We start from the raw sequence: 144179 nt of genomic DNA, 5'->3' as shown, positions 1-144179 counted from the left end.
TAGTGCACGGTACATCCAAACCGTCATCGAACTCATCGTTCTACCATTCCTAGACCGGCAAGGGAACTTGCTGTTCCAACAGGACAATGCACGTCCGCATGTATCCCGTGCCACCCAACGTGCTCTAGAAGGTGTAAGTCAACTACCCTGGCCAGCATGATCTCCGGATCTGTCCCCCATTGAGCATGTTTGGGACTGGATGAAGCGTCGTCTCACGCGGTCTGCACATCCAGCACGAACGCTGGTCCAACTGAGGCGCCAGGTGGAAATGGCATGGCAAGCCGTTCCACAGGACTACATCCAGCATCTCTACGATCGTCTCCATGGGAGAATAGCAGCCTGCATTGCTGCGAAAGGTGGATATACACTGTACTAGTGCCGACATTGTGCATGCTCTGTTGCCTGTGTCTATGTGCCTGTGGTTCTGTCAGTGTGATCATGTGATGTATCTGACCCCAGGAATGTGTCAATAAAGTTTCCCCTTCCTGGGACAATGAATTCACGGTGTTCTTATTTCAATTTCCAGGAGTGTAGATATGGCTTAGGCAGGGACATGACCTCCACCTGCCACAGTCGGAGTCTCTACCTACCATCGACGGAGGAAGGAATGGCGTGGACACTTGACCCTTAAACCCCTTACATTCCTACTGATGAAGAGTGCAGGTGAGGCGTACGCAGGCAACCTCACTCTAATTTTAAACGATTGGCAAGGTGAGATCAGCACAGTTGGTATACTCAACGAATAAATAAGATCTAGCAGAACCATAATATCTCGATACATCAGTCTGTATCGAACTACGACTCAATTCTGTATCTCGGTAATAGTGAGTTTGTATACAGTGTATAAAAATCACAATTTGGCCATGATCATGGAAGGAGGAGGTTCATTTTATGAAAACATTCATTAAGCCACTCATTTTAGATCTGTATAAGATGATAGTTGCAATATTACATTAATGCTGACAGGCAACCATATGTACCGTTACATTACTGCGGCTTTTGGTATTACTGGCATTATACAAGTGCTACTTCATTCTTAATTGTATCAGTACTACTATATTTTTAATAACTTTACCTATCCAGCGTACCAGTAGACTCTTGAGGAAGATAGTGGACAACAGGTTTAGTTATTAATTAGTGCACATACCCCCTTTTTCCATTATGTGTCCGCATTTTATTACCGTGTAGATAGCGTGGCGTGAGTCAAGAGCATGAATGTTTGCTGATGCATCCATAAATGGATGTGTAATGTCAAGCTGTTAACTACTTATGTTTCTGGGAAAGGATGCAAACAAAATAGGTATGACAGAGATGTACAGTAGTCTGAAATGTGTTGTGCCATGTTTGGTCACGGAAATGATTCAATTTATTCTACCGTGGATTAGAAGTCGATGCTGCGTCATCTGTATGCCAGGATGGGCATCGTATCTTCGTCTTTTAAGTGAAAGGTCGCTCCGTCAGAGCGTCACCTTCAGGTTGCTGTCTAAGTTACGAGAATGAGTTATTTGCAAAAGTAACTGATTAATCAGTTTTCTTGTAAGTCTGTTAATAGTAGCGAAGTGTTATAAAGCACATTAATTTTTACACTTCTGGTAAATTCAATATGGAGAGTGATGCAATTTCGATCGTGCAATCATTGAATCATCAGCCTTTAGCCTTTAGCTTTAGGACTGCTGATGTTATCATTATTTAATTAGATGTGCTCCTTTCTTATTTTACCAGCAATTTGTATAGGATCAACTAATGATTTCTTTGTGTGAAACGTATCAGTCACTGCCTCCATGGGCTGTCGTTGATGGCCGCACAGACAATTAGCTTTCACTGTAACTCGGACATTTCATACCGAATAAGTAGCGTGTTTTCGTGTGTACTGTATATAAGTATTATCGTGTGAACGTTCTTCCAATGAAGAAAGATCACACAGTCAGTAAACTGTATGCCACTGTTCTCCATGTACGACGTGGACATGGCTACACATAAAATGAGCTGTCATCGTTCATAAATGGCTCTCATTAAAGGCAGCATGCGTGTGATAACATACATTGAGGAAGAATATTACTGTGTGAATTTTATCGGAATCAAGATCTATTAAATGGTGCGTAATGTGTATACCATCGTCTCAAAAAGCCATGTGCGCACGACTGTACAGACAATGGGCAACCGCTCCTTTTGCATAGCTTTCACATCAGGCAGTGTGCGTGTGTTAACGTGAATTTGATATTAATCTTTTGTGTGCGTTATAGTCAATGCGTGAACGACGTGAATAAGGTATATGAAATATCTCTACTACGCTCGCACGTGATGACAACTACATAGACGACGAGGTTTCTTCTTTCTTGGCCTCAGCGATGTTGTGCATTCTGTTACGCTGATATATCGATGAGCTCACCTTCTTTCTGTTATTACGCTTACTTGCTTAACTTCTACAATCAGTGGGTAAGTGTACTCTCTCTGTGTACCGTTTTTAAATATTCAGTCTCCGTTCTGATTGCCAACAATTTCTGGTAGGCGTATGGTGCCCCAATTGATTTCTTAAGACTTTTAAAGTGATTGTACTACGGCCCAGCTATAAACTCGACCAATTAGTTACTGAGGACACTTCCCTTCCATATCCATTGCACTAAATTAAATATTAATGAGACTGTTTAGCATACTGAGATGGTACACCACGCCCTGCACCTACTGTATGTACTTACAAAGTTGTATGCTTTGTTTTCCCACCACACACTTGCTGTCAAATAATACACGTTGGTGCAGCATACGGAAAAATTTCTGTTGCTCACACACGTACTTTCGTAGCCCATTAGCCGTAAATAATTGGGTCCTTTGACATACTACTGATTAGCACATAGTGCAATAATAGTCATTGAGGATAGGAATGAGTGGCATAATTAAGCTGAGTGGCATACGATACATTTCTCTCACGTTATAGCGTATCATATTGCCGTGCTACGCAGATGAGAAGCTGGTCAGAGAAGGACACGTGCTCTAATTTGGACTTGTCCCCACAGCACCACTCCTACTCTATTTCTCCTCTCCAGGGATTTTCCCGAGTTAACACGAGAGGAAAACTGAAACAACCCAATTTATTGCGCATGTATCATTAGCGCATAATCATACAAGAAAATAATGAGACTATGGCAGCTCGACTACAGTTTGTATATTCCGGCATGTCATGACAGTATTTTTAAACAAGCTACAAAGAAACTCAGAAGCAGGGAGGATCAAAAACAAAATGTTGCAAATCTGTCAACTTTCAGATTGAAGGATATACGCTTCTACGAAAAAGAAATTAGCTACATAGGGGAGAACAGATTACAGATATCTGTGCAGTATTCTCCCACACGTGTTGCAGCCATGAAATACACTCACAGAGATTGGTCACAAGTGCGGACAATTGTCCAGGCCATGATGCTACCCACAGTCATTAGAGACATTGGACCAACGATATTACGGCTGGTTACCTAACCCTCTCTATCAACTATAAAATCATACTACGTAAATCGGCATTATGTGGTGTTTACAATACAGAAGTGAATGCAGAACTTACTGATGACTATTATCATGTATATATCACAGACCTTTCAGTGTCACTGAAATGAGCTTCATTAATGCCTTAGCCTGAACCCTGGGTTTAGTCTACTGTTGATTTCATTGAAACGACAGAGAGAGAGTGACCTACAGAATAAACTGAAAATGAAACGTACTTTCAATTCGGCAACTATTATTGTTGCAGATGTACACTAAAAAACAAGAGAACAGTTGGTGAAATACGTAAAATTTATTTTTTTGTTTTAAATAAACCAAGGATTTTTAATGAAAATTGAAAAATGAATAAACACAAACAACATTAAATAAACACAGAAAAAAACTAAACTCAGAACGACAAACGAAACCGAAAACAAACAGAACAAAATCTGAACACAAACAAGAACTTACAGGATCAAACGAACATTTTTTCAGTATGTGCAAGCGGCACCCGAGGGTTGGTTACAGGGTCTCTCAGCTGCCCCCTACACCACTACATGGACTTCATCCATCTTGGCAGCACCCATGAGACTCTCGGCTGCATCCTCCTCTACATCTCTAGGGGCTTGTTCCGTCTTAGCAACATTCACGAGAGTCTCAGCTGACCCCTCCTCCTCAACTTCACAGTTTGCATCCATCTGGGCAGCACCCATGAGACTCTCAGCTGCCTCCTCCTCTAAGTCTTGATGGGCTTCTTCCATCCTAGCAGCATTCACTATACTCTCAGCTGCCCCTTCCTCCACATGCTGGTTCAATATCAGAAACGTCCACGACACCCTCATTTGCCCCTTCTTCAGTGTCACTACATGTTTCACACATCTTGGCACCACCCATGATACTTTCAGCTGACTCTTCCTCTAAATCTTGATGGGCCTGTTCCACCTCGGCAGCATTCACGAGACCCTTCCTCCTCATCTCCACATCCTGTGTCAATATCAGAAATGTCCACGGCACGCTCATGTGCGCCTTCCTCAGTCTCTTCAAACGCTTCAGACATCTTGGCAGCACCCATGAGACTATCGGCTGCCTCCTCCTCTAAATCTTTACAGGCTTTTTCCATCATGGCAGCATTCACGAGGCCCTTAGCTGCCCCTTCCTCCTCATCTCTACATGCTGGGTCAATCTCAGCAGCATCCACAAGACCGTCATCTGCGCCTTCCTCAGTCTCCCCTAACGCTTCACACATCTTGGAAGCACCCATGAGACTTTCAGCTGCATCCTCCTCTAAATCCTGATGGGCTTCTTTCATCCTAGCAGCATTCACTACACTCTCAGCTGCCCCTTCCTCCTCATCTCCACATGCTGGGTCAATATCAGAAACGTCCATGACACCCTCATTTGCCCCTTCCTCAGTGTCACTACATGCTTCACACATCTTGGCAGCACCCATGACACTCTCAGCTGCCTCCTCCTGTAAATCTTGATGGGCTTCTTCTATCCTGGCATCATTCACGAGACTCTCAGCTGCCCCTTCCTCCGCATCTCCACAAACTGGGTCAGTCTCAGCAGTATCCACGAGACCATCATCTGCCCCTTCCTCAATCCCTCCACATGCTTCACTCATCTTGGCAGCGCCCATGAGACACTCGTGTTCCTCCTCCTCTAAGTCTTGACAGGTTTGTTCCATCTTGACAGCATCCACAAGACAATCAGGTACTCTCTCCTCCTCTTGATCCATCTTGGCACCGTCCACCTAGGCAACCAAGATAGTGTTAGGTGCTTGGTTAAACTAGAAACAACATTATACACTAGCACTTACATTATGAAATAATAGTAATTGGTAAGAGTTTTCAGAAATTGCGGTGAGCAAGAGGTTTATATGGAGCATCAGTGTTTTACTTCAGAGTCAAAAGAAATTCAGAATTTTAATAGTAGTGAGAATGTTTAACAGGTAGTAAGTAAGATATTGGAATATTATTACTGCACAGGCATTAGAAGCTGATGACTTATGTATGGTATGGGAAAGAGGGTCTTCCATTATCACCGACTTCACAATAATGTAGCGCTATGATTCTCATACTGGCAGCATGTCTGTAACTAAAAAGTCTCAGGCCAACTGGAGAACGGGATGCAACCCTTTCGCTCTGACCAATGACGTCAGAAATTTCCAGAGATGATATACTACACAGATTTAACAGCTGAGACAAGTGTTCACAAACTAAGGAGTGCAGGAGAGAGAAACAGGTGGTAGACATATATAACGTCCAGTAATATTTCAACCATAATATTAAGGATATCGCTTGTTTGAGTCCTGGTACTTCCGTGAAAAGTAAGGGAAAAAAAGGATAGAAGTAGTGGTAGCATAGAATACCCCAGCTGACATATATATGAGTTGTATCTCGAAATTCAGTCGGTATGTATAGGTTAATTGCAGTATGGGATACGAATTTAACGTAAGTCGATTTCTTGTTTTCGTTAGCATTGGTATCCTATTCTTCAGTTGAACTGTGTAGGTCAAGTGAAGTATGGGATACAAATTTTAAAGGTGTTTCTTTCGTCTCCGCTACTGCTAACATTATGTTCTTACGTAGATAGTATTACTATCGAAGCATACATGATACTTGCATCCCATTCTTCAGTTGACCTATATAGGTCAACTGAAGAAAAAGCTATTACTACTAATGAAAACGGGGAAACCTACGTACGGAAAATTGGATACCTGTTCACCGATGTAGGTCAAATGAAGTATGGGATACAATTTTTTTGGTTTCGATACTAATAGTATCGACTGAAATTTATCACAGTTTTGCTATCGACGTCAAGAAAACCAATAGCAGTCAAAATTGTATCCCATTCTTCAGTTGAGCTATATAGGTCAACTGAAGAATATGATACTAATTAGTATTAGCGAATGGGAAATAACGACAATTATAACATGTGTATTCTGTATTTCAACTGACCAGTATGGGTAAATCACATCAATGTTACACATGTCGCTGTTTCCGTCTAGCTAGCACCAGTATCCGGTACTTCAGTTGACCTGTATACGTCAACTGAAGTACGGGATACAAATGTCACGTATGTCGGTCGTTTCGCCTTCAGTAGTGCTAGTATAGACTCAGAAAATGATACTACCACCCGACGAAGAACTGTCTCAGTTACAAGCGTTATGTGGTTTGGGGATTCGCAAATGAAGCAAAATTCCCCATTTGCTCTTATTCCCTATCTTTTCAAAGCCTCTCAGATTGTGCATTAACAATATAGAGATTTGAAAAACAGAATTTAAACTCGTTTTTCTTTCCAGGAGCAGTTATGGCCTATATCCATACTTTGTCGGACATAAACGGCTAATTGAAATTGAAGAAGCTGCAGAAAGATAGAAATCTGTAAAAATGGTCCGCGGTAAGTCCAAAACCCACTGAGAAATGGGAAGCATTGCATTGCAAGACAAATGCAAAACTTGAGCACATGAAATAGAGAGGGCAGTAGAGAAACAAATGGGCAAAAATATTATTCCCATTGTAATTCTTACCTAATTCACCAGCTGCTGCTTTTAACTGTTTAAAGAAGAAAATTAAAAAAGAAAAACAGGAAATGAAGCCCCAAACGTGAATACGTACACGTACAAACAAGTTTTGCAGTAATCTGAAAATGGGAAAACAAGGCTGGATGCAGAAGAAATGTGAAGCAATAGAAGCGTGTGAAACAATTGGAAAATAAGACATCATATATGGGAAAATTATGGATACCGTTAGAGGAGAGAGATTCAGATGCATAAATATCAAACGCTTAGGTGGCAAGCGGACGGAGGATAGAAGCTGGATTTAACGTATGAGTTGGTCCTACATAGTAAACCAACTTAAAAAGAGAAGTGGATGAAGATTCGAAGTGAAATATGGTACACTAAAAAGAGTTTCTCAAGCAGTAAAGAACCAATTCGAAGAAAGACTCTTGGCGTACACTACAGCGTTTCAAAATTGTTCAGATCACTGGTAGGGAACCTGAAAAAGGTGTTCCACGTGATATGTAAAACATCCTAAGCTGGCGAAATACACTCAGACTTTTAAAAAAATTCAGTAATCCCATACCCAGACAGACCAAATGCCCACAAGTTTCAAAGTTAACGGAATAGTCACGAAAAATGTAATACGAATTAATGAAGACATTGGTAGCGGGGGTTTCGCGGAAGTATGGGGACGAGTAAGTCATTTCCCACCTTAGGACTCTGAAGACAGATTGCTGCAAGGCAAAAGTAAATCGGTAGGAATTCCATTTCAGAGGGTCACAGGGATAAAATACAGCGAGTAAAATACAGCGAGTAACTTGCGAGGACGAAATGAATCGAAATCGAGGAAAAAGTCTTTTATCACACAATTCGCTGATAGCTGGGATCAGTTTCTAGTATGCATCGTGCGGATACATAGGATCTTATGTTGTTAACAGGGTGATGCGAGAGGGTGAGTGGGGAGAGGAGGTGAAAGGGTTGTAATATTTGTACAGGTAGAGGAAGACTTGAACACAGTAAGCAGATCGAAATGAATGTCGGCTGCTGCACTTATGGAGAAGCAAAGAGCCTCTCACAGGATAGACTACCGTGGGAACCTGCATCTCATCATACTTCAAACGGGAGACCGCATTATCAACAACACCACCACGTGAAGATTTTCTAACAGTTGCCTGGACCTTACTAACCAAGGGATAACGGCCGTATTGATGTTATTCATTGATGAAGAGGGGCCTAGACTCCATGGATATACCCTCACGCGAAAAAAAAATTTGTCGTGGTGCATTCTGGTACCAGTGATTAACTCACTGTAAGTAATAAAACAGCAGTTCCTATAACTCCACATTCAATAGCTTCATTACCCTTCTAACATTCAGCACACTTTCTTTTTCTAATCTTCTGTAACTGATTATTCTAGGCTGTTATTGTCATGGCATTTGATAATAGGTCTATTGTAATTTCTTGTTTTATGTTGCGCACGATGTTTGGTGTAACATCGGGATATTTTCACTCTGCCACTACGTGAACGTGTTATATCTGTTTCTATAAGTGGATTATATTTTCGTAACCCTTTAATATTTTTCAAGCTACCTGCTACGCCCTCATCTGGTTCTTCTTCTATGATCATAAAGATGTACTAGAATCGTGGAACTAGTGCCTTGAAAAGCCGTATGCAAGAAATAGTGAAGATTAGGAACTGGAGAACGCTGAGGCAAGCAATCCGGAAGAGGAGGGAGTTTGTTCCCCACGTGATCAATTTTATCTCGTGGCCAAGCAGCTAAAACATGGGAAAGCTGCTGAAGATGGTGATAAACCAGCAGAACTCGTCAAGGCTGCTAGACAACAGCTACATGAAGAACTGCTCCATTTCATACATACGAAGCCAGGGAACACCGAACACACTTTGAAGAATAGTTACAGCGCCAACACACAAGAAAGTATCTGCAAACAAATATGAACAATCTTGCACCCTCAATTTAATAACACACGGCACCCAGATCTTGACCTCTATCATTGTAACGCGGACTAAAGAAAGGATACGGAAGATCAATTTGGCTTTAGAGGAGCTGTAGGCACACGAGAAGCAGTACTCGTGTTACGGCTAATACCTGAGACAAGACTAAGCAAGAGCCAAGAATGCAGCAGAGTGTCGTAGGAGGAATGGTCAGTATTCAGGTGTATGACGGGAACGATCATTCGAAGCTTAACCGTCTACTAAACATGGGTTATAAAATGCAGCAATGAGCACTTCTTCTTCGATAGTGTAACAAAATCTCGTCTTGGCCTTCTATATTTTGAGGGGCGTAAGTATGGCCCTAATCACGAAAAAACTTTCCTGTAAATACGGGCTGTAAAGTGCTCACCTTCAGACTTGTGCACTTTCACTGTTGTGAAACACATATCTTCCACAAAACATGTGCTTACAGATCTTAAGCTACGAGTAGAGTTCATGTTTACTAGTCTCTTTTGCTTCGAATGACCGTTCCTGTCGCATCTCTGAATACTGATCATACCTCACAGGACACTGTGTATTGCCTACGTCGACAAATAGAAAGTATTAGACGGTGTAGTCTAGCGACAGATTTTTGAGATGCTGAGAGAGGGAATGCCGTAATGTATCAGAACAGAGGAGTACTGCAGTAACTTTACAAAGAAAAGATGGCTGTGATAAGAAGCGGATAACATCAAGGGCAAGCCACTGTTAAATAAGGTGTACGACCGGGCTGTTCACTTTCTGCTATCTTATTCAACGGATACATTCGGAGGACTCTAGATGAATTTAGGGACATACTAGGAGATGTAGTAGGAATTAAAATTGAAAGTAAGATAACAGACATGTTGAGATTTTCTGAGGATACTACAGTGTTAAGTGAATGTGCGGAACTACAGAAGCGAGATGCAGATGAAAGCCCCATTTCTTCCTAAGATGCAAATTAATAAAGTTAAGACAAAAATCTTGATAAGTAGACAAAATACCGTTGCCCAGTGCTCACTTAACAATGAGGGACTGGAGACCGTGGAATCCTTTTGCTTCCTATGGAGTAAAACCACCCTCAGACAGATCAAGGAATTATATTGCAAGCCAAATAAAGCAGGCAACAGCTGCTTTTAACAAGATCAGGAACCTCATAGACCAATACCTGAGGAAAGACCTCATGAAGATTTTGTATGGAGTGTGCCGCTGTACAGATGTGAAATACGGACAATCGAGGAGGCGGAAAAAGAAAAAAAAAAAACTGATAGCCTTCGAGATGTGGTTCTATCGTAGCAGTCTCGAGATTTTCTGTGAAAAGAACTTATTAAGTGAACTGAAGCACTGCGGGGTAGATAACGTGCAGCTATGTCTCCTAAAGCTTATAGAACGCCACATGTGTCAGCCATATGCTGAGATATTATGGTGTCATTAAAGTTGCTGCTGAAAGGACAGCAGAAAGGAATAACACAAGAGACAAAGCTAGTCTAGTATACATCAACGGTATCATGGACGACACAAGTTCCACCACCTATACTGCACTTAAGACAAAGGCCGGAGACGGAAATGCTTGGTAAGCTGCTGATAGTCAACTTGATAGTTAAAGACCAAAGAAGAAGAAGGAGATCAAATGGTTCAAATGGCTCTGAGCACTATGGGACTCAACTGCTTAGGTCATTAGTCCCCTAGAACTTAGAACTAGTTAAACCTAACTAACCTAAGGACATCACACACATCCATGCCCGAGGCAGGATTCGAACCTGCGACCATAGGGGTCTCGCGGTTCCGGACTGCAGCGCCCAGAACCGCACGGCCACTTCGGCCGGCAAGAAGGAGATCATGATAAGTTTTGAAAGTCGAACAATTAATAGCAAGACGCTTTAAATGTTCGTAAATGCGTACATGTTTGAGTAATTAGCCTGTGCTAAATGTGAGGAGAGAAATGCACCTAGACTGTGTGGTCAGAAGCATCCGGACACCCCCAGATACATACGTTTTCCATATTAGGTGCACTGTGCTGCCACCTACTGACAGGTACTCCATGTCAGCGACTTCAGTAGTCATTAGAGATCGTGAGAGAGTAGAATGGGGCGATCCGCAGAACTCGAGGTTTTCGAACATGGTCAGGTGATTGGGTATCACTTGTGTCATACGTCTGTTTTTTTTTTTTTTTTTTTTTGGTCATCAGTCTACTGACTGGTTTGATGCGGCCCGCCACGAATTCCTTTCCTGTGCTAACCTCCTCACCTCAGAGTAGCACTTGCAACCTACGTCCTCAATTATTTGCTTGATGTATTCCAATCTCTGTCTTCCTATACAGTTTTTGCCCTCTACAGCTCCCTCTAGTACCATGGAAGTCATTCCCACATGTCTTAGCAGATGCCCTATCATCCTGTCCCTTCTCCTTATCAGTGTTTTCCACATATTCCTTCCCTCTCCGATTCTGCATAGAACCTCCTCATTTCTTACCTTATCAGTCCACCTAATTTTCAACATTCGTCTATAGCACCACATCTCAAATGTTCGATTCTCTTCTGTTCCGGTTTTCCCACAGTCCATGTTTCACTACCATGCAATGCTGTACTCCAGACGTACATCCTCAGAAATTTCTTCCTCAAATTAAGGCCGGTATTTGATATTAGTAGACTTCTCTTGGCCAGAAATGCCTTGTTTGCCATTGCGAGTCTGCTTTTGATGTCCTCCTTGCTCCGTCCGTCATTGGTTATTTTACTGCCTAGGTAGCAGAATTCCTTAACTTCATTGACTTCGTGACCATCAATCCTGATGTTAAGTTTCTCGCTGTTCTCATTTCTACTACTTCTGATTACTTTCGTCTTTCTCCGATTTACTCTCAAACCACACTGTGTAGTCATTAAACTGTTCATTCCGTTCAGCAGATGATTTAATTCTTCTTCACTTTCACTCAGGATAGCAATGTCATCAGCGAATCTTATCATTGATATCCTTTCACCTTGTATTTTAATTCCACTCCTGAACCTTTCTTTATTTCCATCATTGCTTCCTCCATGTACAGATTGAAGAGTAGGGGCGAAAGGCTACAGCCTTGTCTTGCACCCTTCTTAATACGAGCACTTCGTTTTTGATCGTCCACTCTTATTATTCCCTCTTTGTTGTTGTACATATTGTGTATGACCCGTCTCTCCCTATAGCTTACCCCTACTTTTTTCAGAACCTCGAACAGCTTGCACCATTTTATATTGTCGGACGCCTTTTCCAGGTCGACAAATCCTATGAACGTGTCTTGATTTTTCTTTAGCCTTTCTTCCATTATTAGACGTAACGTCAGAATTGCCTCTCTCGTCCCTTTACATTTCCTAAAGCCAAACTGATCGTCACCTAGCGCATTCTCAATTTTCCTTTCCATTCTTCTGTATATTATTCTTGTAAGCAGCTTCGATGCATGAGCTGTTAAACTGATTGTGCGATAATTCTCGCTCTTGTCAGCTCTTGCCGTCTTCGGAATTGTTTGGATGATGCTTTTCCAAAAGCCAGATGGTATGTCGCCAGACTCATATATTCTGCACACCAACGTGAACAATCGTTTTGTTGCCACTTCTCCCAATGATTTTAGAAATTCTGATGGATTGTTATCTATCCCTTCCGCCTTATTTGACCGTAAGTCCTCCAAAGCTCTTTTAAATTCCGATTCTAATACTGGATCCCCTATCTCCACTAAATCGACTCCTGTTTCTTCTTCTATCACATCAGACAAATCTTCACGCTCATAGAGGCTTTCAATGTATTCTTTCCACCTATCTGATCTCTCCTCTGCATTTAACAGTGGAATTCCCGTTGCACTCCTAATGTTACCACCGTTGCTTTTAATGTCACCAAAGATTGTTTTGACTTTCCTGTGTGCTGAGTCTGTCCTTCCGACAATGATATATTTTTCGATGTCTTCACATTTTTCCTGCAACCATTTCGTCTCAGCTTCCCTGCACATCCTATTTATTTCATTCCTCAGCGACTTGTATTTGTGTATTCCTGATTTTCCCGGAACATGTTTGTACTTCCTCCTCTCATCAATCAACTGAAGTATTTCTTCTGTTACCCATGGTTTCTTCGCAGCTACCTTCTTTGTACCTATGTTTTCCTTCCCAACTTCTGTGATGGCCCTTTTTAGAGATGTCCATTCCGCTTCAACTGTACTGCCTACTGCGCTATTCCTTATTGCTGTATCTATAGCGTTAGAGAACTTCAAACGTATCTCGTCATTCCTTAGTACTTCCGTATCACACTTCTTTGCGTATTGATTCTTCTTGACTAGTGTCTTGAACATCAGCCCACTCTTCATCACTACTATATTGTGATCTGAGTCTATATCTGCTCCTGGGTACGCCTTACAGTCCAGTATCTGATTTCGGAATCTCTGTCTGACCATGATGTAATCTAATTGAAATCTTCCCGTATCTCCCGGCATTTTCCAAGTGTACCTCCTCCTCTGCTGAGTCTTGAAAAGGGTATTCGCTATTACTAGCTGAAACTTGTTATAGAAATCAATTAGTCTTTCTCCTCTTTCATTCCTTGTCCCAAGCCCATATTCTCCTGTATCCTTTTCTTCTACTCCTTCCCCTACAACTGCATTCCAGTCGATCATGACTATTAGATTTTCGTCACCCTTTACATACTGCATTACCCTTTCAATATCCTCATACACTTTCTCTATCTGTTCATCTTCAGCTTGCGACGTGGGCATGTATACCTGAACTATCGTTGTCGGTGTTGGTCTGCTGTCGATTCTGATTAGAACAACCCGGTCACTGAACTGTTCACAGTAACACACCCTCTGCCCTACCTTCCTATTCATAACGAATCCTACACCTGTTATACCATTTGCCGGCCGAAGTGGCCGCGCGGTTCTGGTGCTGCAGTCTGGAACCGCGAGACTGCTACGGTCGCAGGTTCGAATCCTGCCTCGGGCATGGATGTGTGTGATGTCCTTAGGTTAGTTAGGTTTAACTAGTTCTAAGTTCTAGAGGAGTAATTACCTCAGCAGTTGAGTCCCATAGTGCTCAGAGCCATTTTGTTATACCATTTTCTGCTGCTGTTGATATTACCCGATACTCATCTGACCAGAAATCCTTGTCTTCCTTCCACTTCACTTCACTGACCCCCACTATATCTATATTGAGCCTTTGCATTTCCCTTTTCAGATTTTCTAGTTTCCCTACCACGTTCAAGCTTCTGACATTCCACGCTCCGACTCGTAGAACGTTATCCTTTCGTTGATTATTCAATCTTTTTCTCATGGTAACCTCCCCCTTGGCAGTCCCCTCCCGGAGATCCGAATGGGGGACTATTCCGGAATCTTTTGCTAATGGAGAGATCATAATGACACTTCTTCAATTACAGGCCACATGTCCTGTGGATACACGTTACGTGTCTTTAATGCAGTGGTGTCCATTGCCTTCTGCATCCTCATGTCGTTGATCATTGCTGATTCTTCTGCCTTTAGGGGCAATTTCCCACCCCTAGGACAAGAGAGTGCCCTGAACCTCTATCCGCTCCTTCGCCCTCTTTGACAAGGCCGTCGGCAGAATGAGGCTGACTTCTTATGCCGGAAGTCTTCGGCCGCCAATGCTGATTATTTATCCAAATTTAGGCAGTGGCGGGGATCGAACCTGGGACCGAAGACGTTTTGATTATGAATCAAAGACGCTACCCCTAGACCATGGGTACATATACGTCTGTAAACGCTCCTAAACATTCCTAGGTCCACTGTTTCCGGTGCCACAGGGAAGTGAAAACGTGAAGGGACACTTACAGCACAAAATGGTACAGGCTGGCCTCGTCTGTTTGACAGAGACCGCCGACACTTGAAGAGGGTCGTAATGTGTAATATGCTGACACTATCCACACCCTCACACAGGAATTCCATACTGCATCAGGATCCATTACTATGACAGGCGGGAGGTGAGAAAGTATGGACGGATTTCATGGTCGAGCGGCTGCTCATAAGCCACACATCACGCCGGTAAATGCCAAACGACGCCTCGCTTGGTGTAAGGATAGTAAACAATGGACGATTTAACAGTGGAAAAGCTCTGTGTGGAGAGAAGAATCTCGGTAGACAATGTGGCCATCCGATGGCAGGGTGTGGGTATTGCGAATGCCCGGTGAATGTTGTCTGCCAGCGTAAAATTCGTAGGCGGAGGTATTAGGGTATGGTCGGTTTTCTCATGGAGACGGCTCGCACTCCTTGTTGTTTTGCGTGGCACTATCAAAGCACAGGCCTACATTGATGTTTTAAGCACCTTCTTGCTTCCCACTGTTGAAGAGCAATTCGAGGATGGCGATTGCATCTTTCAACACGATCAAGCACCTGTCATAATGCACAGCCTATCGTCGTGTGGTTACACGACAATAACATCCCTGTAATGGACTAGCCTGCACAGACTCCTGATCTGAATCCCATAGGACACCTTTGGGATGTTTTGCAACGCCGACTTCGTGTCAGCCCTCACCCAACGACATCGACACCTCTCCTCAGTGCAACACTCCGTTAAGATTGGGCTGCCATTCCCCAAGAAACCTACCAGCACCTGACTGAACATATGCCTGCGAGAGTGGAAGCTGTCATCAAGCCACCACATTGAATCGCAGCATTACCGATGGAGGGCGCCATCATTTTCAGCCAGATGTTGGGATACATTGTGTATCTCGCACACGCTGTTCTGTTAGCCTCGTTCTATGATTAAACTTTTTGTCACTCCGCGACAGCTGTGTGAAAGTAATTTTTTTAATACATCGAATTGTAATTTTTACGCTTTACCTCAAACCTGTTGCTCAGTCTGGAACAGAGTATAATCCTAACTATAGTTCTAGCTGTAACTCAATCAGCTTAATTCTAAAACAGCCTATATCTGTAGAAAACAAAGTAATTCCACTTTATAGACTAACATCCATTAAGGATGTGGTAATACCCTGTTAATTATCTTTTTGGTTCCAAAACCTAAGTATTATGGTGTTGAAAAGTAATGTGGGCATTGTATCTCTAGCAGAACCTGCATGGATACACGTGAGAAACCTATTATTCGCCTCAATGAGAGACAATAATACTTCCTCATAACCTGGGCCACTGCACTTCTTATCAAGTAAAATTGATAGTATGGACTGACAACCCTTTTGAAAGATCACGTACGTTTCAGTGTTCGAAGAAGTGTCGTAACAGAGCAAACCCCACGAAATTGCATCGAACTGTGCTCTCATTGTGTGAGCAGTGCTGGAAGAGAAATGACTATGTTCTTTAGGTGAGACGATCATTCATTTACACAGATGGAATGTTTATGAGGCCTAATATATCCTACTCAATTGTTTCAAGAGATCATACGAAAGTACCGTTATGAAGCGAACGTACTAGATGCAGTAATTATACCATTTAAAAACATGCGTGTTAGATGGGATATAATAACCTGCTTGAAGGCAACAATCGTTGAAGTGTTGTAACTGTTGTGACTGAATTATCCGTCCTCTACCGTTTCACGTGTTCTTTGGTGGTATTCCTGGCGTCAATTATTCCTAGCTGCTGGTTTCACATCCACTGACTCTTTCGTAGCACGCAGGAGTGCTCTGCTTCACTAAGAGGATTGCCTACTTCTACTTATTTGTATATAAGTACATAGGAAGTTTTGCTTTTTATTGTGATATTTCTTGGCGCTAATCTAACTGTTGAAGGTGTGACTGACCAGACGAGTGTATGCTACTGTGGTCGAGATTTGCTTTACACAGCATTGCATTACACAGCAGCATCTAAAGAACTTCCGCTAGCCTTGATAGCAAATGACAACGGCAGCAGTCGCACTGTAGCCAGACGTTCGTACCCTCACTAGCAACCGTATAATTTTTCAGCTATGATTCAGTAGGATATTTTCCGAAGTCTTACATCTCTGTAAGAGACAAGTCAATCGTTAATGGTATTCCACAGAAAATTCCATAAGTTGCAGTAACTCGATTTCGACTTTGTCGCAAACTGAAATTCAGCTGCTGACCTTACAGCATTGCCTGGTACGTGCAGTAAACGGATGTTTCTCCGACTGGTAGCAGCCATAGGACCGTTGAGACCCGTCACGACGGAGTTCTACAGTTGGCGGACTCACAATCGCTGTAGGTTAGCGTCTGTAACACGAGTAATATTTGCCGAACCCGTGACAGTTTTACAACGGAACCTTACATTCCATGAGTAGTACTTTACATTTACATTTGGGTCTTCGAACCAACGGTTGCTATATTATTGGATTCTAATATCGTGAATCAGTCTGTTAATACTGAGGGACAACTGCATTTTACAGTCATGGAGATGTGTGCAAACCATGAGATTATCTCGACTGATATCACCTGTCTAAGTGGCTAATTCTGCAGTATGCACAATCAGAGACACAGCTGTTTCCTCATCGCTCTCACACACTTAGTCTTAATGTTAGTAACAATGTCGACTTACACCAGGGGGGCCCTCCAGCGGCGCATCGACCAGTATTACATCTCGTTCCTTGGGGCAAATCTCTGTTTGAGTAGTCAGGTCGCTGTCTTGATCCTTAAACGGTGGATTATCTTCTACGATCTTAATCACTTTGAAGCGCCCAATAACGTTGACCTGTGGGTCGTTTGAACTTATAGTTATTTATTCAGCTAGGATGTCATATATCAATCATAGATAAAGCTTTGGATACTGCACTTAGCATTCTTAAACAGATTATATGTCAAATTAGCAGCCCTTAAATGTAGGCTATAAGAAGACGTCAGTTAGAAACTAAGTTATCAAATAAGTTAGAGAACTGTGTGATACAAGAATGAAAGGTCGATGGTTAGTGGTAGGTTGACACGACTATTTCTATCTCATCCATGAATAGTTACGCAGGCACTTGTTAGAAAAAGCTGAGACGATGGGCCTAGATTGGAATATAAGAAACAATTTATTACCGCAGCAGTGCATAATGTGCGAAAAGACATAAAGAGGCCGCCGCCGTGGTCGAGCGGTTGTAGGCGCTTCAGTCTGGAGCCACGCGACCGCTACGGTCGCAGGTTCGAATCCTTCCTCGGGCATGGATGACGTGATGTCCTTAGGTTAGTTAGGTTTAAGCAGTTCTAAGTTCTAGGGGACTGATGACTTCAGATGATAAGTCTCATAGTGCTCAGAGCCATTAGAACCATTTCACATAATGAGTTTAGCTCTCACAGAAAAATGAAACCAACCTCTTAACCAAAAGATGTAACCACATGAGTCATTTTTCATGGCCTGTTTTGTAGGTAACGTTCGAGACGGTTTTTTCTTTACTACTTACCACAGTACAGCACAAACTTATGAATGCCAAATACACAGTAAAGTAAGCATGTATCTCAAACCAGAGTGTTGTGCAAACGTTTTCGTAGGCCCTGTCTGGTGCCATAGTCAAACTCCGTTAACTTCACTAACCCAACGAATCTAAATCAATTCCCAGCAAGAAATAAGAGTTTTTGGTGAAACTGACGTCAGCGATTCTCGTATCTGACACTAGATTTCCCGATTATTTCCTGGATCTGGGCGATTGTTTAAATGAGTAGCGGGGAATCGTACAGACTGAATGTTGAACTGAGGCCACCACAAGAACGGAGCGTGAGTCGGTGTCAGGCCACAGTACAGAGCACGTGGCGTGAACTCCACTTCAGAGGCACTGTCCGTGTCTGCATCCTAAACGATGGAAAGCTGATGTGTAGGTTTTAACTTGGGGTGTCCACTGGTGCAAAGGGGCATATTGTGAGTTAGGAGCTACAGGTTGTGTCCCCATATTATGGGAACTGCTAGGTCCACAACGGTGAAAAGGTAAGGCTGGAGTGGGACGAAAGACCACCTGGATCTTATGTGCTTAACAGCACGGCTCCCTGAGGTGACAGGCTGCTGCGAAGCTAACTGAAATTTTGTTGACTCTGCTAAGAAACGAGCGAGCACTGACATAGGATAATGCGAATAAATTCTGGAGTGGAAGAACAGAACTCACATGTGTCTACATGGAGAACGCCTGATTGACTGAACGTGACATAGGACAGATGGTGGGAGTCAGAAGTTGCCTGTTTCTCAGCTTCAGCACAATGAACCTATGACTGGTATATTATGTTAAATAGGGGAGATTTTTGCACTGTTACAAGGGATCTGATTGGCTGGTGCTCAGGAGAGTAAGTCATTGATTATCCGACACCACGCACACCCCGAAAAGTAAATAAAATTTCTGGTACTTATTGGGAGCGCTCTGTGGAACAAACTTTCATCGTTGACTCACCAGCGGACACATCAGTTGAGAAAGGCACATAGAGTCTCGGCTCTCAGGGAGAGCAGTCTTCAGTACAGGTCAGATGACTGAGAGTGCGGCAGCCACTACGGCAGCCTCCCGCGGCCACGGGTAACGATAAGTATGGTGAGCGACAGCGGCGTTCGCTAACTCAGCTGCAGGGTGTATGTAACGATTTCCGACTGACATTACGACTTCCACCGTTCAGTTGAGTTTCATGGTAATCTCGAACACAACTTGTACTGAGTCAAGACAATGGGTGCAGGCACGAGTATTTCTGTACTTCTTTCATATGTGACTAATATTCGGGAAGCACTGTGGAACTATTGCGAACGTGGTTGTTTTCCCAAACTAATTAACCAATCTTTGCCAAGGTATGGGTATTTTAGTTACAGTATAAAGTAAGTTAATACACTACTGGCCATTAAAATTGCCACACCAAAAAGAAATGCAGATGATAAACGGGTATTCACTGGACAAATATATTATGCTAGAACTGACATGTGATTATATTTTCACGCAGTTTGGGTGCATGGATCCTGAGAAATCAATGCCCAGATCAACCACCTCTGGTCTTAATAAAGGCCTTGATACGCCTGGGCATTGAGTCAAACAGAGCTTGAATGGCGAGTACAGGTACAGATGACCATGCAGCTTCAACACGATACCACAGTTCATCAAGAGTAGTGACTGGCGTATTGTGACGAGCCAGTTGCTCGGCCACGATTGACCAGACATTTCAATTGGTGAGAGATCTGGAGAATGTGCTGGCCAGGGCAGCAGTCGACATTTTCTGTATCCAGAAAGGCCCGTACAGGACCTACAACATGCGGTCGTGCATTATCCTGCTGAAATGTAGGGTATCGCAGGGATCGAATGAAGGGTAGAGCCACGGGTCGTAACACATCTGAAATGTAATGTCCACTGTTCAAAGTGCCGTCAATGCGAACAAGAGGTGACCGAGACGTGTAACCAATGGCACCCCATACCACCACTCCTGGTGATACGCCAGTATGGCGATGACGAATACTCGCTTCCAATGTGCGTTCACCGCAGTGTCGCCACACATTTATGTGACCATCATGATGCTGTAAACAGAACCTGGATTCATCCGAAAAAAATGGCGTTTTGCCATTCGTGCATCGCAGGCGCTCCTGTCTGTGATGCACCGTCAAGGGTAACCGCAGCCATGGGCTCCGAGCTGATAGTCCATGCTGCTGCAAACGTCGTCGAACTGTTCGTGCAGACGGTTGTTGTCTTGCAAACGTCCCCATCTGTTGACTCAGGGATCGAGACGTGGCTGCACGATCCGTTACAGCAATGCAGATAAGATGCCTGTCATCTTGACTGCTAGTGATACGAGGCCGTTGGGATCCAGCACGGCGTTCCGTATTACCCTCCTGAACCCATCGATTTCATATTCTGCTCACAGTCATTAGAACTCGACTAACGCGAGTAGCAATATCGTGATACGATAAACCGCAATCGCGATAGACTACAATCCGATCTTTATCAAAATCCGAAACGTGATGGTACGCATTTCTCCTCCTTACACGAGGCATCACAACAACGTTTCACCAGGCAACGCCGGTCAACTGCTGTTTGTGTATGAGAAATCGGTTGGAAACTTTCCTAATGTCAGCACGTTGTAGGTGTCGCCACCGGCGTCAACCTTGTGTGAATGCTCTGAAAAGGTAATCATTTGCATATCACAGCATCTTCTTCCTGTCGGTTAAATCTCGCGTCTGTAGCACGTCATCTTCGTGGTGTTGCAATTTTAATGGCCAGTAGTATACTTAATGAACATAATAGTTTTCTGTTCGTGTGCGCTTATGTTTAACATGACGTCTGTAGCGAAGTGTAATACATGCAGCCCTATAGTGACCACTGTTCCATTCAGTAGTGTCATAAACCCCCTATTTACATTCTTATAACGCCGCTGGAACCAAAATTTGTTGAATAAATTCAATTTATTAATGTTGGCCTTGCCCAATACCTTTAACTAAACGCCTATTATCCTATAGGAAGCAATTTGTTAATCGGTAAGGTCACCCGGTACGGATACTTCTGACTTCCAGAGAGGTATGTCGATGGCTTCGTCGTAACCTCACAAAGGGAGCTTCCTAACGGAATCGTAATTAATTTTTACATTATTATGCACAATCTTGTGCCAAAGAAAAGTGTTTCTTTCAATTAAAAGTGAATCACGTGGAGTTATTAATTACCTATATGTCAGTTGCTCTGATAAAACATTACTCGTTATACTGACAGTATTTAGTGACACGTAGTGGATTTTCGCGCTGTTCCTGTATAGTATCAGAGCCCCTATATCTCCTGTAAGATTATTAACGCAGCACAATTTTATCAGCACCTGTCATATTAGAACCCTTTATATTTGTGTACATTGTCCTTGCTCTTAATTACTCTCTTTACGTGCTAAAACTTCAGTTATTAAGCTGATCGCAGACGCAGTGTACATACAGATGGGATGACATCTGGTTTCGTCTTCGGAGTAATCCTATCAGAACCTGCACCAAGGCTCCTGGGCCATCTCTGATTCGCTCCAGTGAGAGGCAGTAACACATTTTTGAGAGTTGTGCCATTGACGTCGTGTGTGCTGTTATTACTACTATTTCACACAAATAGCCTGGCTAAGTTAAGTGCTTGTAACTCACGCTTACCTCATCACGTGAACAATTGTTGATGTAATTATAATAAACCAGAAAAGACTGCACTGATGCTCTCCATGTGTCAGGGCTGTTTTAAGAAATTTAAGTTGTTCTCGGTATGCCATTTGTGTCAGTCGCAGAGTATTTCATTAATACAGTTGGAATGTATTCAAAGTCTGATTAACTTCGACTAATTCTTACCAAGTTTTCTCCTATGTTAACGTAGTCACTTCGCTTCTACCATGTACGTTAGATGAGTCATCACTTTCTTGCAGGTATAAATCGCCGAACTGTTGTAACTGATTCCGAGTGCTTTATTGGTTCCCTACTGTCTCACAAGTGCCACTGATGGTACTGGTATTCAGCTTGTGGTTTCGTACCAGGGTATCCTACTGAAGTGTTCAGTTCCGTTAACAGTCTGGGCTAATATCACTCATACCTGTATCTTTACGTACATGGCAGTTATCTCTTTGATGTGATAGGTCCTGGCGCCAGTATTTGTGCCCAGTTAAATTAACGTCGGCCAATCGGATTGCGGTTCTCCGTGTTTAGATAAATTACATAAAACGGTTATCGGCATACCTGCGTTTAAAATGAGTCAAACGGTTTATTCCCCGTCATTCCACACTCCGAACTACATCTATAATGAATTCGTCGACACTGGATGCCGTTCTCTAGTCTTACACCATTACCTCAAATCTGCGATACAGATGGACGGATGTGTCTCCGACTGGCAGTAGTCATTCGCCAGTTGTGACTTGCACGGCTGCAGATCTATAATTTGTGCTCATGAAGCTGTTTGAAGCTGCTGTGTTTCACACATGTGTTATAATCGTAACCCGTGGATATTTTACACCGGGCCTTACTGTCCCACAATAGTAACTATCCGTACGACCCAATATTTAAATCATCATCTTGTAACGAATCTATCATTTGACCATAATAAAGTGAATCCCTTAAACTATCCTTCCGTAATTTGTAGTCGAGGAGGCATGTCTGGAGCATCAGAAAATCTCGATAGACATGATCTGGCAGAGTGGCTGATTCTGCAATGAGTGCAGTTTATGAAGTACCTGTTGTTTCTCAGCTCTCAACTTGTTTGTTCGACTCTCCCTGCCTGCTATCCATGGCAGTAATGACACTGACTTACCCCAGCAGGGCCCTCCGGCGGCGCGGCGACCAGTTTATTCTCACGTCTCTTGCGATGACGGCGACGCTGTTCAGTGTGTTTGCGCTCGCGGTCATCAGACGGTGGTGTTTCTTCGGCTGCCTTTCTCTTCTTGACGCGCCCAACAGCATGGCCCTGTAGATGATTTGGTTTTACTATCGCTTATTCAGCTGGGATGCCATATGTCTAACAGAAGGAAACTTTAGACAACTGACTTAGCTTTGTTAAACACATGGTATATTAAGTTAGCAGACCATAATTGTGTCTAATAACGAATGTGAAATGTGATGTTATAAGCGTTTGTCAAAAAATAATATATCAAACAGAGATAGAGAAGTGAGAGGCACGCGAATGAAAAGGGTACAGAATGTTTTAATGGGGCACATTTAACAAAATAAAGGTTGGTTGACATTAATAATGATATGGCATCTAGGAGCAATGAACCCCGCACCTGAAGGGGGAAGAATGTGAAGGTGTGCAAAGTGTATAAACACCAGATTGTTGTCCGCCCACTGTGTAGTGCGCAACATATGAAGAAAACTGAAACATGTCAATAGATATATGACTCGAAAAACATAGACAATGTCTGTTCAGTTTTGTATATAACGTTTGTAATGCATCTTTGTTCACTAATGGCGACAGTAGAGCAGAAGTATACGTACAGCAAGAACATAGTGGAAATGGAAATGTCGTGTGGCTAGGGCCGCCCGTCGGGTAGACCGTTCGCCTGGTGCAGGTCTTTCGATTTGACGCCACTTCGGTGACCTGCGCGTCGATGGGGATGAAATGACGATGATTAGGACAACACAACACCCAGTCCCTGAGCGGAGAAAATCTCCGACCCAGCCGGGAATCGAACCCGGGCCCTTAGGATTGACAGTCTGTCACGCTGACCACTCAGCTACCGGGGCGGACAAGAACATAATGAAATACGCAGGCAATTGTAAACAAGAAAATTTGATAGCGAGAACCTATATTTATTTTTATAACACTCTCTATTAACACCTTAATTTCTCTCACTTGATCCTCTGATCGTCATTTGAATATACGTGTAAAGCTCTACGAGGCAGCCTAGTCTACCCCGAATTCACATTCTGGAAGACTACACAAAGAGATTACGACAACATCGTTACCTTTTGTTTAAGAGCCCCTCACAATATACAACTCTCTGTTATATCTTCGTGTGGTTTGGTCTGGTTACTCATATTCTTATTAACTACTCTTCATGCTTCAAAACCTTATTCTGTATGTCACACTGATGGGGGCCACAAGCACTGGAACTGTAAACCATATACGTCGCATTGGTATCGTGTCTGTTTCTCCTGCAGCTACTGAACAGAAGTTGAAGTCAGATTTTTGCCTCTTATTACCGACAACATATGACCACTGCAGTTCATACCAGCACATAGTTTCATGAACAAGTATTGAAGCTAACACTCCGTATGATCGTACATCGTGTACTGGACACTTTAGGTAGCATGTCGAATGCACGTGGGAAACCATGTAAGACTGAATCGACTGTTAACATATGTTTTTAGCTTGTGTTTCCGACGAGTGGTATATTCCGTGTCCTTGTAATTTTACAACGGAAGTTTACTTTCCACAGCAGTATCATTCCGTTGTATGTCACATTTATTTTAGGGTACTGTAACTACTGCTATTTTGAATTAATGGATTATAACAAAGTGAATTCCTTACCTAGTCCCACGTGTAAAAATGAGAGAGCTGTCTGGGAGAGTGACTGTTTCTGCGATGTATAACCAGTAGTACTGATGTTTGCTCACCTCTGCACGGCAGTCCTTCCGAGTATCGTCCTTACTATTCTCTTCTTTCTTGATGCGAGGGGCAGGTCCTGGAGTCGGTTGACAGGGAAAGATCTCGAAGATGGAGGATATTCTGGCTCCCTTCTCTCTCTGAAGCGTCCGTACTCCATAAACTGTGGGTTTTTTGTTTTTGCTATTAGTGACTCATGTAGTATAGCATATATCTAACACATAGGAATACTCTAGACATTCGACTTACCACATTTGAATGGATTTTGTATCACAGAGGCAGTTCGTAAGTGTAAAGTCTGGAGAATGTGTTACATCTACATCTACATAACTACTCTGCAATTCACATTTAAGTGCTTGGCAGAGGGTTCATCGAACCACAATCATACTATCTCTCTACCATTCCACTCCCAAACAGCGCGCGGGAAAAACGAATACCTAAACCTTTCTGTTCGAGCTCTGATTTCTCTCATTTTATTTAGATGATCATTCCTACCTATGTAGGTTGGGCTCAACAAAATATTTTCGCATTCGGAAGAGAAAGTTGGTGACTGAAATTTCGTAAATAGATCTCGCCGCGACGAAAAACGTCTTTGCTGTAGTGACTTCCATCCCAATTCGCGTATCATATCTGCAACACTCTCTCCCCTACTACGTGATAATACAAAACGAGCTGCCCTTTTTTGCACCCTTTCGATGTCCTCCGTCAATCCCACCTGGTAGGGATCCCACACCGCGCAGCAATATTCTAACAGAGGACGAACGAGTGTAGTGTAAGCTGTCTCTTTAGTGGACTTGTTGCATCTTCTAAGTGTCCTGCCAATGAAACGCAACCTTCGGCTCGCCTTCCCCACAATATTATCTATGTGGTCTTTCCAACTGAAGTTGTTCGTAATTTTAACACCCAGGTTCAAATGGCTCTGAGCACTATGGGACTCAACTGCTGAGGTCATTAGTCCCCTAGAACTTAGAACTAGTTAAACCTAACTAACCTAAGGACATCACAAACATCCATGCCCGAGGCAGGATTCGAACCTGCGACCGTAGCGGTCTTGCGGTTCCAGACTGCAGCGCCTTTAACCGCACGGCCACTTCGGCTGGCCTAACACCCAGGTACTTAGTTGAATTGACAGCCGTGAGAATTGTACTATTTATTGAGTAATCGAATTCCAACGGATTTCTTTTGGAACTCATGTGGATCACCTCACACTTTTCGTTATTTAGCGTCAACTGCCACCTGCCACACCATACAGCAATCTTTTCTAAATCACTTTGCAACTGATACTGGTCTTCGGATGACCTTACTAGACGGTAAATTACAGCATCATCTGCGAACAACCTAAGAGAACTGCTCAGATAGTCACCTAGGTCATTTATATAGATCAGGAACAGCAGAGGTCCCAGGACGCTTCCCTGGGGAACACCTGATATCACTTCAGTTTTACTCGATGATTTGCCGTCTATTACTACGAACTGCGACTTTCCTGACAGGAAAACACGAGTCCAGTCGAACAACTGAGACGATATCCCATAGGCCCGCAGCTTGATTAGAAGTCGCTTGTGAGGAACGGTGTCAAAAGCTTTCCGGAAATCTAGAAATATGGAATCAACTTGAGATCGCCTGTCGAGAGCGGCCATTACTTCGTGCGAATAAAGAGCTAGCTGCGTTGCACAAGAACGATGTTTTCAGAAACCATGCTGATTACGTATCAATATATCGTTCCCTTCGAGGTGATTCATAATGTTTCAATACAGTATATTCTCCAAAACCCTACTGCAAACCGACGTCAATGATATAGGTCTGTAGTTAGATGGATTACTCCTACTACCCTTCTTAAACACTGGTGCGACCTGCGCAATTTTCCAGTCTGTAGGTACAGATCTATCGGTGAGCGAGCGGTTTTATATGAGTGCTAAGTAGGGAGCTATTGTATCAGCGTAATCTGAAAAGAACCTAATCGGTATACAATCTGGACCTGAAGACTTGCCCGTATCAAGCGATTTGAGTTGCATCGCAACCCCTAAGGTATCTACTTCTAAGAAACACATGCTAGCAGCTGTTCGTGTTTCAAATTGTGGAATATTCCATTCATCTTCCCTGGTGAAGGAATTTCGGAAAACTGCGTTCAATAACTCCGCTTTAGCGGCACAGTCGTCGGTAACAGTACCATCGGGACTGCGCAGCGAAGGTATTGACTGCGTCTTGCCGCTTGTGTTATACGGAGTGGTTATATATTAAGAAATTAAATAAACTAGGAAATGAGAGGTACAAGGCTGAAAAGGTGAGGCAAGCCTTTAATGGAACATGCTCAACAGGATTGGACGCAGGTTAATGGGACTGCTGCTAAGAAATCCTGAACTAGTTAACGGCCAATTGACACCAAAACTTTTGTGTAGGTGCTAACTGTACAAGATATTAAGTAGATTTTGCCATTGCAGTGTGGTAAACATACTGGTATAAAAAGGTTAGCCCATTAAGAAGAATGAAACCAGTCAAGAGACTCATGTTCCTTAAACGTAATTGATTAACTTAGGCCCAGGGTGGGTATAACTTCTACAATGATGTTTGGTTACCAATTACAGTAGTTCATGTGTATGCATGGTTTCGAACTCTAAGTACATAGTAAATTTTGCATGCAAATATAAACATGAAACTTGGAAACGAAAATATAAAGTTATGATAATAATACTACCCTAAATCATCTGCTGAATTAAATTAATTAATGTAATACCTTGTTAATATCATATAAATTAGGTGTCCTGATAAATTATTAGATGGAATAAATTTAGCCACATATAATAACTCAGATTCATCGCACGGTGTAATAGTTTCTGAAATTGTATAGTTGCTCTAAAGTTATTATATCTTTTTTCTTTAATGATTCACACCAATAATATCACTCCCTATGTATATCGTTATTCTTTTTAATTATTGTTTTATTATAGTACAATTGTATCGTTTAGGTATATGCCTAAGTAAACATACTTGACCTACCGTTGCAGAATATCTTTCTAGGGCCTAAATGGTTTCCAGTTTTTTGGTAACATCTAAGTTTCATTGACAATTGTTCTAGTATGTTTATAGATCCAGAACCTCCGCCTTGAAGCAGCAAAGGCCGTATTTCTCCAACGAATAATGTAGTAGTGTTATCAAATGGAAAACCAAGCAAGCATTCGTAAGCGCCAATGCTTTAAAATAAATTTTCCCTACTAATAAATGCAAGGAGCGATCTAATGCAAACCAGACCAACATTTAGCCATCAGATCGGACCCAGGGGCCATCATTCGGTAATACTTTCGATTTCCACAGGGTTTTCAATAATCAGTGTTCTACCATGCACCAATGGTATTCTTTAAGGGAGCAATCTTAACTGTCACTTGTGCTACGGCTCCTTAACAGCACTTACGCTGACGCATTGACGATGATATTATGGTTATAGCACAAGACTATTTGGGGATACGTATTGACTGACAAAGTCAGTGTTCTTTTTGTGACAAAATATCATGTCTATTGCCTTTCAGTAGAGCATGACAATTCCGAAACAGTGACTATTTTGCACGGTTTACGCTTTTGATGTTGAAACTGGTAACTCAGAATGCTTGTCAGAGACATAGGTAAGGCTTTCATCAGGGGAATAAGCCGACAAACGTTTTATTGTACTGGTTCGCTATCTTCAGACGTCGTGGGTCGAGATTTCCAACACACTATGTGATACGTGTAGATAGGAAAGAGCATATGGTCTAAAACATTTCCTGTCTGTCTCCATTCTTGAATCACACTTCAATCGTTAAGCCCAGCTCAAACAGTGATAAAATAACTACTACTGCAAGCAACGCCTTCAGCAGATTTCAGGGTCGTCAATGAGGTCTGGCTTAACCTGAGACTGAAAGTAATTCACCCAATGTCCCATTCGTTCACTAAAGAATTCACCCTCGAAGGAGCTTACTGCTGTCATGAGCCGAAAAACAAAATTCCACAATTCTGGTTGCAGTTTGCCATCCGACACTAACGCGATCATATTATGGTGCCTTTACTTAGATTCAGTTTCTGATTACGTGTAATAGGTGTAGGATGCCGTTTGGTCCCCACAATATCTTGACAAGAAAATGTACTGTGAAACATTCGCCACCTCTGGTCCTCTCTAATGAAGCGCAGCAATTTTTTTCACGATTTTTCCTTTACAGTTCGCTACGTTTTCATACAATCTGTGCAAATAAACAATCTGCTTACAGGATCACACTTGTCTCAACGGGTCACTTGGGCTATTATTATTACGGTAATTGGAATTATCCTCCATAACGGTTTCGAGAGAAAGAATATAGGGGACTTGTAACCAAGCATATGGAATCGCAGAAGCATTCTCCTTCCTTTTACGATCAACGTTCGTCTAGCTGTCACTTTCTTGGACGCATTATTCGTTGGGCGTTGTGTACTCACAAGTCTATGTCCATCTTCTCGTGCTCTTCACTCCGTCTCCTCCCACCACTCTCTCCATGTTTCTACTTCTCAGTAGTCTCTCCTTCCGCCACCCGCTGTTGCCGAGAGGTTCTAGGCGCTTCAGTCTGGAACCGCGCGACTGCTGCGGTCGCAGTGTTCGAATCCTGCCTCGGGCATGGATATGTGTGTTGTCCTTAGCTTAGTTAGGTTTAAGTTGTTCTAAGTTCTAGGGGACTGATGACCTCAGATGTGAAGTCCCATAGTGCTCAGAGCCATTTGAACCATTCTCTCCTTCCATCTGCTCATCCTTTCTCTGTGCTCCCCCTCTATCTATGCACTCCTTTCCCTTATGTCGCTCTCCTGCTCCCCCCTCTACTGCCACTTCCTCATACCCCCACCCTCTTATTACTTCATCCCATCCTTCCCTCCCCCCTTTTGTTTGACTGTCTCCTCCTCTTCCCCTGTCAATCCATTTCTGCCTCCCCCTCTCTCTGTCCATCCTCTTCTCCCCTTTCTCCGCCCTTCTCTTCTCTCCCTGTCAAAGTCGTTATCTTCCTCTTTCCTTTCGCTGTCCATCTCCTCCTCTCCTCTCCTCTCTCTCTGTCCATTTCCTCCTCCACCACTTGTCTGTCACCTCCTCTCACTATCTGTTTCGATCTCCTCCTTTTCCCTCACTGTATATCCACATCCTCCTGTCCCCTTGTCTGTCCGTGTTATCACTCCCACAAGTATAGGAGGCTTGTGATTCTCATCTCACAATATGTTTTTCCCAGATCGTAACGAATATGTGTACCAAATATCTTAAACATATGGGATGAGATTTTTGCAGTGTCTTTGACAGTGTATGGACATGACAACTATGTTTCACATATACTTACAATACAGAGTCCGCCAGAAAAATGTATACACTCTTTGTCAGGCCCTATCGAGATATCGATAATATCGTTCGATTTGAGTTACGAGTGTGTTGCAGTAGGATCTTTGGCTAAACAGCTGTTAGTACTTTTGTCTTGGAATTGACAAGATGGCCGGAGCACGCTTGACATTCTAGCAACGAAAATGTATAGTGAAGTGATTTTTCAGGTTTGATGATGCCGTTGAAGTGCAACATCAGTGCAGGCGGGAGTTCGAAAAGGGAACCGCCAACCCGCACAACAATTAAATGCATCATTGATAATTTTGAAATGCATCGAACGATTTGTGATATTCATAAAGGAAGATCAGGAAGAAAGCCTACAGCTACAAGTCCTGCATCGTCGACACTCGTGTTGGATATTATTTGGTGAATTCTACTCAGAAGTCTGCTACGCAATGTGCACGTGAAGTGAGGGTTAGCAGTACAAGTGTACGAAGAATCCTGAAAGCTGCAAAGTTGAAAGTTTACGTTCCACGATTACTGAACGCGATTTACGATGACGATCCTGATCGCCGAATGCAATTTTGCGATTTGTATCAGCAAATGGTAACGGATGACGAACAATTTGTGACGAAGGTAGTGTGGAGTGAGGAGACGCAATTTAAACTTAATGGAACTGAGAATCTGCATGACAGTGTGTGCTGGACAGCGGAAAATCCGCATGTTTTATGTGGAAAAAGCGCTCAATCTACCAGGGGTCCATTTGTTGTGTGGACTATCAACCAGGGGCTTAGCAGAACTCTCTTTCTTTGATGCTACTGTCACTGGAGAAATGCACCTGGAAATTTTACACGCATGAATTTTGGCAGGTATATGTGCTCTATATGGTGCTGATAAAGAAGTCTTCTACCAACAGGACGGGATGCCACAACACTACCACCTAGGCACACGAGTTTTCCTGGATGATAATTTCCCGGGGCATTGGATTAGACGAAGAGGGCCCATTGAGTTCCCTACACGGTCGCCAGGTCTAACACCTATGGGCTTTTACTTGTGGCGAACTGTGAAAGATAACGTCTATCGACGTAAGCCACGCTCGCTGGAGGAACTTCGCCAGGACATTACAGCGACATGTGCAGCGACGTAGTTGCGGCGACCGCTCGTCGTTCTGTTATGTGTATAGCCGCCAACGGTAACATTTTAGACAATTAAAGTAAAAATGTGCGAAACTGTAGGTTGTAAAACATGTGTGATAACTATTAAATACACTCCTGGAAATTGAAATAAGAACACCGTGAATTCATTGTCCCAGGAAGGGGAAACTTTATTGACACATTCCTGGGGCCAGATACATCACATGATCACACTGACAGAACCACAGGCACATAGACACAGGCAACAGAGCATGCACAATGTCGGCACTAGTACAGTGTATATCCACCTTTCGCAGCAATGCAGGCTGCTATTCTCCCATGGAGACGATCGTAGAGATGCTGGATGTAGTCCTGTGGAACGGCTTGCCATGCCATTTCCACCTGGCGCCTCAGTTGGACCAGCGTTCGTACTGGACGTGCAGACCGCGTGAGACGACGCTTCATCCTGTCCCAAACATGCTCAATGGGGGACAGATCCGGAGATCTTGCTGGCCAGGGTAGTTGACTTACACCTTCTAGAGCACGTTGGGTGGCACAGGATACATGCGGACGTGCATTGTCCTGTTGGAACAGCAAGTTCCCTTGCCGGGTAGGAATGGTAGAACGATGGGTTCGATGACGGTTTGGATGTACCGTGCACTATTCAGTGTCCCCTCGACGATCACCAGTGGTGTACGGCCAGTGTAGGAGATCGCTCCCCACACCATGATGCCGGGTGTTGGCCCTGTATGCCTCGGTCGTATGCAGTCCTGATTGTGGCGCTCACCTGCAAGGCGCCAAACACGCATACGACCATCATTGGCACCAAGGCAGAAGCGACTCTCATCGCTGAAGACGACACGTCTCCATTCGTCCCTCCATTCACGCCTGTCGCGACACCACTGGAGGCGGGCGGCACGATGTTGGGGCGTGAGCGGAAGACGGCCTAACGGTGTGCGGGACCGTAGCCCAGCATCATGGAGACGGTTGCGAATGGTCCTCGCCGATACCCCAGGAGCAACAGTGTCCCTAATTTGCTGGGAAGTGGCGGTGCGGTCCCCTACGGCACTGCATAGGATCCTACGGTCTTGGCGTGCATCCGTGCGTCGCTGCGGTCCGGTCCCAGGTCGATGGGCACGTGCACCCTCCGCCGACCACTGGCGACAACATCGATGTACTGTGGAAACCTCACGCCCCACGTGTTGAGCAATTCGGCGGTACGTCCACCCGGCCTCCCGCATGCCCACTATACGCCCTCGCTCAAAGTCCGTCAACTGCACATACGGTTCACGTCCACGCTGTCGCGGCATGCTACCAGTGTTAAAGACTGCGATGGAGCTCCGTATGCCATGGCAAACTGGCTGACACTGACGGCGGCGGTGCGCAAATGCTGCGCAGCTAGCGCCATTCGACGGCCAACACCGCGGTTCCTGGTGTGTCCGCTGTGCCGTGCGTGTGATCATTGCTTGTACAGCCCTCTCGCAGTGTCCGGAGCAAGTATGGTGGGTCTGACTCACCGGTGTCAATGTGTTCTTTTTTCCATTTCCAGGAGTGTATAAAATAACACATAAGTAATACTTTTTGTTCCTTAAAGCGTGTATAAATTTTTCTTGCGGACTCCGTATTTAACGTGTATTTATAGATATACTTTACCTGTATCTCTAACGAAGTTCGTCCTGCAGATTCATTTCCACACAGCTCACTATTTATGACATCAGATCTCCTGAATTATATATGACGTACAAATAAATAGTTTTCTAAGTACGCTCTACGGGATTTGTGGATATGTCTGTGACAAGTGTTGCGAATGCAGTTCATAGTAAAGAACCAATAGATTAATAAGTCATGCATGATGTGTCCGTATTTCACGCTTCTTTGTCTTTCATATCATTTCTCCTCAGTTATATGTGGTACAACGATGGTAGACTCTGTGGTATTGTGAATACAGCCTGCAAAGAGGTGTCTCGTATACAGTAGTACAGAGGTAATAAATTAAAACTTGATGCTGTGCGAACAGCGAAAATGTAGAAACGGCAGACTAATTTCCTTTCTTCATTTCCTGGAGTTGTCAACGAGAGAAATTTGAAAGACACTGAGTGCTCTCATTCTCAGGTCAAATATTGAAAGCATGGAGTACGGTTATTCGCGTGTTATGGGTTACACTGCTGTTTTTCTGTGTGTGCCAGAATGTGTCCCAGGCGGTATATGAGAGAGGAGTGACGAGGAGAGAGACAGTCGGAGAGGGAAAGGAAGAGGTGGACATCGAGACATGGCAGAGGAGACGGACAGAGTGAAGGGAAGAACAGATGGAAGTGAGAAAGAGAGGCAGGCGCACTGGACAGGAGATATTGTGGGAAAAAGATGAAGAGAGAGAAACGGGGAGGAGTACATGAACATAGTGTCGGAGGAGGAAGTGAACGGAGCAAGACCGGGCTAGTAGATGGCCAGAGAGAGGTGGGAAGAGGATATGGGCAGAGAGAAGTGGTAGACGTAGACAGACAGAGAGAAGGGGCGTTTGGGAAGTGTGCATGAGGGAGATGGTGACGCAGTGGTCAATTGGAGAGGGAGAGTGTGTGAGTTAGCAGATGGAAGACAGGAAACAGAAAACGTGTGTATTTCTTCCTTTCTAATAGTAAACTGGGAGAAATAAATACTCGGGCGCCTCCGTGTACTCAGCCAATAAATATATAAGAAACGGCAGCTGGCTCTCTAAACTAATATCGTACTAAAGTAAGCAAATAATAATTCGCACAGGTCAAATATGTTGATCTTTAAAAGTTAATTTTAAGAGATCAATGAAAGTAGATAAACGGGTGGATATAGAACGAAAAGATTATAATAAATTTACGTGGCGCAGTGTGACCAGAAATTTTGATGAGTTAATATAACTTCATTCTTGCCAAAAGAAAATTGTGTACTTCAATCTTTAAAAGGCATATGAAGTGGACAAGTGTGGGCGTATGTAAAGAATACAATAAAATAAGCGGACAATAACCTGTGATGGGTATAACAGGTTCACAGTCATTAGAATATTACCGAAGGAAGCAATATGAAAAAGTAGAGAGTCTGATGACCTAAAAATATCATGGAGTTATGGTATTGCGGATGTGACGGTTTTATATTTAGTTCTTACCACAGCAGAAGTCACATACACTGATCAGACAGAACATTATGACCACAGACCTACTATACATATAAACACGTCCAGTCAATAGCGACGTCACATGGCAAGAAATGACTGCTAGTCTGACACACGCTTGGGCGTGTACTACCAGTGACAAGGTTGTTCTTTTGTAGAATGGGGAAGGCGCGCGATCTATCTACATTGGGCTGAGGTCAGATTGCGATGGCCCAGAGGCTCGGCATGACCGTGCCGGGAACTGCACGACTTACCGAGTTTTCGAGAAGTGCTGTGGTGAATGACTTCAAGATGCAGCGAAACCAAGGTAAAACCATGTCCTCACGTCGTGAGGTAGGGCGGCAACACCTCATTACAGAAGTCAGACTGCAAAACCGGGACAGGTGGAGAACTGTGACAAAACTAAGATCAGACTTTAAGGCTGCGCACAGTACAAGTGTATCTGAGTACACACAGCACCGAACACTCCTAACGAATCGCCTGCACAACCGTCGACGCATCCGTGTGCCAATGTTAGCACCTGACGTCGGCAACTACGACTGAAATGGGCACGTGACCATCGACACAGGAGTCGGCACAGTGGCAGAGCATTTCACGGTCTGATGAATTCCAATACCTTCTTCATAATGCCGATGGGAGGGCGCCAGTCCATTGTCTTCCAGGTTAACAGCGCCTTGACACCTGTACTGCGGGATGGAGACAAGATGGCGGCGGCTCCATTATGCTCTGGAGAACATTCACGTGAACATCCGTGGGTCCAGTCTAGCTTGTGAAAGGCACCTTAACGGCAGGGGATACACTGTTTGTAGACCAAGTACATCCCATTATGACGATTACGTTTCCTGACAGCTGTGGGATTTTCACCAAGATAATGCACCATGTCACGAGACCAGGAGTGTGGCGGAGTGGTTTGACAATACCCCAACCCCGCCAGATCTGTACCCTACCGAACACACGTGGGATGTGACCGAACGTGGCTTCAGAGCTTATCGCTCCCCTTCCCGGAATTTACGGGAATTGGGTGACTCATGTGTGCAGATGTGGTGACAAGTTACTCCAGCGACCTATCAGGGTGTCACTGCTGCCTTGCCACGACGTGACAGCGCTGTTATCCGTGCCAAAGGTAGACATATCGGCTATTAGGTGGGTCGTCATATATTCTGTCTGATCAGTGTATGTGTAAAGCCCGTATGTAGCAAAGTTCATGGGAACTGAAGCCAAATATATTCCAAACAAAATCCTTTTAAAACATTTCTGTATGACAGTACTGCTGTAGAAAATAATAGTGAAAGCGAACAGACATTGTATGATTTGCAATTATAATACACCCAATATTTGATTTATACGGATTTATTTAATTGTTAGTATTTGTCCTGTTAAATATTTCGACTATATAATACTACGCTCCTCATTTAAATATATGTTCATTAGCTTTGAAAATATAGTTGCTTCATAAAGACGTAAAATTATCTTAAGGTGAGATCTGAAACTCTTCATGGGAAGTGATCGTGGATGGATGAGGGCAATGAGATTTGTACAGTGAACCACCATCGATAAACGAGAGCGTCTCCTTGAGTGTGAAGTGCATAAAATGAAACACTGCACCTGGAAAGTCAATGTGATAATGTCAGCCTTCTCATCGATTTTATATTAACGTTGAATGCGTCAAGATATCAAATAAAGTCTAACAACAGTTCTCCAGAATTAGATGTAGACACCGAAAATGAGTGTATGTTTGTAAGGTCTAATTTAAGATTTAATATAAACCAGAAAACTAAAACAAATAGTTGGAATATTGAAAAAAAACTGGGAAGTTAAAAGAACAGAGCTTGCTACTAGAGTAAGCATTGTTACTAATTTCAGTAATGATTTAACATCGCTGTGCCGTTTTTGATACGTCTTGGAGTTGCTCACCATGTTCAGATCCATTATTCCAGCATCAAGGTCTTTCTTCCACTCTTTTATACTTGTGTAGCGCTCCACATAAGGTGTAGCTTCCTTCGTTTTCTACGTTTTCTTCCTGCAGGGAAGACACGAACAGTACAACATGCTGCGTAGCACCTAAGAAGCCAAAACAAAATCACTATACGCGTAAACCAGTGCCTATACATTAAGACAACGATGACGCCGCCTCAAACGTGGACTACACAGCAATCAGAAAGTTGAGGTTTTTTTTGTGCGCTAGCTCTGACAAGGATTTGATCCTTGCCTCTTGGAATAATGTCTTGAAACTGTAAAATCTGCGTTAATAGACGTATTTATTCCAAGCGCTGATAAAAAATGAACTGCATACTTCGATCAATGCTTCACGTTCAGTGGGACTGTGGTGAAGTGCAATATCGAACAGTGCGGGTATGCATGTGTTTTCGAATTAGTTTTAAGTTACATCAAGTGAGCAGTTATGAGATACAATGGAGGCTCACTCAGTATCCTCCTGCTTCATTTATCACAGGCGAACTGGAATTCCATATTACCAAGCCGTTAACACAGTGTCAGTGTTCAGGACGTCCACGACGAATGGCAGCTGCAGTTAACTCCGAGATAATATCTGGAGTTTCATATTAACAAGTGAGGTATATTTCCTAATCCGAGCAGAGTTAGACACGGGAGACGTAAGAATTTTAACTCTAAGCATAATGTCCAACAATAATTTTCATGGCCCTTCAGTGGCATATTCGGTCAGCCGTAGACAACAGAGACTGCCTGCTACAAGACATCCATCTAAAAATGTGTGTGCTGCTTCGATTTCCGAAACGTGATCCAAACTAGATAGGCATATCACCTGTAGGAGGTACTTTGTTATTAGGTCAGGCAGACTCGACTCAGACTCGACTCTAAAGGGGGTGCCGCTCTCCTGCTGCGGCAGGATATAGTCTCTCGGATATGCACATTAGTTCCCCTATCGCAGGACTGCAGATACCGGTAGCATGAATGAAATTACGTTCTGTATTATCCAACCCGTTAGCCGGTTTTTAATACCCGAGAACTGAGATATGTGAAGTAAGAGTGGAAAGTACTGTTACTCCAACTTGAGCAACCGCTGGTGTTCTGCGGGAATTTCAGCGCTCACACCTCTATTTAGGGAAATTTGTGTACAGGAGACCCAGGACAGAGCTCACCTAATGTAATGGAAGGCAGCCACCACATAGTCCTCAACGACGGCTCTCCTGTCCTGGACTCTCTCGCCACAATAGTGGCTCACGTATTTCTTGCCACCAAAAGTGAATATTTGATAAGGTAACTTTTCCTGTTATTTGGACGATGGAAGCGACAACAAGAGACGTGGAATTCTTTCTTAAAAGTCATTGGAGCATAAATAACAAAAACTGGTACTGTTTCAAAAAGTAATAATACAGTTGCTGAAGTAAGTTTACCAGAGACCGGCTCAATGTAAGTATCTTACTACACATTAGAGTATTAAATGCGAAAGAATTCTAGTATCAAAAGCGACATTTAACTTTATTACATATTAAGAACTCCGTGGTACGGTGGAATACGGATTACTCACCAGTGACTGCCGAACGTCGTCTAGAACATAAGAAGGTTAAAATCATCTCATCTGTGGAAGATTACCAGTGAAACTGGGATGTAAATGCTCGAACTAACATGTTTTAAAAATTGTGAAAACCTCTCCACTGGATAAATTCTCCCCTGCAGACATCGCATATGATCATTTCCTAAGACCCCCATTTCAGATGAAAGAGATAAATTATATACGGAAGTCCTCTACGAATTCAGTCCTTGGAATGTGTTATGCTCACTGTCCTCTGCTCTCTCTCGTGACAAATCGTCCCTTCACGACTTTTCTACGAACCTTATCGACATCTGTATGAGAGTATGCTACCTCCCTGAACAGTTCAAATAATGGTTGCAGTTCCCTAATCTAAATCGGTGCCTGGAAGTCCAACTTCCTACATACCTATCCCGTTGTCGGCTTGTCGGCGTTTACTAAAAGAGCTCTTGAAAGACTTATTTTGTTTTGTGTTCATATCTTTCCAAAGCGCATACCGTGTGTGTAAGAATAAAAAAAATTACTCATACAAACTCAAGAGGACTCCCTAAACACTCAGATCAGCGCACTACTCTGTTTTTAATACACACACGAGATATGAAGAACGTCATTACACCAGATGTTAAATCTCTCCAGTATGCAAATGATTTATCGCTTTTCTTCTACACTTAAAGACCAAATCTCTATGCCTAATGTCAAGCAGAGCCATTTACACCTTCAATGACTGTATGACTGCCAACGACCTAACAGTTTCTATAGTTGCCATCAGCCCACTTTGTAACCACGAAAAGAAGCAACATTAACGCAATGAGACCTGCAGCTGGAACTTGACGGTGTGACCACTGTAAGCCTGCCCTCGTCCGCTGCATCATCGATTAGAATGATCGTTGTACCACACCGTTGGGAAAGGTGCACTTCATCAGTTTGTTTGTAGAATTCGGGTGCAGACTTGTGGGCCTTGGAGAACTGCGATCAACTTACACGAATGTCTTACTAGGAGAAGCTGTTGAAGCCCTGCTGCATGACGAAGTCAGTACTTGGAGAGATATTTTAATAGCCAAGTAGGGTAGCAGCCCAATACAGATTAATCATGCTCCTGCGACAAATGAGGGTGTATTCCACACACAAGGTCTGCGTTGGAAATGAGGAGTGTTTGCCCTCTGCTAGTGAAAGCACTAGGTTCAGTGCACAGTATCTACAGTTAGGTTCAAACAGATAAATCCATAGACCAACTTAGAAATCCATTCCGGTATCAGACGTAACATCACGGTAGTCACTATTTACAGTACGATGAAAAATTGCTTTGACACAATGAGTTCCAGTTTCATTGCCTACTTTAAACTTTACTGACGCACTTTGTTCACTTTTATATTGATTGCTTTTAATTTCATGAGACTTCAGCAGAAAGATGCATATTACTTCTCCCGCAGCTGAAGTATTCCTAAGAACTTCGTCTGCCGCCACCTTGTTCATATTTTACTGCAGAAGCGGCTGCGATTCGAAAGGCTCTGACATTAGGTATTTATGTGAGGCTTCAGAAACTGCTGTAGTTTAGCAATCAAAAAGCGTGTTCCATTCTATTCAGACTAGAGCGTAACAGTAAGATGAATATTTAGGTATTTGAAATTTTACTACAAGCATTGAGAAATAAACAAAAAGGCATGATAATTTCATTCTAATGGGCCCCAGATCATGTATTACTGGCTTAGGAGACTTAGTCTCATAGCTGGCGACGAATTCCAATGATTCTGGATGTGCGATGAACGTCGTTCTACTATCCTCAGATTTCCAGCTGTGGGCGACACTGCGATCCAGCCAGTAATTAGAAGGTTCTTCTGTCTTCGAGACTTTAAGCCTAGCAGGAAGCTGAAAACTATCTTGGCACTTATTCCTATGAACCATAAGTTCATCCTAACCACTTACATTTGGTAGGTGTCAGGGATATCCGTTTCTACGAGTGTCAGAACACACAAGAAAGAAGGAGACGCAAGTGACCATCTGTTTACCTACAAGTACTTGGAAATACATTAAAACTCTTTAGTGCAAAACCTTGTGAAATTGAAGATTCCCATTCCAACAAGTGCTCATGTTTTGTTATATCATAGGGATCCTCCAATATCCTCCCCACTCCTTCTGATGCCTTTACGCTATATACTAATTTTATTTTCTTCTAGCTCAGAAAAGTAAGTAAATTAGCTGTCCTCGATTATGGCTTGTACTTCACACCACGTGCTTTCTGTTCATAGCGTACTTTCGTTTCTGCAAGCTCTCAGTAGGTTGACTGAAGAAACATGTTTAGCGCAGCGTTAGCATGTTTTTAATAAATAGAGGTAATTTCTGTACTTTTGGACTGCATTGACTATAGAAAATGCTTCAAAATGTTAATACACCCTGCGCTATAGAGAAAGAGATCATTTATTTCCTCAAAGCAACACAGCGATGCTGTTTATAGGTGTAGCGCTATGTCTCCATTCGGCACATTCGCAGCAGAGAATACTAGACGTAGAAGAGAGCGAAGAAGAGAAGGCGGAATATGATGACAAAGATTAAGCATTTCCAGTGAGGCAACGCACCAGAACACCAAAGCGTATGCCAACGGAACATTAAGGATGTTTCATATAGTACATCTACCTGAGATGTCGAATAAACTTGTAAAAGTTGATTCTGATTGCGTTGCCTGGTTTTAAGGATACATGTCTGAAGTCAGGCATAGAGATTTGGCCTTAAGTGTAGAAAAAGGCATAAATCATCTGCATACTGGAGAGTGTTAACCTCTGGTGTAATGATGTTCTTCATATCACATTTGTGATGTGCTCTAAATGTAAAATACGTTGTCGTTTCAGAGAAAGAGAAAGAAGGAACTATTTTTTCAGTTCCATAATAAATAGAGTCAACGACCTTGCTGCAGTGAAGACACCGGTTCCAGTCAGATCACCGAACTCAAGCGCTGTCTGGCTGGACTAGCACTTTGATGGGCGACCATGCGGTCTGCCGTGCGCTGTTGGCAAGCGGGGTGCACTCAGCCCTTGTGAGGCAAACTAAAGAGCTACTTGTTTGAGAAGTAGCGGCTCCGGTCTTGTAAACTGACACACGGCCGGGAGAGCGGTGTGCTCACCCCATGCCCCTCCGTATCCGCATCCAGTAACGCCTGTGGTCTTAGGATGACACGACGGCCGGTCGGTACCGTTGGGCCTTCATAGCGTGATCGGATGGAGAGAGAGAGAGAGAGAGAGATAGCAAGTAGAAGAAACAGTATAAAGGACCATATACACAGGGTCTTGCAAAAGTAAGTGACACATGTCGGCCCATGGTTGTGCAACAAGTGTGACGCATTGTCAGAAGACAGTACATGCTCTGGGTATCTTGCAGACACAGTTCTCCAGTAATACAGATAATAAGTGAGAGTGAAATCACGCGACAGCTGGACACGTACTCCAAGATTGAATTACGCAGGACAGTACGACCATTGTGGGCATAATTTCTGACACACAGGTTAGCCGTGAATTCTGACGCTGTATGGACTACATTCAATATCGCGTTCAGCAACAGTGAAATTCTGCCAATAGTTTGACCAAGGCCGGACAGATGAGGGTCATGCTGATTGCCAATGGAGGCCATCGACTTGTACGTCTACCATAGACGGCAATGTGGAGGTATCGAGGAACTGATTCACACCAGTCACAAATTTTCCGACGATGAAGACATTTACGCAGCTGTTCTACAATGGCTGCGTGGACAGGAGCGGGTTTCTATAGTCGGGAAAGTGATCGACTGTTAAAACATTTTTTGTCTTGCTTACAGAGCTTTGATGACTGTGTTGCAAAAGATTGTCATGTATCTGTGTTTGTTTGAAGTTTAATGCAGCAATCAATATAATATACTTGGCGTGCATAACAACGTGCAACGCTCTTTTTGAAGGCGCTGGAGTGAACTATTTTATGATAGTATTTTATGTCATAATAATTAACTAACATTTTGCGGTACTTACGTAAAAAGTGTTTATATATTTCAGTTGTCAGATTACAAATAAAATATCTAAAGACCGTGAAAATATGTCATTATTAGGATATAAAACGAGTTTGATGAATGATGTAGCATATATGAGTCTACTTGCCCTAATACTTTAATGATTCATAAGAATTTTTGTAAAATTTGTTATTTCAGTCCTATTCGGTCCCAGCATATTTAATTGACAATCAATACAAAATTTTCGTTCGCAAAACCCAAGCTCAGAACCGAGGAGAATAAATAAAGCTCCTGTTTGAAATTTTAGGCTTTCCCGGAGTAATCAGAATCGGAAGTCTCTCAGTGGCCTGTATATTACGAAGACCTGCAACCTTGGGATCAGTTTTCAACAGGACTCACCAGCAGGGGTTCTGATAAGGATGGGGAACATCTGGATCGCCGAAATGCTGAATGAAATTGATTTTATAATGCGGCAGCCAACCTTCGGTGCAATTCATGAATGCCCTTATTTGCTTTACACGAAATAATAGTGTGGTTGTATAAAATATGGTTTGTTACTTATAAGTGAATACTCTTGTTAATCTCTGTGTGTATGCATTTCATTCTCTCTTGAATACTACTTCGTGTTTTCTGACTACGTTTGATATGTGAAGATTCCTTAGCTCTAAGTACTGAACATATGTGAAACAGCAAATTAATTTAAAACCATTGTATACGTTATTTGCACTATGTTTTCTCTGCATATATGAGTTGACATTTGGACCACGCAGTTTGCAGTATGGCTCAGTAAACCTAAGCGAAATAATGTAGTAATAATAAAATTAATAAAAATGCAACAAAGTAATGGCTGTGTGTGTCTTTGTGTGTGTGTGTGTGTGTGTGTGTGTGTGTGTGTTCGCTGTCCTACATAAGCCTTCTTCGTATAGCTCCATACTTTACTTCCTCTGCTCCCCAGTTGATTAAAGTCGACTTGAGAGCTAATATGAGAGGACTAACAAGAATGTCGTTAGATTAACGACCCCAAGAGGGAATGGAAACCGGTGCATCAAATGTATCTAATGCCTAGCAGTGTCCAGCAGCCCACATCTGATGTCTTAATGAGATACAAAGTATTCTTTGGGTTATGGCCAAGAAAGAAGAGAAGGCCGTGTTGGTGAAGTGGTTAACGCGCTGGAGTTTGATGCATCTCGAGGTGCTGAGATCCTCATTCAACGTTTTCGCCTGAATTTTATTCATTTTCTCAGTCCACTTTGAGCAGGCGCCGGAATGGTTCACCTGAAATGGTTATGATCCGTTTATTGGTACAACTTTGTCCGATCCGAACGTCGACGAGACGTCAAAAGCAAATTTTCGTTCCGACTTATCTAGGAAATCACAAAGTAGGATAAAATTTGAGCGCGGTTTTAGAAATTCCTTTAATCAGTTGGCAACTTTTTGGATCCTTAATCGATAGCTTGGATATAGAATCAAGTTTGCATCATCTTAATTCGTCCGTTCAGCCTACTAAAAACATTCACTGTTTTATTTAGACTTGAAAAGCAAAGAATAAAGGTAATTCCTCATAGGGGAAAACTGGTTATCATCGATATCCATCCAAATTTCTTGAGTTCATGTTGTCTCCCTGAGATACTAGACGTACCCTAGCAGCAGTAACCCTAATCAGTTTCTTTCACTGAATAATTCAATTATGAATCCATCGTCATCAAATATTTGAAACTCAAAAAATAAGTTCTAGTTGCGTTTACTGTATGTCCTTATCCGTGTTACACCAGTTCTCAATTTGCTCCCGTCGCAGAATGAGGAAAATCTGTGGTCTTTCAGCTCTTTTTGTGTAGGCACAGATCTTGTAATTTATATGCACATCACACTTAAGCACGTTTACATAATCATATGGCATTTACGCCTTTCTTGTTATTGATATATCACTGCATCCAAATTAGTACACTGAAGGTTGTAAACTCGGCAACACGCAAATAGAAATTAGAAAATCTAAATTGTGTCGTTATTGCTCATACTTACTGCCAAATCTCCAGATATCAGAGACTCAGATCGGCACCAAACGTTATGTGTCAATAGAGTACCAACCAAAACACCGATTTAGTTCGTGCTGGGTGCTGTCGTCCAATATAACATTCATAAACGATAAACAAAAGGAACACCGGCACAATCGAGTATAGGAGAAGCGTATATGTGATAAAACGGTACAGAGAGCTGTGGTAGGTGATTGGGTAAGGCGTTAGCTTCTCGTCTTAAACTTCCCGAGTTCAAAGCCCACTGAGGGCGATTAAAAAAAAAAAAAAAAAGAAAGAAAGAAAAAAAAACAGTTTACGCGTGAAATTGTTATAAGGGATAACATATTCCTGACATGTAAAAGGACGTTTCGGTGTTTGTAGCAATGTTATTTTTGCTAGCCACCATATACCGTTATCCAGGAACAAAGGAAAGTGTAGGGGGTGCTACGAACATAGTTTATTTATTTTCCTTTTCTCTCATTAATACCACCGAGAATAGCAGGTTGATACTCTATCGACACACAACGTTTGGTATTGATCTAACTGTTTCACATCTGGAGGTTTGGGTGTTAGTGCTAAAATGATATGAGAGGGGGGAGGATCACCACATAGAGCCGACGACGATGTAGTTCGGCTACACATGTTGCAAGATCTTGACTTCCAACGCCTAAAAAAACATATGTGAAATATTTTCCTCAACCTGTAAACCACTATAACACGTTCCGAAATACTTCACGTTAATGATAATGCTAAGCCGAGAATCACAACCAGTATGAACGTTCTTACAACGGACTATTCCACTTCTATCTCCCACTACGTATGGTAGTAAGTAGTGGAAAACAAACTACTGATACTGTCAGGGAATAGTGATGATGATATAACAACTGTGTTTTTTTTTATTTACTGATTCTTAGCATTCTTCTCACATGCATCTGTCAACGTATTTGCATTCCCTTCCACCTTCTTGTGGAATGAACCCAATCACTTACGGTAATAAGGCAAGTTGGTTCGTACATTCAGAGAAAACTGTTTATTTAATTTGGATGCTCGTTTTGCTATGAGAAGCTGGCACATTCTACACAGTCACTCAAAGAAGTTGCACCCCTTCGATTACCAGTTTTTTATAGGTCGCTGGAGTAAATAGGTAGCTGGAGCAACTGACGGTACCAAGCGATGGGAAAGAAGCGTAGGTAAATCCAGTTTTCAGAAGAAGTCGCCGGGCAGATTCACATGATAATTTGGCGCTACTGACAACGTCCGTCTGTTGTAGATCTATGAAACAAGTTTTATGCACACTCATTTGGAAAGAAATTCTGTAAAAGAGTCTTCTGCAGACAGAGATCTTGACCGACTTAACAAATACATCGGAAGCTGACTCAACCTATAATTATATACCATCGGGATTTTTCTCACTATGTAGGCGTTAACTTATGCACGCTATTTTAAAAAGTTTCAGATATTCTTGCAGGATGTAGTATTATTCAAAACTGAAAGAAGAAAATAATGACGTGTTCGGAAACAAGAACATATTTAGATATAGATCGTTAAATATCCCCAGTTCACAGTCTCCGTATATTTACAAATAAGGCGGCATTCTTACGTGATGGCACAGTAAATTACGGCGGAACGGTCGTGAGGGCTGATGCCATTCCTGCTGCAAACGTGGCTTTGTGGGGTCATGATTGCTTCAGCATCAGTTAATGCACAGCAGTTGCAGGTGACAGACTCATTCAGCGAGACACTTATCGAAACAGGTGAACAAGTGCTTTGTATTACCGATTACCAGTCCTATTGCAGAACTGTGTACAGCGGGGCACCATACCGCACCGTTTCTTAGGCGATATTCTTGCCGAGTAGGTCCGGTATCATGTCCCCATCATTCATCGGAGACGAATGTGCCGGATTTCTGGCTGCGGAGGCATTTAAGGTCATCGGTGTATGCCCAGTCCATCAACAAAGTGCGAACGTAACAGGAGCGTGTGACCAACGCCCGTAATGCAATCCGGACAGAGGCAGGTGTATTTGAAAGAGAGTGTGCTTAACAGAGAAGGACGTCATGATCCGATAAAATCACATGCCGCCCTACTTACCCTGCTGATTTGGACAATACTGCGTCAGTTTGGAATATATGACACTTGCCTTCGAACACCTGTATTTATCCACAGGTAGTGTAGGTGATGATCGTATGTCGCAAAGACTGATCACAAAGAATAAAAATAATTGATGCCGTTAAATGGATGAAAAGTTATGAGGTGCTTTGATCACGAGATTGGTTATACGTCTCTGGAATCACTCACAATCTTCTTAAGTTCGGACCTTTTTAAAGTTTAACTATCCAACAAACCTGGCTCTTGTAATGGCACAACGGACGGAAGTAGCCAAGAGGTCCACAATGTTCCACCTATTACGCACGACTGAAGTACATACGTATATGAAACAAATGCTACTCTAGTTTGCTGTAGGACTGTCGCACAATCAGCTTAACAGCTCATGCACCCACATTGATGATAGGAATAATACACAGATGAATGAGAGAGAATGATCTGGATCTGCTTCTGAATTTGACTTTGATGAAGATGGACACGAGCAAGCAGTCCTGACATAGTGACTGATAATTGAAGCAAGATGTATGGAAAATTAAGACAAAAGACAACAGACTAAGCGTAAAAGGGTACCACATGTTCAAAATTCACAGGAAATGTGTAGCCTGTAGGAAAATACGGATAATATAAAATATTTACAAGAAGCAAGAGGAACGAAGAAAATGAGAACCGAGATCGGAGAGCTCTAATTAGACAGGACACTATGGTTCAACCTATACGTCTTAGAAACAGTGAGGGGTGTACAAGAGAAACTCATGAGTTGGATTTGAATTTAAAGTGGAAGATATCAATGAGAGAATTTGTTGATGACATTGCTACCCTCATTGAAAGTTAGGTAGAATTGCAAGATGTGTTGAATGGAATCAATAGTCTAAAGAGCACACACACTAGTTACAGAGTAAACCAGAGAGATTAGAAAGCAATTACCAGTAGGAGAAAGGAGAGCACCGATAAGCTCAAAATAAAAATTGGGTCATGAAGGCCTTCCTGGTCAAAAGAATCCCAGTAGTATCGCACATTGGCCTTAACAGCTAATGAAGAAGTTTCTTTGAGTATGTGTCTGGCATGCAGCATTGTATGGAGGTCGTCAAGGATTGTGGGGAAACTGCATACGATGATTATCGAAACGTTTGTCATATGCTGTTACAAAATGGCGCTGAGAATTACCTGGGCTGTTGAGATAAGTAATAAAGAGTTGAAACGTCCTGACGGATCATACCTGTGTGCCGGACCGAGACTCTTACTCGGGACCTTTGCATTTCGCGGGTAAGTGTTCTACCGTCTGAGATACCCAAGTATGACCGAAGTTTGGAAGGTAGGGGACGAGATACTGGCGGAATTAAAGCTGTGAGGACGGGTCGTGTGTCATGTTTGGGTAGCTCAGATGGGTTTACTCCCACGGCTAGCAGTCACCTCGATCGCTTTTACCTTTTCGACTCCTTGTGTGGGCAGCTTCTGGATGTTACTGTGATACCAGCCTGTTTTACTGATCACTGAGCCGTAGCCGTCACGTTTAATTACGAGCGGCAACCGGTTAAATTGTTTCGTCCTCCCTGGCTGCTCAGTATAGCCTATTTGCAGGATACCTCTCTTGGTGTCGCCCAGGAGGACGTAGGGGTTCGCTGTTCTCGTACTATGGACCGGTACTCGTCTATTGGGGCATGGTGGTGACTGCATGTTAAACCACAAATCCGTAGGGCTCTCATGCGTTTTGTAGCTGCGAAGGTGGCAGACGATCGACGAACGCAAGAGTTTTACTACTCAGTCTTACGTCAACTGTACGATAGTGCTACGCATGCTCCCCTACGGGTTACTGATATAGAGTGCATCAAAGCCAAACTGCGTCAGCTAAAACGCATTCAAATGGAGGGACTGCGGATGAGGTGTCAACCACGTCCCCTTTTAGAAGACGAATTGACGCCACTATACCGCCTAGTGCGTTTACTGGCGCGCCGGAAACGTGTGTGCCTTGCCTCCCTCACGACCGCTGATGTCCGCATGTTCACCTCTCACTGTGACATTTCCGACTTTATTTACACCTATTTTATTGATCTGTACCAGACCCATGTCCCGGCTGAAAACTCTCTCGACCACTTTACATCCTTGCTGCATCGCGTCGTCACTCCTCAATTAAATGAAGCCTTCCTGCGTCCCTTTCACAAGGACGATATATATGATGTTGTTACAGGATCTCAGTCCCACAAGTCGCCTGGATTAGGCGGTATTCCTGAGGAGTTTTATGTTTAATTTTGGCCACTCATTGGTGACACCTTAACGTCAATGGTAAATGAAGTGATGCGGTGAGTCTCACTTCCTGCTCCTTTTCAGGAAGTTGAACTGTTCCTCCTCCGAAAACCACAGGTTTTGATTCCCTCCGTCCTATTACTCTCCTTAACTTCGATTATAAAATCGTCGCTCGGGCAATTAATATCCGTCTCTCTAAGCTGCTCGATACCATTATTGCCACCCACCAAAGCTGTGTGCCTGGACGCACGATACTGACTTCTCGAATGTCGCGCTGTAATTTCGGTGGCCGCTGCCCAGGAGCTTTACTTTTTCTTAATTTCCAAATAGCGCTTGATCGCGTCAGCCATGATTTCCTAACCAGAGCGCTCACCACTGTCGGATTTAGTAATGAACCTCGACAGGTCTTAACTCGTCTTTTTACCGGTATCAGGGTCTCGGTGATTGTGAACGGTGACCCTACCTCCCACCCCCCCCCCCACCCCCCCCAGGATATCGATCAGACGGGCTTTACCCCAGGGAAGCACTTATCCATGTCCCTTTTTGTCTTGTTCTTAGAGCCCTTACTTCGCCGCCTCACCATGCAATTACGTGGCTGGACTGTATTGTGGGAACTATTTTCGGTCCGTGCATACGCCGATGACGTCATGTATTTAGTACGACATGTCGAGGACATACCGAGGCTTAAGGATACCTTGGATTCATTTTGTCGTCTTGCTGGTGCTCGCAATAATGATCGTGAATGAACGTTCCTACTGTTGAGAGGCTTCAATAATGTCGTCATTTCTTAGGCGAAAGTCGTCAATCGCCAAGACCTTAGGGATCTTAGTGGATCGCAATCCGATCAAAATGACTACACTAAATTGGCGTGAGGTAGCGAGTCGTGTTCATGGGGCGATCCTTGAACGTGAACGCCGTTCGCTTAGCCTCCTTCACAAGGTACGGGCTTTAGAAACCTACGTCTTCAGTAAAGTATATTAAGTTACGCAGGTCCTCCCGCTTCCCGCGATGATGGCCCGCAGACTGAAACAGGTGTCTGGTCGATTCCTGTGGCGCCGCCATATCTTTCGTGTCCGGTACGAAGTAGTGGCCAGGCCTCGAAAGCTTGGAGGATTCGCTCTTTCCGATATCAAAATGAAGACATCCCTCTTATTTGCCTGCCGCAATGTTTTAACCTGTACGCGGGGGGCTCTGCATTCAGTTACCTCTCGTTTACTTTCCCGCCTCCGGCCGGTCTGTCTGACCCCTCCTGTTGATGTTGGACGGATTAAATACTAAATTGCGGAACATTAGCGAATATTTTCTAATTATCGGTGCTGACATACTTTCTATGACGCATATTAATACGAGCATGCTGTCACTTTGTTGTAGTGTACCATTTTCCCTTTCTTTTGTTCTACTTGCTTCCCCACTAACGTGTCGGAAAACGGTCTGCTCCCATGTTAGTCTTCCTGTATTTCGGATGGAGATGGCTTCAACGTGATATACGGCAATCCACAGTCTGACACCTACTGGTGATCGTCTTTTTGGTATTGGCCTTCGTCCGACTGATCAGTGCGAGGAATGTCATCAGACTGACACCTTACTTCACAGGCTTGTTGCTTGCAGACGGGATCATTGGCTCTGTTTCCGCCGTCAGTTAGCTTTCCCTTACTCGAGGGCCTGAAACTGCTTTCCCAGACGACATTCTCCTACATCCGGACATTTCCTTTTTTCCTTTCCCTCAGACGAAAACAAACACGATTGTCTGGCTCTTGGGTTACTATGTGCACTACGTCGTTGAAGGTGGGAATGAGCCAGATCCCCGCGTTTTTCACCATTATCTGACAACAACAGTTGCCGCTATTCCGAACGCTTTTTGCGAATGTGCTTTTTCTTGTGTTTAACAGTCCGGGTGTTGGTTAAGCTCCCCTGCGATCTCTGTTTCTCCCCTTAGCTTGAGTCCCCTCCCTTGTAGCTTTGTTTTGTCACTTTTTCTCTTCCACATGCATATAAAAATCTGACAAGAAGGGCGTGATAATGGGTTCGTCTTCCCCTCTAGAATTTAATAATTGTTTGTGCCTGAACTAATTTGTTGATTTTCTTTTTGCAGCTGATATTAAATCATGATTAGACTATGGTTGTCTCATTTTCATGAAAATACCAAGTCAATCTGAAATTTAAAAAAGATCGAAAGCACTTCCCGCGAAAGGCAGAGGTCCCAAGTTCGAATCTCGGTCCGGCACACTGTTTTAATCTGCCACGAAGTTTCATATCAGCGCACACTCCGCTGAAAAGTGAAATTTTCATTATGGGATGAAGAGTTTGTCTGCAGAAGGCGTCCGGACAGGAATATGTGGAAAACAGTGGCCATAAGAAGACACATTGATAGAACGTGTGTTGAGACACCAGGAAATAGTTTTCTTGACACTAGACGGATCTATAGAGGTTCAAAACTGCAGGGGTAGACAGGGCAAGGAATATGTACGACAGATAATTGAAGACGTTTCGTGGAAGTACCCCTCTGCTATGAAGAGGTTCGCAAAGAGAGAGGTAAGTGGCGTTCTGCATAAACTCAAGCAGCAGACAAATGATATAAAATAATAGAAACTAAAATTAATATTATGTGATTATACAACAGTTTTGAAGAATCCGTTTCAGAGTTCAACTAGCCAAAAAATACCATCCGAATCAACAATCGCCAACCAACGCTTAGTAGCAAAAGGCTATTGCTTTGGATGTATTTGGATATAACAATGAAGAGAGAGAATAATACACACACATTTGACATCTTCAGAAAGTCAACAGCCACAGACATTATTATACCTGATTCATCCAGCAACCCGCTGAATCAAAAATTAGCTGCCCTACGACACATGTTATACAGACTAAATAACATCCCACTCAGCAAAGAGAACTATGACAAAGAATTACAAACAGTACAATTCATAGCCACAAAAAATGATTACAGCACCCATATAATACAATAACGCAATCAAAAAATTAAAACACAGCTGAAGAGAAATCAAGACATGCAGAGAGCACAGAAACCCACGTACACTACATTACACATGGAAACACAAAACAATGACACCTATGACATTAATAACAAAAATCATGGTACACTCTTACATACAATCACAAAAGCGACACACAGGATAGCAAAAATACTACGGAAACAGGGATTACAAAGAGCTTACAGAACAAGAAACACACTCCAGTAACATTTACAAACAAGAGACAAACCAGATAAATACCAAGGATCAGGTATATACCAGCTATAGTGCCAAGAATGTAAATCAGTACATCTTGGGATGACAAGCAGGAACTGCAAAGCTAGATATAAAGAACACATAAGAAATTTAAAACATGAAGATAGCCATTCTACCTTCGCTAAACACCTTATAAAACATGGACAACAACCATCCAACATGGAATGTGACATAACAGTTATCAGAGTGAATAATCACAACAGAAAGCTCCTGACATTGCAAGCGAACTGTCACATACAATGAGCCATTTCAATGGAAGACAAGGTATTCAACGACCAAATCCATATAAACCATAACTCTCTGATCATGGCAGCCACCAAAACTATAACAAACCGAAATGTAATCGGGATAAGTAATTAATTAATATCCCCACCCTCACCTCCCACCCCCAACCCCCGCCCCCCTCTACACACACACATACAGAAACATGAAGTCATATTTATTAAAAATAATAATAATACGTTTACACACAGCAAACCACACACACACATATATTTACCATAAAAATTACAGTACACGCAGAAAAATACACACACACACTCGTAACCTCATATTTATTTTAAAAAATTACATTTACTCACAGCAGAATACACCCCCCCTCCATGCCCCGGGCGCGCACACACACATACACACACACACACACACACACACACACACACAACACACACACACACACACAGAGAGAGAGAGAGCGAGAGAGAGAGAACAAATGAAAACATGAAACACAACACAAACAAAGGACAGACAAACACACAACAACAGTTGGCAACGCTACGTACAAAAAACCGCACATATGTTGATCACCAAATGCAAATTGAAAGTGAAATATGCGATGTGACAAATGTGGAACGGCAGAAATCGGCCAACTGGAGTACGAAAACTAACAAATACATCTCCAGGACCACACACATGTGTTAACACAGCTGGAAATCGTAAGTAACACAGAACGATAAATTCACAATACGCAACTTGTGCTACAGAAGTTATTTCTAGCCTAGAAAGGAAGAGAAAAACACGACAAAATGTAATATAGCAGCTTATTATATCCATCATGTAATATGTTTATTGTATGTATACAAAAAATGTATTTCCTGCTACTGATGATGCTTCCCAGATAATAAGAGCGAAATGCCTATGGCAATAAACAAACTGCCTTCATTTAGTTGCATAGACCATACATACCTCCACGATCGTAGAGGTAAAATCAAAATAAGTGAGAGTAATTAATTCAGCAGCATGATTGTTACAAATATCTTTGAGAAATACAATGATAAAATTCACTATTGCATCATCAAAATTAAGCACCTAGTATGGGTACATGAAGAACAAGCAAATTTTGATGTATAGGAGAAGGTATTCGGACCAATGGAAGAGAAAGAATGCTACCAGAATTCGATTAACGGAGTTGGACTTAGCAATCTGCTTAACAAAACTCGTACATAACAAAAAAATGTCTAGGAAGCAAATGTTCAAAAACTCCCCACTACCAAAGATTGAGTTGGCCATAATGCCGATATGCAACAGAAACACTGAGCAAAAAATCAATAAAGGAAAATAAAGAAATGAGGGAAATGGAAAGAAAGTGTGATACAAAAACTAAAAACATTTAAAGTAACATGTAATACAAAAGTATACAATTATGCAGAAATAATTACGGACTAAAAAAGGGAAAAAAAGACTAACGTTCTGTGGGTGCGTACAGAGAGTAAGCTGATAAGAACAACTTGAGAGGCACCCACATGCCTTGCTCATACTGTGGCATCAAGCAGTCAGGCCTGCAAGATGAGTGGTCTGCCAAGCGAGTGGATTCATTCTTATTTATCAAGTAACATGAACTTTCGTACAATTAAGTTACAAATTATCCTCCTGTATGAATAATACGCAACGGAAACGCATATCTGACTATCAGTAATTTACAGAACTCTGTTCACTACGCACTGGCAATACCACATTTTCTTTTTGTCTTTTATTTAACGGCTTTTGTCAACACGTGGCCGCCGCACTGAATATGAATGGCGCACACATTATAAATTCGGGACATCATGGCAACATACAACTCGAAGGAAAAGTCCACCAATCTTTTTCTTTTCACTAACTTATTTATTCCGATAAATTCTATAACCTAAACACACAAATTCTATAACCTACAAAAATAACACATGAGAAATTCCGCCCAGTGGGCATGGCTTAACATAGGTGATTCTCTACCTTATGGCCTCGTAATTATTTAACGCTACAGTGCACTTTCTGGATAGGATGGTGGATCTTTTATTATATCTCACACTTCGACTCTCACAATCGTCATCACGAAACTTTCCTCCAGACCGAGCAGTACAAAAGGAACACGCATAACCAACTAATCTTTTGAAGCTACCTTGCTACTCTCCCATGCAAACCACACATACCCAAATTACATGACATACATCACACTACAACATGGAATACAATACACTAAATAGTCACAACACTATCACTTTCAGCTTTCCCACTTCAATTATCATTTATCCCAGTTTCACACGACAGTGCCCCACTTTGTAATTCTACTTTCCTACTATGAACTCTGGAGATATATGCACGTCTTCCTGTGCAATGCAAGCCAAGTGGCGTTGCTGGATAGACGGCCGACTCACCTTGCTTCTCTCTCAGAGTTTGAATCTAGCGTCACACGGAATCATATCACGCAAAGTAATATTAAGAACATGTTCATCACACACGGGAGTCCTCAACTGACACCATGGACGAGTACTTCTCTTTATCCTTTGTCTCATACACAGATTGAGACTCACACAGTACTCACCACGTGGAAGTACTCGTCTCTAATTTCAAGTCCTGTACACGCCATTTCTTAAATATTTCAACTTATGGTACACACGCTATTTCTTAAATATTTCAACTTATTGTACACACGCTAGTAATTCAGCTTAACTTAAGCACACGGAAGTATTTCAACTTATTGCTACACGTGGTTTCATTGTGACCATTGGTCACTTCCGTAGATTACTACAATCCCATTAATATTACCGGCCTGACATTTAATTTTCCCCACAAAAGTTCCTGAAATGGAGAAATTATTATTTCAAACTACTCTTAAATATTCCACATGCATACCATGTCTCCACTCTTTTGTCTTTACGGAGCAAAACTATAACAGGTCTTAACTGCACAAGATCCAGCGGCAGAGTGCCGAAACATGGCCGTTCTTCAGGTCCTCTCGCACCTTTGCTGAAGTGGGGGAGCACCTTGCTACCGTATTGGTCAGCCACATTTCAGGCGCTCAAAGCTCAGGTAAATTTCATCTCTTCGGTCCCACCAAAGGTGGCCAAAGGATCGTCTCAAAGATGATCATATATTCACATTCACTATCTGCGGATAGCAGACGACCATACATTCATTCAGTTCACAGATCTCACCAAACTGGATGTAGGGATTTGTTTTGTGGGAGTGCACATGTGATCAATTAAATAAATAAATTGTAATTATTTCCCACACTGGTATCCAGCTTCAGTGTATTAATTGAAATTGAGTTATTTTACCAAAAAAATGTGTTGTTCTGACAAAAATAATGAAGTATGTTGTACCTATTTTCAGTGTCGGGTGGTACTGTACCCTTTCAAACTGAACAGCTTCTTTCTTTCTCGTACTTCCGCAGCATTTATTGTCATCTACTACGGAGTCCCCGATTCGACGACTCAGCATTTTTTTAAATTATTTAACTCTGTGAACGACTGCTCTTCCTGATGCTACAGTTATCACAGTAACATAAGGGAAAAAAGCAATGTGCGCCATTTGTCTGAGAATCGCGTAAACTTTGTTCTGTATGTTATCGTATTTGAACAGCTTATGTGTTACGTCATGTGATACGGAATTTGGGGACCAGCATATCATTCGCCTAAACGAGCGTGGAAACCACTTAGGACACACCGTCAGGCTGATCCGTGTACCAGACAAAGGTCGTTACTCTGCCGTGCGAGTTCGATTAGAGTCTTGATCAGCTTCTTGTGCAGTAAGCTAGTGTGCTGCTTCTTATTCGATTTCTCTACAGTACCTGTGATGTTTCAGATTACAAATCTGTACTGTTCTGAGCATCATCTGTTTCTATGTCTGTCATCTTCAAATGTCATCTGTCATTCCTGTTCTCTTCCTACCTCTTCCTCTAATTCCTTCCACTTTTTCCTATGTAATTCTTTGTTGCAGGCAACTGCTATGCATTCTTTTCAGATTCCTTCGATTAAATTTGCTTCATCACCTATTTTCTTCAAAGCTTCCTCATTCTAAAGTCGGTTTCAGAATTCCTCTCCATAGCTACATTTCGAAACTTTCAAATATTTTTTCTTTCTTTTTAACCATCCGTTATTCACTGCTGTATACACTACAATCCAGACAAAAAATTGAGCAAATTCTTTCTTCATCCTCTAGATGTTACTAACTGCTTCACTTTTACAAAAGGCTCTCTTTCCTATAGATATTTTCCTCCTCATTTCGTCCGTATAACTTCAGTTCCATGATAAAAAACTTTCACATGTAGAAAGACTCTTACTTGTGCTCTCTTTTTTCTCTCTGAGAATACGTTTACTGGAGCTTCCTTCATGCCTGTTCTCAGCACTTCCTCTTTCCAGTACTTATCTTCATCCTATACCCTTAGCTCCTTCCTGCAATACTCTTCAACATTTTCTGTAGCTTCTCTTTTCATTCCGCCAGCACTGCTGGTCCATCCGCTTATTTTATAGTCATTCTCCTTTCTCTTCTAATTACTATGCCTCTTGTATCCGCTATGGCCCTACGTAAAAGTTTTTCTCCACATATGTTGAATAGCTTCGGTGACAGTGAGCATCTTTGCCTTACAACTCTTTCAGTGCACATCTGTTCCGACACCAGATTGCCTACACTATCACCTTTTGCTCTGTACACGTCTCCTATATTAACCTTCCATTCTTCCACCTTCCACTTCTTTTAAAAATATCAGCCGTGTCTTCTTCCAGTCGACAATGCAAATGTACATCACCTTGTTCATTTCTGTCATTCTTTATCTTATCATCCTCATACAACCTATGGCGCCTCTTGTTCTTTTACCCTTGTTGAACCATACCTGGCTGTCCCCGTTATCTTCCCCAATTTTCCTTTCGATTCTCTGTAGGATGACTCTCGTTATAGCCTTTGTTACTGGACAGATAAAACTAATTGTCTTATATTCTTTGTATTCTTTTGTATAGTACTTTTCTGGTAAATGTAGTAGAATAGTCTTAAGTAAATCTTGATACTACATTCCGATGTCAAAAATTCTGTTTACTACCACAGTCAATGTGGCTATCGAATTTACACCTAAGATTTTCAGTGTCTCAGATGGTATTTTGCTAGAGCCCCATGGTTTCTTTACCCGGAGCTCCTGTTTCACTTTCTCCAAAACACATTTCAATATGTTAGGACTTCGTTTTTTTTCATTTTCTTCCCCTTCATCTTCCAAATTCAATCTAATGTTATCAGCTTGTACACCATACACCTCTTCTACGTAATCCACCCAAACGTCTATACACACCATACTCACGCGAAGCTGAAAGTTGGCAAGATTTCTAAGACAAAACTGTTCGAAAAAGACATTTAAGAAAATGCAGAGCAGGAGAGAAGAAAGAAAGCGTAACGCAAATTTTAATTTGCTAAACATGGTCCTCAGGTCGTCTCTAACGAAAGAAGCGTGTGAAATTTAATATGTTCGAGTGAGCTTCGTGTAGGACATATGAATATGGAAGTAACTATGAGATGTGCTTCGTGTGTTTCCATTTAGACAGCCATCATATGGCGACCAGGCGGTGAAACATGTCTGTGTGGAAGTTAGCCGAAAGACGGCAGGTGGTAAGTGATGCTGTAAATGACGGAAGGAACGATGAGCTGGAAGTGTGTAGAAGCCCATCTAGCAGAAACTGAATACTGCTGAAAAGTTGCTTGTATTGGGACTCCTTTCTTACCGTGAGTTCGTATAAGCAATTAAATGACCAGAGATGTGTGCACGTGGCGATCAGTGGCAGATCTCACACAGTTCTCTCTGAGCTGACCTGTGGCTGGGCTACGTAAAACTTTTTCAGGGCTTTTGGTGTGGTGGGAAACCAGGCCTTGGCAGAAACGTGATTGAAATATGCAGTTTCTCTTGCGGTGAAATTTAGGAGCTTACCGGACGAACGTCTAGGCAAGTCCACATGCTGCTTTAATCGATGGGGTCGCATTGTGCCCTTGCAAGTTGGGAACACATGTCTATCAAAATTTTCAGCATAAACTTCAGTCTGCTTCCGACGTTTCTTTCACACGCGATGAATTCAGTCACTTTATTGACGACTCATATGAACGAGGATGCAGTCTACCATACAAGCTGGACTTGTTTTTAGAATTAGAATAATATAATCATCTGCACAATTACATTTATATCTAACAAAATAACCTGTTTCGGCTGATATTTGCAACGCTCAGGTCATAAAATACAGTGAGTGGTTACGTTCCACCATTGACAACATGGTTTCCGCAGTCGTGGAACGGAAGCACAGCCTATATTTTAGTATCACTGGAGGCCGATGTCGGCCGAAATCGGTTACTTCATTAGGAATAAATGCGATTGTGACAGATAATTAAATTACTCTAAAAATAATCATTCACTGTATTCACTTCTAAATACACATCGCGGTCTTCCCATTGTTTGTAAACTTTTACGGTTCAAATAAAGAGAAACTAAAACTACCCTCTACCCAGTGTGAATAGCTTTCCCAGCGGTTTTAGTCCCGTTTCCTTCGCTCACCAGTTATCACTTGTTTACACAAACCTATTGCTTCCATTCCGTATTCGCTGTCCTATCTTACATTCCTCCGAAATATCTAAGGAGGAAAGCAGCTGAGGTAAACCTGCTCTCCCATGTACGAAGCGCTACAAGATCCATCAACAATCCCTGTGAAATGATCTGAACCACACTAGGCTGATTCAGAAGGTATCAGCTCCTTCGACGTGACATTCGGGTGACGCCAACGCAGGAACGAATGTACGTACACTCAACAACGCTCAGCTACCTCAAGACCAAACGAAAAAAGTTGATGATTTAAACTACCGTGCCAGATTTGATCGAAGATGAATGGCCGGGTTAATGGAGATGTGGTTACGCTTTGACGAAGTGGGGTTTCCTCTAAACCGTTGGTGACGCATGCGGAGCAAAGGAGGAAACTATGAAATCGTAGTTAATGAGTGAGCACTTGCGGTATTCCATGGCGATCTGATGACTCGGCACCAGGTGACTCCGAGTGTTCTGAGCTGGTTGTCAAGTTTAGACATTTGCATTTTAGAGTAGACACTTTTCGGTGCAAGGAAACCGACACATACACAAACACGTACACACACTTATGGGCATGCAGATATGTGTGCGTGTGTGTGTGTGTGTGTGTGCGTGTGTGTGTGTGTGTGTGTGTGTGTGTGTGTGTGCTATCCATATGACAGTAATTTAATGAACATTTCTGTCCGGAAGTCACTCATTAGTTGCTGTGAAGCTAAGTAATTGAATCACATTTAATTTTAAGTTCCCAGTGTAATTAGACGAGCAGCGCACCCAGTGACCACATACAGTACATTTCCTTGGTACAGAATGAAATAACCTGTCCTTGTGTGCCGAATTAATCCATATATTTTATAAAAACGGATAATTGTATCGTTGTCTATATTCCACATCCACTACTAAACCACTGGATCGATTTGATTCAAACTTCGCACTGTCTGGAAAGAAGCGCTGTGGTGTGTAAGAACCACCTACCAATCAGAGAGGTGGGGGTGCAGGTGAAAAAGTAGCGTAGCCCACGACTGACAAATATCTGGGATTTATTCATTCAACATTTAAGAGTGAGAGCACTTAAACACTTGGAACAAATTCTATACGTAATTTCAATGTTTATCCCTTACTGCATTTTCATGTAGTGCAGTAAAACAGCTGCATCAAGAATTACATTTCAATTTATGGCTTTTTTTGATAGAAACTCTATTCGTGACACATATCGCGTACAGTATTCACATACCACCGACTGCACTTGCGAAATATACCAATGTACGGCACATAGTTTGTAAATATGACGTCATATACACTGACGTGCGTTAAGAGCATGACGTTTTAGTTTATTGCTACTATAGAACCAACTCTACTCCCAACAGACTTTGCGGACAGTGCGCAAAATACCGTTGAATGAATGTGGAACATTATATCGTAGTACGACTCATTGTTCAGACGATAAGATGTCAAAACATTGAACTTCTTGAAAAGGAAACTGCGGGGTGAAATTAACTAGGGGTACAAGTCAAATATGGGTACCAATTTGTATGAAATATGTTAAATATATTTGAAAAGTGTGTGACACAAGCTGGAAGTAAAAACTGCTCCTAAATCCAATGTCAACCAAACTTGGTACACATGTTACTTATGTATTATCTCAAAAAAAATTCTGTGGGCCTATGAATCACCAACTATTCTGAGGACTGCTCACGGAGAGAGAAGGGTGGAGGAAAAGGAGATGGAGAAACAGTGAGGGTTAAGGAGTACCACGACACAATTAGAGGACGAGAAGGGCAGACAAACGGAGAGGATGAGATTGAGGGCGTGGGAGATGGGTGAAAAGAGAAGCGGGAGGAAACGGAAAGAGTGAGGGGGTGAATAATGTGAAGAGTAGGAGGGGGAAGGAGGAGATGCGTTGAAAAAGGGGGGGGGGGGGTAGGAATCTAAGATGGACGGAGATAGGTACAGAGAAAGTGGACACAGAAGTAGAGGAGGAGTGGGCTAACACAACACTAGAATAAATACATAGCCAGGCATTTCGAGGTGTTCAGTTTGTATGATTAAAATTCGCTATCACTGGCGTATTTTGTTTTGTTTGATCTTCAGTATATTAATGCTGGACTGCATGCTAAACAGACTACAGACACATATGCACTGCACATGTGATTCCTATAAGGAACAATATTCACAGATGCAACGTTGTTCTGTTCCATGTCAGTAACCTTTCAGTTGGCCTATCCTGCTAACATTAATCATATCACGTAACATAATACCTAATGCTGCCTTACAGTTGGCTGACCATGCCCGGATATTTTAACTAGCAGTTAAATACAAGTGAATAATAATCTCACTGTGAGTACTAGAAGAAAAGTGATATTTATAAATAAGTAAGCTCCATTCACTACATGTCTGCCTCATACTGCATAGGAGCGATCAAAGCTGGATGAACTGCTTGAATGAATATGGGCCGGTAGAATGTTACTTTCAGGTAGTTTACAGGTTGAGTGCGTTGTGAGACGTGGATAGCACTGTCTAAGAAGTTATAACGATATGTTTACGTAATGTGTATGCATGAACATACAGTTATAAATTTCCCCGTTCGTAGTCGCTAATTATAACAATATGCTACTTTTGTGCTGTATCATATAGCTATAATCAGCGGTGGAAACATATTTGCGAACGCCGACCGTGTGCGGCTGTTTCTTGTTGGATCGTCTGATCAGTCGGAAGTTGCATTGCAGAGGAGAGTAAATGCCTATTCAAAATATAATTATTTTGGATAGCTCAACATGAATTTCCTAAGGGACCGTAGTTTATCACGCATTTACCAGTAGAATATGGCGCGGAGAAAATATTTCGCCGCATGCAACTTCCGTCCGAACTCGACGAAAGAATTCGTGACTGAACTCTCTATTTGGCAGAAACATAAAGAAAATTAAATAATTTCATGAAGAAGTGAGACATAGATTCTATATTAAATGAATAGTCCATACACAAGTTCCATTTAACTCTGAATTTATGGCAATTAATAGACGAACTTACACTGCGATGAGGGATTTAACATGGATGCCGTTTTGACTGGCACTTCTCGTAATAAAAACAATTCCTTTGACGTTTTCACATACACGTCGCACAATAAATCTACTGCTAGGCACTTTTAGCATTACACATTTACTTTACACTAGAACAATATTATTTTTAACAATAATAATACGGCGGCAAGACATGCGCGTCCGACACAAGTTACAGGAGACAAGAGAAGAATGAGTAACTGTTCATCGAGAACATCTCGTACCTCAAAAAGAAATGTGTAAAAGTGTTCTTCTTCGGTCCGTTATTGGCGCCGCGGTTTTCAAAGTCCATAACTCACTGCATCTCTGACGGCGCTTCGACAATAAACAAGTTACGTCACAGGTCGTTCACTTTTTACATTTTCGCAACATTATTTGCTAACTGTGGCTGTTGCCGAGCGACTGCTCGATTAATGAATGATTTAAAATGATAAGGAAATCACATAATGTTACATTGCCTTCCACGGGAATCTTGGAAATCAAGGAGATTACCAAGATTCACACGTCGCCGTTAACATTATGGGATTGAGTACTTTACAGATTTACACTGATCAAACACAGTATTCCTGTCATTTGGTTATTAAGATTACACAAATATGGTGATCTCTCATTCATAGGTAAAGATACACAAAAAATTTAAAAACTAAGACAGTAAATCTACGAAGTTTACAATGGAGATTATACATTATACTCATTACAGTCTTTTTTTTTTTTTTTTTTTTTTTTTTTTTTTTTTTTTTTTTTTTTTTTTTTTTTTTTTTGTACAGAGTTCATAGCAACCATCCTTGTGGCCTCAAGTTATTGTCCAGAGCTCATACGCTCTTTGCTCCTGAAAGGGAATTTCTCACACGTGTCCATTTTTATACACATATACTTCTTAGACATGGAATTTCTCACACGTGTCCATTTTTATACATATATAATTCTCATACATGGAATTTCTCACACGTGTCCATTTTCCATTGCTCACTATTGTTATGATTGTTACGCTTTCATTGTTTGTGTATTGACAGGTAAGTTAAAATTTGATTCTTCTCCAGGTGAAGCTTATGCCTTGAGAAGTTGGATCGCTACTTTGCGGTCTCCGAGTAGAAAACTTTTCATCAGCTCTGGCGGGCGAGTCTTACTCGCACGTTACGTACACACGTTACATGTAACAAAAAATATAAATACCCATTAGTCTAAAAACTAAGCTTAAATCTATTTTAGGACTTGGGATTCATAGGAATTTGACTTTGTCACTATTCGCGTGTGGTTTGGCTGTTCACATTTAATCCACGGGATATAACATTAGCATAGTATGTGATATGTTGTGAACTCATATAAGAGTCTTTTATTTTGGGAGCGGTTTCCATGGAAAGTCCGTTTCGTCGAACTGCAGCGGGAGTGCTGTGCAAGTACATCACTTTAAATTTAACGCGTTTGTTGCGTGGATGGACGTTGACACAGACTGATTGTTAGAGCTGAATCGCAACTCGAGGCGCTCACCAGCCTCCACGCGGTACTTCGGCTTTTCCGCGCACGGTTCAGTGAACACGTTTCGTCGATGGTGTTGTGGTTTGCTGAGCTGGTGCGGAGGGACGAGGATTACCAGGGACAGAGACTCCATTGAAACCATCCCTGTCTCCACATTTTCCAGCCGATTTCGAAGATTTTAAGGTAGGCTAGCGCTCGCACTTTGCAAAGCAGTTAACACACTTGGTTTCCGATGCACTGCACGTAATCACATCACCGCCTTCGGTTACACAACCGGACTATCATTGTCCGTCGGCCTATCTGCACGTTTAACACTTTTCATCTTCATCGTGAATGAAATTATCACTTACTTATAACAACGATGCATTGCTTCGTGTCTGTGGCAGACTTCCACAGCATTTTAAGCCTTCACGTATACACTACTATGTACACAATTTTTTTACAGTTTATAATCAAATAGTTTGTCTCACTTTGAAGCTTGCTAATTGAGAGCTTCGATTATCATGTCCATTTCAATTTCTGTTACTTTGTTGGTAACTATCTTTAACATTTCGCTTTACAGTGTTCATCATCTCTCTCTAAGACTAATTATGCTTTTAGTTCACAGTCACAATACATTAGTTTCGCCGATCAGTTAGCAATTATTATTATTTTAATTCATTTCAATCGTTCTTTCTATTTGTTAGATTCATTAAAGTTATCACTGTCATTTCAACAAAAATTCTCTTTTTACTAGATGTGAGGATCAATCAGCCACATTTGATCGCCCTCTCACATGCGAACAGAACACCATTCAAGAAAATATTCAAATTCCTTATCGCGATCTCGGTTTTCGTCTCGGATTGACTTTAAAAGGAAAAATAAAGACATTTCAAAGCTAGCTTTCCCCGATTTCGTTCACGCGTTTCCTTTTGAAAATCGTATGCCAAACCAGCCTTCCACGTCAACCGCATATCTCAATCTGTGACGTCAAGTCTACGGGACGGGTTTAGGCGGGTTAGGGTATTTACACAAATTCAGAAGAAAGACATAGATATAATAGTACATAGAAGAAGAAACCCCCTCCCCCTCCATGAACTATGGACCTTGCCGTTGGTGGGGAGGCTTGCGTGCCTCGGCGATACAGAGATACAGAGGCCAGACAAACGTGTGGTTCCTGAAGAGGGGCAGCAGCCTTTTCAGTAGTTGCAAGGGCAACAGTCTCGATGATTGACTGATCTGGCCTTGTAACAATAACCAAAACGATCTTGCTGTGCTGGTACTGCGAACGGCTGAAAGCAAGGGGAAACTACAGCCGTAATTTTTCCCGAGGGCATGCAGCTTTACTGTATGATTACATGATGATGGCGTCCTCCTGGATAAAATATTCCGGAGGTAAAATAGTCCCCCATTCGGATCTCCGGGCGGGGACTACTCAAGAGGATGTCGTTATCAGGAGATAGAAAACTGGCGTTCTACGGATCGGAGTGTGGGATGTCAGATCCCTTAATCGGGCAGGTAGGTTAGAAAATTTAAAAAGGGAAATGGATAGGTTGAAGTTAGATATAGTGGGAATTAGTGAAGTTCGGTGGCAGGAGGAACAAGACTTCTGGTCAGGTGACTACAGGGTTATAAACACAAAATCAAATAGGGGTAATGCAGGAGTAGGTTTAATAATGAATAGGAAAATAGGAATGCGGGTAAGCTACTACAAACAGCATAGTGAACGCATTATTGTGGCCAAGATAGATACGAAGCCCACACCTACTACAGTAGTACAAGTTTATATGCCAACTAGCTCTGCAGATGACGAAGAAATTGAAAAAATGTATGATGAAATAAAAGAAATTATTCAGATTGTGAAGGGAGACGAAAATTTAATAGTCATGGGTGACTGGAATTCGAGTGTAGGAAAAGGGAGAGAAGGAAACATAGTAGGTGAATAAGGATTGGGGGACAGAAATGAAAGAGGAAGCCGCCAGGTAGAATTTTGCACCGAGCACAACATAATCATAACTAACACTTGGTTTAAGAATCATGAAAGAAGGTTGTATACATGGAAGAACCCTGGAGATACTAAAAGGTATCAGTTAGATTATATAATGGTAAGACAGAGATTTAGGAACCAGGTTTTAAATTGTAAGACATTTCCAGGGGCAGATGTGGACTCTGACCACAATCTATTGGTTATGACCTGTAGATTAAAACTGAAGAAACTGCAAAAAGGTGGGATTTTAAGGAGATGGGACCTGGATAAACTGAAAGAACCAAAGATTGTACAGAGATTCAGGGAGAGCATAAGGGAGCAATTGACAGGAATGGGGGAAATAAATACAGTAGAAGAAGAATGGGTAGCTTTGAGGGATGAAGTAGTGAAGGCAGCAGAGGATCAAGTAGGTAAAAAGACGAGGGCTAGTAGAAATCCTTGGGTAACAGAAGAAATATTGAATTTAATTGATGAAAGGAGAAAATATAAAAATGCAGTAAGTGAAACAGGCAAAAACGAATACAAACGTCTCAAAAATGAGATCGACAGGAAGTGCAAAATGGCTAAGCAGGGATGGCTAGAGGACAAATGTAAGGATGTAGAGGCCTATCTCACTAGGGGTAAGATAGATACCGCCTACAGGAAAATTAAAGAGACCCTTGGAGATAAGAGAACGACTTGTATGAATATCAAGAGCTCAGATGGAAACCCAGTTCTAAGCAAAGAAGGGAAAGCAGAAAGGTGGAAGGAGTATATAGAGGGTCTATACAAGGGCGATGTACTTGAGGACAATATTATGGAAATGGAAGAGGATGTAGATGAAGATGAAATGGGAGATATGATACTGCGTGAAGAGTTTGACAGAGCACTGAAAGACCTGAGTCGAAACAAGGCCCCCGGAGTAGACAATATTCCATTGGAACTACTGACGGCCGTGGGAGAGCCAGTCCTGACAAAACTCTACCATCTGGTGAGCAAGATGTATGAAACAGGCGAAATACCCTCAGACTTCAAGAAGAATATAATAATTCCAATCCCAAAGAAAGCAGGTGTTGACAGATGTGAAAATTACCGAACTATCAGCTTAATAAGTCACAGCTGCAAAATACTAACACGAATTCTTTACAGACGAATGGAAAAACTAGTAGAAGCCAACCTCGGGGAAGATCAGTTTGGATTCCGTAGAAACACTGGAACACGTGAGGCAATACTGACCTTACGACTTATCTTAGAAGAAAGATTAAGGAAAGGCAAACCTACGTTTCTAGCATTTGTAGACTTAGAGAAAGCTTTTGACAATGTTGACTGGAATACTCTCTTTCAAATTCTAAAGGTGGCAGGGGTAAAATACAGGGAGCGAAAGGCTATTTACAATTTGTACAGAAACCAGATGGCAGTTATAAGAGTCGAGGGACATGAAAGGGAAGCAGTGGTTGGGAAGGGAGTAAGACAGGGTTGTAGCCTCTCCCCGATGTTGTTCAATCTGTATATTGAGCAAGCAGTAAAGGAAACAAAAGAAAAATTCGGAGTAGGTATTAAAATTCAGGGAGAAGAAATAAAAACTTTGAGGTTCGCCGATGACATTGTAATTCTGTCAGAGACGGCAAAGGACTTGGAAGAGCAGTTGAATGGAATGGACAGTGTCTTGAAAGGAGGATATAAGATGAACATCAACAAAAGCAAAACAAGGATGATGGAATGTAGTCTAATTAAGTCGGGTGATGCTGAGGGAATTAGATTAGGAAATGAGGCACTTAAAGTAGTAAAGGAGTTTTGCTATTTGGGGAGCAAAATAACTGATGATGGTCGAAGTAGAGAGGATATAAAATGTAGACTGGCAATGGCAAGGAAAGCGTTTCTGAAGAAGAGAAATTTGTTAGCATCCAGTATTGATTTAAGTGTCAGGAAGTCATTTCTGAAAGTATTCGTATGGAGTGTAGCCATGTATGGAAGTGAAACATGGACGATAAATAGTTTGGACAAGAAGAGAATAGAAGCTTTCGAAATGTGGTGCTACAGAAGAATGCTGAAGATTAGATGGGTAGATCACATAACTAATGAGGAAGTATTGAATAGGATTGGGGAGAAGAGAAGTTTGTGGCACAACTTGACCAGAAGAAGGGATCGGTTGGTAGGACATGTTCTGAGGCATCAAGGGATCACCAATTTAGTATTGGAGGGCAGCGTGGAGGGTAAAAATCGTAGAGGGAGACCAAGAGATGAATACACTAAGGAGATTCAGAAGGATGTAGGTTGCAGTAGGTACTGGGAGATGAAAAAGCTTGCACAGGATAGAGTAGCATGGAGAGCTGCATCAAACCAGTTCAGGACTGAAGACCACAACAACAACAACAACAACAGAAGAAGAAATCTAGCAAACAACTTCTTGTTCCTTATGACTTAGAAATTAATTTCCCTTTGCGCCGTACGTCTGCGTACGCGCTCCAATTAAGAACTAGTTGGGTTGTTTTGCCGGCTGTTTCATTGTCATTTTAATCTCGCCTTGAACCCTGCTTGCGCTACACTGCATTGACCTCTATATATGACCTTAAGTCATCATTGCTTTGTCCTTGCCACTTACGCTCTTATACTTGGTATTTATGTCACTTATGGCTTTGAATGTATCTGTCCTGCGTATTGCAATTACAATTAATGCTACTTTGTTTATCTAGCTGAAGGATAGCGCTTTCGTGGTCATGTTGGTACTTACAAGTAACTCACATGCTTTGTAAACATTACGTTGTTTTAATGCAGAGATGAACCTGTTCCAGATTTCTATATACATTGGAACTTAATCTAGACATAGCTCACTTATAAACTAGTTACTTGTTTTCCTTTTTAGTGGGATCAGGAACCAATAATTGTCAAGCGATCCTTGTCCTTGACGAAAATAAATTTCGTTTCTGGATCATTGCTCCTTGAACTTAAAAAAAAATTCTTACATACTATGTTTTATTTTCACTTCTTTAGCGTTTCATATCGCAGAAGCCGACTTGTTAGGCACATCCTTCGCTTTATATTTCATTTTTCTCTCTTAAATATTATCTCCTTAAAACTAAATCTTAAAACTAGAGTTCTTGGAGTTGATCACTTTCCTTGTTAAACAAGAATTTTTTTTATTTAGCAGCTTGTCTGTACTTAAATTATGGCTCAAGATAACATATTTTAAATTGTTTGCTGTATAGCAAGATAGACTCACTGTCGTGTAATTTATTCTAAGCATTTTTTTTTTAACGAAGTCAGATCAGTTGTCACTTAGTCACTAGCGGCTAACCTTCTCTTGCCATTATAAAGCTTTCCTTTTGACTTATTCTGTAGCATGATATTTTTTGAAGATCAGAGTGATGGTATAACCCTTTTATTTTTCCATTTGCGGGATCAGAAATCAGATAACAACCTGTACGCGGTATACGAAGGATCTAGTAATGTCCCTCAAAAAGACTTTGCCATTTTCGATTTTTGTGTAAGAGCAATGATGGCTTAAAGTGTGATTTTAGCAAGACCTTTACGCCTACTTAATAAGTTAACACCTTATTATTATGTTTGTCATACGCCTTCTTGCGTAAATTGGCTTGGGTGGTCAACGCTGTTCGAGCTTGTCTTATTCTGGCGTCTAAACTAGCACATGTGTTGTTACACTTAGGAATTGAATTGACCTTGAACATCCTTGGACGGGTAATGTTGGAATTTTAATTAATGTACTAATTTGCTTATAGAAACATTAGGACATAGCATTAATATTTGCATCTGTATCTATGATTACAGTCGTCAAGATTCCGGCAATAGGAAGTTTTGTCATAGCTTGCACTTGGTCATCTATCGGTTCATCACCGTCAGTCGTCTCTTTATCTTGTAATAATTCTTGTCTCATGTCAATCCCGTCATTGTATCTCAGTACAAGTACGTCATGGTTAGTCTCCCCGTCGAAGTGGTCGCCCCCATTCAGTCTCACAGCATCACTTAGGGAGCTTTCAGATGCTGAACTTAGTTTTCCTGCTTGTGTGGTTTTGATTGGCCTTCATCATTAGAAAGTTCGACCAATCTGACATTGTCAGAACACTGAGGAACAAAATTACTGTTATGCACAAACCTCGTGTCAAAATGTTGCTGCGTTTGTTCTGGTGTCCAATACGTGTTACTGTCTTCAGCGTTTGGGAAAAATACAGGGGAATTGTAATGCCTTCGCGGGGTCTGATGATTTTTATTACTATTATGATTTCCGGAATTGTAACTGTGAAATCCACCTTCACACAGTGGTTTGCCGTTAAACTGTGTGTTTCTGTACATTCCCTGCGCTTGATTTTTACTAGGCGCGGAGTTGTATTGGTATGAGTGGGCGTTATCAGCTGTTTGTTGCTGCCCGTAATCTGAGTGTTGGCTGCGCGAGTACGGTGCATACCATTGCGATCCGCTCTGCTGTTGCCAACCTTTTTGACTGAAACCGTTTCAAAACCTCTGCTTGTACGATTGATTGCCGTACTGGTTACCAGTCGTGTTATACACGGGATTGAATCGGTTGTGTTGATTATGTCTATTCCTTTTGTGCGGATACCCACTGCCTTTATTTCCGTTTTGCCAATCATTACTATTTTTTGAACCGTTCCCTGGCTTTTCATAGCCGTTACTGTCGTGATGTTGTGGCCAAGAATTGTGCGGAGTATTCCGCGGTTTGTTAGCTCTCATGTCCTATGTCCTCATAGATCAGGTCTAGGGAATCTAATATCGACAGAAAGGTATCTGGATCATCATCTGATATGGCTATCAGCTTTTCACGAATCGAAAAGGGTAATTTAGACTTGAGAATCATAATTACATCTTTACTATTGATAGGGTTATCCCAATACCTAATTTTGCCAAGATATTTTTCGAAGTACTTTCTCAGGCTACTATTCCTGGGGTCAAATTGTTCTGCATTATAGACTTCTTTACGAAGGCGCTTCTGAACACCTTCGCTCCAAAATTTGCTGAGGAAACAGTGCTCAAACTCCTCATATGTTCGACACTTATCAACAATTTCTGTTCCCCATATTGCCGATTCGCCACCTATATATCCGGTAACAAATTGGATACGCTGTCTATCAGTCCACGAATTAGGAAAAATGCCGGAGAATCCACGAAGAAAAACAATTGGGTGGATATTTCGTTTTTCCGGGTTAAAGGTTTGAAAAACTCGATGCTTTATCATGCTTTCTTCCTTCATCATTTTTACTACTGAGTCAGATTCTTGGTTTCGTTGACTAACTGGAATATGTGGTGGTGAAGTGTGTTCATTAGATACAACACGTATTCGGAATTGCCGAAATAATTCATCTTCTTCCTCTGAGGCTAAAGAGTTAGGATAATTCGGTCTCTGTATTCGGGAACTACTACTCACTTGTGCCTTCAGGTTATTTAGCTGTTCCGTTACCTCTTGCTTCCAATTTGGTAATTCTTGCTGAAGGGTACGCCTAATGCTACCGAGTTCAGACATTACTTTATCTCCGGAGCTTCCAGGAGCTGACAAGATACCAATAGTGGTAGCTTTCACAGTCTCTACTAGGTCTTTGTTAGTTTTATCTTCGACAAATTTGTCCTTTCCAGCAATCCAGTTCTCATACTTTTCTCTAAATTCTCTGTCATGACTATCTAGCCTCTCCTTTACTTTCGTTTCCGTTTCCAGAGTCAAGTTTGACATTCCCTTGGTTAGTTTTTCTACCTGCGTAGTTACTCTGTCTAATCTGTGATTAACCGTGGTTACGGTGGAGTCAAGATTCTTGGTTGCGTTTCGGATGTCAGCTGTCTCGCTTTGCATGGTAGCTAAAGTGTCATTCAGTTCGAAAATTATTCCACTTCGCATTTGAGAAACAGCATCCTTAACTTGCTTTGCTACTTCTTTGGCTACGTTTTCTCTAACAGTTTTTATTTCTTGGCTTACTGTAGAAAGATTATCTTCAATTACCGTTGAAAGTTTATCTTCAAGCGAGGCTAACATTTGTCTATTTTCGTCTTTCAAATCATTTTTAATGGAATTCACTATTTGGCGATTTTCCTCTTTCAATTGGCGATTTCCGTCCTGCATCATTTGACTTATTTGACTCAGTAGCTGTTTGAATACATCGTCTGTCACTACCCCTGAATTGCTTTCACCTGCCTCCCTTGTAACCAGTATATGGCTACGACTACAAGTGGCAGAAACTATGTTGGCATTGTCTAGTTCAGTACCGGTAACATTATGGTGTGAGGCACCAAAGTCCGTAAGATTTCCCACTTCACTTTCAACAATCGTTTCAATTGGTGTCTCAGCCCTACTAATTATCGTGCGGGACCGTAAGCGACGCGACACTTCACTCGTTTCATTCTGTTCATTTGAATCTAGTGATGACACTGTATCGTCTGCCATAGCTCACTTATTTACAAACAGTAAGTCAATGAAGTTCGTTTGAGCTACGGCCGTCAGCTGTCGACAGAGATGTAATTTATCGGTTGCGAGTCGGTTGTCACTGTTACGTCACAATACCGGACTGTCGGGAGTTGCACGTCACGAGAACAAGAGACTATTCAGGACCCTAAAGAAAGTATGGCTGCACACTGGTCAAAATAAATGAAAACTAAGGCTGGTCAGCTCCGTGAACAGGCAACGGACATTTAAAAACAAATGATATGCAATACACAACAATGTAATTTAAACATTGCTTAAAGAAATTACCAGTCTACTAAATGCAATCTACTGAATTCAAAGCAAATTTTACTGCAACTACTAAAGATCGTCACAAATTGATTAGTGTCGGCTGAAATTAAGGAAGCTTGGCTACGGCTAACGAAATTTTAACTTACGTTGTTGATGACTGCCTTGGGCATTGCAACTAGATTTTCGCACAAATTCTGTTCCAAAAAAAAACTCTCTCTTCCGTAATTTTCTCTGAATATCTCGTTCCTTTCGCTCAATGGAAATATTATTGGATGGCGTTTGATGTCATGTAACAAATAAAAAGCACAAGATTAGCTACAATTCTTTATGTATATACCCACAATGCGTGTCTTATAGATATTTTTATTCCTCTCAGTTTTTTTTTTTTTTTTTAATTCGCGTCCCTGTTCTGGCGCCAATTATAACGATATGTTTACGTAATGCGTATACATAAACATACAGTTATAAATGTCCCCGTTCGTAGTCGCTAATTATGACAATATGCTACTTTTGTGCTGTATCATATAGCTATAATCAGCGGTGGAAACATATTTGCGAACGCCGACCGTGTGCGGCTGTTTCTTGTTGGATCGTCTGATCAGTCGGAAGTTGCACTGCAGAGGAGAGCAAATGCCTATTCAAAATATAATTATTTTGGATAGCTAAACATGAATTTCCTAAGGGACCGTAGTTTATCACGCATTTACCAGTAGAATATGGCGCGGAGGAAATATTTCGCCGCATGCAACTTCCGTCCGAACTCGACGAAAGAATTCGTGACTGTGAACTCTCTATTTGGCAGAAACATAAAGAAAATTAAATAATTTCATGAAGAAGAGGGACATAGATTCTATATTAAATGAATAGTCCATACACAAGTTCCATTTAACTGAATTTATGGCAATTAATAGACGAACTTACACTGCAATGAAGGATTTAACATGGATGCCGTTTTGACTGGCACTTCTTGTAATAAAAACAATTCCTTTGACGTTTTCACATACACGTCGCACAATAAATCTACTGCTAGGCACTTTTAGTATTACACATTTACTTTACACTAGAACAATATTATTTTTAACAATAATAATACGGCGGCAAGACATGCGCGTCCGACACAAGTTACAGGAGACAAGAGAAGAATGAGTAACTGTTCATCGAGAATATCTCGTGCCTCAAAAAGAAATGTGTAAAAGTGTTCTTCTTCGGTCCGTTTTTCGCGCCGCGGTTTTCAAAGTCAATAACTCACTGCATCTCTGACGGCGCTTCGACAATAAACAAGTTACGTCACAGGTCGTTCACCTTTTACATTCTCGCAACATTATTTGCTAACTGTGGCTGTTGCCGAGCGACTGCTCGATTAATGAATGATTTAAAATGATAAGGCAATCACATAATGTTACAAAGTCCCGCAGGCAGGGGCGATGGCAAGGGGGGGGGGGCTAAGGGGGCTATAGCCGGCCCCCCCCCTTAATGGAGTACCATTTTATACTGGATAAAATGAGTTCAGAAATCAGCGAATATATTACTTCAACAGATTCAATCCTTTTTTAAAATAATTATGTAGCAATATGGGTTGCAATGTATTTCAAATACATTTTAACAAAAGAATGAGAGCGGCAAACAGCTTACTATCTAAACCAATAAGTATCATTTAACTTATAATGGCGACTTATTATTTATTAATATCCACTGGATGTATATTAATGTACCACTTACAATAATCATGAAAACTAAATATGCCAGGTACGCCTACCAACACTTAAATTACTAACCCCAGACAAAAACTTCAAAACCGCCGGACATCTGAGTCCAATCGTATTATTTTCCCGGGCACATACATTCTGTAGACGCGTTGTAGTGCTGGCAACGCCAGAGGGTGCGCGCTACCTACCGACCAATAGACATAAACTACACACGATAGTTACAGGAATGTGTGAAAGTGCATTATAGGGACGTTCATGTTGAAACATAGTACGCGTTTGTAGTAAGGAATATGAACGTAAATTAAGGCTGTTTTAATACAGCTCAATCAGTAGAAGGCAAATAATATATAATTATTCATTTGTCTGGCGAGCGGGGCCACGTCGGGGTGTATACGATCGCCGATTGTTGGCGGCTTCTCATTACCTCAATAAAGAAGTAAGGAAAATACAAGGTGTTCCAAAACAATCTTTACAACATTGATCATAGATATTTCAGAAACGTGTTAAAAGGTGATGTTTCATTTATATATACATAAATGTAAAGGGCAGCCTCCGATACTAAATTTTAAAAACCAACCAAAAATTGATATGATAACCGTAAAGTCCGAAAGAGAAAGTAAATAAAATAACTCAAACCCGGAAACTGAGTGTAAAATTCATATAACGGCTGCAACCGAGTGAAGAAACCGACTGCTCGAAAAAACAATCGACTGACCAATCGATTGTTAAAAACAGTCAATGGTCCTTCCAATGCTTCCTCGTGCTGTCAGCGAACACCTGTTTCCAGAGTACGATTATTGATATTACTGAAGTGTGTAACTGAGTAGTGTGACCGAATCATGCATCGCGAACTGTCAACATTTTTCTGAAATAATAGTGTATTAGAGATTGGAGTGAGCGTTTGAAGACATTGCTGCAATGAATCGCAAGCTAGCGGATTATTTTGGCAAACCTGAGCATAGGGCCAGAAACTCGTAAGGAATCTGAAGCTTGCGCTATAGAACTGAAACCGTCACAGGCATGTGCATGTAGAGACTACAATTCCGACAGCACAAAACAATTGGTAAGAGTCATATCTTCTTAATTTTAAATAACACTTCCTTCATGTTACTGAAATTTTTTACTAGTAGTTATTAGTTTAATTATGTAGGATTAGCGCTATTATGTTTAATCGATAACTAATGATAAGAATACGACTGCTTGAAAACATAAAAAGTGAGGTCAATTTTTGAAGATGCCATTCGTCTATAAGGAGGTAAAATATTTTCTGCACAAACCAGCATTATTTAATTATTTTGTACTGAAAAATAACACCTTATTGTTGTATTTTTTTTACTAAAGCTGGCCATGCGTATTTTTTGTATTAATAATATCGACAAAATTTGTAAGATGTGAGATGGTGGTTGTTTATTCTATGACTGAGGACACAACTGTGTATGCTGTAATGACATTTGTTTAATGTTGCAAACTTTTCAGAGATATACACGCTTTTACACAGTTTACAATGTACCAATGTTAAAGGCAGTTGTGAAAATGATGCATCTTGTCCTCTGAAATTTAACTAATCCTAAACACAACAATATAAAATTTTAACTAGAACTTTCTTTACAAAATTATTCTTACAATTACGTTATGATGTTGCTTAGTACTACGATAAATCATCCCATTCCGTTTCAAAGTTCGGTTCTATTTAGGATGGAAATCAAGTCTACGGAGGATGGTTAGTTTTGTGACAATTGAGCAAAAGATTACCCAGGGTCGCTCGAGTTTACAGTGGACACAAGCTGGTGAACCAACAAGTTTACGCCTCTGCATGCGGTATTTACCTTTGCTGTGATGAGCTACCATATGCATTGCCGCTCTCTGCCTCTGAAATTCCTATAATAGCTTATTAAACCGTTGCTGAATTTTTCCCTATGTTTCTCGTTATGCGAGAAATTAAATACTCATCCCTAGCCTTGGAATATGGCAATATACACGCGCATGGCTGGAGCAGCGTGCATATTATAATGCCCTTTGAGTTCTCTCAAGAACAATTAACTGTCTGGTTCGTTTCTCCGCTGTTGGAGCTAATTCCTAGCTGGACGTCAGCCGCTGTGAACGCAGTGTTCACACAAATTTGTCCTCTGCGTCGTACAGAGCGCTATGCTCCCCGTTCTGCACTTGACGCCTGGTCAGAGAAGAGTCCTCGAAAATTTCCGCCTTGTCTTTCTCGTAGCCGAACTGTCTCCCCACCTGGGTTCTTTCATTCTCCGTGTAACGGCTTTTTTCGACCAATAGGGTCTGCGTCACCTGGTCGGTCGGTCGTTGACGCGCCTTGGGACGCGCCCTAAGTGCTTTCCGTGGTACCCCTGTGGTGTGGCCTTCTCCTCTCCTCACAGTTGCTTCCGAATCAAAACGTTGTTCCTCGCTCCTTGTCTCATCTTCTACTCATAGACATGCATCACATGATCGGTGTGTTAATACCGTCGATTGAGTGTCATCCCTTTTGCATTACATACTTACAGGCAAATTTGCTCATTACCACCAAATTAAGTTAGGTGTCATATTCACCTTCCCGTTACGATATATAAAGCTCTTATGTAAGGTCTAAATTGACCTTCATTTATTCTGTCACCGTACAAATTATTTAAGTCTTTCTTTCTCAACAAGATCTATCAACTTTCAGTAATAGTCTATAAACATGTGAGAGCATTTCTCAAGTTTCTAAAAGCTTTTCAGACTACTAGCAGAAAGCTTATAGGCCTTCAGTAAATAATGTGATGCGGAATCTTTCCTGGTTTTGCTGTTATTAATCTGACTGCGACCGACTGATGGCACAGGGCGGAACCAACCAACGACCTTCACTGACATAGATCGCTAATCTCGTGCTAAATTTTGAACCCTTTCTGTAGGAACATTTCAAACAAAACTTCCAGGCGAAGGCCACTAAATTAAGAGAAACATAGTTTTTAATGTATCTTTGGACTCATAAATACCGTTCGCAGACCAGTTTCACAAACAAATAAGAGTTACAGTGTGTAAACTGTATCTTGACAGTCCTGAATTGGTAAAAGTCAGGTGATGGCAGTCACTTGTTCTGGGCTGCTGGTAACATTAGGTAGCTGAAACACTGTCTGAAGAAGCCTTTGTTGTCTGCTTTCTTACTCTTTACTGCTTCACTGTTCTGTGTCTTTTTTCCTTGTCATTACTGTACGGAATTGCTGGAGTTAGTACCTTCATTAAGCGTGTCAATACACAAGACCATTTCAATACTGTTTATCGAGGGAGTACATACGAATGTTTGTAGGGGGAAGGAGCAAGACCGAGGGATATGATGTTAATGTTTTGGAAGACTAATGGTGACTTTTTGGTGGTCATAATAAATTTAAGTTTTTATATATGTAAATAACGCTGTATAGCTTTGTGTTGAGCCACTTTTACGTAATGTTGACATTTAATGCATATTTAATTCACAGGAAGAAAGATGAGAAAGGACTGAAACATATTATGACCCATATGACAGGAAGAGCTGTTAAAGGCGCCTTACGTGATGATGAGAAGCTTAAGTTATTAAAGAATACTTGGAAGCCTCCTGCTAACTTTCCTTATCCTACTCAATTAGAAGGGAAGCAAAATCGAAGATTTAAGCATAAATGGATGAGCCAATACAACTGGCTTTCATACAGTAAAATGTTACGTGATGGATTTTGTACTGCATGTGTTCTGTTTTCTCCTTCAGGCGCCGGAATCGGCTCCCAGGTACTTATTACAGCTTTCGATTATTCTAAATAACTGAAACCTTTAACTGGCTTGGTAAAAGACGTAACTAACTTGGAGGTGTAGTTTTTAAATGGAAACACTTCAGATACAAAAACAGAATTATTCAAATAGTTATCAGGCTTGCTTTCTCAGCAAAAATTTCTATGTTGCTAACATTTAGAGTACTTGCAAGGTTTGGTGTTTGCGCTATTTTTTCTTTACTTAATTCTTTACCTAAGACAATTTTAATTTATTTTTATAGACGTTGAAAACACTGGTAAAAGAACCATTGGTCAAATACAAGAAGGCTACGGAAGATCTTCTTCATCATGAAAACACAAAATATCACAAATTTTCCACGGAGAAGGCTATAGAGTTCACCAAGTGTATGGAATCAAGTAAAAAGAGTATTGCCATTGTCCTCAATACCAAGATATCTTCAGTTATTGAAGAAAACCGGAAACGCTTGAGGCCTATTATAAAGACTATAGTCCTGTGTGCTAGAAATAACCTACCTTTACGAGGACATCGTGATCATGGTTTAATTCCTCAGCTAAAAGAAGAAAAAACTGATGATCTTCTACAGGGAAAACATGGAGTGTTTCAGAGTCTTTTGGCTTTTCGTATGGACCTGTGGCCGAAACAGTTCTATGATAAGTAACACAGTCCAAAACGAAGTCATAAATTGCATTGGTGACGCCATTCGCTCCTCAATATCGAGGGATGTGAAAAAGGCTAAATTTTTTAGCATCATATGTGATGAAACAACTGCTGTCAACACTAAGGAACAGATGACATTTTGTGTTAGGTACAATGACATAGAGACCTTTGTTACCAAAGAAGCCTTTCTGGGTTTTACTGAGCTTAAATCAGCTACTGGCATTTCGATTGCAGAAGCCATCGATGAAGAACTCAAGACACTGGGGCTGAGCTATCAATATCTTTGTGGACAGGGCTATGATGGCGGCTCAAACATGGCTAGGAGATTTAAAGGAGTTCAAGCTCTTATTTTAAGTAAACAACCGTTGGCTATTTATACCCACTGTTTTAGTCACTCTTTGAACTCGTGCGTTTCTAAGTCTTGTGATACTCCAATAGTTAGAAATATGATGGGAATTGTAGGATCAGTTTCAGCATTCTTGTCGGCCCCTGCAAACAGAAAAAGTACCCTGGAGGAGGTTATATCACGACTACCGTTCACAGAGTCAAAGAAAACCAAGGTGAAGGCAATGTGTTCAACAAGATGGGTGGAAAGACACGATACCCTTATTACTTTCAAGGAGCTGTTTGTCCCGGTCGTGACCTTGCTTGAAGAACTTTCAAGTAGTCGTGAAACCAACGCAGAAGCGGCTAGTAAAGCTTGTATGTTTAGTTCTGCTCTCCGAAGAGGAGACTTCGTAGTAGCGTTAGCAACTGCAGCATATTGTTTCTCTTTAACTCTAAGACTAAGCGAACAGCTCAAAAGTTCTAAAATGAATTTAACAACTGCCTTAAATCATGTCAATGCTGTGCTTGAGGTGTTCAACAATATAAGGACGGATTCGGAAATAGAATTCGGAAGTATTTTTGAAGACGCTGTTAAACTGGCAGAAGATATTGGAAGTGTAATAGCAATGCCAAGAACTATTTCAACACAAACCAAAAGAGACAACGTTCCTGCTTCAAACGCCGAGGAATACTTCAGGCGAACAGTATTTTTACCTGTTGTGGATAGTTTTATTGCCGAGCTAGAAACAAGATTTCCCCAAGATTTTCACACCATATTACCACTTGAAGGACTTATTCCTGCATACTGTTTAAAATACAGTGAGGATGAAGTGATCCAGGCATCCGAGAAATATTAACGGTTTTTGGATAGTTCTTCGCTTTTAATGAAAGGAGAACTGAAACTATGGAAGAAAAAGTGGGTTGATGAAAGTAAAAGACCTGAAACAGTAACTGAAGCATTAAAGAACAGTAACAAGCAGTTTTTCCCAAATGTATATGTTTCACTCCAAATATTTGGGACTATTCCTGTCACCACAAGCACTCCTGAACGAAGTTTCTCTACTTTGAGACGAATAAAGACTTATTTGCGTAACACAATGGGACAGGTGAGACTAAATGGATTGGCTCTTGCAAATATCCATAAAGAAAGAGGTATGGGCATCGAAAATCTCATTGATATGTTCAGTAAAAAGAAACAGAGGCGAATGAGCATGAAAAATTGGGCAGAAGACGGAAATATACAGTGAATTTTGTTACAGATTTTTTTTATATTCATGTCTAGTTCGTTTCTACATTCATGTCACCTTCTGTATCCAGAAAATTAATGAAAATTTATTTGTTGTAAGTCGACCTTTTTCATGGTTTATGTAATTTATAAAATCTCCCATGTGAAAATAAGTTTCTTTTACGTTGAACTCCAAAACAGTTACCAAAAGCTACTTTAAGCAACACCAAATGTTACCAATTTGTCGGCGGACCCCAACTCTCCTTTTGTTAGGTGATATTCCACTCCCCCAATACCCGCCCCTCCCCCAATTAGCCTCCCCCCCTCGACCAACTTCTAGAACCGCCCCTGCCTGCAGAGGAAATCGCCACTGCGGACCCTTGAAACAGCACAGTGGCTCCTGGCAGCCACCTGTTGCTAGCTAATGCCACACGCCAGGAACACATCGCTTCTGCAGATCGTTTTGACTCACCCCACAGCTCACTAATTTACAAAACTCGTGCGCCTTTTGTGTAGACAGCTAGAAAAATGAGTCGACACGTGTAATGTCCCAATGTCGTACTCTCACAGGCATTCTTTGAAACAGGGAATTAAATGCTTTACTCCGTGCGATCCATTAATGGTTTCTAAACTGAAGAAAAATCGGCAGTAACGCATTGTACGTAAGCTGAGACACGGACTCATTGTACCTAGCTCATCTGACGCAATCGCGACTACTAACTCAACCTCGCTGGCCATTAGAATTGCAACAGCAAGATGATTAGCAATTAGCGAGACCTAACTACTTGTGCGGAATGATAAATTAATTAATTGGAGTGTTTCTGTTGATCTTGTAAGTCAGCATTATTCAAGAAAAGGAACGAAGAGAACAGTTTTGTCACATTCGGGATAACAAGGGTTCACATACTCGTCCGACCACCCTCATTATGCCCTTCTGTTTGGTACCTTACAACGACTGAGGTCAATGCCTGGCGGGGCCCACTGAAGAGGTTCACAGTTCACTCCTTTAACCAACATTGTTCAATTCGTGGTTGTGATGTTTCTCCGAAGATATGGTCATCTACTCGTCGTTTTAACCTGGTCTTTAATTTTTCTATGAGGAAATGTTGCAGAAATACTGATACATGTATACGTATATTACGAGACAAGTGTATTACGAGAAAAGGGAAATTAAATGCCCATTGGTAAGCGTTCCTCTGACATAAGAAGATACAGTCTTAAGAACACATAACACGAATGATAAAACCAACACTTTTCATCTAGAGGTTACAGAGTTTAGAGCCACCTTCATAATTCCTGCTTTAGTGTATCCTTTTAATGGTAAATCAACCACCCAGAAAAGGTGTCCTTGTGGCCATTAAAATCGTAACACTAGGAAGATTAACCAATAACGAATCTGTACTCATTGCGTGTATATGCAAGAGCAGCATGAATACACGTTTAAATTTGCATGTGATCTGGGTGTGTACAGAGTGTGACATTCACACAACTGCCTCCTCACTCAGGGATATTGATTTTAATTCGGTCGTCCATCGTGCTGAACTGAGCCTAGAGGGGAGATACGGACACATCATCTAGAGCTGCTTCAACTCACTGCCACAGTTCAACCACTGTAGTGACTGGCAAGTGCTAGCGTGCTAGTCGTTCGACAACACACTACCAGACGTTTTCAATCTAGAGAACGCGTTGGCGAAGGCAACAAACCAACACCCTCAATCACATGTCGTATCTACTGCTTTATTTTCGTCTCCTCTCAAACATATAAGTATTACAGAGATGAATCGCAAATACAGAATTTATTTAATCCTCAACAGCCTCACCACCTGGTCAGTATCAAGTGGGATGACCCGTTGCACCAGCCGACTAATATTTCTTCCTTCTGGGGTATGAGGCTTTAAGGTCCTGCGCGTCAAATACATAACACACGGATACGACACAAACAAAGCAACTGGGGCAGTGTTCCTGGACATCGAAAAGGCCTTTGACCGTCTGTGGCACAACGGCCTCACACGCAGACTCAGCGACGGAGGGTTCCCGACGGGCTCTTACTTCTCATACGCTCATATCTCGCGGACAGGAATTTCAACACCGACGTGCAGGGCCAACAATAAACATGACATGGTATCCAGGCTGGAGCACCCCAAGGAAGCATCCTAAGGCCCATACTGTCTAACCTCTACATTAATGACCTTCCAGCTACACGCAACTCGATGGTGGCAATCTACGCAGATGAAACTGCCATCCTCGAGCAAGACTGGAAACCGTCCAACATTAACTCACGACTACAAACTGCTCTCAGAGAGGCAGAGCCTTGGTTGGTAAAATGGGGTGTTAGAATAAACGTCGAGAAGTGCGAAGCCGTTCTGTTCAGTAGAAGATCGAAACTACTGCGAAAACATCAACGCTGCAACCCAATAACACTACATGCAATCCCAAAACGTTTCCGTGAGAAGGTCAAATACCTTGGTGGCTAGCTGGACCGGAAACTACTCTGGGGGGGGTGGGGGGGGGGGGGGGGGGAGCGACCAATAAAGCAAACGCGAGGACCAAACTATCCTATGCTTAACAGGCGTAGCACTCTGAATAGGAGGGTGTCCAGGTCCATGTACATCACACTTATTAGACCTCTGATGACGTATGCTGCTCCCATATGGGGATACGCTCCGCCCACACGCCTGCGCCGTCTGCAGCTCATACAAAACAAAGTACTCAGAATCATAAGCAATGCACGGCGTTACACACGAGCCGCGGATCTTCACCGGGAATATCGGCTAGATACCGTCTTGCAGGTATTCCAAAAACTCTCCATACGACTTTACAGAAACACGAGACACTCGCGTAACCCGTTTATTCTTTATCTGGGGAACCAAGACCACAACCATAGATGGAAACATAATAGACCAAAGACACTATTAGAAGGGAACTAAACATCTATGGTACGTAGCACGCTAACACAACAGTACTGGCGAGCCCCTGCAACATAGCTACTACTGGCAACCCGCCGAAAAACAGGCAATCGCAGGGAAGCCGTACAGTACACAACACGCAAACCAGCCATACACACTCACCCTACACTGTGATCTGATCTATGGCCGATCGCCAACTAATGTGTGACGACCTCGAACTATTACAGGGACGCAGCGGCTGCAGCGCGCCCTGCAACGAGCACCCGCAACGACGAGGGTAACAATGCACGATACCTCGCACTAACATAACCTCACCTTGCATGCACTGTCGCAGCTATCAAGCCGCTACTACCCTTACTACCAGTCCTACTGTGGCAGGGGATTTTTTTTCTCTTGGTGCTTGCCTTGGCACTTTCTTCCCCTCTGCCCTTACAAACCGTTACCCTTCGATCGCTTTCGTTCACTTTCTGTCTCCTGATGGACCATGTCAGTGAGTAAGTAATCCTACCCAGAAGCACGGACAACATCAGAGCCCGCATCCTGTGACTCCTGATTCTAAAACTAACATGTTATGTGGTGGTGGCAGTAGAACTTTTTGGTTGGTCATCACGTCAGTGTGGGCGTGGAGGGGCACCATTCTGTAGGAAAAAAAAGGCGGAGAAACTGACTGGAAGAGAGACGGTTGGGCGGAAGGAGGAGGTGGATAGAGAGACGAGATTGGACTAAATGGACAAGAGAGATGAGGGAAGAGTGGATAAACTGACATAAAACTGGGATGAATAAATATCCGGGCAACGCCCGGTTTACAGTTAACAATTAGATAAAGATTTACGCGACAATGGGCGTGTTCGTCTGAAAGAAATTAGATAATACTTCCCTATGGTTAGATGAGGCGCATAAAGTCTCGATAACTAGAGTGTTGTTCTTGATGTCTACGGATGATAAACTTTAGTTGCTTAATACAGATGACTCCACCAATGTTACTCTAGTTGAAATTTCATCTTTCTAAAATGAACTGCATAATAATCAGCTGAAAAATGCTCCTGTTGGAGCACAATAAAGGCAAATATGATCGTGTTTAAAAGTCTCTGGCAAAAAAGTGGGCAACCAGCTGTCTGAGTCCTCATTCTGCCTTCCACACCAAAAATTCTGGAAGCTTCACAGTACGAGTGACCATTTTATGTGAGAAATTTACCAAGTAAAATTTCAGATATGTTGAGATAAAAATTCAATATATAGCAGATTGTGTATTAGAACTTTAAAAATACCGTTAAAAGCGCACTTTTGTGAATGAGATCCGCCAAATACAAATAATTAGTTTCGTATGGCATATATGACGAAACTCCAGAATCAGCAAGTTCGAAATTATTGATGCTGATCGACGACGACACAGTCTGGGAAACGGCGACAACGCCTCGACTGAGGGTGAGGGACTGGGGTAGACAACCAGTGGGGGAGGCTCAAATCCCAAACACCTCGTCAGGGAACCGGTTGCTCTGGACAGCTTCGCTACCTGCTGCACCCTTGTAGGAAACCCCACGATAGGAAACCCCACGTAGTCCCCAGCAGTACCACATTCCTGTCTGGCGCCACCTAACTGCAGTCCCCTCCCATGTCCTTCACGCTGGCGACTTCGAGATTCCAGCAGGAAGTCGAACGTGTTTGTGCATACGCGCTGAAGCAAGTGCTGACGGATGCGAACAATACCGAACTATCAGTTTAATTACACATGGTTGCAAAATACTAACGCGAATTCTCTACAGAAGAATGGAAATGCTTGAATATGTCATCCTCTGGGAAGATTAGTTAGGATTCCTTAGAAAGGTATAACAGGCAACCCAATACTGACCCCACGACCACTCTTAGAAGATAGTTTAAGGAAAGACAAACCTATGTCTATAATATTTGTAGAGGTATGAAAAACTTACAGGAAAGCTGACTGGAACACTCTCTCGGAAAATTTCAATGCAACAGGAGTAAAATAAAGGGAGTGGAAGGCTATTGACAACTTGTACAGAAGCCAAGACGGCGGTTATAAGAGTCGAGGGGCGGGAATGGGAAGCAGTGGCTGAGAAGGCGGTGAGACAGAGTTGTAGCTTATCCCCGATGTTATTCAGTCTGTACACTGAGCAGGCAGTACTGAAAACTAAAGAAAATTTTGGAGTAGGAAATAATGTGCAGAGAAAAGAAATCAAGACTATCGGGTTTCCGCCGGTTGTTCGCCGCTTTCTTGCACCGATATTTCAACTGCGTAACCCGCAGACTTCTTCCGTTGCTGCCTGATACTGATTCCAGTGTGGAACGAGTCCGGTATTTATGACTACGTCGTGCCAGGCCCGCCCCGCATCATGCACCGACCAATAGCAGCGACTGTAGTGCTCTCCTCTGGCTGCGGCACTTCCGAACGCTGTGGTCAATACCCGTTGTCAATCTCGCTGTTGCAGTTCTGAACGACGTCCAAGTCGTGCTAGACATTTTATCTTCCGGTTGTCGTCACCTGTGATCTTGGTAGGACGTTCTGTAACCGTTGCGTGCCGTGTCAGGCGTTCCGTGCGAGGTCCGTGCCCACCAGGGGCGGCTGCAGTGTTGTTTTCAGGCCGTTGTTGCTCAAACTGTCGCTCGAGACCCGGTAGAGCGTCCTCAGGTATTGATCTGTTGTCTGAGGTACCATTCCGTGTGCGTCCTATGCTACATGCACCGAACAGTTTTCTCTAATACCGTCTTCATATTTGTGTCCCATGGGGTATTCATGTTGTTCCCTTTGAGACTTCAGGAGAACGAGTCCCGAATTCGAGGCAGAACTCAACTGGAAACTGGTGTCGCGGTTAATAATACTCTCCGTGACCTTAATCTCAATAGATTAATCCTGCCCCAATATCTCGATGTATGTGTTACAATCTTGGCATCGTTATAGTTCACAGAATGAGTGAATTTTAAACAATGCACGACAATCTCTGACTTGGTTTCCTGTGTCAGTATAGTGTGCCTATGATGTTCTTTGCACCAATGGCAACGGTACTAGTCGTCTGGCCGATATATTCCATCCCACATGAAAAATGTATGTGGTAAAAGCCTGGTTTCCGCAGACCCAGGTAAACCTTCACACTCCCTGGAACAGCCTTAAGCTTGGTGGGTGGATGGAACACGCTCTTGATGTTATGTTCGAGGAGAATTCTACTGATTTTTGCAGATATCGGCCCGACGTATGGCAAATATCCAACTTTCTCATATCATCTTTAACCTCTTAACGAACCACTGATGGGTAAACAGACCGCGGTGCCTGTTGAACATATCTAGAAGAGTATCGGTTTTTGTAGAACACAGATTACAAGTGTTCTATCAGCGTCGCCAAATTATTCGTGTCTGTTCAACCAGTTCTGAGTAAACTATTTTTCTATGTCGGATAGTGGTAACTGCTGGCGTGCAGTTACAAGTCGGAGTGTGTTTCGGGTAGGCCTACGCACTGTGACTGAAGATACCACCTGCCTTCCTCTTGACAAGTACACCTAGGAATGGGATAGCCCATCCATCTCCGGTTCCATGATAAATTTAATGTTAGGATGGCGTGAGTTTAGGAGGTCCAAGAAAACGTGGAGATTTTCCCTCCCGTGATGCCATGTAAGAAAGGCGTCTTCCAAGTACCTAAAAAAGCATTGCAGTTGATCTGGGGCCGATGTAAGTGCCTCATCTTCAAATCTCCCCATAAGGAGATTGGCCATCATCGGTGAGAGAAGGCTACCCATTACCACCCCTTTCATTTGCACGTACAATTGAACCCCTTGTAGGAGACACGTCGAGGTAAATATGTGTCTCAATAAGTCAAGTAGAGAACCGTTGAACTTTTCCCTATCAGATTAAGTGGATCATTCAGTGCTACGGGGGTAAACAGGGGCACCGTGTCGACACTGACCGTGATGTCAGATACCTTCACCTGTAACTGCCTCAGGCGTTATAGGAAATCCTCTGAGTTACGAATGTGACGGGCACACTTTCCCACTTATGGGGAGTGAATCTTCTGTAGGTGTTGAGCAGTGAGGTAGGTTGCTGCGTCCGTATTGCTGACTACTGGACGTGGAGGAACGCCTGCTTTTTGCACCTTAGGCAGACCGTAAGGTGTTGACGTCACTGGTGCTTTTGCTCTTAGCTGCTTAACGATCTTTTCTGGAAGGCCGATTTCCTTTAGAAGAGCCCAGATCTTCTTATCCACATTGTCTTGTGAAGTCGCTGTCCACTGGTATTTATACTGGGTCGTCCAGAAGTTGTCCCACCTCACTGTCATAATCTGCCTTCTGTAGGACGAGGGTAGCATTTCCCTTCATCTGCTTGTAACACCACAACGCTATCATCTTCCCTGAGTTGTTTAAGGGAAAACATCCCATCTCCAGAGAGGTTTCGTGAGCGCTCTGCGAATCTCCCCTCGCACTTCTTCAGCATCATTGCCAGTAAATTTCAGGGCCACCTGCTCCATTGCACTAACGAAGGCCGCCGCAGGAACATTTATGGGGGTACTCAGAAATTAAGACCCTTGTCGAGCACATTCAATGTGGTTGCGTCGAATCCCTTCTCACTCAGGCTGACTACCGTGCGAGCGTCCTCGTTCGGCTGCGCCTTGTTATTAAGACGTTCAAACTTGGCTAGTTGGCAGGACGCGATTTCTTCCTTGTGTACTCCGCTATTGACCAAAAGATGCCATCAACTCGATCCAAGACTTGTCTGGTTAGAAGGTTTGGTATAAAATAGTGTAGAGACAGAAAACTCTTGATGTCACATCACGTCGGTCACCTATGTCACGTACTCTCTCCCTCACCAAAGCTAAGCTCGCTCGATGGTTAATTCTCTTGATCAGTCTCGAACTGACGTCATGTTTAATTTTAGCAAGCACTGGAACCACGTGCTCTTCTCGGTGTCTAGGCCGGAAACAGAGAGAACAGAGCTTTTCCACATTTCCTTGTCAAAACTTATCCATCGTTCTAATTATGACATAGAGGGAGAAGTACCGACATCCTAAAGGCCTGGTTCTGTCGAGCAAGAAGAGATATTCAGAATGCAAGCACTCATTCAGTATGCTCATACTGAAGGATGTGCCACTCACAGTCTCTGAAAGCCGAGGCTGGAACTCCTTAGAACAGTGTTCGAGCATCTGAAAGCGCTTACCAGGTAAGAAAACCAGGACCAATGAAGTCGCTAAAGATAGGTGCTCCAGCGTCTTATGATTTCCGAGCTGACCTGCTGCTGTAGGGATAACGTCGTGGACCGTTAGAGGGTGAGGGTCTAAATTAGGACCCTCACTTTCAAATTTTGTTGTATACATCTACATCTACATCTTCATCGATACTCTGCAAATCACACTTAAATCCCTTGAAGAGGGTTCATCGAACCACCTTTACAATAATACTCTGTTATTCCACTCTGGAGCAATGCGCAGGAAAAACAAACAAATATACCTTTCCGTGCGAACTCTAATTTTCCTTATTTTATAAACATGATATTTTCTCCCGATGTATGTTAGCGTCAACAAAATATTTTTGCACTCGGAGGAGCAAACTGGTGACTGAAATGTCGCGATAAGGTCCCGCCGCAACGACAAACGCTTGTGATTTAATCATGCCCATCCCAAATCCCTCATCATATCCGTGAAACGCTGCCCCCTATATAGGGAAGGATGGGGAAGGAAATCATCCGTGCCATTTCAAAGGAATCATCCCGGCATTTGCCTCAAACGATTGAGGGAAATTACAGGAAATCTAAATATGGATGGCCGAATGCGAGTTTGAACTGTTGTCCTCCCGAATGTGAGTCCAGTGTGCTAACCACTGCACAGTCTCGCTCGGTCTACTACGAACTGTGGCTTCTCTGACAGTAAATCACGTATCCACTTGCATAAGTGAGGCCATATCAAGTTCAAATGGCTCTGAGCACTATGGGACTCAACTGCTGAGGTCATTAGTCCCCTAGAACTTAGAACTAGTTAAACCTAACTAACCTAAGGACATCACAAACATCCATGCCCGAGGCAGGATTCGAACCTGCGACCGTAGCGGTCTTGCGGTTCCAGACTGCAGCGCCTTTAACCGCACGGCCACTTCGGCCGGCACCATATCAAGTAAGCACGCTATTTGACTACAAGCCACTTGTGAAGTACGGTGTCAAAAGCCTTCTTGTTTAGTGGTACTTAAGATAGGTAAATAAATTAGTGAAATCAATGTGAAGTGAAGTATAAATTAGATAATAAATGAAAAACTTAGTTTAGTTTAGAAGAGTTACACACTGGCAAATAGCGGACAGTGCAGCAGAGGCAATGACCGTGAAGTCGGCACGTTCAGGAGAAGCCATCGCCGTCCCCATATAAGCGGAAGCTGTAGATTCAGCCGTCAGGGCATCGCCCGACCGGCTCACGTGTTTCTCAGTTGTCACATGTGATCAAAGGCCCTCGCCTACATTCCCAGAGCCAATGACCGACGTTAAGAAGATTCTTCGAGAAGCTGTTCAAGAAGAGGCAATGACCGTGAAGTCGTTCACCTCCAGTGAATAAATACGCAAGACGCAGTGGGCCCGACAGTAGTAGTTTGCTGTTCAGTTTTGGTTCGAGTGCAGTTACAGTACAGTTCAGTCGGTGCTGAAGACCATCATGCAGGAAGAGACTACATCGTACACAGAAGCACCAAATCCGCCGCTGTAATGGGATAGCAAGCAGCAGCCTCGCCGCCTGAAGACAGAAGTCAGAAGGTATGTGAAGACTGATTTTTACGTACCCGGGTGACTCGTGAGGATGGGAAGGAGACGGCCTCACATCAGCAGTCACCTGTGAGCTGGTGATGAAGATCTGACAGCCGAGGACTGGCACGCTGGAGTCTGTTCTTCGAGTCCGGGACGCTGGCCGACGCACAACACTGACACACGCGGCCGCATAGAGAAGAGTAACACAGGGACGCCACATCCGAGGTATCACCATCCAATTCACGACTTCGTTCTCAATAATTAAAGGGGCCTCCTCACGATGCGTGTCTCCAGTCAACTGGGCGAAACAGTGACACGAGATACACACCGCCAGGCGTAATCAGAAGCCGCCGCCCACGCAGCAGAGGCTTCGCAAACGACACAGCTGCCACTCTCCCAACCAGAACAATCCAGTAAGGAAACCATTGTACAAATCTTCAATAAAAGTTATGTTATGTAAAATGCTGTTTCATTCTACCTCATACCCGAGCCAAGGAAGAACTCACCCTGCCCACGTGTTGTTAAGAGAGGAAAAGTAATTTATTTAGTGTTTTTCACCCTGACATAATGCTTTAGAATTAAATGCCCTTTGCAGTAATGCTCATCCTGACAATTGACTAGCATCAAAAGAGGTCACCCAGTTACATTCTGGAAATCTAGAAAAACGGAATCAATATTAAATCCTCTGCAGATTCCACTCAACACATCTTTGAGTATGCAGCTACTTCTGTTTCATAAGAACGATGGTTTTTAAATCTTCGAGGTAAAAGTTTGATCACAATATATGTTCCAAAATCCGACTGCATATCGACGTTGATGCTATGGTTCTGTAATTTTGTGGATTACTCCTATTGTCTTTCTTGAGTATTAGTGCGACCTGTGAAATTTTCCTGTCCTTGTGTACGGATCTTTCGACGAGCGAGCTGTTGTTTATATTGTTAATTGTGAAGCTATTGTATCAGCGTACTCTCATAGGAACTCAATTCACATACATTCCGGACCGTAAAAATTGTTTTTTTTTAATGATTTGAGTTGCTTCACTACTCCGAGGGCATTTAATGCAAAATTATTCTTGTTGGCAGCTGTTCTTGATTCAAATTATGAAATATTTAATCCGTCTTCTTTGTTGAAGGAATTTGGGAGGGCTTTGTTTAGCAAATCTGCATTGGTAGTACTGTCATCGATATTATTTCCTTTGTTATCGCGCAAGAAAGCGCTGATTGTGCCTTCTCGCTAGATATATAACATACGAGCAAAATCTCTTTGGATTTACTACCAGGTTTCCAGACAAAAGTCCTTTATGGTAACTAATAAAAGCATTTCGTGTTGATATCCGCACTACATTTCGAGCTTTTGTAAAAGATCGGCAATTCTCCAGCGGTGTTATGATACGGTTTGTGTAGTCGTTTTTTAATTTGTTTGGTATAAATCTTTCAGTTGCTTTCGATACTATCTGTTTGAGTTCCAGCTATATCTGGGTACATTGTTAATGAAGGAGGAATGGAAATTGTCTCTCAGTAAACAGTGAAGCGAATTTTTATCTGGTTTTTTGAATAGAAGTATTTTTAGTGGATTTAGGAGTTACGGTACTTACTCTCGCTACAACAACCCTGTGTTCACTAATTGCTGTATCCGTTTTGATGCTCGTTACTCGCTCAGGATAATTTGCTCCTAAGAGATCAACAGTGTTTTTACAATCATTTAGGATTCTAATAGGTTCGTGAACTAATTACTTGAAATAATTTTCACAGTATGTGTTTAGCACAATTTCGCATGATGTTTCATGGGTACCTTCGGATTTAAACACGTATTTTCACCAACATATCGAGGGCAAGTTAAAGTCACCACCAACTATAACTGTTTGAGTCGGGTGCGTGTTTGAAATTAGACTGAAGTTTTGTTTCAACCTTTCAGCAAGTGTATTATTTCAGCTGGGAGGTCAGTAAAACGATCAAGTTATTATTTTATCCGGTTGTCAAGAATGACATGTATCCATACTAACTCACAGGAACTATCTACTTCCATTTCGGTACAAGATAAACTGCTTCTAACAGCAACAAACACGCGACTGCCAGCTGTATTTAGCCTATCCTTTCTGAACACCGTTAGGTTCTTCGCAAAAAATGTCACCCAAGCATAACTTTAAGTATCTATAACGATTAGAATATCAGTACTTTGTAATAGCCACCTGCAGTTGGCTCCACCCTGTGCTCTTCATGGCATCTGGAAGGACCCGTTCCACATCTGGATTGGGCCCACCGGGTATGCACATGGGCTTTCTTCCCTTCCTTGGCAGCCATATCCCTAAGGGTCTCCATAACGCGCCTGACATTGGACCTCCCAGCTACCAATGATCCAACCCTTTGTGAGTGCCCGGATCTTGCAGGCCGAGAGGTTTCCTTTGAAATAGGGCAAGCGACTGCATCTGACTGAGGGACATCGTCAGCCGCAGATAGCACCTGGAATCTGTTTTTCAGCCTAACCGGAGTGGCCTCCCCGGGAAGTCTTCTGTAGCCTGCCCCCTCCCCCTTCATATTCAGACGTCGTTTCAGAACACCCACACCGTTGTTTGAGGAACTGTACATTCCTGTCCTTGCCTTCTTGTGGACTTGAGAGAGCTCTGTGTGAACGCGTCTCGGATATGCTCTACGTTAGCATCGCACGTGCGTTGCTGACCAATGCCCTTCCCTGTGGGTATACAACCCACATTCAAGTATTTTGTATACCACTAATAAATCTACAGGTGCAGAGGCGGCTTCTTGCTGTATCGCCGGCGAAATGACGTTGGACGTGAACAATGGACTGAACTCACGCAAATTCCAACACACACACAACGATTTCTCTTGTAAAGTTGTAGCCATGCTGTAGTGTTGGCGGAGTGGTTAACTCTCTGGAGTTTCATACGTCTAAAATTTCTCACACCGTCATTCAGCGACCTCACGTGGAATTTAATTCATTTTCTCTAGCCACTTAAGAAACGGGATTGGTTCACCTGAAAAGTTTATGATCTATTTAATAGTACACCTTTGCCCAATCCTAAAGTCGACGAGACGTCAAAACCAACTTTCCACGTCTTCACAGCATAGGCCGAAGGTCCAACGCAGTTCTAGAAATCAGGTGGTAATGGGATCCTAGTAATCAACTTTTCATTATCTTCCTTCCTTCCTGGAGATTACTAAAATCTTTCGTTATTTTGTTTAGAGATGAAGGGTAAAGAGTGAAACAGAGCGTCATGGAGTAAATCGGCCATTGTTAGCATCCACATCCATCCCTCTTTCTGAGTTGTCTTTTAAGTAGGGAACTATTCCTACGACCAACAAAGCTAAACAGTTTCTTTCATTGCATTAGTCATAAATTTCAGTAAATAGTCCGATAGTAAATATATCATGATCAGACACCTGAGATTCTCAGATTAACTGCTAGTTGCGTTTACTGTAAACAGTTACCAGTGTTACAACACAGCCCAATGTGCAGCCGCAGCAGAATCAGAAAATTCGGTGACTTTGTAGAATACATCTTGTGAGGAACATCCTCATCAGACTTGAGAACATTTAACTAATTATATTCACGTTACACCGTTCTTGTGATTGATATATCGCTGTATCCGAATAAGAATACTGAAGATCGTAGTTTCAGGAACATGCAAACAAGTTGTTAAAATCTAAATTGTCATCTTATATCTCGTACTTAGATGCATAATCCTGCGGAATGGAGGAAGATTAATACGTACAACCCACGGCGACATGCACGGTGCAGTGTCTTTACCTTCTAATGCCTAAGAAAACTTATGTAATACATACTTTACTGAACATGTAAACTTCTATAGAATGTTTCCAGAAACTTCAATGGTAATGTTAATGCTAAGATGATAATGACATTCAGTATGAACGCTGTCCTACGAAACACTTCAACTCTGTACCACATAATGAATGGTTCTAAGTAGTGGAACAGTAAATTGCGATAATGAGAGGCAATAGTGAAAATGATTCCGCATCTGGGATTATTTTTTAATTCTTTATTCCTAAAATTCTTTTCAGATGTATCTAACCACATATTTTAATTCACTTCCACCTTCATGTGTACTGAGCATAAAGGACTTAATGGTAATCAGACAAATAGGTTCGTACGTAGTGACAAAACACGTTATTTAATTGGCATGCTTGTTTTACTATTGCATTTTTGCATAGCATATATCCCGAAGATTTAATCTAAGATGGCGAAGGGTCGGAGGGTTGCAGATGAACCGTTCAACAGACCTGTTTCCTTCGAACGTATATTTACTGCTTGTAGGAACATGCACACACCTGAGCTGGAGTTAAAATTTAGCAGCGTGCACTCTCGATTACTGCACTGCATCTACGCTAGTTTCACGTGGTTTAGCGGAGACGTATCCGCTGCTCGTTTTGTCAGTCTCATGAGGCTCAAGCTGAGAGCATCGTAAGTGTAGATCCACTGAATATGTGTGAGTTCATCTCAAGTCCCCTTAAACGATCAAAGTTTTCTGATTAGTTGCTGCGTTAGCCCTACTGGCCCAGAAACAGAAGACAATAAAGAGAAGGTCGAATTGCTGTATTTGACTGTCCGAAAATATTACGCCACGAAGCGTTACAATTATTGCTCCTTTGAATCATAGCACAAATGCCGAAGAGCTAGTTTTGAAACAAGCGGACACGAAACAGGAAATCAACAGAAATCGTTCATCAGAAGAAACACATTGTTGATGCGTGAGACAGTGCGACATTCAACACCGATTACTCGCATCAAGCGATTGGAAAAGAAGTGCAAGGCATACCCGTATTCAAGAGGGGTCGTCGGGCACATGCACATAATTGCAGGCCAGGATTACTGTAATTCACTCACGAGAGAAGTGGCTTACAAAAATTTTGTTAGACCGATTTTTAAGAATTGCTGATCACTCTTGAGCTTTTGTCTGGCTTGACTAATATGAGTGAGAAGATTCAACTAAGGTCGGTACGTTTCGTCGAAGGATTCTTGAGTAGGCGCGAGAACGTTAGGGTGTGCTCAAAATACATACTCTAGTCGCAGACACCGCAAGATGTACATCACGAAGATGGTACTGCAGAAATTCCACGAGCGTACATGTCGTAGAACGACGGGCAACATATTCTCACGAAATGCTAAATACTGGGAAATCAGAACAATTGGAGTCGTTACGATGGTTTGTTTACAGGAGGCCTTCCCTGTTCCACGTGCGAATACAAAAGGGAAGGCAGAAGTGCTGAAACACTCTGTGCCACACACCATAAAGCGGTTTGCGGAGCATATCTGTCGAAGCAGAGCGATGCACGATTCACAGGAGACTCCCAAGCTAAAATACTAAGGAAATACGCATATAAACTTTGAAAGTGGTTTTGGCGATGCTCGGATTCACGCTGTATCTTACTTTCATTAGGACACGCAGCATTCAGCAGTAGCAGCTTTTGAAATTGTTGCCTACAGTGTCAGACCTCAGCGTGGACTTGTTACGATGGCTGCATATGGATTGGTCACTTACGTCCATTGTTTTTCGTCACAAGTCTGCTTCTCTTCAACAGTTAACCTTCTTTCAAAACCTTATTTAACTTCTAAGTGCTAAGAACGGCAGCAAACTCTTTAATCACTGTATTCCTCTCGAAGAACTGCGACACACGCCCGGATGACTTGAGCTCTCAAAGCAGACAGTTGCTAAGCAACGGCAGAGTCACGTCGCGCGATTTTCTCATTGTTGTGAGCCTGCCCTGGGACCGATGCTAAGCAGCGAATATTGGTGATGACAAGCGCCCGCATTATTTGGTTTTGTATGACTTGTTTTGGCGCTTTTGGACTCCTTCAATTAAAAGTGTAATGGACTCCAATATTAAAATGGAAACGGTCATTATATTTTTGACACAGCCGTTCTAGTTCTTTGTGGCAAATGAGCTACTAATTATTCCCTATGTCGAAACTCGGAAAAATTCACAAGCAGTTGAGATATTTACCGGTGCTACAACTATCTTCTCTTTTGGTAATATAGTAATGGGACGCCTTTTACGGGAAAAAATCCTATGATATGTCAGTCACACAAAACACAGACTTGCTATGCGTACCTGAGTATGACCACAGTTCGTGGCCTAACGCTACAATCATACAACATTTTGGAATTGCAGTACACAATGAACCACACTTCTAAGCTGTGTAGTATGAAACTTTACAGCTGTCTCTCAGTACATTTTCGGAGGCTGAGATAGGTCTGCCATAGACGTCTGTAGTCCCGTCGACTGAATGCCAATTGCAGTGGTCATAACTGTCTGTTTTAATACCTGCAATAGCCTTTTCATACATCTGTTACAAATAATTTTTGCAGTGTCGACTTTCCTTGTATATTGCAGGAAGGTCGTAAAATATTGTGTTCCTTAGAACGACCCATGGCAGATTAGATGACAATAAATCCTCACTAAAGTCTAGACGAAAGCTGTCCGCTTTAAGATTTGCCATAGGAGAATTTAATGGTTCAGTCTGTTTTTGCTCTACTTACTAGTGGAGCGCGTAATCTGAGCTGTGGAGCTTGGTACTGAAGAAAATGTCTTTTTAGAACGGATTACCTAAACAAACAATTACTAAGAAGATGACAGTAACTCAAAAAACAAGATCGTAATCATATAAAATGTCAACTTAAGCTTAATCACATATGCCTGTCAGTAATCTAATTTTATAAAGAACGATTAGAAAGTTTCTGCTTAAAAGCCGTAGAGTCCAGAATCGGTATGCCGATCAGGAAAAATCGCCGTGGGCATTCAGGAAATCATTCCACCGAAGCCTCAGGTTGGAGATAACTGTTAGCTAAAACAACAAGTCTGCTGGTTGACGAAGTCCGTAACTACCTGATACACATCCTCCGACAGGTACAGCTGGTTTGCCAAGGTCTTATTTTAAGAGAGCGCTGGCGTGATAATCCATCGGGATGAGATCAGTACTACAGGCCGGGTGTTCAAGTGGCACCCACTTACATTGGCGTGACTTGTACATTACGACATTTACGATGTGGGGACGTGCGTTATCATGAATCAGCAGCTCCGTATGAAACTTCCTGGCAGATTAAAACTGTGTGCTGGACCGAGACTCGAACTCGGGACCTTTGCCTTTCGCGGGCAAGTGCTCTACCAACTGAGCTACCCAAGCACGTTTCTCGCCCCGTCCTCACAGCTTTACTTCTGCCAGCACCTCGTATCCTACCTCCCAAACTTTACAGAAGCTCTTTTGCGAATTTTTTCCATAGTATTGTATCAGAAATTCTATTTAAAAATCATGTTTTGTAGCAACAAGTCCTTTTAGTCTCCACTTTTTCTGTGTAAGTCCAATTTAGCTTCCTTTGAGACCTTTAAGAAAGATTTAAGCGTTTTTAGGTATGTTGCTCAGTGGAACAGTAAGTAGTGCACGGATAATATTTTGTTAAGAACCGACAGAGACGGCTAACTGGGCCGCAACTGCTACCGGCTTCGTAACGGTGTTGTAACTGAATGTCAACGTTGGAGGCCAAAAGTACAAACAATCTACGAGCGCATTTCATCAGACTGTCATAAGAATACCTTTAGCGATGCAAAGTTCACATAAAGGAACTCTCTGAAACCCTGAAGTTAAACACTAGAGCAGACGAGAGCGCTTACAGGCTTGGAAAGAGAGGATATTCAGTCATCTCAGTCACAAGTATGCGCGAGGGGGAGGGGGAGGGTGATAGTTCCACTTCATCCCCAATTTACAGGATACTATGGTGAATTCAACTACCATCTACAAGCTTCCGGCAACTTGGAGTCCACTGCTGCAAATCTACAGCCGTCCTGCCTCACAGGGGCTTCTGATACACGATCCGCTTTCCTGCCGACCACAACAGTAGCTGACTGGGAATGGTGGGGGGGAGCCTGTCTTTCGTCGATGAAGAGCCGATCTACCTCTCTCCGAGCTGTTCAGCTTAGGCTGGGCGCCCGTGTCACCGTTACTGGGGCAGTACAAGTACAGCCTTACCGGCTGTGTGTTGCTGCTGAGTCTCCTGCCTAAACACCACCTCGACAACCGACAACAGGCACGAGCAGATTCCTGGGACCGAGCCTCGGTGCGGCTCCACTCGTCGAGGACGCTGAGGCTCTGAAGGACGTCCACGGCCACGCCGGGCTGCGGGGACGCAGTCTCCTGCGACGTAGCCGCAGCGCTAACAACGGGGAACACGGCACCTGTGTTCGGCAAGTTCCTCCTTGCCTGGCACTGACGCGCTACCTCTCGCGCTTTCAAGCAGCGCGGACTCGGCGCGTTCGCTGATAGACAGCACAGGGAAGAAGACTGAGTGACTGCAAAATTCCCGCCGATAAATGATTTTAATTTAATGACGTTTCGTTAGCGCCTTGGCGGTCTGCAGGATCACTCAATCTCGCTCTCCGCTCGACCTCCTGGTAACAACACGACAATTGCTCAGATCATAATGGGGTGTATAAGGATAAGACCTTTAAATCAGGACCCTACTAATGATAACTCAAAATTGATTTTCGTAATCTGTTTAACTCGATTGCGGGTGTTCATTACAATTATGGTGTTAGAAAGGAAAATAACGTTATCGAGTCATAGGGTTATAAAAATTTTAGTTCCAGTTTCAAAACAGCTAACCACTTCTCAGAACTGTTTATAACTTGAACGGATTTTTATCGAAAAAGGCGGAAACGCTACAGGAACAGAAATACGACAGGTTTGCCATCAGATGTCGCAGTAAGGGGGAAAATATGCAAAATACAAGACACATGGTAAACGACTGTTTTTCAGTTTGCGTCTGAGATACTCAGAGTAACTATCTCAATACAGGATCACAAGCTGATTGTAAAGGTCTTTTACAAGAACGGTGACTGTGCGCCAGCAGCTCTGCAGAAGTTCTGGACGCTCAGGGGTATGGAAAAGATTGTTGGTCCGATGTCTGCCAAGGGTCTGGAGTAAATGATAACGATATTCCTGATGAAATATTCTGCATTGCCAGGGGGCTCGAGCAGAGGTGTGTAAACATGGAGTGCACGGGGAATTACCCGAACTTTGGACATGCCTGTGAGACCAGTGCATAAAATTCTGCGAAACATCATGTATCCATATCCGTGCAAAATTACTCATTTTCAGGACTTTCTTCATGCTCGCGTGGAGTTAGATAAACGCTTGCTCTAGGATTCCTCACTCGCATGACACTGTACAATGAGTGACCATGGAACGTTCTGTAGACTAACCCCGTTTCTACGAGTATTCCAAGGATCTGTCAACCGGTGGAACAATGCTCCTATGGGAGTACAAAAAATTCGAATAAGTTCCTGTTTATTTAAAGGACTCTGACTGAAAAGCACGTTATCAGCTCCCTCAATTTACCTTTTTCAGTGCCTTTAAAAAACTTTCCCAAAAATTGTGTCATGCGAACGTACTCGGGCTTTTGTTAACATGCAACTCACCTCAGAGTCCCACCAGCTCCCCTAAACAAACCCACTAGTCCATCGCTGTAAGTCACTCAAACCCATCCATTTCTGCCGACAGATATTTTTCCGGAAGTCACACTGCAAGTCACTAGTCTCATTTATTCTACACACCAACGTGACTAGTCGTTTTGTTGCCACACCCCCGAATAATTTTAGAAATTCTAACTGAATGTTATCCATCCCCTCTCCATTATGTGACCGCAACTCATCGAAAACTCTCTTAAATTCTTACTCTAATGCTGCTTCTCCATGCTCTTCCCTGTCGACTTTCGTTACTTACTTTTTCCATGATGTCATCAGGCAAGTCCTCCCCCTCACAGAGGACTTCAATGTACTCTTTCCACGCATCCTTTCTCCCGTATTCATTTAGTAGAGGAATTTCCATTGCACTCTTAATGTTAACGCCTTCGTTTTACTTTTCTACATGCTGAGTCAGTCCTTTCGACAGTAATTTATTGTCCGATTGCTTCACATTTTTCATGTAGTCATTTCGCCTTTGCTTTCCTGGATATCCCATTTAGTTCCTAAGTGTTTTGCCCTTCTATATTCCTGAACATGCCTGAACATTTTTGTAGTTCCTTCTTTCGTCGGCCAGCTGAAGTATTTCCTGTTAGACATGGTTTTTTCGCAGTTACCTTTCGTGTATTTACGTTTTTCTTTCGAACTGCCATTTCTCTTCATCTGAACTGCCTATTGACTAATATATTTTTCGCAGTATCTATAGCTTCAGAGAACTCAAAGCCTATCTTTTCATTCCTTAGTACTTCCGTATCTTGCGCACTGAACCTTTCTAAATGGTTTCTTGATCTTCAGCCAACTCTCCATGAATACCAAATAGCGGTTTGAATCTATATCTGCTCCTGGGTAAGCCCTACAATTCAGTATCTGATTTCGGAACTTATGCCATACAAAAATGTAATTCAGCTGGATTCGCCGTCTATTTCTGGCCTATTACACGTATGCCTCCTCCTCTTGTGAGTTTTGAAGACAATATTCGCTATTAGCACCTAAAAATTTATTGCAAACTCCGTTAGTCTTTCTCCTCTGTTATTCCTAGTACCTAGCTCGTATTCTCCTTTCCGACGCACAATACCTTCTTAACTGCATCCCTCGCTCCTTCTCACTCACGAATAATCACAGAAATTGCGTCGCTATGAAATACTATGGGTTCTATGACATCTCCTTCTAAAACGAGTAACGTTTCTGTGGAAACGACAGGATTTCCTTTTGGGATTCGACTATCTCCTTTCCGATGCACTATTCCTATTTTTACAGCATCCCTCGCTCCCTCAAATTGACCAGTTAACACAGAAATTGCGTCGCTATGATTTACTATGAGCTCTATGACATCCCCTTCTAAATCGAGTTACGTTTCCATGGAAACGACAAGATTTTCTTTTGGGATACGAGTATCTCCTTTCCTATGCACTATTCCTACTTTACTGCATCCGTCGCTCCATCACATTGACGAATTAACACAGAAATTGCGTCGCTCTTATATTCTGTTAGTTCTATGACATTTCCATCTAAATCGAGTAACGTTTCTATGAAAACGACAGGACATCCTTTTGGGATACAAGTATCTCCATTCCGATGCACTATTCCTTCTTTACCGCATCCCTCGCTCCATCACATTGACGAATTAAAACAGAAATGGCGTCGCTATGAAATACTATGGGTTCTATGAACTCTTCTTCTAAATCGAGTAACGTTTCTATGGATACGACAGGATTTTCCTTTGGGATACGACTATCTTCTTTCCGATGCACTATTCCTTCTTTATTGCATCCCTCGCTCGATCACAATGACGAATTAACACAGAAATTTCGTCGCTATGAAATACTATGGGTTATATGACTTCTCCTTCTAAATCGAGTAACGTTTCTATAGAAACGACAGGATTCTCTTTTGGGATACGACTATCTCCTTCCCGATGCACTATTCCTACTTTTCAGCATGCCTCGCTCCCTCACATTGGCGAAGTAACACAGAAATTGTGTCGCTATGAAATACTATGGGTTCTATGAGATCTCTTCTAAATCGAGTAACGTTTCAATGGAAACGACAGGATTTTCTTTTGGGATAGGAGTATCTCCTTTCCGATGCACTATTCCTTCTTTACTGCATCCCTCGCTCCATCACACTGACGAATTAACACAGAAATTTCGTCGCTATGAAATGATTTGGGTAATATCACTTCTCCTTCTAAATCGAGTAACGTTTCTATAGAAACGACAGGATTCTCTTTTGGGATACGACTATCTCCTTCCCGATGCACTATTCCTTCTTTACTGCATCCTTCGCTCCATCACATTGACGAAGTAACACAGAAATTGCGTCGCTGTGAAATACTATGGGTTCTATAACTTCTCCTTCTTAATCGAGTAACGTTTCTATGGAAACGATAGGAATAACTTTTGAGATACGACTAACTCCTTTCCGATTCACAATTCCTTCTTCACTGCATCCCTCGCTCCCTCACATTGTCGAATTAACACAGATATTGGGTCGCTATGAAATACTATGGGTTCAATGACATCGCCATCTAAATCGAGTAACGTTTCTATGGAAACAACATGATTTTCTTTTGGGATACGAGTATCTCCTTTCCGATGCACTATTCCTTCTTTACTGCATCTCTCGCTCCCTCACATTGGCGAATTAACACAGAAATTGCGTCGCTATGAAATACTACGGGTTCTATGAGATCACTTCTAAAGCGAGTAACGTTTCGATGGAAACGACAGGATTTTCTTTTGGGATACGAGTATCCCCATTCCGAAGCACTATTCCTTCTTTACTGCATCCATCGCTCCCTCACATTGACAAATTAACACAGAAATTGCGTCGCTATGAAATACTATGGGTTCTATGACATCTTCTTCAAAATCGGGAAACGTTTCTTGGAAACGAAAGGATTTTCTTTTGGGATTCGAGCATCACCTTCCCGATGCACTATTCCTCCTTTACTGCATCCCGCGCTCCCTAACATTGGCGAATTAACACAGAAATTGCGTCGCTATGCAATACTATGGGTTCTATGGCTTCTCCTTCTAAATCGAGTAACTTTTCTATGGAAACGAAAGGATTTCCTTTCGGAATACTAGTATCACCTTTCCGATGCCGTATTCTCTCTTTACTGCATCCCTGGCTAAATCACATTGACGAATTAACACAGAAATTGCGTCGCTAAAAAATACTATGGGTTCTGTGACATCTCTTTCTAATGCGAGTAACGTTTCAATGGAAACGAGTCGATTTTCTTTGGGGATACGATTATCTCCTTTCAAATGCACTATTCCTTCTTTATTGCATCCCTCGCTCCCTCACATAGACGAATTAACACAGAAATTGCGTCGCTATGAAATACTATGGGTTCCATGACATCTCCTTCAAAATCCAGAAACGTTTCCATCGAGACGACAGGATTTTCTTTTGGGATTCGAGCATCTCCTTCCCGATGCACTATTCCTTCTTTACTGCATCCCGCGCTCCCTCACATTGGCGAATTAACACAGTAATTGCGTCGCTATGCAATACTATGGGTTCTATGGCTTCTCCTTCTAAATCGAGTAACTTTTCTATGGAAACGAAAGGATTTCCTTTTGGAATACCAGTATCTCCTTTCCGATGCACTATTCTATCTTCACTGCATCCCTGGCTCCATCGCATTGACGAATTAACACAGAAATTGCGTCGCTATGAAAGACTATGGGTTCTCTGACAACTCCTTTTAATTCGAGTAACGTTTCAATGGAAACGAGACGTTTTTCTTTTGGGATACGATTATCTCCTTTCAAATGCACTATTCCTTCTTTATTGCATCCCTCGCTCCTTCACATAGACGAATTAACACATAAATTGCGTCGCTATGAAATACTATGGATTCTATGACATCTCCTTCAAAATCGGGAAACGTTTCTATGGAAACGACAGGATTTTCTTTTGGGATACGAGCATCTCGTTTCCGTGCACTATTCCTTCTTTACTGCATCCCTCGCTCCCTAACATTGACAAATGGACACAGAAATTGCGTCGCTGTGAAATACAAGGGGTTCTATTACATCTCCTTCTAAATCTAGTAACGTCTCTATGCAAACGACAGGATATCCTTTTGGGATAGGAGTATTTCCATTCCGTTGCACTATTCGTTCTTTACTGCATCCCTCGCTCCCTCACATTGACGTATTAACACAGAAATTGCGTCGCTATGAAATACTATGGGATCTATGACATCCCCTTCTAAATCGTGCAACGTTTCTAAGAAAACGACAGGATTTTCTTTTGGGATACGAGTATCCCCTTTCCGATGCACTATTCCTTCTTTACTGCATCCCTCGGTCCCTCTCATTGACGAATTAATTCAGAAATATCGACGCCATGAAATACTATTGGTTTTATGACATCTCCTTCGAAGTGGAGTAACGTTTCAATGGAGAATGAAGGAAATTCTTTTGGGATACGAGTATTTCCTTTCAGATGCACTATTCCATCTTTACTGGATCCCTCGGCCCCTCACATTGACGTTTTAACATAGAAATTAAGTCGCTATGAAATACTATGGGTTCTATGACATCTCCTTCGAAAACGAATGACGTTTCTATGGAAACGACGGGTTTTCTTTTTGGGATTCGACTATCTCCTTTCCGATGCACTATTCCTAATTTTACAGCATCCCTCGCTCCCTTAAATTGACCAGTTAACACAGAAATTGCGTCGCTATGATTTACTATGAGCTCTATGACATCCCCTTCCAAATAGGGTTACGTTTCTATGGAAACGACAGGATTTTCTTTTGGGATACGAGTATCTTCTTTCCGGTGCACTATTCCTACTTTACTGCATCCCTCGCTCCATCACATTGACGAATTAACACAGAAATTGCGTCGCTCTGAAATACTATTAGTTCTATGACATCTCCATCTAAATCGAGTAACGTTTCTATGGAAACGGCAGGACTTCCTTTTGGGATCCGAGTATCTCCTTTCCGATGCACTATTCCTTCTTAACTGCATACCTCGCTCCATCACATTGACGAATTAACACAGATATTGCGTCGCTGTAAAATACTATGGGATCTATGACATCTCCTTCTAATTCGAGTAACGTTTCTATGGAAACGATTGGATTTTCTTTTGGGATAAGAGTATCCCCTTCCGATGCACTATTCCTTATTAATTGCAGCCCTCGCTCCATCACATTGACAAATTAACACATAAATTGCGTCGCTATGAAATACTATTGGTTCTATGACTTCTTCAAAATCGAGTAACGTTTCTATAGAACGACATGATTTTCTTTTCGGATGTGACTATCTCCTTTCCGACGCACAATACCTTCTTAACTGCATCCCTCGATCCTTCACACTCACGACATCCCTTTCTAATTCGAGTAACGTTTCAATGTAAACGAGACGATTTTCTTTTTGGATACGATTATCTCCTTTCAAATGCATTATTCCTTCTTTATTGCATCCCTCGCTCCCTCACATAGACGAATTAACACAGAAATTGCGTCGCTATGAAATACTACGGGTTCTATGAGATCACTTCTAAAGCGAAGAACGTTTCGATGGAAACGACAGGATTTTCTTTTGGGATAGGGGTATCCCCATTCCGAAGCACTATTCCTTCTTTACTGCATCCATCGCTCCCTCAAATTGACAAATTAACACAGAAATTGCGTAGCTATGAAATACTATGGGTTCTATGACATCTTCTTCAATATCGTTAAACGTTTCTGTGGAAACGAAAGGATTTTCTTTTGGGATTCGAGCATCTCCTTCCCGATGCACTATTCCTTCTTTACTGCATCCCGCGCTCCCTCACATTGGCGAATTAACACACTAATTGCGTCGCTATGCAATACTATGGGTTCTATGGCTTCTCCTTCTAAATCGAGTAACGATTCTATGGAAACGAAAGGATTTCTTTTTGGAATACTAGTATCTCCTTTCCGATGCCCTATTCTCTCTTTACTGCATCCCTGGCTCCATCACATTGACGAATTAACACAGAAATTGCGTCGCTAAAAAGTACTATGAGTTCTGTGACATATCTTTCTAATTCGAGTAACGTTTCAATGGAAACGAGTCGATTTTCTTTTGGGATACGATTACCTCCTTTCAAATGCACTATTCCTCCTTTACTGCATCCCGCGCTCCCTCACATTGGCGAATTAATTCTGAAATATCGACGCCATGAAATACTATGGGTTTTATGACATCTCCTTCGAAGTGGAGTAACGTTTCAATGGAGAATGACGGATTTTCTTTTGTGATACGAGTATTTCCTTTCAGATGCACTATTCCATCTTTACTGGATCCCTCGGCCCCTCACATTGACGTTTTAACATAGAAATTAAGTCGCTATGAAATACTATGTGTTCTATGACATCTCCTTCCAAAACGAGTGACGTTTCTATGGAAACGACAGGTTTTCTTTTTGGGATTCGACTATCTCCTTTCCGATGGACAATTCCTATTTTTACAGCATCCCTCGCTCCCTTAAATTGACCAGTTAACAAAGAAATTGCGTCGCTATGATTTACTATGTGCTCTATGACATCCCCTTCCAAATCGAGTTACGTTTCTATGGAAACGACAGGATTTTCTTTTGGGATACGAGTATCTTCTTTCCGATGCACTATTCCTATTTTACTGCATCCCTCGCCCCATCACATTGACGAATTAACACAGAAATTGCGTCGCTCTGAAATACTATTAGTTCTATGACATCTCTATCTAAATCGAGTAACGTTTCTATGGAAACGACAGGACTTCCTTTTGGGATCCGAGTATCTCCTTTCCGATGCACTATTCCTTCTTTACTGCATCCCTCGCTCCATCACATTGACGAATTAACACAGATATTGCGTCGCTGTAAAATACTATGGGATCTATGACATCTCCTTCTAATTCGAGTAACGTTTCTATGGAAACGACTGGATTTTCTTTTGGGTTACGGCTATCTCTTTTCCGGTGGACTATTCCTTCTTAATTGCATCCCTCGCTCCCTCACATCGCCGAATTAACACCGAAATTGCGTCGCTATGAAATACTATGTGTTCTATGACATCTCGTTCTAAATCGAAAAACGTTTCTATGGAAACGATTGGATTTTCTTTTGGGATAAGAGTATCCAATTTCCGATGCACTATTCCTTCTTTACTGCAGCCCTCGCTACATCACATTGACAAATTAACACATAAATTGCGTCGCTATGAAATACTATTGGTTCTATGACTTTTTCAAAATCGAGTAACGTTTCTATAGAACGACATGATTTTCTTTTCGGATGTGACTATCTCCTTTCCGACGCACAATACCTTCTTAACTGCATCCCTCGCTCCTTCACACTCACGAATAATCACAGAAATTGCGTCGCTATGAGATATTATGGGTTCTAAGACATCTCCTTCAAAATCGGGTAACGTTTCTATGGAAACGACCGGATTTTCATTTGGGATACGACTATCTCCATCCCGATGCCCAATTCCTTCTTTACTGCATCGCTCGCTCCTTCACATTGACGACTTAACACAGAAACTGCGTCGCTATGAAATACTATGGGTTCAATGACATCTCTTCTAAAACGAGTAACGTTTCAATGGAAACGACAGGATTTTCTCTTGGGATTGGAGTATCTCCTACGCGATGCACTATTCATTCTTTACTGCATCCCTCGCTCCATCACATTGACGAAGTAACACAGAAATTGCGTCGCTATGAAATACTATGGGTTCCATGGCTTCTCCTTCTAAATCGAGTAACGTTTCTATGGAAACGATAGGAATAACTTTTGAGATACGAGTAACCCCTTTCCGATGCACAATTCCTTCCTCACTGCATACCTCGCTCCCTCATATTGACGAATTAACACAGATATTGGGTCGCTATGAAATACTATGGGTTCAATGACATCTCCATCTAAATCTGGTAACGTTTCAATGGAAACAACATGATTTTCTTTTGGGATACGAGTATCTCCTTTCCGATGCACTATTCCTTCTTTACTGCATCCCTCGCTCCCTCACATTGGCGAATTAACACAGAAATTGCGTCGCTATGAAATACTACGGGTTCTATGAGACCTCTTCTAAAGGTAGTAACGTTTCGATGGAAACGACAGGATTTTCTTTTGGGATACGAGTATCCCCATTCCGAAGCACTGTTCCTTCTTTACTGCATCCATCGCTCCCTCACATAGGCGAATTAACACAGAAATTGCGTCGCTATGCAATACTATGGGTTCTATGGCTTCTCCTTCTAAATCGAGTAACGTTTCTGTGGAAACGAAAGGATTTCCTTTTGGAATACTACTATCTCTTTTCCGATGCCCTATTCTCTCTTTACTGCATCCCTGGCTCCATCACAATGACGATTTAACACAGAAATAGCGTCGCTAAAAAATACTATGGATTCTGTGACATCTCTTTCTAATTCGAGTAACGTTTCAATGGAAACGAGTCGATTATCTTTTGGGATACGATTATCTCCTTTCAAATCCACTATTCCTCCTTTACTGCATCCCGCGCTCCCTCACATTGGCGAATTAACACAGAAATTGCGTCGCTATGCAATACTATGGGTTCTATGGCTTCTCCTTCTAAATCGAGTAACGTTTCTATGGAAACGAAAGGATTTCTTTTTGGAATACCAGTATCTTTTTTCCGATGCAGTATTCTATCTTCACTGCATCCCTGGCTCCATCGCATTGCCGAATTAACACAGAAATTGCGTCGCTATGAAAGACTATGGGTTCTCTGACATCTCCTTTTAATTCGAGTAACGTTTCAATGGAAACGAGACGATTTTCTTTTGGGATACGATTATCTCCTTTCAAATGCGCTATTCCTTCTTTATTGCATCCCTCGCTCCTTCACATAGACGAATTAACACAGAAATTGCGTCGCTATGAAATACTATGGATTCTATGACATCTCCTTCAAAATCGGGAAACGTTTCTATGGAAACGACAGGATTTTCTTTGGGATACGAGTATCTCCTTTCCGTGCACTATTCCTTCTTTACTGCATCCCTCGCTCCCTCACATTGACGAATGAACACAGTAATTGCGTCGCTATGAAATACAATGGGTTCTATTACATCCCCTTCTAAATCGAGCAACGTTTCTAAGAAAACGACAGGATTTTCTTTTGGTATACGAGTATCTCCTTTCCGAAGCACTTTTTCCTCCTTTACTGCATCCCTCGCTTCCTCACATTGACGTTTTTACACAGAAATTTCGTCGCTATGAAATACTATGTGTTCTATGACATCTCCTTCTAAATCGAGTAACGTTTCTATGGAAACGACAGGATTTTCTTTTGGGATACGAGTATCTTCTTTCCGATGCACTTTTACTTCTTTACTGGATCCCGCGCTCCCTCACAGTGACGAATTAACACAGAAATTGCGTCGCTATGAAATACTATGGGTTCTTTGACATCTCCTTCTAAGGCGTGTATCGTTTCTATGGAAACACAGGATTTTCTTTTGGGATACGAGTATCTCCTTTCCGATGCACTATACCTTCTTTACTGCATCTCTCGCTCCATCACATAGACGAATTAACACAGAAATGGCGTCGCTGTAAAATACTATGCGTTCTATGACTTCTCCTTCTAAATCGAGTAACGATTCTATGGAAACGACAGGACTTTCTTTTGGGATACGTGTATCTCCTTTGCGATGCACTATTCCTTCTTTACTGCATCCCTCGTTCCCTCACATTGACGAATTAATTCAGAAATATCGACGCCATGAAATACTATGGGTTTTATGACATCTCCTTCGAAGTGGAGTATTTCCTCTCAGATGCACTATTCCTTCTTTACTGGATCCCTCTGAACCTCACATTGACTTTTTAACACAGAAATTAAGTCACTATGATATACTATGGGTTCTATGACATCTCCTTCTAAAACAAGTGACGTTTATATGGAAACGACAGGTTTTCTTTTTGGGATTCGAGTATCTTCTTTCCGATGCACTTTTCCTACTTTACTGCATCCCTCGCTCCATCACATTGACGAATTAACACAGAAATTGCGTCGTTATGATTTACTATGAGCTCTATGACATCCCCTTCTTAATCGAGTTACGTTTCCATGGAAACGACAAGATTTTCTTTTGGGATACGAGTATCTCCTTTCCGATGCACTATTCCTACTTTACTGCATCCGTCGCTCCATCACATTGACGAATTAACACAGAAATTGCGTCGCTCTTACATACTGTTAGTTCTATGACATCTCCATCTAAATCGAGTAACGTTTCTATGGTAACGACAGGACTTCCTTTTGGGATACGAGTATCTCCTTTCCGATGCACTATTCCTTCTTTACTGCATTCCTCGCTCCATCACATTGACGAATTAACACAGAAATTGTGTCGCTATGAAATACTATGGGTTCTATGAGATCTCTTCTAAATCGAGTAACGTTTCAATGGAAACGACAGGATTTTCTCTTGGGATTGGAGTATCTCCTACGCGATGCACTATTCATTCTTTACTGCATCCCTCGCTCCATCACATTGACGAAGTAACACAGAAATTGCGTCGCTATGAAATACTATGGGTTCCATGGCTTCTCCTTCTAAATCGAGTAACGTTTCTATGGAAACGATAGGAATAACTTTTGAGATACGAGTAACCCCTTTCCGATGCACAATTCCTTCCTCACTGCATACCTCGCTCCCTCATATTGACGAATTAACACAGATATTGGGTCGCTATGAAATACTATGGGTTCAATGACATCTCCATCTAAATCTGGTAACGTTTCAATGGAAACAACATGATTTTCTTTTGGGATACGAGTATCTCCTTTCCGATGCACTATTCCTTCTTTACTGCATCCCTCGCTCCCTCACATTGGCGAATTAACACAGAAATTGCGTCGCTATGAAATACTACGGGTTCTATGAGACCTCTTCTAAAGGTAGTAACGTTTCGATGGAAACGACAGGATTTTCTTTTGGGATACGAGTATCCCCATTCCGAAGCACTGTTCCTTCTTTACTGCATCCATCGCTCCCTCACATAGGCGAATTAACACAGAAATTGCGTCGCTATGCAATACTATGGGTTCTATGGCTTCTCCTTCTAAATCGAGTAACGTTTCTGTGGAAACGAAAGGATTTCCTTTTGGAATACTACTATCTCTTTTCCGATGCCCTATTCTCTCTTTACTGCATCCCTGGCTCCATCACAATGACGATTTAACACAGAAATAGCGTCGCTAAAAAATACTATGGATTCTGTGACATCTCTTTCTAATTCGAGTAACGTTTCAATGGAAACGAGTCGATTATCTTTTGGGATACGATTATCTCCTTTCAAATCCACTATTCCTCCTTTACTGCATCCCGCGCTCCCTCACATTGGCGAATTAACACAGAAATTGCGTCGCTATGCAATACTATGGGTTCTATGGCTTCTCCTTCTAAATCGAGTAACGTTTCTATGGAAACGAAAGGATTTCTTTTTGGAATACCAGTATCTTTTTTCCGATGCAGTATTCTATCTTCACTGCATCCCTGGCTCCATCGCATTGCCGAATTAACACAGAAATTGCGTCGCTATGAAAGACTATGGGTTCTCTGACATCTCCTTTTAATTCGAGTAACGTTTCAATGGAAACGAGACGATTTTCTTTTGGGATACGATTATCTCCTTTCAAATGCGCTATTCCTTCTTTATTGCATCCCTCGCTCCTTCACATAGACGAATTAACACAGAAATTGCGTCGCTATGAAATACTATGGATTCTATGACATCTCCTTCAAAATCGGGAAACGTTTCTATGGAAACGACAGGATTTTCTTTGGGATACGAGTATCTCCTTTCCGTGCACTATTCCTTCTTTACTGCATCCCTCGCTCCCTCACATTGACGAATGAACACAGTAATTGCGTCGCTATGAAATACAATGGGTTCTATTACATCCCCTTCTAAATCGAGCAACGTTTCTAAGAAAACGACAGGATTTTCTTTTGGTATACGAGTATCTCCTTTCCGAAGCACTTTTTCCTCCTTTACTGCATCCCTCGCTTCCTCACATTGACGTTTTTACACAGAAATTTCGTCGCTATGAAATACTATGTGTTCTATGACATCTCCTTCTAAATCGAGTAACGTTTCTATGGAAACGACAGGATTTTCTTTTGGGATACGAGTATCTTCTTTCCGATGCACTTTTACTTCTTTACTGGATCCCGCGCTCCCTCACAGTGACGAATTAACACAGAAATTGCGTCGCTATGAAATACTATGGGTTCTTTGACATCTCCTTCTAAGGCGTGTATCGTTTCTATGGAAACACAGGATTTTCTTTTGGGATACGAGTATCTCCTTTCCGATGCACTATACCTTCTTTACTGCATCTCTCGCTCCATCACATAGACGAATTAACACAGAAATGGCGTCGCTGTAAAATACTATGCGTTCTATGACTTCTCCTTCTAAATCGAGTAACGATTCTATGGAAACGACAGGACTTTCTTTTGGGATACGTGTATCTCCTTTGCGATGCACTATTCCTTCTTTACTGCATCCCTCGTTCCCTCACATTGACGAATTAATTCAGAAATATCGACGCCATGAAATACTATGGGTTTTATGACATCTCCTTCGAAGTGGAGTATTTCCTCTCAGATGCACTATTCCTTCTTTACTGGATCCCTCTGAACCTCACATTGACTTTTTAACACAGAAATTAAGTCACTATGATATACTATGGGTTCTATGACATCTCCTTCTAAAACAAGTGACGTTTATATGGAAACGACAGGTTTTCTTTTTGGGATTCGAGTATCTTCTTTCCGATGCACTTTTCCTACTTTACTGCATCCCTCGCTCCATCACATTGACGAATTAACACAGAAATTGCGTCGTTATGATTTACTATGAGCTCTATGACATCCCCTTCTTAATCGAGTTACGTTTCCATGGAAACGACAAGATTTTCTTTTGGGATACGAGTATCTCCTTTCCGATGCACTATTCCTACTTTACTGCATCCGTCGCTCCATCACATTGACGAATTAACACAGAAATTGCGTCGCTCTTACATACTGTTAGTTCTATGACATCTCCATCTAAATCGAGTAACGTTTCTATGGTAACGACAGGACTTCCTTTTGGGATACGAGTATCTCCTTTCCGATGCACTATTCCTTCTTTACTGCATTCCTCGCTCCATCACATTGACGAATTAACACAGAAATTGTGTCGCTATGAAATACTATGGGTTCTATGAGATCTCTTCTAAATCGAGTAACGTTTCAATGGAAACGACAGGATTTTCTTTTGGGATAGGAGTATCTCCTTTCCGATGCACTATTCCTTCTTTACTGGATCCCTCGCTCCATCACACTGACGAATTAACGCTGAAATTTCGTCGCTATGAAATACTATGGGTTATATGACTTCTCCTTCTAAATCGAGTAACGTTTCTATAGAAACGAAAGGATTCTCTTTTGGGATACGACTATCTCCTTCCCGATGCACCATTCATTCTTTACTGCATCCCTCGCTCCATCACATTGACGAGGTAAAACAGAAATTGCGTCGCTATGAAATACTATGGGTTCTATGGCTTCTCCTTCTAAATCGAGTAATTTTTCTATGGAAACGATAGGAATAACTTTTGAGATACGAGTAACTCCTTTCCGATGCACAACTCCTTCTTCACTGCATCCCTCGCTCCCTCAAATTGACGAATTAACACAGATATTGGGTCGCTATGAAATACTATGGGTTCAATGACATCTCCATCTAAATCTAGTAACGTTTCAATGGAAACAACATGATTTTCTTTTGAGATACGAGTATCTCCTTTCCGATGCACTATTCCTTCTTTACTGCATCCCTCGCTCATTCACATTGGCGAATTAACACAGAAATTGCGTCGCTATGAAATACTACGGGTTCTATGAGATCTCTTCTAAAGCGAGTAACGTTTCGATGGAAACGACAGGATTTTCATTTGGGATACGAGTATCCCCATTCCGAAACACTATTCCTTCTTTACTGCATCCATCGCTCCCTCACATTGGCGAATTAACACAGAAATTGCGTCGCTATGCAATACTATGGGTTCTATGGCAACTCCTTCTAAATCGAGTAACGTTTCTATGGAAACGAAAGGATTTCCTTTTGGAATACTAGTATCTCCTTTCCGATGCCCTATTCTCTCTTTACTGCATCCCTGGCTCCATCACATTGACGAATTAACACAGAAATTGCGTCGCTAAAAAATACTATGGGTTCTGTGACATCACTTTCTAATTCGAGTAATGTTTCAATGGAAAGGAGTCGATTTTCTTTTGGGATACGATTATCTCCTTTGAAATGCACTATTCCTTCTTTATCGCATCCCTCGCTCCCTCACATAGACGAATTAATACAGAAATTGTGACGCTATGAAATACTATGGGTTCTATGACATGTCATTCAAAATCCAGAAACGTTTCCATGGAAACGACAGGATTTTCTTTTGGGATTCGTGCATCTCCTTCCCGATGCACTATTCCTTCTTCACTGCATCCCTCGCTCCCTCACATTGACGAACTAACACAGAAATTGCGTCGCTATGAAATACTATGTGTTCTATGACATCTCGTTCTAAATCGAGTAACGTTTCTATGGAAACGATTGGAATTTCTTTTGGGGGACGAGTATCCCCTTTCCGATGCACTATTCCTTTTTTACTGCATCCCTCGCTCCCTCAGATTGACGAATTAACACAGATATTGGGTCGCTATGAAATACTATGGGTTCAATGACATCTCCATCTAAATCGAGTAACGTTTCTATGGAAACAACATGATTTTCTTTTGGGATACGAGTATCTCCTTTCCGATGCACTATTCCTTCTTTACTGCATCCCTCGCTTCCTCACATTGGCGAATTAACACAGAAATTGCGTCGCTATGAAATACTACGGGTTCTATGAGATCGCTTCTAAAGCGAGTATCGTTTTGATTGAAACGACAGGATTTTCTTTTGGGATACGAGTATCCCCATTCCGAAGCACTATTCCTCCTTTACTGCATCCATCGCTCCCTCACATTGACAAATTAACACAGAAATTGCGTCACATTGAAATACTACGGGTTCTATGAGATCTCTTCTAAAGCGAGTAACATTTCGATGGAAACGAAAGGATTTTCTTTTGGGATACGAGTATCTCCTTTCCGATGCACAATCCCTTCTTTACTGCATCCATCGCTCCCTTACGTTGACGAATTAACACAGAAATTGCGTTACTATGAAATACTATGTGTTTATGACATCTCCTTCTAAACCGAGTATCGTTCCTACGGAAACGACAGGATTTTCTTTTGGGATATGACCATCTATTTTCCGATGCACTATTCCTTCTTTACTGCATCCCGCGCTCCCTCACATTGGCGAATTACCACAGAAATTGCGTCGCTATGCAATACTATGGGTTCTATGACATCTCCTTCGTAGTCGGGTAACATTTCTGTGGAAAGGACAGGATTTTCTTTCGGGATTTGACTATCCCCTTTCCGACGCACTATTCCTTCTTTACTGCATCCCTCGATCCCTCACATTGACGAATTAACACAGAAATTGCGTCGCTATGATATAGTATGGGTTCTATTACATCTCCTTCTAAATCTAGTAACGTTTCTATGCAAACGACACAAATTTCTTTTGGGATAGGAGTATCTCCTTTCCGTGGCACTCTTCCATCTTTACTCCATCCCTCGCTCCCTCACATTGACGTATTAACACAGAAATTGCGTCGGTATGAAATGCTATGGGTTCTATGACATCCCCTTCTAAATCGAGCAACGTTTCTATGGAAACGACAGGATTTTCTTTTGGCATACGAGTATCTCCTTTCCGAAGCACTGTTCCTTCTTTACTGCATCCATGGCCCCCTCACATTGACGAATTAACACAGAAATAGCGTCGCTATGAAATACTATGGGTTCTGTGACATTTCTTTCGTAGTCGGGTAACGTTTCTATGGAAGCGACAGGATTTTCTTTTGGGATACGAGTATCTCCTTTCCGATGCACTATTCCTTCTTTACTGCATCCATCGATCCCTCACTTTGACGAATTAACATAGAAATTCTGTCGCTATGAAATACTATGGGTTCTATGACATCTCCTTCGAAATCGGGCAACGTTTCTATGGAAACGAAAGGATTTTCTTTTGGGATACGAGTAACTCCTTCCGATAAACAATTCCTTCTTTACTGCATCCCTCGCTCCCTCACATTGACGTTTTAACACAGAAATTGCGCCGCGATGCAGTATTATGCTTTCAATGAGATCCCCTTCTAAATCGAGCATCGTTTCTTTGGAAACGACAGGATTTTCTTTTGGGATACAAGTATCTACTTTCCGTTCCCTATTCGTTCTTTACAGCAGCCTTCGCTCCCCCACATTGACGAATTAAAACAGAAACTGCGTAGCTATGAAATACTATGGTTTCTATGATATCTCCATCTAAATCGAGTAAGGTTTCTATGGAAACGATAGGATTCTCTTTTGGGATACGAGTATATTCTTTTCGATGCCCAATTACTTCTTTACTGGAAACCGCGCACCCTCACAGTGACGAATTAACACAGAAATTGCGTCGTTATGAAATACTATGGGTTCTATGACTTCTCATTCTAAATCGAGTAACGTTTCTATTAAAAAGACAGGATTTTCTTTTGGGATACGAGTATCTCTTTTCCGATGCACTATTCCTTCTTAACTGCATCCCTCGCACCCTCACATTGACGAATTAACACAGAAATTGCGTCGCTATGAAATACTATGGGTTCTATGACATCCCCTTCTAATTCGAGTAACATTTCTATGGAAACGACAGGTTTTCTTTCTGGATACGAGTAACGCCTTTCCGATGCAGTATCGCTTCTTTACTGCAACCCTCGCTCCCTCACATTGACAAATTAACACAGATATTGCGTCACTATGAAATTTTAAGGGTTCTTTGATATCTCCATCTTTATCGAGTAACGTTTCTGAGGAAACGACGTAATTTTCTTTTGGGATACGAGTATCTCCTTTCCGATGCACTATTCCTTCTTTACTGTATCCGTCGCTCCATCACATAGACGAATTAACACAGAAATTGCGTCGCTATAAAATACTATGCGTTCTATGACTTCTCCTTCTGAATCAAGTAACGATTCTATGGAAACGACAGGATTTTCTTTTGGGATACGTGTATCTCCTTTGCGATGCACTATTCCTTCTTTACTGCGTCCCTCGCTCCCTCACATTGATGAGTTAATTAAGAAATATCGTCGCCATGAAATACTATGGGTTCTATGACATCTCCTTCCAAATCGAGTAACCTTTCTATGGAAACATCAGGAATTACTTTAATGAAACGAGTAACTCCTTTCCGATGCACTATTCCTTCTTTACTGCATCCCTCGCTCCCTCACATTGGCGAATTAACACAGAAATTGCGTCGCTATGAGATACTATGTGGTCAATGACTTCTCCTTCTAAATTGAGTTACGTTTGTATATAAAAGACAGGATTTTCTTTTGGGATACGAGTATCTCTTTTCCGATTCACTATTACTTCTTTACTGCATCCCTCGCTCCCTCACATTGACGAATTAACACAGAAATTGCGTCGCTATGCAATACTATGGGTTCTATGACATCTCTTTCGAAGTCGGGTAACATTTCTATGGAAACGACAGAATTTTATTTTGGGATTTCACTATCCCCTTTCCGACGTACTATTCCTTCACTACTGCATCCCTCGATCTGTCACATTGACGAATTAAAACAGAAATTGCGTCGCTATGAAATACTATGGGTTCAATGACATCTCCTTCTAAATCGAGTAACGTTTCTACGGCAACGACAGGATTTTCCTTTGGGAAACGAGTATCTCCTATCCGATGCACTATTCCTTCTTTACTGCATCTTTCGCTCCCTCACATTGGCGAATTAACACAGAAATTGCGTCTCTATGAAATACTATGGGCTCAATGATTTCTCCTTCTAAATTGAGTAACGTTTCTATGTAAAAGAGAGGATTTTCTTTTGGGATACGAGTATTTCATTTCCGATGCACTATTCCTTCTTTACTGCATCCCTCGCTCCCTCACATTGACGAATTAACACAGAAATTGCGTCGCTATGCAATACTATGGTTTCTATGACATCCACTACTAAATCGAGCAACGTTTCTATGGAAACGACAGGATTTTCTTTTGGTATACGAGTATATACTTTCCGATGCACTATTCCACTTTCACTGAATCCCTCGCTTCCTCACATTGAAGTTTTAACACAGAAATTGCGTCGCTATGAAATACTATGTGTTATTTGACATCTCCTTCTAAATCGAGTAACGTTTCTACGGAAACGACAGGATTTTCTTTTGGGATTCGAGTTTCTCCTTTCCAATGCACTATTCCTTCTTTACTGCATCCCTCGCCCCATCACATAGACGAATTAACACAGAAATTCCGTCGTCATGAAATACTATGCATTCTATGACTTCTCCGTCTAAGTCGTGTAACGTTTCAATTGAAACGACAGGATTTTCCTTTGTAATTCGAGTATCTCCTATCCGATGCTCTATTCCTTCTATACTGCATCCCACGCTCCCTCACATTGACGAATTAACACAGAAATTGCGTCTCTATGAAATACTATGGGCTCAATGATTTCTCCTTCTAAATTGAGTAACGTTTCTATGTAAAAGACAGGATTTTCTTTTGGGATACGAGTATTTCATTTCCGATGCACTTATCTTCCTTTACTGCACTCCTCGCGCCCTCACATTGACGAATTAACACAGAAATAGCGTCGCTATGAAATACTATGGGTTCTATGACATCTTCTAAATCGAGTAACGTTTCTATGGAAACGACAGGATTTTCTTTTGGGATACGACTATCTCCTTTCCTATGCACTACTCCTTCTTCACTGCATCCCTTGCTCTCTCACATTGACAAATTAACACAGAAATTGCGTCGCTATGAAATACTTTGTGTTCTATGACATCTCCTTCTACACTCCTGGAAATTGAAATAAGAACACCGTGAATTCATTGTCCCAGGAAGGGGAAACTTTATTGACACATTCCTGGGGTCAGATACATCACATGATCACACTGCCAGAACCACAGGCACATAGACACAGGAAATAGAGCATGCACAATGTCGGCACGAGTACAGTGTATATCCACCTTTCGCAGCAATGCAGGCTGCTATTCTCCCATGGAGACGATCGTAGAGATGCTGGATGTAGTCCTGCGGAACGGCTTGCCATGCCATTGCCACCTGGCGCCTCAGTTGGACCAGCGTTCGTGCTGGACGTGCAGACCGCGTGAGACGCCGCTTCATCCAGTCCCAAACATGCTCAATGGGGGACAGATCTGGAGATCTTGCTGGCCAGGGTAGTTGACTTACACCTTCTAGAGCACGTTGGGTGGCACGGGATACATGCGGACGTGCATTGTCCTGTTGGAACAGCAAGTTCCCTTGCCGGTCTATAAATGGTAGAACGATGGGTTCGATGACGGTTTGGATGTACCGTGCACTATTCAGTGTCCCCTCGACGACCACCAGTGGTGTACGTCCAGTGTAGGAGATCGCTCCCCACACCATGATGCCGGGTGTTGGCCCTGTGTGCCTCGGTCGTATGCAGTCCTGATCGTGGCGCTCACCTGCACGGCGCCAAACACGCATACGACCATCATTGGCACCAAGGCAGAAGCGACTCTCATCGCTGAAGACGACACGTCTCCATTCGTCCCTCCATTCACGCCTGTCGCGACACCACTGGAGGCGGGCTGCCCGAAGTTGGGGCGTGAGCGGAAGACGGCCTAACGGTGTGCGGGACCGTAGCCCAGCTTCATGGAGACGGTTGCGAATGGTCCTCGCCGATACCCCAGGAGCAACAGTGTCCCTAATTTGCTGGGAAGTGGCGGTGCGGTCCCCTACGGCACTGCATAGGATCCTACGGTCTTGGCGTGCATCCGTGCGTCGCTGCGGTTCGGTCCCAGGTCGACGGGCACGTGCACCTTCCGCCGACCACTGGCGACAACATCGATGTACTGTGGAGACCTCACGCCCCACGTGTTGAGCAATTCGGCGGTACGTCCACCTGGCCTCCCGCATGCCCACTATATGCCCTCGCTCAAAGTCCGTCAACTGCACATACGGTTCACGTCCACGCTGTCGCGGCATGCTACCAGTGTTAAAGACTGCGATGGAGCTCCGTATGCCACGGCAAACTGGCTGACACTGATAGCGGCGGTGCACAAATGCTGCGCAGCTGGCGCCATTCGACGGCCAACACCGCGGTTCCTGGTGTGTCCGCTGTGCCGGGCGTGTGATCATTGCTTGTACAGCCCCCTCGCAGTGTCCGGAGCAAGTATGGTGGGTCTGACACACCGGTGTCAATGTGTTCTTTTTTCCATTTCCAGGAGTGTATATCGAGTAACGTTACTATGGGAACGACAGGATTTTCTTTTGGGATATGACCATCTCCTTTCCGATGCACTAATCCTTCTTTACTGCATCCCTCGGTCCCTCACATTGACGAATGAACACAGAAATTGCGTCGCTATGAAATACTGTGGTTTCTATGACATCCCCTTCTAAATCGAGCAACGTTTCTATGGAAATGATAGGATTTTCTTTTGGGATACGAGTATCTCCTTTCCGATGCACTATTCCTTCCTTACTGCATCCCTCGCTCCCTCACATTGACGTTTTAACACAGAAATTGCGTCGCTATGAAATACTATGGATTCTTTGACATCTTGTTCTAAATCGAGTAACGTTTCTATGGAAACGACAGGATTTTCGTTTCAGATACGAGTATCTCCTTTCCGATGCACTATTACTTCTTTACTGCGTCCTTCGCTCCATCACATAGACGAATTAACACAGAAATTGCGTCGCTATGAAATACTATGCGTTCTGTGACTTCTCCTTCTAAATCGAGTAACGTCTCAATGGAAACGACAGGATTTTCTTTTGGGATACGAGGATCTCATTTCCGATGCACTATTCCTTCTTTACTGCATCCCTCGCACCCTCACATTGACGAATTAATTCAGAAATAGCGTCGCTATGAAATACTATGGGTTCTATGACTTCTCCTGCTAAATCGAGTAACATTTCTATAGAAAATGAAGGATTTTCATTTGGGATACGACTATCTCCTTTTTAGATGCACTATTCCTTCTTTACTGCATCCCTTGCTTCCACACATTGACGTTTTAACACAGAGGTTAAGTCGCTATGAAATACTGTGGGTTCTATGACATCTCCATCTAATTCGAGTAACGGTTTCAATGGTAACGACAGGATTTCCTTTTGGGATACGACTATCTCCTTTCCGATGCACTATTACTTCTTTACTGCATCCCTCGCACCTTCACATTGACGAATTAACACAGAAATTGCGTCACTATGAAATACAATGGGTTCTATGACATCTCCATCTAAATCGAGTAACGTTTCTATGGAAATGACAGGATATTCTTTTTGGATACGGGAAACTCCTTTCCGGCGCCCAATTCCTAATTTACTGCATCCCTCGCTCCCTCACATTGACGTATTATCACAGAAATTGCGTGGCTATTAAATACTATGGGTTCAATGACGTCTCCTTTTAAATCGAGTAACGTCCCTATAAACCAGACAGGATTTTCTTTTGGGATACGAGTATCTCTTTTCTGATGCACTATTCCTTCTTTACTGCATTACTCACTCCCTCACATTGACGAAATAACACAGAAATCATGTCGATATGCAATACTATGGGTTGTATGACCTCTCCTTCTAAACCGAGTAAAGTTCCTATGGAAAATGCAGGATATTCTGTTGGGATGCGAGTATCTCCTTTCCGATGCACTATTACTTCTTTACTGCATGCCTCGCTCCCTTACATTGACGAATTAACACAGAAATTGCGTCGCTATGAAATACTATGGGTTTAATGACTGCTCCTTCTAAATCGAGGAACGTTTCAATGGAAACGAAAGGATTTTCTTTTGGGATACGCGTATCTCCCTTCCGATGCACTATTCCTTCTTTACTGCATCCCTCGCTCCATCACATGGACGAATTAACACAGAAATTGCGTCGCTATGAAATACTATGCGTTCTATTTCTTATCCCTCTAAATCGAGTTACGTTTCTATGGAAACGACAGGATTCTCTTTTGGGATACGAGTATCTCCTTTCCGATGCACTATTCCTTCTTTACTGCATCCCTCGCTCCCTCACATTGACGAAATAACACAGAAATTGCGTCGCTATGCAATACTATGGGTCGTATGACCTCTCCTTCTAAACCGAGTAACATTTCTTTGGAAAATGCAGGTTTTTCTGTTGGGATGCGAGTATCTCCTTCCAGATGCACTATTCCTTCTTTACTGCATCCCTCGCTCTCTCACATTGACGTTTTAACACAGAAATTGAGTAGCTATGAAATACTGTGGGTTCTATGATATCATCTTCTAATTCGAGTAACGTTTCTATGGAAAAGACAGGATTTTCTTTTGGGATATGAGTTACTCCTTTCCGATGCACTATTCCTTCTTTACTACATCCCTCGCTCCCTCACATTGACGAATTAACACAGAAATTGCGTCGCAATGAAATACTATGGGCTCTATGACATCTCCTTCTAAATCGAGTAACGTTACAATGGAAACGACAGGATTTACTTTTGGAATACGTGTATCTCCTTTCCGTGCACTATTCCTTCTTTACTGCAGCCGTCGCTCCCTCACATTGACGAATTATCACAGAAATAGCGTCGCTATGAAATACTGTGTATTCTATGACATCTCAATCTATATCGAGTAACGTTTCTATGGAAACGACAGGTTTTCTTTTGGGATACGAGTGTCTCCTTTCCGATGCAATTTTCCTTCTTTACAGCATCCATCGCTCCCTCACATTGACGAATTAACACAGAAATTGCATCGCTATGAAATGCTATGCGTTGTATGTCATATCCTTGTAGATCATGTAACATTTCTATGAAAACGACAGGATTTTCTTGTGGGATACGATTATCTCCTTTCCGATGCACTATTCCTTCCTTACCGCATCCCTCGCTCCCTCATATTGACGAATTAACACTGAAATTGCGGTGCTATGAAATACTATGCGTTCTGTGACATTTCCTTCTAAATCGAGTAGCGTTTCATTGGAAACGACAGGATTTTCTTTTGGGATACAAGTATCTCCTTTCCGATGTACTATTAATTCTTTACTGGATTCCTCTCTCCCCCACACTGACGACTTAACACAGAAATTGCGGCGTTATGAAAAACTATGTGTTCTATGACATCTCATTCTAAATCGAGTAACGTTTCAATGGAAACGACAGGATTTTCTTTTGGGATACGACTATCTCCTTTCCGATGCTCTATTCCTTCTTTTCTGTATCCCTCGTTTGATCATATTGACGAATTAACACAAAAATTATGTCGCTATGATGTACTATGTGTTCGATGGCATCTCCTTCTACAAGGAGTAAAATATCTATGCAAACGACAGGATTTTCTTTTGGGATACTAGTGTCTCCTTTCCGATGTACTATTAATTCTTTACTGGATTCATCTCTTCCCCACACTGACGACTTAACACAGAAATTGCGTCGCTATGGAATACTATGTGTTTTATGACTTCTCCTTGTAAATCGAGGAACATTACTATGGGAACGACAGGATTCTCTTTTGGGATACGAGTATCTCCTTTCCGACGCACTATTCCTTCTTTACTGCATCCCTCGCACCCCCACATTGACGAATTGACAAAGGAATTGCGTCGCTATCAAATTCTATGGGTTCTATGACATCTCCTTGTAAATCGAATAACGTTGCTATGGAAACAACAGGATTTTCTTTTGGGATACGACTATCTCCTTTTCCGATGCACTATTCCTTCTTTACTGCATCCCTCGCACCCCCACATTGACGAATTGACAAAGGAATTGCGTCGCTATCAAATTCTATGGGTTCTATGACATCTCCTTGTAAATCGAATAACGTTGCTATGGAAACAACAGGATTTTCTTTTGGGATACGACTATTTCCTTTCCGATGCACTATTCCTTCTTTACTGCATCCCTCGCTCCCTCATAGACGAATCAACACAGAATTTGCGTCGCTATGAGATACTATGGGTAGTATGTCATCTCCTTGTAAAACGAGTAACGTTACTATGGAAACAACAGGATTTTCTTTTGGGATACGCCTATCTCCTTTCTGATGCACTATACCTTCTTTACTGCATCCCTCGCTCCCACACATTGACGAATTAACACAGAAATTGCGTCGCTATGAAATACTATATGTTGTACGACATCTCCACCTAATTCGAGTTACGTTTCTATGGAAACGACAGGATTTTCTTTTGGGATACGAGTATCTACTTTCCGATGCACTATTCCTTCTCTCCTGCATCTCTCGCTCTCTCACATTGACGAATCAACACAGAAATTGCGTCGCTATGAGATACTATGGGTAGTATGTCATCTCCTTCTAATTCGAGTTACGTTTCTATGGAAACGACAGGATTTACTTTTGGGATACGAATATCTCTTTTCCGATGCACAATTCCTTCTCTCCTGCATCTCTCGCTCCCTCACACTGACGAATTAACACAGAAATTGCGTCTCTATGAAATCCTATGGGTTCTAAGACTTGTCCATCTACATAGAGTTACGTTTCTATGGAAACGACAGAATATTCTTTAGGGATACGACTATCTCTTTTCCGATTCAGTATTCCTTCTTTACTGCATACCTCAATACCTCACATTGACGAATTAACAAAGAAATTGCGGGGATATGAAATACTATGGGTTCTATGACATCTCCTTCTACATCGAGTAACGTTTCAATGGAAACGACAGTAATTTCTTTTGGGATGCGAGAAACTCCTTTCCGATGCACTATTCCTAATTTACTGCATCCCTCGCTCCCTCACATTGACGAAATAACATAGAATTTGCGTCGCTATGAGATACTATGGGTTGTATGACATCTTCTAAATTGAGTAACGTTTCTATGGAAACACAGGATTTTATGTTGGGTTACGAGTATCTCCTTTCCGATGCACTAGTAATACATTGTTGCATCCCTCACTCCCTCACATTAACGCATTAACGCAGAAATTGCGTCGCTATGAAATACTATGTGTTCCATGACTTCTGCTTCTAAATCGAGTCATGTTTCTATGGAAACGACAGGATATCCGTTTGGGATAAGACTATCTCCTTTCCGATGCACTATTCCTTCTTTACTGCATCCCTCGCTCCCTCACATTGACGAATTACCAGAGAAATTACGTCGCAATTAAATACTATGGGTACTATAACATCTCCTTCTAAATCGAGTAATGATTCTATGGAAACGAAAGGATTATCTTTTGGGATGCGAGTATGTCCTTTCCGCTGCACCATTCCTTCTTTACTGCACTTCTCACACCCTCACATTGACGAATTAACACAGATATTGCGTTGCTATGAAATACTATGTGTTCTACGACATCTCCTTCTAATTCGAGTTACGTTTCTATGGAAACGTCAGGATTTTCTTTTGGGATACGAGTATCTCCTTTCCGATGCACTAATCCTTCATTACTGCACTCCTGGCGCCCTCACATTGACCAATTGTCACAGAAATTGTGTCGCTATGAAATACAATGTGTTCTATGACATCTCCTTGTATTTCGAGTAACGTTTCTATGGAAACGACAGGATATTCTTTTGGGATACAAGTATATACTTTCCGTTGCACTATTCCTGCTTTACTGCATCCCTCACTCCCTCTCATTGAGGCATTAACACAGAAATTGCGTCGCTATGAAATACTATGGGTTCCGTGACTTTTGCTTCTAAATCGAGTAACGTTACCTTGAAATCGAAAGGATTTCCTTTTGGGGTAAGACTACCTCCTTTCCGATTCAGTATTCCTTCTTTACTGCATACCTCAATACCACACAATGACGAATTACCACAGAAATTGCGTCGCTATGAAATACAATGTGTTCTATGACTTCTCCTTCTAAATTGAATAGCGTTTCTGTGGAAACAGGATAATCCTTTGTGATTCGACTATCTCCTATCCGATGCTCCATTCCTTCTTTACTGCATCCCTCGCTCCCTCTCAGTGACGAATTAACACAGAAATTGCGTCTCTATGAAATACTATGGGTTCTAAGACTTGTCCATCTACATAGAGTTACGTTTCTGTGGAAACGACAGAATTTTCTTTAGGGATACGACTATCTCTTTTCCGATTCGGTATTCCTTCTTTACTGCATACCTCAATACCTCACATTGATGAATTAACACAGAAATTGCGGGGATATGATATACTATGGGTTCTATGACATCTCCTTCTACATCGAGTAACGTTTCAATGGAAACGACAGTAATTTCTTTTGGGATGCGAGAAACTCCTTTCCGATGCACTATTCCCAATTTACTGCATCCCTCGCTCCCTCACATTGACGAAATAACACAGAATTTGCGTCGCTATGAGATACTATGGGTTGTATGACATCTTCTAAATTGAGTAACGTTTCTATGGAAACACAGGATTTTATTTTGGGATACGAGTATCTCCTTTCCGATGCACTAGTAATACATTGTTGCATCCCTCACTCCCTCACATTAACGCATTAACGCAGAAATTGCGTCGCTATGAAATACTATGTGTTCCATGACTTCTGCTTCTAAATCGAGTAATGTTTCTATGGAAACGACAGGATATCCGTTTGGGATAAGACTATCTCCTTTCCGATGCACTATTCCTTGTTTACTGCATCCCTCGCTCCCTCACATTGACGAATTACCACAGAAGTTACGTCGCAATTAAATACTATGGGTACTATGACATCTCCTTCTAAATCGAGTAATGTTTCTATGGAAACGAAAGTATTATCTTTTGGGATACGAGTATCTCCTTTCCGATGCACTAATCCTTCATTACTGCACTCCTGGCGCCCTCACATTGACCAATTGTCACAGAAATTGTGTCGCTATGAAATACAATGTGTTCTATGACATCTCCTTGTATTTCGAGTAACGTTTCTATGGAAACGACAGGATATTCTTTTTCATACAAGTATATACTTTCCGTTGCACTATTCCTGCTTTACTGCATCCCTCACTCCCTCTCATTGAGGCATTAACACAGAAATTGCGTCGTTATGAAATACTATGGATTCCGTGACTTTTGCTTCTAAATCGAGTAACGTTTCCTTGAAATCGAAAGGATTTCCTTTTGGGGTAAGACTACCTCCTTTCCGATTCAGTATTCCTTCTTTACTGCATACCTCAATACCACACAATGACGAATTAAAACAGAAATTGCGTCGCTATGAAATACTATGGGTTCTATGACTTCTCCTTCTAATTCGAGTAACGTATCTTTAGAAACGACAGGATTTTCTTTTGGGATACGACTGTCTCATTTCCGATCTACTGTTCCTTCTTTACTGCATTCGTCGCTCCTTCAGACTGACAAATTAACACAGAAATTGCGTCGTTATGAAATACAACGGGTTCTATGACATCTCCTCCTAAATTGAGTAACGTTTCTATGGAAACGACAGGAGTTTCTCTTGGGATACGACTATCTCCTTTCCGATTCACTGTTCCTTCTTTACTGCATCCCTCGCTCCCTGACATAGACGAATAAACACAGAAATTGCGTCGCTATGAAATGCTACGGGTTCTATGACATCTCCTTCTAAATCGAAAAACGTCTCAATGGAAACGACAGGATTTTCTTTTGGGATGCCACTATTTCCTTTCCGATGCACTATTCCTTTTTTGCTGCATCCCTCACTCCCTCACATTGACGGATTAACAGAGAAATTGCGGCGCTATGAAATACTATGAGTTGTACGACATCTCCTTCTAATTCGAGTTACGTTTCTATGGAAACGACCGGATTTTCTTTTGGGATACGAGTATATCCTTTCCGATGCACTATTCCTTCTCTCCTGCATCTCTCGCTCCCTCACATAGACGAATCAACACAGAATTTGCGTCGCTATGAGATACTATGGGTAGTATGTCATCTCCTTGTAAAACGAGTTACGTTACTATGGAAACGACAGGGTTTTCTTTTGGGATACGACTATCTCCTTTCCGATGCACTATACCTTCTTTACTGCATCCCTCGCTCCCACACATTGACGAATTAACACAGAAATTGCGTCGCTATGAAATACTATATGTTGTACGACATCTTCACCTAATTCGAGTTACGTTTCTATGGAAACGACACGATTTTCTTTTGGGATACGAGTATCTCCTTTCCGATGCACTATTCCTTCTCTCCTGCATCTCTCGCTCTCTCACATTGACGAATGAACGCAGAAATTGCGTCACTATGAGATACTATGGGTAGTATGTCATCTCCTTCTAATTCGAGTTACGTTTCTATGGAAACGACAGAATTTTCTTTAGGGATACGACTATCTCTTTTCCGATTCAGTATTCCTTCTTTACTGCATACCTCAATACCTCACATTGACGAATTAACACAGAAATTGCGGGATAGAAATACTATGGGTTCTATGACATCTCCTTCTACATCGAGTAACGTTTCAATGGAAACGACAGTAATTTCTTTTGGGATGCCAGAAACTCCTTTCCGATGCACTATTCCTAATTTACTGCATCCCTCGCTCCCTCACATTGACGAAATAACACAGAATTTGCGTCGCTATGAGATACTATGGGTTGTATGACATCTTCTAAATTGAGTAACGTTTCTATGGAAACACAGGATTTTATTTTGGGTTACGAGTATCTCCTTTCCGATGCACTAGTAATACATTGTTGCATCCCTCACTCCCTCACATTAACGCATTAACGCAGAAATTGCGTCGCTATGAAATACTATGTGTTCCATGACTTCTGCTTCTAAATCGAGTCATGTTTCTATGGAAACGACAGGATATCCGTTTGGGATAAGACTATCTCCTTTCCGATGCACTATTCCTTCTTTACTGCATCCCTCGCTCCCTCACATTGACGAATTACCAGAGAAATTACGTCGCAATTAAATACTATGGGTACTATGACATCTCCTTCTAAATCGAGTAATGATTCTATGGAAACGAAAGGATTATCTTTTGGGATACGAGTATGTCCTTTCCGCTGCACCATTCCTTCTTTACTGCACTTCTCACACCCTCACATTGACGAATTAACACAGATATTGCTTTGCTGTGAAATACTATGTGTTCTACGACATCTCCTTCTAATTCGAGTTACGTTTCTATGGAAACGTCGGGATTTTCTTTTGGGATACGAGTATCTCCTTTCCGATGCACTAATCCTTCATTACTGCACTCCTGGCGCCCTCACATTGACCAATTGTCACAGAAATTGTGTCGCTATGAAATACAATGTGTTCTATGACATCTCCTTGTATTTCGAGTAACGTTTCTATGGAAACGACAGGATATTCTTTTGGGATACAAGTATATACTTTCCGTTGCACTATTCCTGCTTTACTGCATCCCTCACTCCCTCTCATTGAGGCATTAACACAGAAATTGCGTCGCTATGAAATACTATGGGTTCCGTGACTTTTGCTTCTAAATCGAGTAACGTTACCTTGAAATCGAAAGGATTTCCTTTTGGGGTAAGACTACCTCCTTTCCGATTCAGTATTCCTTCTTTACTGCATACCTCAATACCACACAATGACGAATTACCACAGAAATTGCGTCGCTATGAAATACAATGTGTTTTATGACATCCCCTTCTAAATCGAGTAGTGTTTCCATGGAGTTGAAAGGAATTTATTTTGGGGTACGAGTATCTCCTTTCCGCTGCTCTATTCCTTCTTTACTGCATCCTCCCCTCCCTCACATTGACGAATAAACACAGAAATTGCGTCGCCATGAAATACTATGGGTTCTATGACTTCTCCTTCTGAATCGAGTAACGTTTCTATAGAAACGACGGGATTTTCTTTTGGGATACGACTATTTCCTTTCTGATGCACTATACCTTCTTTACTGCATCCCTCGCTCCCTCACATTGACGAATTAACACAGAGGTTGCGTTGCTATGAAATACTATGGGTTCGATGACACCTCCTTCTAAATTGAATAGCGTTTCTGTGGAAACAGGATAATCCTTTGTGATTCGACTATCTCCTATCCGATGCTCCATTCCTTCTTTACTGCATCCCTCGCTCCCTCTCAGTGACGAATTAACACAGAAATAGCGTCTCTATGAAATACTATGGGTTCTAAGACTTGTCCATCTACATAGAGTTACGTTTCTGTGGAAACGACAGAATTTTCTTTAGGGATACGACTATCTCTTTTCCGATTCGGTATTCCTTCTTTACTGCATACCTCAATACCTCACATTGATGAATTAACACAGAAATTGCGGGGATATGATATACTATGGGTTCTATGACATCTCCTTCTACATCGAGTAACGTTTCAATGGAAACGACAGTAATTTCTTTTGGGATGCGAGAAACTCCTTTCCGATGCACTATTCCCAATTTACTGCATCCCTCGCTCCCTCACATTGACGAAATAACACAGAATTTGAGTCGCTATGAGATACTGTGGGTTGTATGACATCTTCTAAATTAGGTAACGTTTCTATGGAAACACAGGATTTTATTTTGGGATACGAGTATCTCCTTTCCGATGCACTAGTAATACATTGTTGCATCCCTCACTCCCTCACATTAACGCATTAACGCAGAAATTGCGTCGCTATGAAATACTATGTGTTCCATGACTTCTGCTTCTAAATCGAGTAATGTTTCTATGGAAACGACAGGATATCCGTTTGGGATAAGACTATCTCCTTTCCGATGCACTATTCCTTGTTTACTGCATCCCTCGCTCCCTCACATTGACGAATTACCACAGAAATTACGTCGCAATTAAATACTATGGGTACTATGACATCTCCTTCTAAATCGAGTAATGTTTCTATGGAAACGAAAGTATTATCTTTTGGGATACGAGTATGTCCTTTCCGCTGCACCATTCCTTCTTTACTGCACTTCTCACACCCTCACATTGACGAATTAACACAGATATTGCGTTGCTATGAAATACTATGTGTTGTACGACATCTCCACCTAATTCGAGTTACGTTTCTATGGAAACGACACGATTTTCTTTTGGGATACGAGTATCTCCTTTCCGATGCACTATTCCTTCTCTCCTGCATCTCTCGCTCTCTCACATTGACGAATGAACACAGAAATTGCGTCACTATGAGATACTATGGGTAGTATGTCATCTCCTTCTAATTCGAGTTACGTTTCTATGGAAACGACAGAATTTTCTTTAGGGATACGACTATCTCTTTTCCGATTCAGTATTCCTTCTTTACTGCATACCTCAATACCTCACATTGACGAATTAACACAGAAATTGCGGGATAGAAATACTATGGGTTCTATGACATCTCCTTCTACATCGAGTAACGTTTCAATGGAAACGACAGTAATTTCTTTTGGGATGCCAGAAACTCCTTTCCGATGCACTATTCCTAATTTACTGCATCCCTCGCTCCCTCACATTGACGAAATAACACAGAATTTGCGTCGCTATGAGATACTATGGGTTGTATGACATCTCCTAAATTGAGTAACGTTTCTATGGAAACACAGGATTTTATTTTGGGATACGAGTATCTCCTTTCCGATGCACTAGTAATACATTGTTGCATTCCTCACTCCCTCACATTAACGCATTAACGCAGAAATTGCGTCGCTATGAAATACTATGTGTTCCATGACTTCTGCTTCTAAATCGAGTAATGTTTCTATGGAAACGACAGGATATCCGTTTGAGATAAGACTATCTCCTTTCCGATGCACTATTCCTTGTTTACTGCATCCCTCGCTCCCTCACATTGACGAATTACCACAGAAATTACGTCGCAATTAAATACTATGGGTACTATGACATATCCTTCTAAATCGAGTAATGTTTCTATGGAAACGAAAGGATTATCTTTTGGGATACGAGTATGTCCTTTCCGCTGCACCATTCCTTCTTTACTGCACTTCTCACTCCCTCACATTGACGAATTAACACAGATATTGCGTTGCTATGAAATACTATGTGTTTTACGACATCTCCTTCTAATTCGAGTTACGTTTCTATGGAAACGACAGGATTTTCTTTTGGGATACAAGTATCTCCTTTCCGATGCACTAATCGTTCATTACTGCACTCCTGGCGCCCTCACATTGACCAATTGTCACAGAAATTGTGTCGCTATGAAATACAATGTGTTCTATGACATCTCCTTGTATTTCGAGTAACGTTTCTATGGAAACGACAGGATATTCTTTTTCATACAAGTATATACTTTCCGTTGCACTATTCCTGCTTTACTGCATCCCTCACTCCCTCTCATTGAGGCATTGCCACAGAAATTGCGTCGCTATGAAATTCTATGGGTTCCGTGACTTTTGCTTCTAAATCGAGTAACGTTCCCTTGAAATCGAAAGGATTTCTTTTTGGGGTAAGACTACCTCCTTTCCGATTCAGTATTCCTTCTTTACTGGATACCTCAACACCACACAATGACGAATTAACACAGAAATTGCGTCGCTATGAAATACTATGGGTTCTATGACTTCTCCTTCTAATTCGAGTAACGTATCTTTAGAAACGACAGGATTTTCTTTTGGGATACGACTGTCTCATTTCCGATGCACTATTCCTTCTTTGCTGCATTTGTCGCTCCTTCAGACTGACAAATTAACACAGAAATTGCGTCGTTATGAAATACAACGGGTTCTATGACATCTCCTCCTAAATTGAGTAACTTTTCTATGGAAACGACAGGATTTTCTCTCGGGATACGACTATCTCCTTTCCGATTCACTGTTCCTTCTTTACTGCATCCCTCGCTCCCTGACCAAAACGAATTAACACAGAAATTGCGTCGCTATGAAATGCTCCGGGTTCTATGACATCTCCTTCTAAATCGAAGAACGTCTCAATGGAAACGACAGGATTTCCATTTGGGAAGCCACTATTTCCTTTCCGATGCACTATTCCTTTTTTACTGCATCCCTCGCTCCCTCACATTGACGGATTAACAGAGAAATTGCGGCGCTATGAAATACTATGAGTTGTACGCCATCTCCTTCTAATTCGAGTTACGTTTCTATGGAAACGACTGGATTTTCTTTTGGGATACGAGTATCTCCTTTCCGATGCACTATTCCTTCTCTCCTGCATCTCTCGCTCCCTCACATTGACGAATTAACACAGAAATTGCGTCGCTATGAGATACTATGGGTTCTATGACATCTCCTTCTAAATCGAGTTATGTTTCTATGGAAACGAAAGGATTTTCTTTTGGGATACGACTATCTCCTTTCCGATGCACTATTCCTTCTCTACTGCATCCCTCGCTCCCTCACATTGACGAATCAACACAGAAATAGCGTCGCTTTGAGATACTATGGGTTCTATGACATCTCCTTGTAATTCGAGTAACGTTTCTATGGAAACGACAGGATATTTCTTTGGGATACGAGTATATCCTTTCCGATGCACTATTCCTTCTTTACTGCATCCCTCACTCCCTCACATTGACGCATTAACACAGAAATTGCGTCGCTATGAAATACTATGGGCTCCGTGACTCTTGCTTGTAAATCGAGTAACGTCTCCATGGAAACGACAGGATATTCTTTTCGGGTAAGACTACCTCCTTTCCGATGCGCAATTCCTTCTTTACTGCATCCCTCGCTCCCTCACATTGACTAATTAACACAGAAATTGCTTCGCTTTGAAATACTATGGTTACTATGACTTCTCCATCTAAATCGAATAACGTTTCCATAAACACGAAAAGATTTTCTTTTGGGATACGACTGTCGCTTTTCCGATGCACTATATCATCGTAACTGCATTCCTCGCTCCTTCACGTTGACGAATTAACACAGAAATTGCGTCGCTATGAAATACACCGGGTTCTATGACATCTCCTTCCAATTCGAGTAACGTATCTATGTTAACGACAGGATTTTCTTTTGGGATACGACTATCTCCTTTCCGAGGCACTATTCTTTCCTTACTGCATACCTCGCTACCTCACAATGATGAATTAACACAGAAATTACGTCGGTATGAAATACTATGGGTTCTATGACTTGTCATTCTAAATCGAGTAACGTTTCTATGGAAACGACAGGAATTTCATTTGGGATACGACTATCTGCTTTCCGATGCACTATTCCTTCTCTACTGCATCTCTCGCTCCCTCACATTGACGATTTAACACTGACATTGCGTCGCTATGAAATACTATGGATTCTATGACCTCTCCTTCTAAACCGAGTAACGTTCCTATAAAAAGGTCATGATTTTCTTTTGGAATGAGAATATCTCCTTTCCGATGCACTATTCCTTATTTACTGCAGCCCTCAGTCCCTCACATTGACGAATTAACACTGAAATTGCGTCGCTATGAAATACTATGGGTTCTATGACTTCTCCTTCTATTTCGAGTAACGTCTCTTTAGAAACGACTGGATTTTCTTTAGGGATACGACTGTCTCCTTTCCGATGCACTATTCCCTCTTTACTGCATTCTTCGCTCTTTCACATTGACGAATTAACACAGATATTGCGTCACTATGAAATACAACGGGTTCCACGGCATCTCCTTCTAAATCGAGTAACGTTTCTATGGAAACTACAGGATTTTCTCTTTGGATACGACTATCTCCTTTCCGAAGCACTGTTCCTTCTTTACTGCATCCCTCGCTCCCTCACATTGACGCATTACCACAGAAATTGCGTCGCTAAGAAATACTATGGGTTCCGTGACTTTTGCTTCTAAATCGAGTAACGTTTCCATGGAAACGACAGGATTCCCTTCTGGGGTAAGACTACCTCCATTCCGATGCACAATTCCTTCTTTGCTGCATCCCTCGCTCCCTCACATTGACGAATTAACACAGAAATTGCGTCGCTACAATATACTATGGGTTCTATGACATCTCCTTCTAAATCGAGTAATGTTTCTATGGAAACGATAGGATTTTCTTTCGGGATACGAGTATCTCCATTCCGATGCACTATTCATTCTTTACTGCATGCCTCACTCCCTCACATTGACGAATTATGACCGAAATTAGCTCGCTGTGAAATACTATGGGTTATATGACATCTCCTTCTAATTCGAGTAACGTTTCAATGGAAACGAAAGGATTTTCTTTTGGGATACGAGTATCTCCTTTCCGATGCACTAATCCTTCATTACTGCACACCTGGCGCCCTCACATTGACGAATTATCGCAGAAATTGCGTCGCTATGAAATACAATTTGTTCTATGACATCACCTTCTAAATCGAGTAACGTATCAATGGAAACGACAGGATTTTCTTTTGGGATACGAAAATCTCCTTTCCGATGCAGTATTCCTTCTTTACAGCATCCCTCGCTCCCTCACATTGACGAATTAACACTGAAATTGAGCCCGCTATGAAATAGTATGGGTTCTATGACAACTCCTTCTAAATCGGGTAACGTTTCTATGGAAACGACTGGATATTCGTTTGGGATACGAGTATCTCCTCTCCGATGCACTATTCCTTCTTTACTGCATGCCTCAATCCCTCACATTGACGCATCAACAAAGAAATTGCGTCGCTATTAAATACTATGGGTTCCATGACTTCTGCGCCTAAATCGATTAACGTTTCCATGGAAACAACAGGATTTCTTTTTGGGATAGGACTACCTCCTTTACGATGCACTATTCCTTCTTTCTGCATCCCTCGCTCCCTCACATTGACGAATTAACACAGAAATTGAGTCGCTATGAAATACTAAGAGTTCTATGACATCTCCTTCTAGATCGGGTATTGTTTCTATGGAAACGATGAGATTTTCTTTCGGGATACGAGTATTTCCTTTCCGAAGCACTATTCCTTCTTTACTGCATCCCTAGCTCCCTTACATTGACGAATTAACACAGAAATTGCGTCGCTATGAAATACTAAGTGTTCTGTGACTTCTCCTTCTAAATCGAGCAACGTTTCTTTAGAAACGACAGGATATCCTTTTGAGATACGACTATCTCCTTTCCGATGCACCATTCCTTATTTACTGCATCCCTCGGTCCCTCTCATTAAAGAATTAACACAGAAATTGTGTCGCTATGAAATACTATGGGTTCTATGACTTCTCCTTCTAATTCGAGTAACGTTTCTTTAGAAACGACAGGATATCCTTTTGAGATACGACTATCTCCTTTCCGATGCACCATTCCTTCTTTACTGCATCCCTCGCTCCCTCACATTGACGAATTAACACAGAAATTGCGTCGCTATGAAATACAACGGGTTCTATGACATCTCCTTCTAAATCGAGTAATGTATCTATGGTAACGACAGGATTTTCTTTTGGGATACGACCATCTCCTTGCCGATGCACCATTCCAACTTTACTGCATCCCTCGCCCCCTCACATTGATGAATAAACACAGAAATTGCGTCGCTATGAAATACTATGGGTTCTAAGGCATCTCCTTCGAAATCGAGTAACGTTTCTATGGAAACGACAGGATGTTCTTATGGGATTCGGCTATCTCCATTTTGATGCACTATTCCTTCTTTACTGCATCCCTCGCTCCCTCACATTGACGAATTGACACAGAAATTGCGGGGCTATGAAATACTATGGGTTCTATGATATCTATTTCTATATCTGTAACGTTTCTATGGAAAGGACAGGATTTTCTATTGGGATACGACTATCGCGTTTCCGATGCACTAATCCTTCTTAACTGAACTCCTGGAGCCCTCACATTTACGAATAAACATTGAAATTGCGTCGCTATGAAATACTATGGGTTCTATGACATCTCCTACGAAATCGAAAAACGATTCTACGGGAACGGCAGGATTTTCTTTTGGGATACGAATATCTCCTTTCCGATGCACTATTCCTTCTTTACTGCATCCCTCAATCCCTCACATTGACGCATTAACACAGAAATTGCGTCGCTATGAAATATCATGGGTTCCATGACATCTGCTTCTAAATCGAGTAATGTTTCCATGGAAACGACAGGATTTCCCTTTGGAATAAGACTACCTCCTATACGATGCACTGTTCCTTCTTTACTGCATCCCTCGCTCCCTCACATTGACGAATTAACACAGATATTGGGTCGCTATGATATACTATGAGTTCTATGACTTCTCCTTCTAGATCGGGTATTGTTTCTATGGAAACGATAAGATTTTCTTTCGGGGTACGAGTATTTCCTTTCCGATGCACTATTCCTTCTTTACTGCATCCCTAGCTCCCTCACATTGACGAATTAACACTGAAATTGCGTCGCTGTGAAATACTATGGGTTCTGTGACTACTCCTTCTAAATCGAATAACGTTACTATAGACACGACAAGATTTTCGTTTGGGATACGACTATCTGCTTTCCGATGCACTATTCCTTCTTTACTGCATCCCTCGCTCCCTCACATTGACGAATTAACACTGAAATTGCGTCGCGATGAAATACTATGTGTTCTATGACCTCTCCATCTAAATCGAGTAACGTTCCAATAGAAACGACAGGATTTTTTTTGGAATACGAGTATCTCCTTTCCGAGGCACTAGTCCTCATCCAAAGCATTCCTCGGTCCCACACATTGACGAATTAACACTGAAATTGCGTCGCCATGAAATACAATGGGCTCTATGACTTCTCCTTCTAAATCGAGTACCGTTTCTATGGAAGCGACAGGTTTCTCCATTGGGATACGACTATCTCCTTTCCGATGCACTAATCCTTCTTTATCTGCACTCGTGGCGTCCTTACATTGACGAATTATCTCAGAAATTGCGTCGCTATTAAATACTACGGGCTGTATGACAAATCCATCTAAATCATGTAAAGTTTCTATGGAAACGACAGGATTTTCTATTGGGATACGACTATCTCGTTTGCGATGCACTAATCCATCTTTACTGCATTCCTAGAGCCCTCACATTTACGAATTAACACAGAACTTGCGTCGCTATGAAATACTATGGGTTCTATGACTTCTCCTACGAAATCGAGTAACGATTCTATGGAAACGGCAGGATTTACTTTTTGGATACGAGTATCTCATTTCCGATGCACTAATCCTTCTTTACTGCATCCCTCGCTCCCTCACATTGACGAATTAACTCTAAAATTGCGTCGCTATGATATACAACGGGATCTATGACATCTCCTTCTAAATCGAGTAACGTTTGTATGGATACGACAGGATTTTCTTTTGGGATACGAGTATCTCCTAACCGATGCACTCTTCCTTCTTTACTGCATCCCTCGCTCCATCACATTGACGAATTAACACAGAAATTGCGTCGCTATGATACTATGGGTTGTATGATCTATCCTTCTAAATCGATTCACGTTTCTATGGAACCGACAGGATTTTCTTTTGGGGTACGACTATCTCTTTTCCGATGTACTATTAATTGTTTACTGCATCCCTCGCCCCCTCACATTGACGAATTATCACAGATATTGCGTCCTTATGAAATACTATGAGTTCTATGACATCTCCTTCTAAATCGAGTAACGATTCACTGGAAACGAAAGGATTTTCTTTTGGGATACGACTATCTCGTTTCCGATGCACTAATCCTTCTTTACTGCACTCCTGGAGTCCTCACAATTACGAATTAACACAGAAATTGCGTCGCTATGAAGTACTATGGGTTCTAAGACATCTCCATCGAAATCGAGTAACGTTTCTATGGAAACGAGAGGATGTTCTTTTGGGATACGACTATCTCCATTTTGATGCACTATTCCTTCTTCACTGCATCCCTCGCTCCCTCACATTGACGAATTGACACAGAAATTGCGGGGCTATCAAAAACTATGGGTCCTATGACATCTCGTTCTATATCGTGTAACGTTTCTATGGAATGGAAACGATTTTCTTTTGGGATACGAGTATCTCCTTTGCGATGCCCTGTTCCTTCTTTACTGCATCCCTCTATCCCTCACATTGACGCATTAACACAGAAATTACGTCGCAATGAAATACTATGCGTTCCATGACATCTGCTTGTAAGTCGAGTAACGATTCCATGGAAACCACAGGATATCCTTTTCAAATAAGACTACCTCCTTTACGATGCACTATTCCTTCTTTACTGCAAGACTCGCTCCCTCACATTGACGAATTAACACAGAAATTGCGTCGCTATGAAATAGTATGAGATCTATGACATCTCCTTCTAGATCGGGTATTGTTTCTATGGAAACGAAAAGATTTTCTTTCGGGATATGAGTATTTCCTTTCCGAAGCACTATTCCTTCTTTACTGCATCCCTAGCTCACTCACATTGACGAATTAACACAGAAATTGCGTCGCTATGAAGTACTATGTGTTCTGTGACTTCTCCTTCTAAATCGAGTAACGTTTCTATAGACTCGACAAGTTTTTTTTTTGGGGATACGACTATCTGCTTTCCGATGCACTATTCCTTCTTTACTGCATCCATCGCCCTCTCACATTGACGAATCAACACAGAAATTGTGTCGCTATGAAATACAATGTGTTCTATGACATCTCCTTCCAATTCGAGTAATGTTTCTATGGAAAAAGACAGGATATTCTTTTGGGATACGAGTATCTCCTTTCCGATGCACTATTCCTTCTTTACTGCATCCCTCACTCCCTCACATTGACGCATAAACACAGAAATTGCGTCCTTATGAAATTCTATGGGTTCCGTGACTTCTGCTTCTAAATCGAGTAACGTTTCCATGGAAACGACAGGACATCCTTTTGGGGTAAGACTACCTCCTTTCCGATGCACTATTCCTACTTTACAGCATCCTCGCTACCTCACATTGACGAATGTACACAGAAATTGCGTCGCTATGATATACTATGTGTTCTATGACATCTCCTTGTAAATCGAGTAATGTTTCTATGGAAACGATAGGTTTTTTTTCGGGATACGAGCATCTCTTTTCCGATGCACTATTCTTACTTTACTGCGTCTCTCGCTCCCTCACATTGACGAATTAACACAGAAATTGCTTCGTTTTTAAATACTATGGGTTCTATGACTTTCCATCTAAATCGAGTAACGTTTCTATAGACACGACAAGATTTTCTTTTGGGATACGACAGTCTCTTTTCAGATGCACTATTTCATCTTAACTGCATCCTTCGCTCCCTCACATTGACGAATTAACACAGAAATTGCGTCGCTATGAAATACACTCCTGGAAATGGAAAAAAGAACACATTGACACCGGTGTGTCAGACCCACCATACTTGCTCCGGACACTGCGAGAGGGCTGTACAAGCAATGATCACACGCACGGCACAGCGGACACGCCAGGAACCGCGGTGTTGGCCGTCGAATGGCGCTAGCTGCGCAGCATTTGTGCACCGCCGCCGTCAGTGTCAGCCAGTTTGCCGTGGCATACGGAGCTCCATCGCAGTCTTTAACACTGGTAGCATGCCGCGACAGCGTGGGCGTGAACCGTATGTGCAGTTGACGGACTTTGAGCAAGGGCGTATTGTGGGCATGCGGGAGGCCGGGTGGACGTACCGCCGAATTGCTCAACACGTGGGGCGTGAGGTCTCCACAGTACATCGATGTTGTCGCCAGTGGTCGGCGGAAGGTGCACGTGCCCGTCGACCTGGGACCGGACCGCAGCGACGCACGGATGCACGCCAAGACCGTAGGATCCTACGCAGTGCCGTAGGGGACCGCACCGCCACTTCCCAGCAAATGAGGGACACTGTTGCTCCTGGGGTATCGGCGAGGACCATTCGCAACCGTCTCCATGAAGCTGGGCTACGGTCCCGCACACCGTTAGGCCGTCTTCCGCTCACGCCCCAACATCGTGCAGCCCGCCTCCAGTGGTGTCGCGACAGGCGTGAATGGAGGGACGAATGGAGACGTGTCGTCTTCAGCGATGAGAGTCGCTTCTGCCTTGGTGCCAATGGTGGTCGTATGCGTGTTTGGCGCCGTGCAGGTGAGCGCCACAATCAGGACTGCATACGACCGAGGCACACAGGGCCAACACCCGGCATCATGGTGTGGGGAGCGATCTCCTACACTGGCCGTACACCACTAGTGATCGTCGAGGGGACACTGAATAGTGCACGGTACATCCAAACCGTCATCGATCCCATCGTTCTACCATTCCTAGACCGGCAAGGGAACTTGCTGTTCCAACAGGACAATGCACGTCCGCATGTATCCCGTGCCACCCAACGTGCTCTAGAAGGTGTAAGTCAACTACCCTGGCCAGCAAGATCTCCGGATCTGTCCCCCATTGAGCATGTTTGGGACTGGATGAAGCGTCGTCTCACGCGGTCTGCACGTCCAGCAAGAACGCTGGTCCAACTGAGGCGCCAGGTGGAAATGGCATGGCAAGCCGTTCCTCAGGACTACATCCAGCATCTCTACGATCGTCTCCATGGGAGAATAGCAGCCTGCATTGCTGCGAAAGGTGGATATACACTGTACTAGTGCCGACATTGTGCATGCTCTGTTGCCTGTGTCTATGTGCCTGTGGTTCTGTCAGTGTGATCATGTGATGTATCTGACCCCAGGAATGTGTCAATAAAGTTTCCCCTTCCTGGGACAATGAATTCACGGTGTTCTTATTTCAATTTCCAGGAGTGTACTATGGGTTCTATGACTTCTCCTTCTAATTCGAGTAACGTTTCTATGAAACGACAGGGTTTTCTTTTGGGATACGACTATCTCTTTCCGATGCACAATTCCTTCCTAACTGCATCCGTCGCTCTCTCACATTGACGAATAAACAAATAAATTGGGTCGCTATGAAATACTATGGATTCTCTGACATCTCCTTCTAAACCGTGTAACGTTTCAATGGAAACGACTGGATTTTCATCTGGGATACGACTATCTGCTTTCCGTTGCACTATTCTTTCTTTACTGCATCTCTCGCTCCCCACACATTGACGAATTAACACTGAAATTGCGTCGCTATGAAATACTATGGGTTCTATGACCTCTCCTTCTAAATCGAGTAACGTTCCAATGGTAACGACATGATTTACTTTTGGAATGATAGTATCGTCTCTCCGATGCACTATTCCTTATTTACTGCATGCCTCGGACCCTCACATTGAAGAATTAACACAGAAATTGTGTCACTATGAAATACTATGGGTCCTATGACTTCTCCTTCTAATTCGAGTAACGTTTCTTTAGAAACGACAGGATTTCCTTTAGAGATACGACTATCTCCTTTCCGATGCACCATTACTTCTTTACTGCATCCCTCGCTCCCTCACACTGACGAATTAACACCGGAGTTGCGTCGCTATGAAATACCATGGGTTCAATGACATCTCCTTTTAAATCGAAAAATGTTTCTATGGAAACGACAGGATTTTCTTTTGCGATTCGTCTATTTCCTTTCCGATGCAGTATTCCTTCTTTACTGCATCCCTCGCTCCCTCACATTCACGAAATAACACTGAAATTGAGTCGCTATGAAATACTATGGGTTCTATGAGCTCTCCTTCTAAATCGAGTTATGTTCCTATGGAAACGACAGGATTTTCTTTTGGAATACGTGTATTTCCTTTCCGATGCACTATTCCTTCTTTACTGCAACCCTTGCTCCCTCACATTGACGAACCAACACAGAAATTGCGTCGCTATGAGATACTATGGGTTCTATGACATCTCATTCGAAATCGAGTAACGTTCCTATGGAAACGACATGATTTTCTTTTGGAATGATAGTATCTTCTTTCTGATGCACGATTCCTTATTTACAGCATACCTCGGTCCCTCACATTGAAGAATTAACACAGAAATTGTGTGTCACTATGAAATACTATGGGTCCTATGACTTCTCCTTCTAATTCGAGTAACGTTTCTTTAGAAACGACAGGTTTTCCTTTAGAGATACGACTATCTCCTTTCCGATGCACCATTCCTTCTTTACTGCATCCCTCGCTCCCTCACATTGACGAATTAACGCCGGAGTTGCGTCGCTATGATATACTATGGGTCTTATGACATCTCCTTTTGAATCGAATAACGTTTCTATGGAAACGACAGGATTTTCTTTTGGGATGCGACTATTTCCTTTCCGATGCGCTATTCCTTCTTAACTGCATCCCTCGCTCCCTCTCATTGACGAATCAACACAGAAATTGTGTCGCTAAGAAATACTACGGGTTGTATGAGAAATCCCTCTAAATCATGTAACGTTTCTATGGAATCGACAGGATTTTCTTTTGGGATACGACTATCTTCTTTCCGATGCATAATTCCTTCTTTACTGCATCCGTCGCTCCCTCACATTGACGAATTAACACCAAAATTGCGTCGCTATGATATACTATGGGTCCTCTGACATCTTCTACTAAACCGAGTAACGGTTCTATGGAAACGACAGGATTTTCATTTGGGATACGACTATTTGTTTTCCGATGCACTATTCCTTCTTTACTGCATCTCTCGCTCCCCACACATCGACGAATTAACACTGAAATTGCGTCGCTGTGAAATACTATGGATTCTATGACATCTGCTACGAAATCGAGTAACGTTTCTATGGAAACGACAGGATTTTCATTTTGGATACGAGTCTCTCCATACCGATGCACTCTTCCTACTTTACTGCATCACTCGCTCCATCACATTGACGAATTAACACAGAAATTGCGTCGCTATGAAATATTATGGGTTCTATGACTTCTCCTTCTAATTCGAGTAACGTTTCTATGGAAACGAAAGGATTTTCTTTTGGGATACGACTAGTTTCTTTCCGATGCATAATTCCTTCTTTACTGCATCCCTGGCTTCCTCTCATTGACGAATTAACTCACAAATAGCGTCGCTATGAAATACAACGGGATCTATGACAACTCCTTCTAAATCGAGTAACGTTTCTATGGAAATGACAGGGTTTTCTTTTGGGACACGAGTATCTCCTTACCGATGCCCTCTTCCTTCTTTATTGCATCCCTCGCTCCGTCACATTGACGAATTAACACAGAAATTGCGTCGCTATGAAATACTATGGGTTTTATGACTTCTCCTTCTAAATCGGGTAACGTTTCTATGGAAACGAGAGGATTTTCTTTTGGGATACGACTAACTTCCTTCCGATGCACAATTCCTTCTTTACTGCATCCGTCGCTCCCTCACATTGACGAATTAACACCTAAATTGCGTCGCTTTGAAATTCTAAGGGTTCTCTGACATCTCCTTCTAAACCGAGTAACGTTTCTATGGAAACGACTGGATTCTCACGTGGGATACGACTATCTCCTTTCCGATGCACTATTCCTTCTTTACTGCATCTCTCGCCCCCCTCACATTGACGAATTAACACTGAAATTGCGTCGCTATGAGATACTATGGGTTATATGACCTCTCCTCCTTCTAAATCGAGTAACGTTCCTATGGAAACGACATGATTTTCTTTTGGAATGAGAGTATCTCCTTTCAGATGCACTATTCCTTATTTACTGCATCCCTAGGTCCCTCACATTGACGAATTAACACAGAAATTGTGTCGCTATGAAATACTATGGGTTCAAGGACTTCTAATTCGAGTAACGTTTCTTTAGAAACGACAGGATTTTCTTTTGGGATACGACTGTCTCCTTTCCGATGCACTTTTCCTTGTTTACTGCTTTCGTCGCTCCTTCACATTGACAAATTAACACAGAAATTGCGTCGCTATGAGATACAACGGGTTCGATGACATCTCCTTCTAATTCGAGTAACGTTTCTATGGAAACGACAGGATTTTCTTTTGGGATGCGACTATTTCCTTTCCGATGCACTATTCCTTCTTTACTGCATCCCTCGCTCACTCACATTGGCGGATTAACACAGAAATTGCGGCGCTATGAAATACTATGGGTTCTATAACATCTTCTTCTAAATCGAGTAACGTTTCAATGGATACGACAGTATTTTCTTTTGGGATACGACTATCAAATTTCTAATGCACTTATCCTTCTATACTGCACTCCTGCCGCCCTCACATTGACGAAGTAGCACATAATTTGCGTTGCTATGAAATACTATGGGTTCTATGGCTTCTCCTTCTAAATCGAGTAACGTTTCTATGGAATCGACAGGATCTTCCTTTGGGATACGAGTATCTCCTTTCCGATGCACTATTCCTTCTTTACTGCATCCCGCGCTACCACACATTCACGAATTAACACAGAAATTATGTCGCTATGAAATACTTTGGGGTCTATGACATCCCCATCTAAATCGAGTAACGTCTCTATGGAAACGACAGGATTTTCTTTTGGGATACGAGTACCTAGTTGCCGATGCACTATTCCTTCTTTACTGCATCCCTCGCTCCCTCACATTGACGAATTAACACATAAAAGGCGTCGCTATGAAATACAATGGGTTCTATAACGTCTCCTTCTAAATCGAGTAACGTTTCTATGGAAACGACAGGATTTTCTTTTGGGATACGACAATCTCCTTTGCGATGCACTATTCCTTCTTTACTGCATCCCTCGCTCCCTCACATTGACGAATTATCACAGAAATTGCGTCGCTATGTAATACTATGAGTTCTACGACTTCTCCTTCTAAATCGAGAAACGTTCCAATGGAAACGACAGGATTTTTTTTTGGGATACGTCTATTTTCTTTAAGATGCACTATTCCTTGCTCACTGCGTCACTCGCTCCCTCACATTGACGAATTAACACAGAAATTGAGCCTCTAAGAAATACTATGTGTCCAATAAAATCTCCTTCTAAATCGAGTAACGTTTCTGTGGAAACGACAGTATTCTCTTTTGGGATACGACTAATTTCTTTGCGATTCACTATTCATTCTTTACTGCATCCCTCGCTCCTTCACATTGGCGAATTAACACTGAAGTTGCGTCGCTTAGAAATACTATGGGTT

The sequence above is a fragment of the Schistocerca serialis genome, chromosome 5 (assembly GCF_023864345.2).
Source record: "Schistocerca serialis cubense isolate TAMUIC-IGC-003099 chromosome 5, iqSchSeri2.2, whole genome shotgun sequence".
NCBI classification, from domain to species: domain Eukaryota; kingdom Metazoa; phylum Arthropoda; class Insecta; order Orthoptera; family Acrididae; genus Schistocerca; species Schistocerca serialis.
Note: the sequence above shows the minus strand (reverse complement) of the source record.